At 42.8% G+C, this 143222-nt stretch overlaps 9 protein-coding genes, 1 long non-coding RNA gene, 1 other non-coding gene and 1 pseudogene across 16 annotated transcripts; 4 read left to right on the forward strand and 8 right to left on the reverse strand.

Annotated features, from left to right (window-relative positions):
• Window positions 1–39903: 39903 nt before the first annotated feature.
• LOC133929627 (uncharacterized) lies at window positions 39904–40971 on the reverse strand. Its single transcript, XM_062376422.1, has one exon. The coding sequence runs from the start codon at window positions 40969–40971 to the stop codon at window positions 39904–39906; it is 1068 nt and encodes a 355-aa protein (XP_062232406.1).
• Window positions 40972–42051: 1080 nt separating this feature from the next.
• Window positions 42052–42969, reverse strand: LOC133929628 (uncharacterized). Its single transcript, XM_062376423.1, has one exon. It carries the CDS (start codon window positions 42967–42969, stop codon window positions 42052–42054), a length of 918 nt encoding a protein of 305 aa, XP_062232407.1.
• A 1560-nt stretch (window positions 42970–44529) lies between these two features.
• LOC133927949 (uncharacterized) lies at window positions 44530–44984 on the reverse strand. The gene is made up of 2 exons (XR_009911406.1): window positions 44930–44984; window positions 44530–44820 (listed from the first exon to the last, which is right to left on the reverse strand). It is a non-coding gene; the product is annotated as an uncharacterized LOC133927949 (long non-coding RNA).
• An 18242-nt stretch (window positions 44985–63226) lies between these two features.
• Window positions 63227–64682, forward strand: LOC133929629 (serine/threonine-protein phosphatase BSL1 homolog). Its single transcript, XM_062376424.1, has 4 exons — window positions 63227–63259; window positions 63459–63594; window positions 63673–63809; window positions 64074–64682. Exons 1-4 carry the CDS (start codon window positions 63227–63229, stop codon window positions 64155–64157), a joined length of 390 nt encoding a protein of 129 aa, XP_062232408.1. The 3' UTR covers window positions 64158–64682.
• Window positions 64683–65201: 519 nt separating this feature from the next.
• TRNAN-GUU (transfer RNA asparagine (anticodon GUU)) lies at window positions 65202–65275 on the reverse strand. The gene has a single exon. It is a non-coding gene; the product is annotated as a tRNA-Asn (tRNA).
• A 1656-nt stretch (window positions 65276–66931) lies between these two features.
• Window positions 66932–72675, reverse strand: LOC133928424 (general transcription and DNA repair factor IIH helicase subunit XPD). The gene is made up of 11 exons (XM_062374751.1): window positions 71720–72675; window positions 71436–71518; window positions 70937–71340; window positions 70655–70848; window positions 70220–70400; window positions 69461–69585; window positions 68522–68611; window positions 68348–68426; window positions 68158–68234; window positions 67568–67676; window positions 66932–67191 (listed from the first exon to the last, which is right to left on the reverse strand). Exons 1-11 carry the CDS (start codon window positions 72541–72543, stop codon window positions 67081–67083), a joined length of 2277 nt encoding a protein of 758 aa, XP_062230735.1. The 5' UTR covers window positions 72544–72675; the 3' UTR covers window positions 66932–67080.
• An 8161-nt stretch (window positions 72676–80836) lies between these two features.
• On the reverse strand, window positions 80837–81364 carry LOC133927927 (uncharacterized). The gene has a single exon (XM_062374255.1). The coding sequence runs from the start codon at window positions 81320–81322 to the stop codon at window positions 80915–80917; it is 408 nt and encodes a 135-aa protein (XP_062230239.1). The 5' UTR covers window positions 81323–81364; the 3' UTR covers window positions 80837–80914.
• Window positions 81365–86044: 4680 nt separating this feature from the next.
• On the forward strand, window positions 86045–89711 carry LOC133928425 (CRM-domain containing factor CFM9, mitochondrial-like). The gene is made up of 4 exons (XM_062374752.1): window positions 86045–86202; window positions 86289–86535; window positions 87262–87663; window positions 87969–89711. Exons 1-4 carry the CDS (start codon window positions 86150–86152, stop codon window positions 89193–89195), a joined length of 1929 nt encoding a protein of 642 aa, XP_062230736.1. The 5' UTR covers window positions 86045–86149; the 3' UTR covers window positions 89196–89711.
• A 2236-nt stretch (window positions 89712–91947) lies between these two features.
• LOC133928427 (pentatricopeptide repeat-containing protein At4g35850, mitochondrial-like) lies at window positions 91948–102582 on the reverse strand. Of its 5 annotated transcripts, none has more exons than XM_062374756.1 (14): window positions 102400–102582; window positions 102166–102307; window positions 101244–101406; window positions 101082–101147; window positions 100849–100946; window positions 100109–100226; window positions 99824–100036; window positions 99558–99643; window positions 99144–99234; window positions 98704–98769; window positions 98540–98617; window positions 98293–98394; window positions 97873–97967; window positions 95009–95193 (listed from the first exon to the last, which is right to left on the reverse strand). In XM_062374756.1, exons 1-14 carry the CDS (start codon window positions 102434–102436, stop codon window positions 95178–95180), a joined length of 1371 nt encoding a protein of 456 aa, XP_062230740.1. In that variant the 5' UTR covers window positions 102437–102582; the 3' UTR covers window positions 95009–95177. The 5 variants fall into 5 exon arrangements, with proteins under 5 accessions (XP_062230737.1, XP_062230739.1, XP_062230738.1 ...); XM_062374757.1 differs by having other exon boundaries at window positions 102162–102307; window positions 102400–102581; XM_062374753.1 differs by lacking the exons at window positions 97873–97967; window positions 98293–98394; window positions 98540–98617; ... (8 more) ...; window positions 102166–102307; window positions 102400–102582 and adding exons at window positions 91948–93363; window positions 93452–93756; window positions 96040–96360 and having other exon boundaries at window positions 94578–95193.
• A 4824-nt stretch (window positions 102583–107406) lies between these two features.
• LOC133928429 (T-complex protein 1 subunit zeta 1-like) lies at window positions 107407–119326 on the forward strand (annotated as a pseudogene).
• Window positions 119327–120054: 728 nt separating this feature from the next.
• On the forward strand, window positions 120055–121047 carry LOC133929630 (probable calcium-binding protein CML22). The gene is made up of 4 exons (XM_062376425.1): window positions 120055–120256; window positions 120355–120554; window positions 120633–120807; window positions 120932–121047. The coding sequence occupies exons 1-4, from the start codon at window positions 120055–120057 to the stop codon at window positions 121045–121047; spliced, it is 693 nt and encodes a 230-aa protein (XP_062232409.1).
• A 267-nt stretch (window positions 121048–121314) lies between these two features.
• Window positions 121315–126376, reverse strand: LOC133928428 (uncharacterized). Of its 2 annotated transcripts, none has more exons than XM_062374758.1 (16): window positions 126126–126376; window positions 125958–126029; window positions 125744–125827; window positions 125436–125479; window positions 125214–125305; window positions 124487–125093; window positions 124310–124377; window positions 124097–124179; window positions 123836–123935; window positions 123559–123644; window positions 123376–123458; window positions 123106–123242; window positions 122913–123014; window positions 122521–122814; window positions 122310–122432; window positions 121315–121894 (listed from the first exon to the last, which is right to left on the reverse strand). In XM_062374758.1, the coding sequence occupies exons 4-16, from the start codon at window positions 125440–125442 to the stop codon at window positions 121505–121507; spliced, it is 2172 nt and encodes a 723-aa protein (XP_062230742.1). In that variant the 5' UTR covers window positions 125443–125479; window positions 125744–125827; window positions 125958–126029; window positions 126126–126376; the 3' UTR covers window positions 121315–121504. The 2 variants fall into 2 exon arrangements, with proteins under 2 accessions (XP_062230742.1, XP_062230743.1); XM_062374759.1 differs by having other exon boundaries at window positions 125954–126029.
• Between the last annotated feature and the right edge of the window lie 16846 nt (window positions 126377–143222).

Consider the following 143222-nt stretch of genomic DNA (forward strand, 5'->3'; position numbering starts at 1 on the left):
TAGATGCTCGCTACTGAGTGCACATAGGATATTTTCCCTTTCTTTGGGCATCGGGTCCCACCGCCTTAGCGCGACGGGCCCACTCCCACTTCCTTTCCCTCTCTACTTCGCCTGCTTGAGCCGCGGCGCGCTCCTTCGTGGCTTTCCTGATGCGCTCGTCCTCCTGCCGCTTTATCCGTAGTTCATCCTGATGTCGCTCGTACTCTCGGCATTGGTAACCTTCTCTCCTCCATCGCATCTCTATGTCCACCCACCACTTCTTATCCTCATTTTGCTCCATGTCGAGTCATTGACTGAAGTCGCAGAGAGGTGGAGGAGACTGGAAAAAAGAAACAAGAGGAGGGATTAGTAAGAGATTGCATCGTATGGAAAGGCCCACATGAGTGATCTATGTCTCTATACTGGTGGGTACTCGTACGGTCCATGTCGAGGCTTGTCGTACTCGTAGTTGGCACATATGAAGAAGTGTAGGTCATAGGTGTAGGATATGTCCTGAGACTCGCGAAGCCTACAAGGGTCACCATAAAAGCACATCGGTGGTCCGATCGCTTAGGGGATAAAAATCCCCCAATGTTTCTTGGGTGGGCTTGGTGGAGCTAAGAAAGATATTTCAACTGAGGGAGCTGAGGAAGGAGTGGTCTATCCATGGATGATGGAGGTGTTATTTATAATGGATGGGGGCTGGTGAAAGGATTGAGTGCAAGGGCTTGGCGGGGGGTGGAGCATAGGATGTCCTGTGAAACCTGAAAAAGTTGTGGGACTGATGCGTACTAAAGATTCCCTTTGGTAGCTCTTGCTTGGTGTGGTCATTTCATTCTGCAAAAGTTGAGCTAGTAGTTATTGTTGCCTCTGCAAACAAGGCAAGGAATCCAATGAAATCATTGTCCTTAGAAATAACATCTTGGTAGATTGGTAAGCATTCATTGAAGAAAGTAAAGTACATAAAATCAAGGGCCATCGTAACCATTTGTTGCCTGGTTGTGGCTACAGTACCTATGGCAATATACACCGTCTCGTACCCTACTCGTATGCTGGCGAGCTCATCAATGCTGCAGTGTGTTGAGGTGACTCCGCGGTGTCAACATTTCAGAATGACGTAACCTATCACTGCACCCTTTTCAGAGCGATGTGACCGCACGGTGCTAAATTGACAGTGTCGCTAAAGTAGTACATCCAATGCATGCACTTTCTCCAAATTACATGCCTGCACTTGGTCCATACACCATCGGGACTTGTTGTATATAAACAGAACACAATCAATTTTGAACTCAAACATCTCGTGACTGTGACCCGCGTCGAGACAATGGTGTATCCTCATCCTCTTGATGGCCCCATCGATCTACCACCTCCACACCCCCATTTAGATGTCCATGTCAGAGATTTCTACGGAAACCATAATACTCTTCCTTGCTCATTTTGGCCGCCATGTAGACATGGCGATGATGCTGTTGTCCAGGTTTATGAGCATTTCGGTGACGCAGGCTGTCGCTTCCTCCGTTGTTATATCCCACCTTGCATGGCAGGTCGGAGGAACAACTGGGAGTAATTAGGATGTGTTCTAGCGATCGACCGAGGATTTGATTTTGTATTTGATCTGCACCATGTTGTTCGTAATTGGATAAATTGTATCCCCGAGTCATTACATGGTTCATGCTAGAGCTACAATTAATGTTAGTCCCCTACCTGCATTGTTGTTTCTAGAATACGTAACACATGGTACAAATATGCATCCTGAAAGAAACATGTAAGTTACATATGTAATGGTAAAATCCACCATACTAACATAGTAGAATACAATAGCAAAATAAGGTAGTAGCATCAGCGTAACTAAACTACTCCGTAAACTAGTGGTCTGAACACAATCGACAGACTACTCCTGACCTCTACCCTGACCTCTTCCCTACGCCCTGCCTCTGGCACGCTTGTGCCTACATGTTGACGCTGGAACGTCGGTCTCGTCCTCCTCCCGAGGATGCTCGTAGGCAGAAGGTGTGTACCAATCTGGCGCATGGCGCTCATGTCTGGGCAACTGGGGCTCATAGATGCCTTCTGTCTCCTACTACATAGTCTGAGTGGGAGGTGGGGCACTGTACAACTGTGAAGAGGCCAACACTTCCAAGGCCCCTACATAGTCAAACAAGGGGTTCCCGCTAGAGTGCGGCGTACCCCCGAAAACCTGGGTGGTTGTATCGATGTGTATCAAACCTGCATTTATATCGTGCACAAACAACTGAGTATTGGCAGAGAAAATGTAATGAATCTAACATTATGGAAAAAAAAGTCATGACATACCTGGCGTGGGAATACACACAGGCGTGGCAAAACCAGAGCCTCCTGCAAGCACAAGATGAGGAGGCTGAGGAGTATCATAGCCATGCCCAGTCCAGCCAGGGCCTCATGTGAACTAGGGGGCGGCCCATCCAGAGCCTCCTGCGAAGTGGGGGCTGGCCCATCCAGAGCGTCATGGGAACTGCGGTGCAGCTCATCCAGAGCCTCTTGCCTGCAAAATTAGTAAAATTGACACCATATGGACCGTTACACATTTAACCATTTGCACAGAAAACTACAAGATTTCTAGCATAAATGTGCAACAATATTATGAAGAAAAAATTACATACATAATATTTAATTTTTAATTAAATAAAATATTCACAGGCTAAATAAAAAATTCTTATAGTAATTAAATTACCTAATCCGGGGGCGGAGGCTGAGGACTTGCATATTGCTGGTGGACGAAGACGGAAGAAGGTCGTGGGGGCCGCTGAGTGGGACGCGTGGCCGAAGGGTCACGTACAACAACGTCGGGCTGTTGGCAAGATGTGCACTCCACGATACGTCGGGCCTTCGTGGAAAGATGTGAGAACGCTTCAATGATATCATTGATTGCCATTCCACATGTGCCTTGCTCGCGCAACCTCGTAGCTGAACTCGTTGCCTCCTCGTGAATCTCTCTCGCGATGTCAGACTGCAGTACACGACTAATCATTAGCAATAGCCATAATGTGAATGTTGAAAGCCATAAGGATTTGAAGATTTCACGTACCGCAATGTGTAGCACAACTCCTATGTGTCCTGGGTACAGGGCAGCAGTGCTAGCAGAGGAACGATTGGGGGGGGGGGTCCACGACATGAAGAAGACATGTGTGAGTCCATGTACTGTACCACAACAGGTACTGCTGGTAACCGTAGTCATCGTAAGGGGCACATAACTCGATCACGTCCGCAAGCGCATCGCCCCACTGTTACACCCAGGGCTGCATCCTGATAGTCAGGTCAGCCATGCTCCTTGCTGGTCCCTTAGTTGATAACCTACAATGGAGTGTCAATTAGAGGAAATCAATACACATAATAAAAACGAGGTATGTGACATTACAACTCACGTGTGTACGGAAGCAGGAACACGGTCTCCCAGGGGGACCGGGACCTCCTGCCGTCATCCAAACTAGCGCATCACGCGGTGCATGGCGTAGTCTTCGACGAATATGTCGAACACCAGCTTCTTCCTAGTCAGCCAAAACACCGATTCCCTAAAGCACAACTCGGAGATCCCACGGCCAACGGATCGCCATAGCATGAAGTCGGAGGTGTACGGATCCCAAATGACTATATTAGCCCTCAGGTGGTCGAACTACTTAGTGAAAGCCTCATACGCTGAACGCACATGAACTCCTGCCCACTGTGGCTACAAAATTATAGTTCTTCTAAGTTAGGTTATTAATGTTACAACACTCAATTAAACAGTACTACAAAGGGCGTACCCATCAGCGTGTCCACAGTGATCCCATCGTAGGCTTGTCGATGTCGTTGCCAGCATACATCTCTGAGGTATAATGCATAGGCACCACGAGTGGTCGTCCTACCTGAAAGTGCTCAAACGACCATAGCTGAAGTAGAAGAGGCATACCCGTCAAGTTGGACGAGTTGCGTGTCCTCACGTAGGTGTCGCATAGCACGCGGTAGGTGGCGCAAAGAACCGCCGAATTTGATTGATTGTTAATACCGATAATAAATGGACAAAGGATGTGCAATATGAAATTAGAGAAGCAACAAAAAAATTACTAACTCTAAACTGCTCCAACCACTGCTTCTTGGGGCCATGCTTCTGATGCTCCTCAATGAGCGCCACGTTCAATGGCTCAGGTAGAACTCCCTGAAACCTCTCAAATAAGTCTTGTTGCCAACCAGCTGGAGTGACCGAGGAACCGATCGGTTGACCAGCAATCAGTAACCTGATCAGCATGGAGACGTCCTGCAGCGTGACTGTCATCTCCCCAAACGGCATGCGGAACGTGTGTGTCTCCGGCCTCCATCGGTCCACCAAAGCCGAAATAAGAGAAAGGTCATACGGGAACCAACGTGACTGCTCCATCTGGCCCTCATCCTCCTAACCCTCAACCACCTGCTGTGGACCCGCGTCCTCATCTGTGGCCTGAAGCATCCGTGCAAGAGGAAGAAGTCCTGCGTGAGCCAACCTGCAAATACGTGACCTGATTAGTTGCGAGAAATTAAATCACCTATGTAAATTGAACCATATGTATGTATCGAACCATCTATACAACCTGCCGAACCAGTCCGGGTGCAGTCGCCAAGCTATCTTTGGTGCATGAATACGGAAAACAGGAATACTTGAAGCGTCACGCGTGGCATGTAAGAATCCACGATGACGTGCGTCCACAGAACAGTCAAGAAGCTCGTACGGCACCTCCATCTTTGCAAAAACAGATCAACATAAAACACATAATTATTGTAAACTGATGATCATATAATTAAAATGTCAACAACATAAATCATACACAAACTATTTTATAAGACAGAGAGAACATAAATAATACATAAATAAAAACACTTAGTTTTTACATCAAGAACATAAAAATTATACAAATAATAACACTTAGTTTTTACATCAAAAATATAACAGTTACCCAAATAAATAAAGAAACACATTGTTCCTAGATAGCATATCTGGCAAGGTCTGCTCCAGTCCCGTGCGCTGCTTGTCCTCCACGTGCAACTCTCCCACGTCTACTACCGGTGGATGGTCCTGCTCTAGCATCGCCGAGGTTAGAGTGTGGGCAATCCTTTGCCTTGTGACCATATTCATCACACTCACTGCACCTCCTCATAGGGCCGCCAACTTTAGCTTCATCCATATCGTTATGAATACGCCTAGTCTGTGGTAGACCACCTTTTCCATGGGGATGTCTAAGCAGCTTCATAGGGGTAGATATATCAGCATATCTCTATCGTAAACTGTGAAGTCACCGTGCGCACTGAATCCACGGAACTCTCCAGTCTAAGTCAACACCACATTTTCTTTCAAGTAAAATGGTGACACATATACTGAGCTTCCCACACCCACTTGTGATAATGCGGTTAGCAAATGAGAACATGGGACATGTAAAAGCTTCAGTTTGTTGCAGGAGCATTCGCACCATCCATTGAAAACTTACCCTACGTTCATCTCATGAGTGACAATTCTGGTATCGCTCCCCACTCCTCCTTTTGATCTCAGGGTTATCTCGAAGTGGTGATCATTGACGCCCATGCTACGAACTATATGTTGTACTGCCTTCGTGTTCTTCTTTTGGAGGTACGCCATCATCCGTTGGGCATACGGTGTATGCATTGTTGTACAGTGACTCACAGGAGCTACATGCCGCTTCTGGTAGTAACCAATAATACCGTACAACATTCCCTCAACTATTGCAACAATAGAGAGTCCACGCAGCCCTCTGATGACCTAATTGTAAACCTCTGCTATATTGGTAGTCATGACGCCATACCTATCAAATAACATCAAAACAAATAGGTATCAAGTTTCAAATATACTAGCTCATACTACACATATTCGATAAAGACGTGGCCCAGTACATGAACCTAGCACCTCCAGTGTCATAGAGTAAGGACCACTTCTCCTTTGGCTCTGCCTCAATCCAGTGCGAGAAACATTTGATGTTTCTTGCCGACCTTCTTCTTATATTAGGAGGATCAATGCCTTCTCCAAGAGGCGGCAGCGTCTCCGGTATAGTGCCATCACCAGTAGCCGACTACTTATTTCTCTAATGCACGTGCGTCCTTATTTCCTTATCCAACTCCTTCCACAAAGCATCAAACTTGTGACTTTGGTTCTGGCTGCACATCCACTTGAACATGTCTATCAATGTTTTGCTCTTGAATTGCTTGTGGACATTTTCTCCCATGTGACGCATGCACCACCTATTTGGCAAGTCATGCCAAGGGAACGGCTCACTTGAATCTTCTTGCAGTGTCTTTATAGCAGATAAGATCCCAGTATGCCGATCATGTATTATGCAAACGTTAGGTCGATCACGGACAACCCCAACCTTAAGATGCCTAAAAAACTAAAGCCAGCTCGACCTGCTCTCACCCTCCACAAATTCAAATGCCAAAGGAAGTATCTGGTTATTTGCATTAACACAAATTGCAGTGAGAATCTGGTCTTTGTACTTCCCAGTCAAGAATGTACCATCCACACAAAGCAAAGTACAACAGTGCTGGAAGGACTGAATACACTGACCTAAAGAAAAAAAACACGCCGGAAAATCCTAGGGTGGTTTTCATCAAGTTCAGTCTCCTTGAAAGCAGTATATGTGCCAGGGTTCCTAACCTTCAGAATTTCAAGCACGCAGGCTAGGTTGCAATAAGAAGCCTCATATGTACCTCACTGCTTTTTCAAGGCTTTCTATTTTGCACACCAAGCCTTTTGATAAGTAATCTCATATTTGAACTGTCGTAATATTGATTGTTGGATGAACGAGCATTCCATATCCCACTTCTGAATAATCTCAATGAACAATTCAATTGCGACTAGTGTAGCAGTGAGGTTGCGGTGCTTTCGACCAATATTTTTCAGCATACAATTATGCTGAACCACTCTTGAGGCTACCCAGAGGGTCGAATGCTTCGGCTTGTATGCATGAACATAAAAGCTACATCAAGGTGTTCTGCACTTGATACTGTACTTTCCTTGGCTTGAGACAGCAACAAATACCTCTCTGTGTGATGTCACTGCCCACCGTACCACTGCATCCTTCATTTCAGACCGATTGGGGAACACATGATTTAGGTGAACCATACTTGAACCATACTCCCAATGGGAATCATGGTTCTCCATAGCTTGCATCCTCACTTTGTCAGGCAAGTTCCATTCATTTGGGATGACAGTATTGGAGCAGTCATCGTCTTCATCATCCTCATCCTCATCATCACCATCATCTTCATCTACATTTACAGATTCCAATAAAGCTTCTTCCTCATAAATTGTGTTACGGTCCACATTCTCGAGATCCACAATGATTTCTTTAATTTCCTCCCCTGTATTAGCCTGACCCTCCTCAACCTCTGTCGCCTGCCTATGCACAACAATCTCTGCCTCAGTCGTCTCCATTTGTTCAACTTCCTCCATCGACACTGCATGCCCGCGTGTATCCTCTTCTTCTGGTGGAGGTGTTGCACTACTACTATTATCCGCTTCTCTTGGATATGGTTGCACTAGAATATTGAACTTAGCCTGATGCCTCCTGCACCACTCCAACCATTTCAACCAGTTGTCCATCCGATGCACCGGCTTTAACTCCCAACAAACTAGATTTAACGTACGAGTCCATATGTATTGCACCGTAACAAAATAAATCTAAGGGTCAAGCTGAAAGTATTGGGTGAACTACATTTTCATCTTCTTCATCCTTGTACCCTCAGGGTTTGGGTGCTCAAGAATGGTAAATGAAAAATTACTCAAATCAATACCTGTTGGACCATTACGGATTTGACCATTTCCATATAATATTCTAAGCTTTATAGAGTTTGACATAACTGTTACCTACAAAATATATCAATTATAAATAAAAATCAATTACATTCATACATTACGACTACCTTAAAATTGACAAACGCAATGGCCATGCTGACCCAGCGTTGCTTTGTCCTACAATGAAAAGTACTATAGTCTTCGTTGCCTAAAATATAATCCATATTACTATCCTAAATCTACATCGAGGATATCATTATTGAATAAATATATTACTAGCACCAACAAATTTAATATAATTAATTCGCAACAGCTTAATAATTAATACCATTTGATATTAGGAGCCTTGCGACTTTTCAAAAATATAATGCTCATTGGATTTTAAGATTTTAACACAAATACTTCGGTGCTGCATTGCTTTTTGGATCCTCAATTTCTTTTATTGTTTTCTGTTGCAAACCGCTCATTCTAAGTTACAAATAATTCAATAAATACCGTACTTTAGTGTAACGCATAATAATACAATCATACAATATAATCTTACATACATCACCTTAACTAGAGTACCAATATCTAATTTTTGCACGCACATAAATTTTATTTTCTTAACCTAATACTACAATAATTAATACAAAAATTTCTATGTAAAATAAACATTTACAAACACCACATTATTTTGCTAGTCTCTAAGTCAATCTAAATACAAATAGATCAATAGACATACATTAAAAACACAATAAAATTTTTCTTCTTACTTCTCCCCTTCTCCTTCCTCCTCTTCCTCCTTCTCCTACCTTCTCCCTTCTTCCTCCTCCCTTCCTCCTCCCTTCTTCCTCCTCTCTTCTTCCTCTTTTCTCTTCTATCTTCTCCTCTCTGCTCGCGTGCTCCTCTCTACGCAGTCGCAACCGAGACAACGCAGATTGAAATGAGACAGCACGGCCACCGCGGTTATATCCGCATTTTTCGCCGAATGGGATGGCGAAAATACAGTTTTCGCCGTACGGTTTGGCAAAAACTAATTTTCGCCGAACCGTACGGCGAAAACTAGCTCGTAACTACAGCCATGCACCCCTGTGCTGCTGCTGACGCCACATCAGCAATTTTCGCCATACAGTACGATGAAAATCGTATTTTTGCCGTACAGTACGGCGGAAACACGATTTTGCCATACGATAGGGCGAATAGGTATTTTTTTTAAAATTTTCTCATTTTCGGTACTATTTCGGAAATATAAAAAAATGTAATATTAAAAAAATTCTGGAGACATCTGCCATGTGTTTTGTCGCAGACGAGAAGAATAGCAACGGGCCGATGGCCGTACTCAGCAAGCACATGACGGATGAGTTTGCTAGCCTCTGATTTGACATCGCTGCCCTCAAATTGAACTTTGCTTGGCGCCTGCCTCATTGCATCTGCACGCACTGCATTCTCCTCCGCTGAGCAGAGGAACATCGCCGCTGCCCTTGCGTTCACATGCTGGGCTACCTCTCCTGGATGCACCGCCGCAGTTCCTTGATGTTGATCTGCCGCCGCCTCGAAGAGTAGCGACGCCCACATCGCCTTCGCCACTGGCTGGCCAGTGGCGCGGACGCAGCACTGCCGCCGCAAGTAAAGCAGACGCGTCCGCTTCTCCATGCAGTAGCGCCGCCGTCGCAGTACGTCGATCTTCAAAGCTACCATGCCAGCGTCGCTTGAAGAGGCAACGCTGTCTGCAGCAACGTGTGGTGGCCGGCGATGTGTTGTTGCAGGGGCCTGCGGCAATGAGGTGGCCGGCGATGTGGTGGTCTGCATGGCTGTATTGCTGCTGGTCGGTTTGGAGATAGCAGCAACTGATAGATTGCGCCAAAGCTTCGTGTCAGCGCTTCAGGTCAGTCTGTTGAGAAGACAACACCGCAACCTGCTGTGCCAATTCACCGATCTACTTCTGCACGGCATGCTGTATATCAGCCATCATCTTGGTCATGTTCTCGATGGCCTGAGAACTAGCGACTTCACCGGAATCAAAATCTGGCATCCCTGATACGAAATATTAGAGTAAACACCGTCGGGAGAATAGCCGGACGGCATCGACTGCTAAGAGGGAGATTAGATCATAGATTGGGAAACATAATATTAAGAGAGACTAGATTAATTCTTGTTGCTTGATTCCTAATACACGTCTATTGCTAACTATATGTAGCCGGCCCTGACCATGGGCTACAACAACCGTGTGCTACAGTAACCACGTGCCAGAGTCCGAATCCAACTCCTACTTATCTCCTACCAAACTTATCTCTAAACAAATCAACTCAAATTCTATCATATCAAACTTATCTTCTAATTAAAAAGTAACCCAGCCGTGGTGCTCCATGGGCCTGCTGCTGCCGTGTACTCCTTGGGCCTACACGGCCGGCCAGCCGGCCGCCATGACAGTTCTCCTGCAGCCCACCAGGAATACTGATTAGTGAGTACCCTGGGATTCAAGAACCTAGTCAGAACTACATCATGGGGGTGTGCGGTGGAGGGACAGATTATGTTGCTCAAATGGAGGATTACTCTTTTTGAAAGAGTGAAACATTTTGAATGTGTTTTCAACTTTTTGGCTGATTTTCTGTTCTTAGTCTATTTCAATGTATCGCACATGTATAATCAAGCTAGTAGCTGATTGATTGATGGGTACAATGATATTCTTATGCATATGTTTCATGTTGTTTTATTTTGTGTAATATCCTGACCCTTAGAATAATTATCGTTTGGATGGAATACTATGTTTGTTAATTTTAGCATGTGGTACTTGCTGAATTCAGTGATGATTTGTTGTATCTTGTTTCATGGACGTCATAAGTTCTGAATTTCAATTAGCTAGTGGCCATTATCTTTCAGATGATCACAATTTCACTACTACAAAAGCTATTTTCTGAGACACCTAGATTTCATTTCTACAAGTGGTTCGTAGGACCAACCGCCTGAGAAAGTAGCTGCTGCTCTGTGCAGCTGTGGACCGTCTGTGGAAATTATTTTCCACAGGCGGTTCCTTATGTGAACCGCCTGTGGAAATATCTTCATTTTTTCAGCGGTTCATATAAGGAACCGTATGTGAAAATGGAGCATTTTCACAGGCGGTTCATATACCATTTCACAGACGGTTCCTTATATGAACCGCCTGGAAAAATGGAGATATTTCTACAGGCGATTCACATAAGGAACCGCCTGTGGAAATTATTTTTCACAGGCGGTTTCTTATGTGAACTTCTTGCGAAAATATCTCCATAAATAGTATTGTCCCCATCGTGGAGCTCATTGAGACAGAGAGCTCCACTGTTCGAACAGTAGAGCTCTAGGTGGCAGCGGATTTGGAAAATAGGGGGGAAGATTTTTTTTGAATTTCTTGGAGGAGCCATCTAAGGTAAGGGTATCTGATCCCTAGCTACCATTTTTTTATGTTTAGATTTAGATTTAAGGCTTAATTATGGTTTAAATGTGATCTAGAGATGCTCATGATTCTTGCCATTTAGATCTTCGAATTAGCTAAAATTTGTTACCAATATTGATTCAATTATATAGATTCACATGGTTCTAACATTATATAAAAAAAATATAGCTAGAATTTGATGTTTTTAGCATCTAGGAGGTTTTATCATGAATGGGGATTTTTTCTCTAGATCTAGATCTAGATCTCTAGGGAGAGGGAGAGGGAGAGAGAGTAATGAATTCACATTATTTTGAGCCATAAATTTGCTCCAATGTAGATTCAATTGCGTAGACAAATTATAATCATAACAAGCCCATTTTTTCCCTTTTTTTAAAAAAAATCTTTTTAATTTTGATTTTCAAATTAATTAATTGATGTATCAAATTTTGTGGTTGAAGTTAAAGATGGACAGAGCATGGATGTACGATGCGCCAAGACATGGAGAAATATACATCAAAGGACTCTCTACTTTTATTGAAGCCGCCGAGAAGGACGCTTTGACTAAGAAGACAAAGGAAATATATTGTCCATATTCTGACTGCAAGAACCAGAAATTGTGGGACAAATCAAGCATAATCAAATCACACTTGATCTAGAGAGGTTTTGTTGAGGATTACAAAAGTTGGTCCAATCACGGCGAACAACGTACAAATGAACCAAACAAGGACATCGCTGTTGATCAAGTGGATGGTGATGATGAGGGAGCAGTCGAATGTAACACTGATGTTATGATGGATGATGATACTGATTTTGATCTGGAGGAAATGCTACGTCACGCAGAACCGCATGTTTTAAGGGACACGAGAGGTTTAGATAATTTCGAGGCGTTACAGAAGGCATCGAAGGAACTTTTGTACGAGAAATCGAAGGGCTGTGATAAGGAGTTTACAGTGTTGCATTCGGTGCTTGAACTTTTAAGGTTGAAGGCCAGCAACGGATGGTCCGAAAAGAGTTTCTCAGATCTGTTGAGTCTCTTGGCAAATATGCTTCCGAAGCCTAACTCCTTGGCCGCCACCACTTATCAGGGGAAGAAGCTTATCTGCCTGTTGTCATTGGATGTGCAAAAAATACACGCATGTCCGAACCACTGTATCCTCTACCGTAAAGAGTACAAAGCCTTAGATAGATGTCCAGTGTGCAATACGAGTCGGTACAAGAGAAATGATGATTGTGAGGACGAAATGATTCCGCCAACGCAAAGAAGAAGAAGAGTAATGCTGGTCGTGACGAAGAAGACACTTCTTCCAACGCGGAGAAGAAGAGAAAAAGTCCTGCGATGGTAATGTGGTACCTACCAGTGATCCCCCGCTTGCAGCATTTGTACTCGAACCCTAGGGACTCTGAACTGATGCGTTGGCATTTTGATAAGCGCAAGAAGGATGGAACTAAGCTTCGACACCCCGCTGATGCTAGCTAATGGAGAAAGTTCAATGCCATGTATCCAGAGTTCGCTGAAGAACCAAGGAATGTAAAGTTTGCGTTGAGTACCGACGAAATGAATCATTTCGGTGACATGAGCACCTCACATAGCACTTAGCCAGTGGTCCTGGCCATCTACAACCTTCCTCTATGGCTATTCATGAAGCGGAAGTACCTTATGTTATCCATTCTTATCCAAGGACCGAAGCAACCTGGCAACGATATAGATGTGTTTTTGGAACCATTGATGGAAGATATGGCGAAATCGTGGCACGAGGGGGTCCGGGTGTGGGATGAATTCCGACGATAGTATTTCACGCTGAAAGCCATAATTTTCGTTACCATCAATGATTATCCCGCCCTTTTTCCCCTATCGGGACAGGTAAAAGGGAAGCAAGGATGTGCAATGTGTTTGGATGAAACCGCGTTTGTGTACCTTCTGTACTCACAAAAGGTAGTGTACACGCGACACCAATGGTTCTTACTCAGAACTCACAGATACCGCAAGATGAAGAAACATTTTGACAATACAGTTGAGGAAGATACTGGCTCGAAACCTCGCAGCGGGGCACTAGTGTTTCAAATGGTCAGTAGCATCAAGGTTGTTTTTGGGAAGCCACCGAAGGGTAAAAAGAGGAAGAAAAGTGAGACGCCGACCAGCATGCTGTGGAAGAAGATGCCGATTTTCTTTAAGTATTTGCCCTACTGGAAGGACTTGGACATCCGTCACAGCATCGATGTCATGCACGTTGAGAAGAATGTGTGTGATAACATCCTTGGCCTCTTACTGGACATACCGGGCAAGACAAAGGATGGAATCAAGTCACGTAAGGACTTGGTGCATTTTCAAATCAGGCCAGAGCTACACCCTGAAGACAGACCAAATGGGAAACATTATCTTCCCCCGGCTAGCTACTCTCTGACACCTGAGGAGAAAAAGGCACTGTGCAAGTGCCTACGTGGGGTGAGAGTCCCGACTGGCTACTCATCCAACATTAAGAACCTAGTCTCGATGAAAGATTTGAAGCTAATCGGCATGTAGTCTCACGATTGTCATGTGATGATGACGCAGATGCTCCCTATTGTAATCAGGGGTATCAAGCCAAGATACATAAAGGTGGTCATCACACGGTTGTGTCACTTCTTCAACGCAATTGTTCAGAAGGTGATCGATGCTGAAAAACTGGGTGCTCTACATAGTTACTTGGTAGAGACTCTGTGCCAACTTGAGATGTGCTTCCCTCCATCCTTTTTCGATATCATGGTACACCTCTTGGTTCACATCGTGAATGAGATAATTGTGCTCGGCCCTGTATTCTTGCATCAGATGTATGCGTTTGAGTGGTACATGGGCATTCTCAAGGGCTATGTACGGAATCGTGCTCACCCAGAGGGTTCCATGATCGAGGGCTACAATACCGAGTAAGTCGTTGAGTGTTGCATCGATTACATAAAAGATTCTAATCCGATTGGTGTACCTGTATCTCGACATGAGGGGAGTTGTTTGGGAGAGGGACTAAAGGAAAGAAAAGATTCATCGATCATGATTACAAAGCAGTGGAAGAAGCATATTTCACCATCTTGCAGCAGCTCCAGTTAGTGGCGTCGTACGTCGAGAAACACCTAGATGAGCTCCACACAAAAAATCAAGGCCGCTCATATGATTGGATCTTGAAAGAGCACAAGCGTCGCTTCACCACATGGTTCAAGAACCAAAACCTTCCAGAAGGTGAATCTGTAGATTTTTTTTTTTTTGAAAATATTGGCTTATGGCCCATCAAGTTTAGTTACGTCATGGCAAGCGTATGACATTAATGGGTACACGTTTTATACCAAAGCAAAGGACAAGAAGAGCACGACCCAAAACAACGCCGTTCGAACATAAGCCTATGACACAACAAGGGAAAATGTCACCTACTATGGGTTCATAGATGAAATCTAGGAACTCAACTATGGAGTGAATCTACAGATCCTCGTCTTTCGGTGCAAATGGGTCAAACACCCAAATGGCGTGGTGGTGGACAACTACGGGTTCACAACTGTCAACCTCAGCCTTATAGGGCACAAAGATGACCCGTGGGTACTCGCTGATCATGTTGCACATGTTTTCTATATAATCGACCCCGCGAATGAAAAGAAGCACATAGTTGTTGCCGGAAAACAAAGAATTGTCGGAGTTGAGAATGTGGAGGATGAGGAAGAATACAATCAGTTCGATGACGCGCTGCCTTTCGGAGATACAGAAAAGATCAAACTTGTAGAAGCAACCCTAGATAGATCTATGATGCCCTACATGCGCCTTGATGGTGTGGGAAAAACAGTTCAAGGCAAATAGTGTGATGTTCTATAACTTATGAAAACTTTACTGTTTCTGAAAATGTCATTGTGGGCCTCTTTTGACCAAACAAGTTGATGTTTTGCGTTATTTTACTCGAAATGTATCCACAGTCAAGGACTTTGTATGCAATATGTAAGATAATGCTTTAATTTATTTCAGGGGCATGTATGAAGTAAATAATATGCTTTAGGGCATGTATTAACAAGTTGTTGTTTTGTCCAAAAAAATAAAAATAATAATTTTCACAGGCGGTTGACGTAAGCAACCACCTGTGAAAGGTTGCTTACGTCAACCGCCAGTGAAAATCATTTTCACAAGCGGTTGCTTACGTCAACCGCCTGTGAAAATTAATTATATATATATAACCCGCCGAGGCCCCTGAAACCCTATCTCTTTGACGAAGTTTGGCCGTGCGCCATCAGGCTGCCCTCTTCCCTCGCCGCGCTCCTCCCCGACTCTGGCCACGTGCTCTCCTCGACTCCTGACGCCTTCGCCGTCTCCTCGACTCCGGCCGCCTTCGCCGTCTCCCCGACGCCGCGGTCCCCCCCCCCCCCCTCTGCCACTCTCCTCATCTGCGATGAAGAGGCTCCTCCCCGCGACGCCGCCGCCCCCGATGAGGAGGTTCCACCCGCGACGCCTCGCCGCGCTCCTCCCGACTCCGGCCGCATCCCCCCTGACAACGACAGCAGCTGAAGCAGTAAGTGGTGAGTCGCTCCATCACCCTCCCGGCAGCGCCGTCGTAGCCGGTGCTCCAGCCGGCCGTGTGATGCCTTCATCTCTTTGTGATGCCGACCATCGTGCCATTGAGATGCCGTTGATCTGATCTGGTTGTGTTCGAATCCAATGTGGTGCATGCGGCTCGGTTGCGGTAACGAATTCGTGCCTTCTCAGCAACCACGTGCTTGACCAAGATCAAAACCAGTGCCGTCTCAGAGAGTATTTTGGGCGTACTCCTCTGATTTTTGGCCGCATGTATTTGGTTATTTGGTATGCTCGGTGATGTGAATGTGTCATTAGACGTTGATTTGGACAATGTCAGTTCGAGTTTTGGCCTTGAACTGATATTAGTATACTAGTTGCTTCCTGCCACACTACATATATTGTGTTTATTAGACTTTAGATTGATCACTGTTTAACATTTACTTTTTGCACTAGTAATCTGGAACACGATCTTGGTAATATGTTAGGTATATGTTGTGATCACTTGCTCATTCTTTTGAAATTTTAATATTTGGGTGTTGCTTTATAAATTAGATCATATTTTTAAGTAATAAATTAGAATCGGCTACTCAACGTCCTCATATTTCTCTCTTCCCTTACAAAGCCTGCTCAACGTCCTACATCAAAATTACAATCAGTGAAATACTAATAGTCCTCTAAGTTGATAGCAATGTTATTCCAGACTTGGGTAATTAATTATGGCAATGCTTATACTCCTGTAGTAGAGCTTGACTGTAGGTCATTACCAGTAGGTCCTTCCGGACCTGACACTGAGACTAAGGTGGTGACAACTCTTAGTTGAGCTTGTGTAATTGGTTAGTTTCTCTGTCAATTTCACACCTTTACATGTAAATAAAATATTGTGTTGTCCACAAAAATAGTAAAATACTGTGTTGACCTGACACTTCTTGAAATGATTATCTTAACCCATGTTATTGCTTTCATAAGAAATAAATATGATACCATAGAATTTTCCAAAGTGAAATATAAGGTTCTAATGGATTAATTGCCTTAATGATCAGCAAATTCGCTTGCTAAGTCTGTAACTATAAAATAAATAAGTTATGTGCAGTGAACAACCCTTTATTGTACGTAATCATCCTTACTTGGGCACATGGCTATTTCATTAATGTACCATGAACCACATCGAACACACATTTGCTTGGAATTTTCCTTCATTTTATAGTTGCTTGAGGTGAAGTCTCAATCCTATTAGGCATGACTAAAGTTGATTTCCGCACTTATGGGGTACCCAATATTGCATGGCTATGAACAGATTTCAATTCAGTTTCTACTGAGATTTTTTTGGTAGAGCTGTTTACTAAATATTTTCTAGTTAATTAGGCACAATATGATATGGGTAAGTAGTAGAGTCTTTTTGGGCTTCCAATGGCGGTGAGCCGCCATGGCCCGAAGGCAGGGGTGGCAATGCAAAGCCAACAGGAGAGAAGATGGGGAGCAGTGGGGTTAGGTTAGGGTTAGATTGAAGGAAGAAATTTATGAAGCTGGAGAGGGATTTAAGATCAACATTTGGATCCAGAACAAACGGCAACAAATTTGATGTTTTTTCAAAAAATGTAGACTAAGAAAAGCGAAATAGTTACTTCAATTAAGTATGGCTCAATAATAATGCCACTTGATTCCTTTTCTTTCCTATACGAAAAGTTTAAAACACATACATTGATTCTTTTTCGTTCCTCTAAAGTAATATTATTGTATCTTTCTATGTAATAATAATCCAGTTGTCGAGTAAGTAGCATGGAGCCTAAGAGGCCGCTCCCAATAGAGTGCGCCCCGGCACAGAGGCCGCTCCCAATAGAGGACGCCCCAACACAAGATGGAGCGGATGCAAGCAGGAGGTCGGATAGGAGCCCAAGCCCGCATCAGCCGTCCTCCTCCAACAACAGCGAAAGCTCGGGCTCGTATCACAGCCCGGGCTCGTATCACAGCCCGAGCCCTGTTCCGTGCGATCGGGAGATCCGACGTCGGGAAAGTGACAACGACTACGATCCCACCAAAGAGGTATTTAGTTAAGTCAATGCATTTTATACTCCTTAAATAGAGGAATGTCTTCTGTTCATATCAACTCTCCTTTTTTTCTCTAGAGGGTGAGGGTGCAAAGATCTTTGCGTCGATCATCTGCGCCACAACATTCGGCACCACAACCCACCGCTACCTCTGTGCCCGAAACTTCGGGTCCCTCTGGGCCTGCACTGAAACGAAGAAGGGGTGAGCGTAGTAGAAACAAGTTGTCGTCCGACATTTATACAATAACACAGGTCGGTGTTGAAGGGGAGCCTGTTGCACCTCGTGAGGCCTGCGCCAAATTCTGCAACAGTTGCGGATTTCTTGTCAAGGAGTACGTCCCAATCACTATAACTGATTGACGGTTGCTGTCGGATGAGACGAAGGAGTTCCTGTGGGCAACATTGCAGAGAACCATCCGATTCCCCTCGGGAACAGAGGAAGCCACAAAACAGAATGCATTGAAAACTATGGGAAAGAGCTTCCGGGGCTGGAAGAGTGAGCTGATTAAGGACTTTGTGAAGAAGAACCTAGTACCCTTTAATAAATACAGAAAGATTACGCCAGACCAATGGGCAGAGTTTGTTAGGCAGAAGACCACACCTAAGGCCATCAAACTGGGTGAATCATTCAAGCACCTTGCGAAGAAGAACAAGCACCACCATCACCTGGGCTCGTCTGGGTACGCCCCCAAAATTCCTGAGTGGAGGAGGCAAGAAGAAGAGGTTGCTCGGGCTGGGAAACTGAACCTTTTGGAAAATTGTGACGAGCGAAGCAGGAACTAGGTCTACGCTTGGTCACAACAAACTGAGTCTTGGGACTTAGCCTTCAATAGCCCCGAGAACATGGAGGTGACCCAGACCATTCAAGGTATTACTAAGGAAGGGTCTCTAGAGCCCGACAGGGAGAATGACCTGCTTACCAAGGCCCTGGGGAACAAGGAACACCCGGGTCGCACTCGAGGCATCGGATCAAAAGTGGCCTGGAAGCATGGGTTCCCAGACGCCGCGAGCCAGTACAAGACCCGTAATAGATATAAGAAGACCCTAGAGAAACAGATACAAGAACAGGTCAAGGTCCAATTCATGAAGATGTGGAATGAAAAGGAGAAGGAAAGGGCGGCATTAATGCTGATAGAGCAACCAACTAGCCCAGGCTTTCGAAGCAGCGTAGGGTCCACGTAGGCCGATAACCAGAGATATCATGTGGATGATGTCATAGAGGCTACCCCCTGCATGCTACATGTTCCTCTCGGCAAGGGAGACTTCACTGTCGAGGCTGCCACGGGCCAGGCCATTCCAGGCCATATGTTTCACAATCAAGACATTCTGGCCGGTTACACTAGGGTACAAGTGGACTCGGTACAGCTGCTTTTCATGCAGTACAAGCTAGACATCAGCACACCTGAGGGTATCGAGCTTCTCGATGAGGCTGTTGGCAACTTCATTCTGTGGCCCAGACGGGATATCATCTTCAGCCATCAGAAGTCACAATCGCCAGCGTCACGGCCACCCCCGCGCCCAGCATCTCTGCCTCAGGCACCTCCACCCCAGAGCCGAGCCTCTCCACCTCAGGCACCTCCGCCCCAGGGCCAAGCCTCTCCACCTCAGGTACCTTCGCTCCTGCACCCAATATCTCTGCCTCAGGCATCTTCACATCATGCTTCACCGTCTGCGACTCAGGCACCTCCGTCTCCACCACATTCACCAGAGCATCGAAGAGTTCCTGTCATGGTTACCCCCTACGAAAAGACTCTACCTGATCCGGTGAAGAGGTGGCTTCTGACCTTATCAAAAGGAAAGGCATCATCCGCTCAGGAATCAGCGAAGGGATCTCGCGAAAGAGATGGGCAAAACATTAAGTACCTCTCAGATGGATTTCTTGCCTACACTGGATGTTCCTGAGAAATATGAGCATGGCAAGCCATTTCTACCATCGTTTCAACTTGTAGAAGGTCCATGGGAGATGAGGAAATTCCACGAATGGTACATGAGGGAATGTCGCGCGGGGTTCTCCATAATAACTGCTTCTATCCCCGCTAACGTTTATCTAAGCGGAGACTCCTATCTCATGGTGGATTTTAAGGACATGCATGCTTTGTTCCGCCGCGACAAACTCGACATCAATCTCACAAGCGTGTGGTGCCTACAATCTACCCTTACGTTCATATATCTACTAATGTATGCTATAGAAGCTAATGACTAGTGACTTGTTCTGTAGGATGCAATTTAACGATGCGGAAAAGTTGAAGGCACCCATCAGATTCATTAATCCGTAATGAATTTCCCAGCCTAACATGGTCATGAACTTGAGGACTGATGACCCCCAGATTAAGGGGAAGAGTAACAAGGAGAAATCAAGGGTCATAAGAGAATGAGCAAAACACGCAGGCTTGAAATGTCAACCTATATAGGAAGAGCTATGCTAGAAATGCAGGACAAGGACTACATCTTGGCTCCCTACAACTTTAAGTAAGTGTGATACGTCATGAACCTAACATAAGTATTCAACTTAATTGATCGATCAAGAATCTAACATAAGTATTCATATAGCGACCACTATATCTGTATAATGTTGATGCTGAAGTCAAGCAAAATTGTGGTCCTTAACTCAGCCGATCTTCAACAAAAATCCTACCAAGATTTCATTGATGTTATATAGAGGTAAAGGAAATATCCATACATAAAATTCATATAAATTATTTATGAATTGATAATTACTTATTGACATTCGAATAGGGCCTTCAAGTGGTACGTAACGAAAGGTGGGATACACGATACAGACAAGCTGGATGCGATGACGGTCCATACACACTTTTCAGTAATAACACACTTCTAATGCTTGTATCTCACTATTTATGACGAAGAGTCTTATTGAACTAACGAATACGTTGCGTTTCTATTTGTAGTGCCACAAGCAAGGTTTCAATAGAGTTCTTTGTGGATATTATGTTTGCCAATTTCTTAGGGTAAATAAGAGGTACACAACGAACCCTGAGGACGTAAGTCATCATTGTTCTTGCACATTCTTATTTGGTTATGTTTCCGTTGTCAGTAGTGTTTTAACTCTTTTAGTGGTGTTTCCATTTCAGGCACAGATGATCCAATGTACCAACCAATCTCTCACAGGCGAAGATATCCAAAACGTCCAACGTGACATGTGCCGATTTATTATGCACGAAGTCATCCACAAGAGTGGCAGATTCTTTGATCACTGAGGCGAATTAGCTAGCCATTTGAGGTTTTGTGAGTGGAAGAGAAAAGACTCTTAGCAATATAGGCTTGTGATGTCGTGAATATTATTATACTTGTGTTAAATATTGAATTTTGTAAAATCTTTGATGATGTTGAAATCTGTGGTGTTGAAATCTGTATTGAAACTGTGTGAAATATGGAGGGAATAAAATATATGCTCATTATTTTTTAAAAGAAATACATACCTTAGGCAGTTCTCTTACAGAACCGCCTGTGGAAATCTTTATATCTATAAGCGGCAACTAAAGTGGGCCGCCTGTGAAAATCTATTTTCACAGGCGGCTGGCTTAAGGAACCGCATGTGAAAATGGATTTCCACAGGCGGTTCCTTAAGCTAGCCGCCTGTGGAAATGAATTTCCACAGGCAGTCTGTTTTGCACCTGTGAAAATCGTTCATTTCCACAGGCATTCGGTCCCAGGCGGGTGCGCTAAACGCCTGTGAAAAGGTGTTATCACCCGCCTGTGATGACGTTTTGTGTAGTAGTGTTTGTTGGCGTGCCCTTCTAACCTGAATCTCTCATATGCATATGGAAATAGTATGATGCATCTGTTATGGTTTTGATATTGCCATACAAGAGTGATTTATCATCTATGTAATGGTAGTGATGATATTTGCTGAGGAACTCGAGATTAAGATATGGATGGAATTCAGATATGCTTGCGCGTGTCATCCATTTGCTACTCTTATTGCTAGGATCGTTTGAACATTTCTTAATGATGCATGGTTGAACTTTTTTGCTTAGCTGCAAGCTATCATGCACTTGTCTTCAATGGTGTTTTTTCTTGTAATTAGATCTTTTGTAATAATGGTAACCCACTACTTACAGAAACCAAATCACAGTAAGGAAGAAATTGGAATGCATGTTCTAGGTTTGTCTAGATCGTAATGCTGGTGGCATCCTGTGGCCTGGGCAACATATGCAGAATTGTAAAAACGGACATTCTGTGTAATAGTTATATAACCCAATGGCTGTTATGCTACTATGTTTAAGTGAAATTGAATCATTCATTGTGTTACACACACATATATATATATAGCCTTTGTGCAATGTCCCCGTGTTACAAGGGGTTCCTTGTATATTGTCACCAGTACATGTATATATACTGGCCTATGGTCTCTATGGAATACAAGTTGCTATTCTTAACATGGTATTAGAGCTAGATTTTCTATCTGGGACGCAGCAACTCGTCCCGATCTAGTCCACCTGCTGTCGATTTCTCTCTCTTCACACCGACTTATTTCTCTCTACTGTCGCGGGCGTTCTTCTCTTCACCGGCCAGCTTTCTCTCTACTTGACATCATACACCGGTCCCGACGCGTGTCACTTGTCAGCTGCTCCACTTCCGGCCGGTCTGTCCGTGATCCGCGCCTCCTCGCCAGATCATCGCCACTCGGACTGGCCGTCGATGCCACCCAGATTCAGTCAGCTCCCTCTCGTGAAGCAGTCGCCCCAGACCGATTTGCCGGCTGTTACCGCTCCAACTGCCCGCCGGCCCGATCCACCGCTCGGTTGGGTTCTCCGTGCGCTGCTGGCTTGTCTCCACCATCGTCCGCTCCCGATCCGCCGCCTCCCATAGCTGCGCCGCCTTGGGATCCACCGCTGCCCTCTCGAGACCCACCGTCACTGCATGCCGTTGTTGCGTCACCATCCTCCCCAGACCGCCGGCCGACCATCGCCCGGTCTGGCCCGTGCACGCACCACCCGCCGTTTGTTCTGACTGAGGCTCTCTGAGCTCTCTGTTTATTGACCGAGTGGTTCCAAAAAAGAAAGAAAGAAAGAAAGAAAGAAAGAAAAGAATAAAAAAGAAAAAAAAATAGTAGTAGCTGTCGCTTTCTTTGTGCTCTCACTGTCGACCGTCACTTCTCTTTTGCGCTCTCGTCGTCGAATGTTGCTACTTGTTTGCGCACTCGCCATTGCTCACCGCTTCTTTTTCGCTCTCGCCATCGTTTGTTCCTTCTTCAGGATATCGTCGAGCACTGTTTTAGTTTCTCGGTGCTCAGTGATCTTTGATGGTGCTAACTACATGCATGGGCTTCATCTTTGGTGTGTTCTCTCTACATTCCTTTTTCACCTTCCCCTGATCTTCCGACGGAGCCTGTGCAGCCTTCTGTCGACAAAGGAGACAAAGCAACTACTGACGCCTCCACTGTTGCCTATGAAAAGGCTATCTCTGCCTACCAGGAAGCTTTGGAGCAGTACCATGATCGTTTATCTGGATGTGCTCAGTGGATGGATGATGATGCTTCTGCCGTGTCTATTCTAGTTATTAGTGTGGAGCCCAGAATTTCTTCTGAGATTATTGGATTCTCTACTGCCTTTCAGATGTGGACTTATCTTCATCAAACTTATGAGCCTTCTAGGGATGCTCTCTATCTATTTGTTATTCTCCAAGAGCAGTCTCTTCAGCAGAGAGATGCCATAGTTGATGTGTTCTATGCTCAGATATCGGTTATGTGGCATCAATTGGACTCCCTTTGTGTTGCTAGTTGCTGCTCCTGTCAGTGCTGCTTGGATCAACATGCTGAATAGGATTTTTGACACCTCTACAAGTTCATGACTCGCCTTTGTCCAAAGTTTGAGTAGCGTCATGCTCAACTGCTTGCACGACATCCCCATGTCAGACTTGTCAGGCTCTTATGGAGCTGCGCTCGGAGGAGACTCATCTACGTGGTTCTAGATTACTGCCGCTTCCATCAGTGTTGGCTACTCGTCCACCTGCTACGCCTACATCTTCGTCTACACCACTTCCTACTCCTAGTGTGACTCCATCACTTTCTGTGGCCTCTTCAGGTGGTGGTGATCGCCCTTGCTGCACTTACAGCGACAAGGAGGGCCATGTTGAGGTGAACTGCTACAGGAACAAGAAGCATCTTCGACGTCCCTCTGGTGCTTCTACCCCGACTACCTTGACTACATCTTCGACTAACACTCAGCAGGAGATTATGACGCTGCTTTGCCGCCTGGTAGATACCTCTGCCTCTTCACCGACATGTTTTGCTGGTTCTGTTACTACCTCTTCTGGCACTGAGAGGCAACCTTCTACGCAGTCAGGTACCTCACCTTGGATTCTTGACTCAGGTGCATGTTTTCATATGACTTCTGATTCTTCCAGTCTAATTTCGCTTCATCCTCTTGTTTCTCCTCTTCATGTCATTACTACTAATGGTACTTCTCTTTTTGTTGCTAGTCGGGGTACTCTTTGCATATCTTCTTTTAGTGTTCCTTTTGTTGCTCATGTTCTTCAACTCACCATGCAGCTCATGTCGGCTGGTCAGCTTACTGACTATGGTTGTCGTGTTATTCTAGATTCTGACTCTTGTTGTGTTTAGGATCGTCTCACGGGCGCTTTGGTTGGTACTAGCCTCTAGTGTCATGATTCGCAGTGTCTATTGGAGCTTGATTGGCTTTGTCTTCCTTCCACTACTACCACCGATTTTTCTTCTTCCATGACTACTAGCTCTTTCCAACATAGGCATCATCGTCTTGGTCATGTTTGTGAATTGAGTCTATCTTCATTAGTTTGTCATGATCTTTTAGGGTCTGTCTCAGGAGATGTGTCTTTAGATTGTCTAGGTTGTAAGCTTGGCAAACAGATTCACCTTCCTTATCCTCATAGTGAATTAATGTCTCAACGTCCTTTTAATATTGTTCACTCAGATGTTTGGGGTCCGGTTCCCTTCATTTCGAAAGGGGGTCATAGCTACTATATTATCTTTATAGATGATTTATCTCGTCACACTTGGATTTATTTCATATCTTCTCGTAGCAAGGTGTTATCTCGATATAAGCGCTTTGCCACTATGATTCGTACTCAGTTTAACACACCCATTCATGTTTTTAGTGTTGATTCTGCTGGCAGTTTTCTTTCTAGGCATCTTCATTCCTTTCTGGCTGAACAGGGTATGATTTCTTAGTTCTCCTGCTCTGGAGCTCATGTTCAGAATGGCATTGCTGAGCACAAGCATCATCATCTTCTTAAGATAGTTCGCAGGCTTATGATTGCCTCTTTTGTCCTACCTCATTTTTGGGTTGAGGCGGTCTCCATTGCCACATACTTCGTCAACATCCAACCTTCTTCTGCTCTCAAGGGTGGGAGTCCTTTTGAGCGTCTATGTGGACGTCTTCCTGACTACTCTTCTCTTGGTTTTTTTAGCTGTATTTGTTACGTTCTTCTCATCCCCCCCCCCCCCCCCGTGAATGTACCAAACTGATCACTTAATCTGTTGAGTCTTTTTTGGCTATAGTGCTGAGCATAAGGGTTATCGGTGTTGGGATCCTGTTCCACGTCGGATGCGCATTTCTTGGGATGTTACTTTTGATGGGTCTCATCCCTTCTATCCTTGTACTTCTCCTTCTACTTCTTCTGCTTCCCTTGTCGAGCCATTGTCTTTTCTTACCTTTTTTGCCACACCCATCACTATTTCTTCTTCTCTTCCCTGAACACTGTTGGTGCCCTCTCCTGTTGTGCCTTCCACTCCTTTGGCCTCCACCTCACATGCTCCTCCTCCTTCTGACATTGTTGAGCATTTTCCTTTCCACTACACTCATCATTCCCATGATGTCTCCCATCCTGTTGTGCCACCTTCTGATGAGCCATCTCCTTCCGGTGATTTAGTTCCTTCATCTCCTCCTCACTATTCTCTTCATGATCGTCATTCGATTCGACCACCTGATCATTTTGGCTTTGATGGTGCTGTTCTTGCCGAGCCGTCTTCTTATCGTGATGCTGTTGTTCATCAGGAATGGCAACATGAGATGTCAGAGGAGCTTGTTGCTTTTGAGTGCACTGGTACATGGGATCTTGTTCATTTTCCCCTACATGTTCGTCCTATCACGTGCAAGTGGGTCTATAAGGTTAAGACCTGCTCTGATAGTTCTCTTGAGCGTTGCAAGGCTCGTCTTCTTGCCCATGGTTTTCAGCAGGAGCATGGTCATGACTACGATGTGACTTTTGCTCTGGTGACCCACATGACCACAGTGCATACTCTTCTTGTTGTTGCCTCTGTGTGTCAGTGGTCTATCTCATAGTTTGATGTCAAGAATGCATTTCTTAATGGTGAGTTGCATGATGAGGTCTACATGCACCCACAGCTAGGGTATTCTATTTCTGATGGCATAGTTTGTCGTCTCCGTCGCTCTCTGTATAGCCTTAAGCAAGCCTCTTGAGCCTGGTTTGAGCGTTTTTCTTCTGTGATCATTGCCGCTAGCTAGTGCTCATGATCCTACGCTCTTTGTTCACACTTCCTCTTTTGGTCAGACTATTCTTCTCTTGTATGTTGATGACATGATCATCACATGAGATGATTCTGAGTATATTGCTTTTGTGAAGGCTCGTCTCAATGAGCAATTTCTTTTTTCCGATCGTGATCCTCTTTGTTACTTTCTTGGATTGAGATTTCTTCTACTTCTGAGAGTTTCTTTCTGTCCCAAGAGAAGTATATTCAGGATCATATTCATCGTGCTTCTCTCACTGATGAGTGCACTGTTGAGACTCTCATGGAGCTTAACCTTCAGCTTTGGTCCACCGATGGTGAGCCTCTTGCGGATCCCACTCACTACCGTCGTTTAGTTGAGAGTCTTGTTTACCTTGTTGTCACTCGTCCTGACATTTCTTATGCAATACACATTCTCAGTCAGTTCATTTCTGCTCCCATTCAACTCCACTATAGTCATCTTCTGTGTGTTCTGTGTTATCTTCGTGGGACTATCCCTTGTCATCTCTTCTTTCCACGCTCCAGCTCTTTACAGCTTTGTGCTTATTCTGATGCTACTTGGGCTAGTGATCCTTCTGATCGCCAGTCTCTTTCTGCCTACTGTGTTTTCCTTTGTGGTTCTCTCATCGCTTGGAGGATTAAAAAGCATACTACAGTTTCTCATTATAGTGCAGAGGCCGAGTTGTGAGCCATGGCTTTGTTGACAACGGAGCTTAGTTGGTTACAATGGTTACTTGAGGATTTTGGTGTTTCGTCTTGTGTACCTACTCCTATTTACTCAGACAGTACAAGTGCTATCAGTATTGCTCAAGATCCAGTGAATCATGAGCTCACCAAGCATATTGGTGTTGATGCTTCTTACACACGGACACATGTACAGGATGAGGTGATTGTGTTCAATATGTTCATTCAGAGTTTCAATTGGCTGATTTCTTCACGAAGGCATAGAGTATAGCTCAGCACATGTCCTATCTCTCCAAACTCAGTGTGCTTGATCCTTCATGAGTTTGAGGAGGGTTGTTAGACATATATAGCATTTGTGTAATATTCCTATGTTATAAGGGGTTCCTTGCATATTGCCAACTGTACATCTATATATATTAGCCTATATAGGGATGGAAACGGATCGGATACGGATCGAATAGTACACTTTCCACATTGCTATCAATATTTTAATTCGAATACGAATACAGATCCGAATATCCTCGAATACAAATACAAATTAGATAGTTTCAATACGAATCCGCATTCGGATATCTACTCAATCTTCGAAATTCATATCAGAAATTTAAATTTTTGGTCAAATTTGACTAAAATTTGATAACATTTAACTAACATTTGATAAAATCGACTAAAATTTATTCCAATTTGATTGGGATAGAATTTTAAAAATTTTGTTTGAAATTCATGTCAGAAATTTAAATTTTTGGTCAAATTTTGACTAAAATTTGATCAAATTTGACTTAAACTTGTTCTAACTTTATTGGGCCAGAATTTCGTTCACCTTTGAAATTTTGAAAACTTTAGTGAAATTTGGTTCTCTGGTTGGCGGATATGGATATGTCCATTTCCACTCTCGAATTCGGATATCCACATTTGAGTCCGAATCTCGAAAACGAATTCTGAGAAACCAAGTTGAGATGTGCCTTGATTTGATTTTGATGAGTCATTGACAATGATCGGTTTGGTTGAGCTTGGTTGGCATGATCTTGTTTGTGCATAATTTAGTTTTTTGCTAACCCAAGTTGGAATTAGAGTTTCTGTTTCGAGTCCAGGAAAATGTTCTCACCGGAATATCCGGTGTGAGGAATGTCTACCTCACCGGAATGTCTGGTATTGTAATGGAGAATGCACCGGAGCTTTTCTGTCTAAAGGCAAAGCCGATACTGCTCACTGGAAGGTTTGGTGGTGTTCAAAAGGAGCACCCGAGTAATTTGAGCAGAGAAGAAATTCTTGGTGCCAAAATTCAAATGCTCATCGGATGATCCAGTGACACTTGGTCTACACACTGGACAAAGCATCGGAGGAATTCTTGCAGAAAGGATGCAAATCGTTGATTTGGAGAAAGTGACTGCACCAGATGATCCGATGGTGGCAGTGTGCACACTGGAGCTTCGCACCGGACTAAGTTTTGCAGAGAAGATGCAGAAGGAGGATCTGGCAGAGATGAAGGCACCGGAAGGTCCGGTGTTAGGAAAGAGAACATCTGGTGTTCATGATTGTTCTGGGATGTGCTGTGATCTATGGATTGTGTTTTGGACTAACTTGTGGTGGAGTTGTAAGAAGTTTGCTTGTCTCATGGTGTGTAGGTGATAGATGCAACTCGGCAGTCGACGGCGGGACGATTGGGGCCAAGTAGGAGGATTGGTGCCAAACGATCAAGGAGGCCAGGCGGAGTCAAGGGTGATCCAAGCGGTACACGTGGAGGGCAAGCAAGGCATGGAATGAAGGTTGATGAAGACAGCGTGTTGCCAAAGTAAAGCGAAGGGGATGCCGGTGCAAGTGACAAGGTGCCCCGAGGGATCAACAGCGGGAGAGACTTACCGGTGGTCAAGATCGCAAGATAGAGGACACGTGTCGACATCAGAGCGCTTGCTTCAGGTGGAAGTATGTTGCGGCTAGTCATGCTTTGAGAAGCGTGCTAGGGTTTCGCAGTTTGACCTCAAAACCGTGGGAGGACTGGAGGGTCACATGGCATTATCACGAAGCTTGTGTTGAGGTGAAGCGAAGTCGTGAAGACACTGTGAACATTCGATGGATGGAGCTTGAAATGGACAAAAATGCCCCCGTGGTTGGTGGGAGGGTATCGACAGGTGGTAGGTAGGAGGGGTACTTTGGGAACAAGAAAATTTGGCTTCCAAGTAGCTTCCCTAGGCCTATAAATAGAGGGGTAGGACTGTGAGAAACAGGTGAACCAGCCACATGAGTGCCTAGAGATAGGTTTTGGAGGAGATTGTGGACTCCCGCTATGAGATTCCTATCGCTCGCATCACTCAAGCTCAAATTGGACAGTACGAAGCCAACAAGAAGGTGAGAAACATTCTATTCACGAGCTTGAGTTGCAATGAGTTTGACAGGGTCCAGCACCTCCGTACTACCCGAGAGATTTGGTCTACTCTGAGTGTCTTTCATGAAAGTACTAATCAGATTAAGGCTAGACGACAAAGCACATACAACCAAGAATATCAAATGTTTGTGCAAGACCCCGGAGAGTCTTTGGATGCGATGTTTGCTCGCGTTGATGGAATTGTGAGCAACTTGAGATCTACTGGTGTTTTACCCTATTCTGACCATGAGAGAGCAATCAAGCTTCTCTATACTCTTGATCGTAGCATATGGGAAGTGAAGATCTCTAGCATTAAAGAGTCACCAAGTTATGAAAAATTGACTTGTGATGAATTCTTTAGCAAGCTCAAGTCCACCGAGATAGCCAAGGCGACTCGGATTGGTCTTGGAAACTCCCTGTCTCAGAACATGGTATTGGTTTCCGGACTTAGCAGTGGCAACCAGTCTGGAGGTGGTTCTTCTTACGCTAACCCTTCTTCTGGTGGATTTGCTTTGTCCTCTTTGGTCTCTATCACAGAGGAGCAAGTGGGCGCGTTGGATGATGAGGACCTCATGCTGATTGTGAAGAAGTTCACCCGCTTCTACAACAACCACCGAGACAGGAGGAGAGGTGGTTCCCATGGCTGCTTTGAGTGTGGTGACACTACCCACTTCAAGGCAGACTGCCCCAAGCTCAAGAAGAGGAAGGATAGCGACCACGACTACAATAAGCACAAGAAGAAGAACAAGAAGCCCTTCTTCAAGAAGAACCGTGACAAGATGGCCAAGAGGGCGGCCAAAGCAGCTTCTAAGGCGTTCATGGTTGCTCTCAGCGACATCGACACCTCTTCTAGCGAGGAGGAGAGATTGGAGGAGGATGATCCGCAAGCAAAGAACAAGAAGAAGGCTAAGAACATCACTGGCCTCTGCTTCATAGCGGACGACAACAATGATGACAATGATCCCGAGCTTGACCCCTCCGAGGGGGCAGGACGAGGCCTGGAGAACAAGTGGCTCATCAACTCCGGTTGTTCATGCCATATGACCGGAGATGCATCATGGTTCTTCAGCCTCACCCCGATGAAGCAGAACGAGTACATCACTTTCGAGGATGATCGGAAAGGAAGAGTGAAGGCCAAAGATATGATAAGAGTAAATGAGAGTTTTACTCTCAAGGATGTGGTCTTGGTGGAGCATCTGTGATATAATCTTCTCTTTGTATCTCAGTTGCTAGATGAGGACTCTTGGGTCTTCTTTCTTGTGAGCAAGGATGAAGTGTTCTCACACTTTCGGAGCTTGGCTTTGAGATTGTTCAAGGAACTCCCTGATGCATTAAAATCAATTCGCAGTGATAATGGCGCCGAGTTCAAGAACTATCTCTTTGATGTTTTCTATTTTGAGCATGGTATTGAGCATCAATTTTCTGCCATAAGTGTTCCTCAGCAGAATGGAGTGATTGACAGGAAAAATCGGACTTTGGTGGAGATGGCTAGAACGATGCTCGATGAGCATAGGACTCCTATGAAGTTTTAGGCTGAGGCCATTAGCACAGTGTGCTACATCTCCAATCAGATTTTTTTGCGCTCGATCTTGAATTTGACTTCTTATGAGTTCTGCTTTGGGAGGAAGCTGAAGGTTTCACATTTGAGAGTTTTCGGTTGTCGTTGCTTCATCCTAAAGTGTGACAATTTTGATAAGTTCGAGTCGTGTTCTTCTGATGGTATTTTCTTAGGGTATTCTCTTCATGGTCATTCTTATAGGGTCTTTAATCTTAACAGTAACACCATCATGGAGTTCTGTGATGTGACCTTTGATGAATCAACCCCTTATGCTAGTTCTGTCTTTTAGTGTGCAGGTGATCAGGAGATGAGCGAAAGCATCTTTGTAGATGGCGACCTTCTAGCTCTCGGTGATGACGAGGATGATCCACTACTTCTCTCTACTACACTTGCTCCAGAGTTGGTTCCTGCTTCTTCTACCACAGCAGAGGGTCCTGCAGCCTCTACATCTACTTCGGTTGCCCTCGAGCCTGCACCAGTTGTGTTTGAAGGGGAGGTTCTGTCACGGCATGAGGCCCCTCAACAGATTTAGCGGTGACACCCTACACACATGATGATCGGAGATCTTGATGAGAGGGTAACAAGATCTAAGTCCACTTCTCATGCTCATTTTACTGATTCTACATTCATTGCCTCTTTTGAGCTCCATAATGTTGGATATGCTCTTTCTAATTCGAGTTGGGTCAATGCCATGCATGAAGAGCTTGAAAATTTTGAGAGAAACCAAGTTCAAGTCCTAGTAGAGCCACCCCCTAATGTTCACACCACAGGAACCAAATGGGTTTTCAAAAATAAACAAGGGGAGGATGAGTTTGTAGTAAGAAATAAGGCTAGACTAGTGGCTCAGGGTTTCACTCAGGTTGAGAGGATAGATTTTAGAGAGACCTTTGCATCCGTAGCTAGGCTAGAAGCCAATAGGATCCTCTTGCATTTGCGGCATCCCGAGGTTTCAAGTTGTACCAAATGGATGTCAAGAGTGTTTTTCTTAATTGTTTCATAGAAGAAGCGGTCTATGTCAAACAACCCCTAGGCTTTGAGCACCCTAAATACCCTCATAGAGTATACAAGGTTCAAAAAGCTTTGTATGGGCTTAAGCAGGCACCTAGAGCTTGGTATGATAGGCTTAGGTCTTTCTTGCTAGGGTGCGGGTATGTGATGGAGTCAGCTGATAAAACTTTGTTCACTCTCAGGCATGACAATGACTTCTTACTTGTTCAGATTTACATGGATGATATTATTTTTTTATGGCTCTTCTAATGCACTTGTGGCTAAGTTTGCAGAAACTATGAGTAGGGAGTTCAAGATGTCAATGATAGGCGAGCTCAACTTCTTCCTTGATCTGCAAATCAAGTAATACAAGCAAGGTACTTTCATCCACCAGACGAAGTACACCAAGGATTTGCTGAAGAAGTTTGACATGAGCGATGCAAAGCCCTTGGCGACACCAATGGCTACCTTGACTATGCTTGATCCAGATGAAGATGGCAAGGAGGTGGACCAGAGGAAGTACAGGAGCATGATTGGCTCCCTCCTGTACCTAACGGCAATGAGACCCGACATCCACTTTGCCGTCTGCTTGTGTGCTCGCTTCCAGGCTTCACCGAGGATGTCTCACCGCCAAGCTGTGAAACGCATTCTAAGGTATCTCAAGCACACTCTCGAGTATGGGTTTTGGTTTTCTGCTTCCTCTTCGCTTTCTCTTCGTGGTTTTTCCGATGTGGATTTTGCTGGTTGTAGAATTGACGGGAAGAGTACCTCCGGTACTTGTCATTTCTTGGATACTTCTCTTATGTGTTGGTCTTCTCGTAAGCAGTCTAGCATTGCATAGTCTACTACTGAAGCTGAATATGTAGCTGCTACTAGTTGTTGCTCACAGATTTTGTGGATGGTTGCTACTTTGAGGGATTTTGGGTTGGATTTCAAGAGTGTGTCACTTTTGTGTGACAACACTAGTGCCATAAGCTTAGCCCACAACCCAGTTCAACACTCCAGAACCAAACATATAGATGTAAGATTTCACTTTCTGAGAGACCTCAATGAGAAGGGAGACATTGAGTTGAGCTACATAGACACCCAACACCAGCTAGCCGACATCTTCACCAAGCCTCTAGATGCTACAAGATTCGTCAATTTGAGGAGAGAGCTTGGTGTGCGCTATCCCTATGGCATTGTGTGAGGGAGAGTTGTTCTTTGTTCATACTCTATCTTACTTTTGTTGCATGTATATTGCATCTCATCATGTAGATAATCATAGTAGTTGAGCTTTGATTTATATGTTTTTAGCATTTTCTTGTGCTAGTCTCAAATTTGGACTAAGTTGAGTAGTTGATTAGAGTAAACTTTTAATTTTAAGCTCTTCTTGATGCTTTGACATGAATTCATTTCAAGCAAGCTTGCTTTCTTTAGATGAAAATTGGCAATTTTATAAATCATGTAGACTAAGAAATGCTACATTCTTGATCACCATGTTCGTAATTGCTTTGACTTAGTCAATGCTTGTGTTAAGGCTAGTTTGATGGATATCTTGTTCTAGGTCTCTTGGTTCATGATAGTGGATTGGGGAACATTACTCTATATTTTCTATCTTTGTCAAATGTTTAGCTCATGATAGAATCTTAGGGGAACATGTGTTCTTGTGTCGCAAAGACACTACTTAATTTGATCTTGTGAAAAACTTGATAATTTGTGCAAATTGAATAATCTTGAAGAATCAAGTTTCTTATGCTCAAATGTGATCCAATACGGTTGTCTTGAAGCCTCAAGGTGTTTGTCGTACCTAGTCGCGCGACACTTTTCTTGGATAAGAGGCAACTTGAGGATAAAATAAAATATTAAGAAAATGTGCCTATATGTTTAATCTTTTTAATCACTTGATCAAACTAAGTCTTGATTTCATATGTGAGCATTTGCAAAGCCTTCTACCATGAATTCTTGTATGCCTTGTTTGAGATTGAAGTTAGCTAGTTTTTAATGTTTGTATTATCTCGATACGAGTGGATGCTTATGTAGTCCTCGCTTTTAACATGATTTGGCTATGTGAATTTAAATGTGCCAACTAATTCTTCAGGTTTAGCTTGTGTAGCTTAATGTTCTTGTGTCACGGTCTCTTTTTGAGCCTTTGTGAAATCGTGAGCTCCAATTTCTCTTTCCATAACCCTTTGACGCTTCTAGCTTGTGCAGATGCATTGAGTATACTTGTGAGAGCTTATAAGGTTTGCATGTTCATGCATTGCATAATGTTTTATCCTTGATGTTTGCATCGCCAAAGGGGGAGAATATGCACAAAGAAGAGAATATGCACAAATATGCATCAACAAAGGGGGAGAAAAATATGCATTAAGCCTCAAAGAAGAATCTTGCATAATGAAAGGGGGAGAAAATATGTGAGAAAAATGAAATGTGTGCATTCATCAAGGGGGAGCATTTGTTTTTGAGCTTTTCTTGCTCTTTTGAGGTTTTTGGCTTGTCTTTGCCTCTATTCAGCTATATGTAACTCTTCTTATGCCAAGTGACATATCTTTGCTCTTTCTTGAGTTTTTGGTTACTTGGATGAGCTTCTTTTGTTTTGCCTCAAACCCAATTCTTTGTGCTTTGAGGGTTATCAATGCACTCATCAAGAGGGAGATTGAGAAACCAAGTTGAGATGCGCCTTGCTTTGATTATGATGAGTCATTGACAATGATGAGTTTGGGTTGAGCTTGGTTGGCATGATCTTGTTTGTGCATAATTTAGTTTTTGGCTAACCCAAGTTGGAATTGGAGTTTCTGTATCGAGTCCAGGAAAATGTTCTCACCAGAATATCCGGTATGAGGAATGTCTACCTCACCAGAATGTCCGGTGTTGCAATGGAGAATGCACCAGAGCTTTTCTGTCTGAAGGCAAAACTGATACTGCTCACTGGAAGGTCTGGTGGTGTTCAGAAGGAGCACCGAAGTAATTTGAGCAGAGAAGAAATTCTTGATGCCAAAATCAAATGCTCGTCGGATGATCCGGTGACACTTGGTCTACACACCGGATAAAGCACCAGAGGAATTCTTGCAGAAAGGATGCAAATCGGTGATCTGGAGAAAGTGACTGCACCGGATGATCCGGTGGTGGCAGTGTGCACACCGGAGCTTCCCACCAGACTAAGTTTTGTAGAGAAGCTGCAGAAGCAGGATCTGACAGAGATGAAGGCGTCGGAATGTTCGGTGTTAGGAAAGAGAACATCCGGTGTTCATGATTGTTCTGGGATGTGCTGTGATCTATGGATTGTATTTTGGACTAACGTGTGGTGGAGTTGGAGATGGAGAAACATGTTTGCTTGTCTCATGGTGTGCAGGTGATGGATGCAAATCGGCAGTCGATTGCGGGATGATCGGGGCCAAGCAGGAGGCTTGGTGCTGGACAACCAAGGAGGCCGGGTAGAGTCGAGGGTGATCCTGGCGGTACACGTGTAGGTCAAGCAAAGCATGGGATGAAGGTTGATGAAGACGGCGTGTTGACAAAGTCAAGCGAAGGGGATGCTGGTGCAAGTGACAAGGCGACCGGAGGGATCAGGAGCGGGAGAGACTTGCTGGTGGTCAAGATCGCAAGACGGAGGACACGCGTTGACATCGGAGCGTTTGCTTTGGGTGGAAGAATGTGGCGGCTAGTCACGCTTTGAGAAGCGTGCTAGGGTTTCGCAGTTTGGCCTCAAAACCGCGGGAGGACTAGAGAGTCATGTTGCATCATCACGAAGCTTGCGTCGAGGCGAAGCGAAGTTGTGGCCGTTCGATGGATGGAGCTTGAAATGGACGAAAATGGTCCCGTGGTTGGTGGAAGGGCATTGACAAGTGGTAGGTAGGAGGGGTACTTAGAGAACAAGGATACTTGGCTTCCAAGTAGCCTCCCTAGGCCTATAAATAGAGGGGTATGGCTGTGAGGAAGAGGTGAACCAGCCACTTGAGTGCCTAGAGATAGGTTTTGGATAAGATGAGAGGATAGGCTTAGCCTTGTAATAGGTTAGAGCTTTTGTGAGGGAAAAATCTTGTAATTCTCCTAAAATAGTGCTAACCTCTGTGATTAATGAAGATGATTTTCTTGCATTTGATTTGTTTTCTCCTCCTTTTAGTTTCTCTCTATTGGTTCCCTTGCAATTTGCAAGTTCTCGGTGCTTTGGTATTGATTTTCGTTTTTCCTGTTAGACTAAAATTCTAACACCTTGGAAGGTTGTTCTTCTTGATGCTAGAGTTATAAAATTTAGATACACATACATATATAATGGGGTTTTGAATTCCCTTGCCTCTAGACTATCATCTTAGAGAATTTTCTTACTAGGTGATCATCTTCTCTAGTTTCTTTGCAAGTTTTGAGCTTTTGTGCACAAAGACTCATGAAATAGTCTTGAATGGAACCTATGGTTCATATTCCATCCATGAAGTCATGTTGTCATGGAACTAGTCTTCTCACTTTGTCTCTTTGAGTATTTTGCTTCCGCTTATGTGTTTTGAGGAGCATTGGGTGAAAAAGGAGTAGGTCATTTAATTCGTAGAAAATTTATAAAGACGTCTATTTACCCCATCTAGTCGTTATACTCGGTCCTACAAATTCGGATACACCATTTTAGTATCCATTTCAGAAAAAAAAAATATGAATACAAATATCATATTCGTATTTTAACAGATATGAATATCGAATAATTCAAATACATGCTATCTATTTCCCACCCTTAAGCCTATAGACTTCATAAAATATAAGTTGTTATTTTTAACACTGATGGTACCAATGCCATTGCCTTAGAGTACTACTCAAACTTCTGAGGCCATTTGCGAGCTGAGTTCGGTCTGCCAACTGGCAACATGAACCACCTCTTGGGATCCAGCTTCCTTTTCCGGTCCAATCACGGAATTGGCATTGTTTTGTCATTTTGCATTGATTATTTCTTCGTGGTAGGATTTTGCAGATAAACTAGGAGAAAGTTTAGTACTGGGAGTATTAATAGCTAGATGACAAAACAGATTAAGGAACAAATTGTACCTTGCTTTTTTCATCCTCTTGCTTAATTTTGAGGAACTTTATAATTGCATTGTATTGAAAATGATAATCTTTTTATGGATTTCTACAGAATGCTTTTGCTTTGGACCTTTGTAGTGTATGCGGACTATTGGAGTGTTTTATTTCTCTGTAAATATTTCTTCTAACCATAATACTCCACTAACTGATATATTTCTTGTTCTTTTTAGGTGCGACAGGAATGAGCCAATCAGTACCCAAGTTCCTCAGATCACTGCAAAGTTATGTTCAGCATTGGGTTTCTATGTACCTTATAAAACATGGAGTCAGAAACAGTGCTTGTTTTTCTATGTTCTTTACAATTAACGATAATACTTTAGCAACTAGCTTCCGTGTTTTCAGCGACCAACATTGCATTTTGTCTGGATATATGGTCTACTCGTCCTTTATCATCTGGAATTTCCAGAGAGGTTATTATTTCACCATGCCCTGAGCTCATAATTTTTCCGTCCTAATTGTTGAGTACTTACGAATGCTTGGTTATGAGTCAGGCCGTTCTGAGATGTTACTTGATAATAATCACGAGATGAAGCGGGAGGTGATGTGAGGACCTCGCTCGTCGATTTAGATTGACCAAGTTTGCAGAAATTTTGCACAGGGGACAATATAATTCATGCAAGAATTGTATGGAACTCACGCGTTCCAAGATGAAGTAGGCATTAAAATCACAATTTTAAGAAAAGCTTGCTGCCTGCCGATGACAATTGTCAGATGGCCAAATTCGGTTGTTTATCTGCGAAACTAGCTCCAAACCAGTAGCTACATTCCGCGGTGTTTTGATGATTGACGGAAGGCATTTGGAATAAGGTGAAAAGAAAAAAGAGAAGAGAACTGCATGTGAAAAAAAAAAAAGAAGTAGCGAACAATTGAAGGGACAACTCAAACAAGCGGCTAGAGTTTAGTAACAAAAAAAGGGATGAGGAGAGCCAAGGGACGGGACAGGGGAGGGAGCCGAGGCGGTAGGTATCGGAGGCCGGCGCGGCGCCTGCTCCAAGGATGCGGAGCGCAGTAGAGGTGGCCAGGCGCTGCCCGCCTATCTCCGCCAGATGACAAATGCCGTCCCCTCCGCGGTGGCGTCCGGCAGACAAGGGACAAGCGGGGAGCCGGCACCGGTGCAGCCTCCTCGGTGAGTCTCCTGCCTCCTCGCTCTGACGTTGTCTGTCTCCTCATATCAATTAACTACCACATGGGCACGAATTGAGAGTCCTCGCTGCGCAGGTTGCTTAGCGTTGGTCTAGGATGACTTCATCTTTCGGTGACTGGGGGTGGAGTTGGTGCTCATGGAGTCGGATTCTTCGCTTTTAGAATTCAGACAATTTAGCTTTGGGCGACTCGTCATACTACATGCCAGTGTTTGCTTAGTTTTCAACTGAATGGAGGTTAAGTTCTAAGCAGGCTGAGTGAATTACTTCACTTCGTTTGTTCTTGTGAAATTTGCCAGGAATTATGTTTTCTCTGCACTGCTGAAGCGCTGAACTGTGATTTTCTTGCATGTTCTGCAATCTAGTTGTCGCAAATGTCAGTAGCAAAGTGGTACGTGGTGATTGCTTGACATTATTATGGTTTATGCTCCTTCTTTTCTTTGTTTGTGTTTAGGTATCGCTGTCTTATATAATATGTACTAGTTGAATATCCATACGTTGTAATAGGAATCGAAAATTTACACATAAATAATATTGTTAACTCCTAAAATCAGCCATTAACTTCGAGTAAAAAGAAATTAGTTGAAAAGTATTGTTAATCAAAACTTTCGGTTACAAGTTATCATCACATGTTGTGGCACTTATATCTTAAAAAAGCAGTAGTGCTAGTACTGACTTGACACCTTAGTCGAGCAACTAGCAGATGTAGAAATGAAAGGATTTCTATTTCCAGTTACAGGCAACATGGATATAGTTAAAGAGTTAAAACCAAAATAATAGTTGCATTTTTTCATGCTTTAGGATCTAAAAATTTGCCTCAATTTGCACACAAGAGGACCTCTTTATGCTTCTTCTCTATACGAGATTTTTCAATGCTTAACTACACAAATAAAGCAAACTAAAGGGATTGCAATGGAAGAAACAATCGGACAAGCACCCAGACAAATAACAAATTATGTTATCTAGACATCTATTGCTGGAGGTTGAAAATAATTTTAGAAAGTAACTCATTTTTTTACCATATAATTTTAGGTTGGAAATAATTTTAGAAATTAATACACCACATGAGAAGAATATTAGTGATTTTTTCAGACTTTTTTGAATTTTTTTAGGCCTTAAAAATTGCTTCAAGTTATAAAAGTGGAGCTCTTTGGGGATTTTCCATTTGAAATCTACCCGGTCTTTGAGGGTGAATCCAACTCAAATAGATTCATCTCAAATTATAGTTGCAATACCTCCGTTTGAACCATGGGAGAGGGAAATTTTTTCGATGGGTTACTATTTAATCGCGACCCCACCTGTCATCCCCCACCTTCCCTCCTGTTTGGATCTGGGCAGAGAAGAACGGCCACGTGGCCGCCGGCGCTGGTGCACCTGCTGCCTCCGCTCGGTCCTGGGGAGCATGTGGCTGGGCACAATCTTTATTATCCCCTCCCCATCCTCTCTCTCCTCACTCCCTCCCCACTCTTTCTTCCTTGTCGAGCAACCCAAGCACAGAGAGGGAGAGCAACGCCGCCGCCGCACAATACCATGGTGTGCCGGGTGAAATCGAAGGGGAAAGGCCAGATCCGCACGCCCAAGGCCCAGGGGGGCATGGAGGGAGTTCGCACGACGATTCCCGGACTGGATTTCCGCCGATTCCACGGTGGGGGCGGCGCGGTGAGGAGCAATGCGCGGCGAGGAATCGAGGTGGGCGGAGAGGAACAACTGGAGGGGGCTGGGGGATGGACAGGTGGAGAGGTAAGTTAGTGACATTTACAGGTAAACTAGTAAGGTACCCGTGCGTTGCTACGGTATAAATATTTCGAACGTGTGTTTTATTATTTCGATAGAATGAAAGAAAAGAAGAATAATGTGATTAAAATTGTATATCATTCATAGATTACATAGGCATAGAAACAAATAAATTGTTTTGTGTCGAACATGATATGTATTTACGAGGTGAGGACTTCTTTGTAGACAATATTCTTGGTTAGTGTGCAGGCTGAATCTACGCTAGCATCATTTTCCGATGCAGCAAGTATTTTGATATTTCTCCTAGCAGTTGCTCGCAACAGGGTGACATAGAGCTGACCATGGGAGAAAACTGGATTAGGTAAATAGATTTCAACATGTGGGATCGTTTGTCCTTGTGCTTTGTTGATGGTCATTGCGAAGCTCACTCTGATAGGAAATTGATTCCTCTTAAACTTAAAGGGGAACATTTCGTCATCAGATGGGCACAAAGGTATCCTTGGTAGGAATACTCTTTTTCCAGCATGTTGGCCTAGCACAATTTTTGCATCGACAGTGTTCCTTTGAAATGCTTGGACTATCAACCTTGTCCCATTACACAAACCATTAGCTGGATCTAGATTTCTGAGCAAAATCACATGGCAATTGACCTTTAGCTTGAGGATGTGCGGTGGTAGTCCATTTGGGGTTAGAGAATTCAAGAATTCGGGAGGGTAGTAGTTGTTAGGATCATCAACTGCAAGGTCATAGCTGTGATATACCATCTCATCATTAGGAAAGCGTTCGATAAGCCTCATGTTTATGTCATCGATGTTCTCATTCCTTGTTGAAAAAATAGCGCGAGATGTGATATAGTCTGAATTGGACATGTGTGTTGCTAACATAGGAAAGACTCTATCAATGAGATTATCAATGTCAGATTCTGCACCAGTGTAAGGCACACATATCTCGTTGGGTACCTTTACATAGTCATCTTTCACGGTTTCTTCAGTGCCATTCCCGATACGCAGTAGGTAGTTAGAAAACCATGGATCTGATTGAGCCCTCATATTACGAACAAGCCTCAGCTTTTGCATTTTTTCCCATAAGTAAGATCTGCATAATGTTGCATTTATTATTTGTGCTCTTGTACCCTTTCGCACAACTGGAAGGACCTGCCTGAAGTTCTCTCCAAAAACTATCGTCTTTCCCCCAAATGGTAAATCAGGCTTTTCCATGATGTCCCTCAGGCTCTTATCAAGTGCCTCAATTGCTTGCCTTTTTGTCATAGAGACCTCAGCCCATAATATAAGTGAAGCCATTCGAAGAAGTTTTGCGGTCTCACTCTGCTTCGTAAAGTTTCACACTCCTCCTTCTTGTATGTTAAGTGATATCTTAAATTTTAAGTGTGCAGTCCTGCCACCAGGCAGGATGGAGGCAGCAACACTAGACGTCGCTGTAACAACAGCTATCTTTCCCTCACTACGGACTTTCGCTAGCAAAGCTTTGTATAGGAATGTCTTTCCGGTCCCTCCAGGACCATCAACAAAGAATGCAATTCCATTACCGTTGTCAACATATGATAATATTTTGTCATAAGCATACCGTTGTTCACGATTGAGAGATGACACGACCGAGGCAAATTCATGGTCTACCTCTATAGATCTCTCTTCGAATATTTCCCTTACCTCTCCAGACATGGTGTCATGCTCCTCTTCGATCTCAGGAAGAGGGAATGATGATATGTCCTTACCCATTGACTGTAGCATATTTCTAATATCTAACAGAACCATTTGTTCAACTACATGTGAGTTCATTTGGTCTCGTCGGAAGTCATCAGACATTGCCTCTAGGTGCTTGTTCCACATCCCACGGACATCGTTGGGTTCGCAGAAAACCAATATTGTGGCAAACAGCCTTCGGAGAGATGATGGCATATGGAATATTTCAGCCTCTGTTAGGCAATCATCGATGTTATTGTCTGACTCAATAAGACCTCTTTTCTTGGCAGCTTCTCGGAAGGTAGGGCAGACAACACCATCAAATGTCCTTAGATTTTCATATGAAGTAGCACATGCCACATGGTTTAGTAGTACCCTTAGATAGTATCTTTCTCCCTCCGCAGGATGCGCTGAGATGATCCTTCCAACCTGTGTGCATTGTTTTCTCTTCTTCTATTTCTTTAATGTAGGGTTCCAAACTGCATATTCTGGGAATTCCTTATATAGTATGCTTCGTGCCCACGGGAACTCACAATTTGCCTTAAAATACCAAGTTAACATGGTCTCAGAGGCACCTTGTTGGTCCAAAACCTGACGTACATCCGCGTTATCCCTGTAGGACACGAGATGCATGCCAGGGAGATGAAGTTACAGCTGGAGCACTGGGGGGGAGATCCCACTAAGATCGAAGGCAAAGATTCTCCACAATGCCTCCTGCGGGGCTACCCATCTAGCTTCCCTGTAATCATCGATCTCATTAATCTCCTGATTACCACTGGCATCATTGATAGAAACAGATGCCCTGTCATGACCCTTGTAGATGTATTTGTAAAGGTACTTGATAGCCTTAATGCTTGAGCAAACCTCGGCGTTGATGTGGCAGTCATACCTCTGTAGTAGCTTAGGATTATATGGCACAACCCATCTGTTGTCCAAGACATGCCCTTTTACATGCACCTTCTGCATATCATCCCGTCTTCTGTAGATGGGGTAAGAGTCCTTGCCTTGGAGAGTTATGTCAGTAAACTGGCGTGGATAATAGCTCTTGCATGTGCGATTTTGATTCTTCATACATACATTACCAGGATTTAACGAACCACAGGGACCATGCATCATGTGTCTGACAACCATGTCATGAAGCTCAGGATACCTTTCCTTGGTTAGAATCTCTGCAGAAATGACAGTGTTGTACTGTTCTGGACATGTAAGCTTATAACCTGACTTCATGATAAGGAGGAAGTGTACATGCGGTAGACCCCTTTTTTGGAACTCGATGACATGGACATGCGCTGCAACAACACCAAGGATGTGATTATGAAAGAGCTGAAACTTGAGATCATCTAATTTGGCTCTAAATACTCGCACCACAAGATCAGGACGGTCTTGTGGTGTCTGGCCAGGTTCAAGCTCCCTTAGTATTTCTTCCCAGTTAGGGTTGCAAGTCATGGTGAGGAAGATGTCTGGTTTACCGTACTTCTGCACCAAGGCCATAGCATCCATGTATCGTCGTCTCATATCCCTCAGGCCACCAATAAATGACGCTGGAAGGACCCATCTTTTGCCCATTGCACTCGCTCGATTCTCCCCTGCAGATACACTATCCACTAAGCCCTAGTAAAGATCTGCACGTATTCTTGATTGGTTGTGCAAAATATAGTTCAGACGCGATGCTTCAAGCTTTATATAGGTATCAACTGAAATTGCAGGAATAGGCGCTTCCCATGCAAGATGGTGTTGAACATTCCACGGCGCATTTGGAACTTGTAGCAATAATATTCACGCATCGTGACGCACAATGTGCTATTAGTGTCTATCAAGAAAAGAGTAGACGTGATCAGTTAATTAGTAGAAGATTGATAAGTACCATGAGAAAATGGATGTAATAATGCAACTATATATATCACTTAACTAACCTGGGTTGTCGGGATTTACGGACTGAGACCTTCGAAGATGTCTAATATCAACACCTTGTTTTGGTATCTCTGGATGCCAACCGAGCTCCCCCCTTGGGAAAAGGAGAGGATATGACAAAGGGTCATAGCACCCATGATGAGGTCTGATTGAATAATATGTGTCATTATTAGCAAAGAGAGTTATGCTGCGATCAAAATGTTTGTGCAACTCGCTCCCCTCGACCCACACAGCAGCCACCTCTGATGTTAATAGCATGTTATATACTCTCTAGTCCAATTTGTATTCAATGTTTAGCACAATACGATATTCGTCCATGTCTTCAACTTGTCCTAGACTCCTGAATGTTTCAGAGTAGGGGTTGTCTCTTAGGATGCCAACCAAACTTCTAATAACACTCCTATCTCTTGCTCTATATGTTTCATCTCGGGCGCGTCGAAAACGATGTGATAAGGAAGGATCATCATCATAGAAGTATAGTTACAAATGGCTCGGGTCATCATCTCGTTGTCCGAATGAGTGTATATTGTGGTACATTTGTCCATGAGCTTTAAATGTGTACACTCCATCTCTTGCATTTGCGAGTTCCTTGTCATAATCACAATAGAGTGTGGTGAATGAGAAATGACCATTGAAAAATCTAATGCTGTCCCGAAAATGTTGTGATTCAGGATCCCCACTTGTGTACAGTAGTCGAAGCTCTTCAGGTGGTTCTGGCATCTCCAGTTTGACTTCCCATCCTTGCAACAAAATCCCAATGACTCATATTCGAACCTCCTCGCACCACAATGTTGACAGTCTGGCTGAGGTTTCAACATATGAGTGATATCTAGTAGGTTCTGATAGATAGGTTCTGTTGTATCAATATTGTTGGAGCCAACCACAGAGCCATTTGTTGCATCGGTAATATTTGTACCCATGACATAATTTGCACGGGGAGTGCTTCGTCGTTGGTTTTGTTTATCTCGCCTTGCATGCCTTTGCTCAGGTGTCATATTTGCATAACGTTGCCTAGCACAAGTCCGTCTGCTTGCAACTTGCTCGGGCGTCATGCTTGCACGGCATGCTCTATCACGTTGTTGCCTTGCTTCTGCACGGTCTACTGTCCTCCAACGAGTGTTTGTTTGTTCTGACTGTGTTTGTCGTTGCTGCTCTAGTGTAGCAATGGCTGGATTTGCCATGAAATCAAGGTTATGTTTCCCACATATTCAAAGGTATACAATGTTTCGTTAATCAAATTACATGAAAGGTTATTTAAGCTAGTAGCATTACTACAATTCATACATAAGCTTGTACCATTAGAGCCTTCGCCTCGTAATAGCCCCTCTGATGTGAGGGTACTTTGTGTAGGAATAAAAAATGAGGATGGTAGTCGATGTGTCCCATCTTCATCATTTGATGAACTATCACATGAAGCATAGGATGGTTCTTGAATAGAAATTCCAGAAGAGCTATGTGGCATATAGTTGTTGCGAGACCTCTTTCTTGTGCGGTGTCCATCTATAACTATAAAAAAAATTAAAATGAGAGTAGCACATATGTTTTTATTATTAGTTTAACGTTGTAGCATGGGCTATATAGCTAACATTACAATTAGTCGTGTTAAAATGTATACCTTCTTTTCCTTTTCTTCTTGACTGGTTTCGGTCTTCCGACATTTTAGCAATTTGTTGGTAATGTGATATACCTAAATATGAATATATTATTTGACAATTTAATAGTTCAGAAAATAAGGTATATACGTATCTTACAGTGCTAGATTCATTAGGCTATAAACAGAAAATATTAAATTACATACTTCTGTTTTTTTTTCCACTTAGTTCTGCTTAATTGTTTATTTATTAGGTATGGCATATTAAAGAGTAAGTTATGCATCGAGAATTTTCACATGAAAGAAGAATTACTAATCTGATTTTCTGCAATACGATTATATTGGAAGGTATAACACAGAAGCTGGATAGACACAACAAAATTATTGCACATAAAAAACATGTTATAGGAAAAAACAGAGAGGTAGGAGGGTAACAAAGATGAGTTTTTGCAGAAAGTACATGGCTCAAGAAATGATAGAATTGTGAACCAAAGAGCATCTGCTTACATTGACTACTGTCATGCTTCATATAAACGACTAAAATATTGAATCTTGTGCAGTTATTAAATTTGCACTTGTTTCAAAATATCATCAAGCCATTAGCAGCATCCTCTTGTTACAAAATGTATGCCTTTTTAAATATATTTTGCCACATTAAAATTTTATAGAAATCACATAATACTTTGGACCATCTCAAAGCACTTTTTAATTTCAGTCCCACATACACATCCATTGAAAAGTATTCTAGAAATAAGATATATTACAAGCATATAAAAACACCATAATGACAAGACATCATTACAAATGTATAGGATATATTACAGACATAAAAACACCATAATGAGAAAGGTAGTAGGATATATTACAGACATAAAAACACCATAATGAGAAAGGTAGCTGCCAGTATCCATTGGTATAATTACTTAAACAACACAAACATCACAATGAAACTAAAAACTTGATAACCGATAAACACATTAACATGTGTGAATAATATCTAGCCATAGTAGTCTTCTAAGAACTGTTAGTACTTGTAGCCATCACACTCAAACCACGGTTGCTAGATACACCCATCTATTCTCAAGAAATCTATTAACGAAACGGAGATCCATAGATCATGTGATCACTGATCCTCACACGCCTGCATGTCCGAATAGGATTATTTCAATTAATATTTGATGAAATTGTATATTTTTCTTAATTTCTTAGTGAGAATATTTGTGCACGTATTGACTTTTCTTGATGGTGTTAGAAATACTCACTCTGCAGTGCACGTGTAGCGCAATGACTTGGGTTGAATTTAAAAGTTGTATGCTCTGAAGTCTCCAAGCACCCTGTTTTGAAAATTTGTTGTTAATGAAGTAACTCAACAAGTATAATGTTTAAGTATGCCTTGGTTAATAAGAAACTAATTACCGTATCTCCTGTTACTTTGAAGCATAGTTAACAAGACTATGTCATTGTTAGCATTTGCCAATGACCAACTACGCTCATGTCGGGTCAAATGGTGGGATCAAACCCCAACAACAATCAGGTTGCACCTTTAAACATAGAAAACTTATAGTTATTTTCTGCATATTGTGTTATAGCATTTTTTTTATCTTGATGCACCTTTTATTACTAACATAACTCAAAGGTACCTTGTGTCCATGAGTGTGACCTCTCTATAGAGGCTACAACCAATATGCTCAATTGGCGCCCAATGCACAACTACTCCAGCTATGTCTGCACCATTATTCTTGGTCAGGTTTTTTGTATAAATTCAATTTTTCTTTGCTTTTTTTATAAGTCTAAAATGGAAAGATTGAAACTTACCCACAAAAGTCTTATTAGGACGTCGATACACTTCAGGGAATGGCATAAGGTGCTTTGGGTAGAGCGGAAACTGAATAGGCATGGTATACGTCTCAACCCTAGTGCGATTGTTCAAGACACACTCATATTGATGTCCAATATTCCGAAATTGCAACGCCTCCTCCCAGTTAGGATCGAATCTCACTTCATGTAGGGTATAAACACATCCTTCAGCGAGTAAAGCATTGAATCTTTCAACGTTGTTGTTCGATGCAATTGCTTCCATTTTGGACCCCTTTAAAATTCAATAACAACCAATGTTATGTAGTGATGAAACTTTTTTATAACACGATTGTTATTCTCTATATGAATCAATTAATACAAGCGACTTACACAGGTATCCATGAGGATAAAGTATTGGCTATCACGATAACGAGGCTGGACAGGGAACTTGACATCTATCATAACAACAACACTCCATGATGTCTCCAAGTCCAAAATTTCAATGTCATCGAATAATTTGAATCTGTATCATAAAAATATATTTTAGCTTTATTTTTTAACAAATCATTTAGTTTAAATTTGACCGGTGAATTTAAACTCACCTAGAAACCACTGGACGATGGGAAAAGTCTGCGTAAGTTCTCTTTCGGGTAACATTAACTGGCGCCATTGAGCTAGCAGTATAAGTTGATGACTCTGGAAAGTGAAAAAGTGTTAAAATCTATTTGGTTGGACAGAAAGTCTCAATGTCTCTCTAAAAAACCAACTGACACACATTGTACATATGCTCACACATTGTAGAGAAGATTGTCATAGATTAAATTTGAGTGATCTTTTCATAGATTAAATTTGAGTGATCTTTTTATATCTCTTGCACGCATGAATAAATGCACTGCCATATAGCCTTGAAAAGGCCAAAGCTTGAAACTGTTTTGTATCAATTTTAGGAGCTGAGAGGAGGAAAAAGCTTAAGCTTGAGATAATGAAGACACATTGTTTGTATGAGCGAGACTTGGACTTAGATTCAAACTCATCGGTGTCCGTGTGTTGCAACAGTTCCAAAACATATCTAATATTATTAGTGTATGTGTATATGTTAGCGATTTGGTTTAACTATCAACATGAGCCATTTGATTTAAGGTGATGAATGGTTGACCATATAGTAGCAATGAGACCCAGTTAGTAGCAATGCAGCAGAAACATTGCAAATAAGCTCATGTCCACATTTACAGGTCTGAGAAGAACTGCTATGGCATTAAAGAACTTTAAATCATACACAATATGGGAACAAAAAAAATATATAATTGGAAATAGAAGCACCGGATAATTTCATCAACCAGTAGGATCTTCAAATGATATTTCATATTATTGCTGATACTTTCCAGTGTTCCTCACACCATGCATTTAACCCGCTATACCTTCTATGACCATATAGGAAATCACACTTTCAACAGAATGAGGTATGCATGTATGAAATGCTCACATTCTTATATCTCCACTCCTTTAAACTGACACTTTCGTCGTGCATCGTCGGGCCCAAAAAAAACCTAAAAGCCCATCGGGCCCAACGCTCACACCAAAACTTCATTCCTCGAGACCCCCGAGCCGTAGCAGCCGTCCGCTAGCCCTATCACACTCGAGCTACCGCCTACCGATCTCCTCGTGCCGCAGCCGACCGCCGGCCATCCCACGGATGCGCCGGAATCGCCCCGCGTCCCCTTCCGGTTGCAGCTACCACGCACGCCACCTGCGTCGTCTGCGCGCCATGGCCGCCACGTTCTCCCCCTTCTCCCCCTCGATTTGCCCGTCGCAATGTCGATCCTGGCCCTCCTTCTCCCCCTCGCAACGCCAGTTTTCGCTTGTGGTCCTCGACGGCGGGGCGGTCCAAGCAAGGAGATGGTGGTTTGGTCAATAACCACCATTCACACAGCACGTCTCAAGCTCATGCAGCAACTGCTCGTCTCCATAGCAACCATCGAACCATATGAAGTACAAAAAGGTTTGTCCGCTCCTTCCATTCTGCAATACCTGAATGCACTCTTACACATGTTCCCACTCTGCTACTAGCCGTGGAGGGTAGGCCGCCGGGGAATAGAAAAGAGTCACCGAGGGGAGAAGGGTAGCGAACGATTTCTTCCACTCTGTGATTGGTACGATTGCGTGCTCCTACATTTCCCCCCTTCTCTGGTTCGCACTTCTTACTTTCTGTGATTGGTCAATAGCTTGCTCCTTCATTGTTCCCCTTCTCCGGTTAGCAATTCATAATTTCTATGATGTAATTTCATATTTTCATTCATGAGATGGGAGTAATTGGTACTGCTATACGGCATTGCATTTCTTTTCCAGATTCAGATTTCATTTCTTGTAGTTGATTTTGAATAAGAATGTGAGAAATTAATTCATGTCGATGTTCATTTTACATGCAAGTCCCCCTTCAAAAGTCTGGATAGCTTGAATGTCTAATAAAATCTCGAAATAATTACAAAACAAAAGCATATATTGCTGCGTCTATGAAGATCTTGAATTTTCTCCCATCTTAAGCAGCAGCTAATACTTTTGTTTAACTGAACATATGAGGGACTGAATTGTAGTTTCATTAAAATTCATGAGATGGGAGTAATTGGTACTGCTATACGGCATTGCATTTCTTTTCCAAATTCAGATTTCATTTCTTGTAGTTGATTCTGAATAAGAATGTGAGAAATTAATTCATGTCAATGTTCATTTTACATGCAAGTCCCCCTTCAAAAGTCTGGATAGCTTGAATGTCTAATAAAATCTCGAAATAATTACAGAACAAAAGCATATATTGCTGCGTCTATGAAGATCTTGAAGTTTCCCCCATCTTAAGCAGCACCTAATACTTTTGTTTAACTAAACATATGAGGGACTGAATTGTAATTTCATTAAAATTCTAACTAGATCATCCAAATGCGCTGAGATTTTCTGTATCATATATCTTGTCTCAAATAATCTCTACTCCTTTCTCTTCTAGACGATCAATAATGCCATGTTTTTAGTTTGAAACTTAACTCTGAGTCTCTATTCAGTTCTCTTCTAGACTGGTTCTATTGTAATGTTTAGATGTAAAAAGCTTACAGCCTATTTTAGCTAAGATGCATGTATAAACATTGCAACCAGTTTTAGCTAAGATGCCCATGAGGATGCCGAGATTATGAGAATGCATATCTTTTTGGCAGAATTGAGGAAAGAAGAAGAAATAATTTGTAGCAAGTAGAGTGGGACATTACATGAACCATTGAGCTCAAGAGGTAAGTCAAATTCTTTTAGTTTAGCTAATTATATATATATATATATATATATATATATCATCAGTAATCTCAAAGCATAATGGTGTGAATTGTTGCCTATCTTAGTTAGCTTCAAAAAGAGGATGCTCTGTTGTTACATGTCTTGTTCTTCATCCTTGTCATGCTTTGAATTGGTTAACATGTTCTACAATTGATTATAATTGGGTTAACATACTTGCCATTCACATGAAAGAATTGGCTTATATACTCTGCAATGCCATTCATTTTTTTCTGAGTCTTTGAGGTTTCCTTTGAGGTGATGAAAATTTTTAACTTACAAGCTGCAATCGTCAGGATCATGCTGTATTTCCATCTCTCTCCTTAGCTATTGCACTTTTTCATGAAATTTAAATTCCTCTCTTCCTATTAGATTTCTTCTTTGTAAGTTCCAGGATAGCTGCCATTACATTTTAAAGTAATTCTTGTATGTCAGAGCTCATCTGAGATGTACAACGAAGTTCAGTTGGTTACTTGGTTGTACTGTACTACCAAGTTTGAACTAAGATAATTTTGGACAATTGTATAATGAGTCTTTTTCCCCTCAATACTTCTGGAATGTGATACCCTAGATGCTGTTTTCTCTTAGAATTGCTTTCCCATCTGTTTTCTGTTAGAAAATATATGAAGCAAAGTGAGGTAATAATTATGATGTTACTACCAAGTTTGAACTAAGATAATTTTGAACGATTGTATACCGAGTCTTTTTCCCCTCAATACTTCTGGAATGTGATACCCTAGATGCTGTATTCTCTTAGAATTGCTTTCCCATCTGTTTTCTGTTAGAAAATATATGAAGCAAAGTGAGGTAATAATTATGATGTTAGTTTCATAATGATATGGTAACAGTGAACCGAGTTTGTACAAAATTCACTTTCCTTACAACAATCTTTAATTTGTGATATTAATATAATCAGACTTGCTTATTTTTGGGTGCTAATAGACTTGCTGAAAAAAGGTTGTTGACAACTTTAGCCATTCTCTGCAGCAACGCTTCAGCTCCTCTTACAATTTATTGGTCAAGGGCTGCTGACAATTTTAGCTGTCTCAAGGTATGCATCCACCTGATTCTAACTCAACCTTGTCACAAGCACTGCCTTGATGCTTTCTCAGCTGTCTAGATCACCACTGTTATTCACGATTCAGACTGTAGGATGATGATCACCTCCTGATGATCACGTATGCTTACTGATATGGCAACGTTGTCATAATATATGATTTTATTGTCTACTTGTTCTGATTTCTAAATGTTCAATGTCCTAACATTGGCAAAATACAAAAATATTTTGTTACCAAAGCAACCCGTATGAGTATATTCCAAAGTCCAAACAACTATTGATCTCAAATAAATTGTAAATTTTGGTTTTTGTTGCATGAATTTGGTTGTTACTGATAGTCCACATTAATCAGCACTTCTCCAATCTACCAGACTGGCAGCCAAGCTTAAATTTGGTTTTTGTTGCATGAACTTTACCATTTGATTTTGAGTCTTGAGGATCAGATAGACTTGTAGCATACACTTATTATTATTACCATCAAATCTGCTTATCCTTTTGGAAATCCTAACATCAAGTCACTTTACTGAAATCGTGTCCCAAGTCACTACTGAAAACATCAGCAATAAAGTGTGATTTCCTATATGGTCATAGAAGGTATAGCGGGTTAAATGCATGGTGTGAGGAACACTGGAAAGCATCAGCAATAATATGAAATATCATTTGAAGATCCTACTTGTTGATGAAAAATTGTTACCATAGGTCATCAGACAGCAACACTAATATTAAATGACTCAAATTTGCATCGAAGCTTGATGAAGATGGCTGTTCTTATACACATGTTCAAGAAGGAACACAAAAACAGTTAAAAAAAACATGTCCAATAAATTAGCATACTTGTCAATTTTGATAATCCAAGTCAAGCAACCTTTACATGCTGTAAGGCACAGAAAGAACAGTTCTTAATGCACAGAAGTGGTTGCAGCACATACCATTTCGTTGTAAAGCCAACAAAAGTGCTTCTTCTGTTTTCGTACTTGCATATATTGTGATTGGTTTCGAATGATCTTCATAGACGCAACAATATATGTTTTTGTTTTGTAATTATTTCGATATTTTATTAGCCATTCAAGCTATCCAGACTTTTGAAGGGGGACTTGCATGTAAAATGAACATCGACATGAATTAATTTCTCACATTCTTATTCAAAATCAACTACAAGAAATGAAATCTGAATCTGGAAAAGAAATGCAATGCCGTATAGCAGTACCAATTACTCCCATCTCATGAATGAAAATATGAAATTACATCATAGAAATTATGAATTGCTAACCGGAGAAGGGGAACAATGAAGGAGCAAGCTATTGACCAATCACAGAAAGTAAGAAGTGCGAACCAGAGAAGGGGGGAAATGTAGGAGCACGCAATCGTACCAATCACAGAGTGGAAGAAATCGTTCGCTACCCTTCTCCCCTCGGTGACTCTTTTCTATTCCCCGGCGGCCTACCCTCCACGGCTAGTAGCAGAGTGGGAACATGTGTAAGAGTGCATTCAGGTATTGCAGAATGGAAGGAGCAGACAAACCTTTTTGTACTGTATATGGTTCGGCAGTTGCTACGGAGACGAGCAGTTGCTACATGAGCTTGAGACGTGCTGTGTGCATGGTGGTTATTGACCAAACCACCATCTCCTTGCTTGGACCGCCCCGCCGTCGAGGACCACAAGCGAAAACTGGCGTTGCGAGGGGGAGAAGGAGGGCCGGGATCGACATTGCGACAGGCAAATCGAGGGGGAGAAGCGGGAGAACGCGGCGGCCATGGCGCGCAGACGACGCAGGTGGCGTGCGTGGTAGCTGCAACCGGAAGGGGACGCGGGGCGATTCCGGTGCATCCATGGGATGGCCGGCGGCCGGCTGCGGCGCGAGGAGATCGGTAGGCGGTAGCTTGAGCGTGATAGGGCTAGCGGACGGCTGCTGCGGCTCGGGGGTCTCGAAGAATGAAGTTTTGGCATGAGCGTTGGGCCCGACGGGCTTTTAGGTTTTTTTTGGCCCGACGACGCACGACGAAAGTGTCGGTTTAAAGGAGTAGAGATATAAAAACTACGGGGCAAAACGTGGAGAGGGTAGGATGCAGAGGATACGAGAACCACTACTACTATTTTTAAGTAGTAGTGATTAACGTGGTAACATTACTCCTTCATTTTACTGCTTCTGGAGCATATCGAAATCAACAATGAATTTTTATCAAAGTGAATTAGTGAAATGTCAATTGAATAACTGGCCACATCCCAGTTTCACCAGAAAGGTGTTCTGATCCATGTGTCAGTCTTGTCTTTACCATCGGTTGGACGAAAACAACCTCGGACAACTTTGCTACTGGCCGGGTCCCGGCTCGATTCCTATATTGGATTTGAGTTGCAATTGATCTGGGAAAAGCCGTCTGACCCGGACAGTTTTCTGTCAACCCGGCTAACTTGGGCAAATTTTTGAGCAATGTATGTATTTTTATTGAATGTTTGAGACAACATGAAACACAGTGATAATCGACTTGTTTTAATAATGAAATTAAAATCCCCAAAATCACAATAATTTAAAGGCAGCTAAAAATAAGACATGAACAGAAGGAATGAATTGCTGCCGCAAGGTGGTTACAATTAAACCACTTCAACTCTTCTACTATTCAAAGAAGCATCTGAACTTGGTCCAGCACTGTTATAAGGCAGCAATAACTAGAAACTCATTTTGGTTGGTGGAGATTTGAGATGTTGGTCCACCAGCAGATATTCAGAAATTTTTTGGTGTTGAACAGATATGAGCACAGCGGTTGCAGCAGGGCATTAGACTATGCCATGTGCCTGATGCCCTTCTGTCACATTCATGGTCACAATGCGTTTTGTTGGCATTGGGATTCGGAAGAATGTAGATGCTTCAACCCAAGAATACCAGTTTGCTTCTCCTGCAAATTTGTCAACAGCCAGTCATTAATGGCTCAACATCGCTAAAATGCAGCAGCTGGTCATTTGATTGGAAACTCGTCGAACAAGGGACATATGATTCCAATGCTCACTGATCATTTGATTGGAAAAATTACCCAAGGGACCAGATGATTCCGATGCTTACTTTTGAAGAGCATTGGTCTATGTTACTATCAAGGCCTTTCTGAGTCTTTTCAAGATCGGTGATAAGCTGATAGCTATTACAAACTGCGAAGGCCTTCTGAAGTCCAGCAAATTGGTGGTGCAGGATCGAGGTAAGTGACTAGAGAGGGGTGAATATGAGGCTCACCAAAATTGTGGATGGTTTATTCTAATTCTTTACCTAACACGTCTCAAACATAAAAAGCGGAAGCAACAAACTGAGAGAAACAAGAACAAATCACACCAAACATCTTTAAAAAGAACATAGTTGCAACGGATGGATCTGAACTCTAGGTTTCATGAAAATTCATTCCAAGTGTCATAGCTTACAAAAACTTGCAACTTGATGAGGGAACACTCAAATCCAAAGAACTAGACACTAGGTGAAGAAACTCTCTAGGTTGATGGATTTAGAAGTAAGAGATGGTTCAAGACTAACTTATAGATGATTTTTATCCCTCTAACAACAAGAAGAACAACTTTAACCCGATGGAAAAATTCAGCTCTCCAATAAAAACGAAAATCACAATGAAACAGAAAAAAATACGAATATGCAAGGGAGTCAAGAGAGGGAAACTAGAAGTAGATGAACACAAGCGTAAGAATAAACACAATATCCATTACTTGCAGATGAACACCCTATTTTCGGCAGATTAGGAAGTAGTTTTGCATACAAAGCTCTCACCTAAGATATAAGCTAAGCACTTCTCTCTTTCTCTTCTAAAACCCTAGAACTCAACTCTTAAATGGCTTGCTCGAAGAGGCTCTCACCTCACTCCCCCCATATTTACAGACCTTAGGAGCTTCCTTACATTCCAAGTTTTCTAGATTTCTTGCTCCCCAAGTAACCTAGATTTCTGGTTTTCCAAGTAACCTTCTTGATGATGACACATGTACTTTGTCTAGCGATCTCCTCCCGCTTGACTCTATCAACACGCCGTCTTCATCCATCTTCTCATGCTTTACTTTCTTTCCATGTATACAGCTCGGATCACCCTAGACTCTACCCGATCTCCTTGATCGTCCGACACCAAGCACCCCGCTTAGCCTCGATCATCCCGCCGCCGATTGTCAAGTTGCATCCATCACCTACACATCAAGCACACAAAGTCAACGTGAACATCGGATGTTCCAACGTACACAGTTTCAAGCACCAGACCATCCGATGAGTTCAAAGTTCATCCTCTAAAGAATTTCAGTTCTCTTGTAAAATGCTCCGGTGTTCATATCACTCCAACGTCGGACCATCCGGTGTGTTCTTCAATTTTCTCTTCTATGTCAAAAACACTTCGGTGAGTATAATATTCTGATTACCGGATCATCCAGTAAGTGCAATTTCTTCTGAACTCATTCAATTCAAACTAATATTTGTCTCGGTTTTGGTGGCTTTTTCATGTGTTGCATCCTTGACACCAACTAAAGTATATACTTGACAAACATGTTAGTCCCATTGACTATGTTGTCAATGACTCATCACATATAAATCAATATACATATCCACTTGGTTTCTCAATCTCTCCCTTGAAGAGTCCATTGACAACATACAATGTACATATCCACTTGGTTTCTCAATCTCTCCCTTGATGAGTCCATTGACAACATACATGAAAATCAAAGAATGAGTTGGAGCACAAACTAATTGCCATATCTAAATGATCAAAAGCCAAAAAAAAGCAAGAATAAGATCACTTAGCATAAGATGGATTGCAAATGCCCAAGCCACCTGAAACCAAAGCCAAAGCCCAAACACTAAACACTCTCCCCCCTTGTTGACAATAGATTCATCAAAAAATCAAAAGATTATATATATATATATATATATATATATATATATATATATATATATATATATATATATATATATATATCGAGCATCATAACTCATCCACATTTGAAGAGAAAACTCGACCAAGCCATGCTTTAAAAAATAATTGCACCAACCCGTCTACACATGTAAAAATGTAGAGGTAAGCATGATTCATCAAGTATACTTAACAATTTATTTGCAAGGCATGGTCTCTCAAACTCAACTACTTCAATCTTAGAAAACATTAAAACTTTAACACTTCATTATGGTTGAAACAACTGATTCATTGCTTAAAAACATATAAGATAAAATTCATTTGCAAGAAATTATATGCATCATCAGTCTTACTTTTCAATCATGCCAAGCCTATGTCAAAAGGATAATTAGAAGCTTAAGATCAATGGTTTCGGTCATACATAACTTCTTTCAATTAAATATCAAAGTACAATGATAAACAGTATTGTAAAGAAGAAGTGTGACAATATATATTTCCTTAATCTTTTGCCTATCAACTATTTTTTAGCATTGAGTACATAACTTTGATAATTTACTTTCAGCTCATTTTAGAAAAGATCAAAGCAGTCGAGAAAGTTTGACCATGATAAGATTTAATTTAAGTTTTCATTCAAATTAAGAAGTCATGACTCAAACTACACAACTACATGTGTAGATATGAAGGTGCAATAACCTTGTAGCATAATCATGGCTTCAAATGTCATGCATGTATAAAGTACAATGCTCGTTACATTTTTATTTTTTTATTAGAATTCAAGAACTCCCCCTCACACGATGCCATAGGGATAACACACTCCAAGCTCTCCCCTAAGAAAAACAAACCTAGTTGCATCTAGAAGATAGTAAAGATATCTGCAAGCTGGTGATGGGTATCTATGTAACGCATGTCAATGTCTCCATTCTCATTATGGTCTCACAGAAAATGGAATCTCACATCTATGTGTTTGGTTCTGGACTACTGGACTGGGTTATTGTCTAAGCTTATGGCACTAGTGTTGTCACACAAAAGTGGCACACTCTCAACCATCCACAAGATCTGAGAACAACAACTAGTGGCAGCAACATATTCTGCCTCAGCAATGGACTGGGCAACACTAAACTGCTTGCGAGAAAACCAACAAACAAGAGAGGTACCCAAGAAATGATAAGTACCCGAGGTGCTCTTTTTATCAATCCTACAACCAGCAAGGTCTACATCAGAAAAACCTCGAAGAGATAGCGAAGAAGATGCAGAAATCAAAGACCATATTCAAGGGTGTACTTGAGATACCTTAAGATGCGCTTCACCGCTTGACAGTGAGATATCCTTGGTGATGCTTGGAAGCGAGCACACAAGCAGAGGGCGAAGTGAATGTCGGGTCTTGTCACCGTCAGGTACAGGAGGAAGCTAATCATGCTCCTGTACTTTCGTTGGTCTACTGCCTCACCATCTTCATCCAGATCAAGTGCGGTCAAGGTGGCCATTGGTGTCGCCAAAGGCTTTGTATTGCTCATGTCAAACTTCTTCAGTAGATCCTTTGTGTACTTCGTCTGGTGGATGAATGTACCTTACTTGGATTGCTTGATTTGAAGCCTAAGGAAGAAGTTGAACTCACCTATCATCGACATCTCAAATTCCTTGCTCATAATTTCTGCAAACTTGGCCACTAAGAGCATAAGAAGAGCCACCAAAAATGATATCATCCACATATATCTGAACAAGTAGGAAGTCATTGACAAGGTAAACAAGTTTTTATCCACCAACCCCATCACATACCCATGCTCTAACAACAATGTCTTAAGCTTATCATACCAAGCCGTAGGCTCTTGCTTAAACCCATACAAAGCCTTCTGAAACTTGTATTCTCTATGTGAGTATTTAGGGTGCTCAAAACCAGGGGGTTGTTTGACATAGACCTCTTTCTCTATGAACCAATTTAGGAAGGCACTTTTGACATCTATTTGATACAACTTGAAACCCTTGAATGCTGAAAATACAAGGAGGATCATAATGGCTTCTAATCTAGTTACTGGTGCAAAGGTCAATCCAAAATTGACCCCCTCTATCTGTGTGAAACCATGGGCCACAATTCGAGCTTTGTTTCTTACTACCGACTCATCCTCCACCTGCTTGTTCTTGAAAACCCATTTGGTGCCTATGGTATGGATATTTGGGGGTGGTTCTACAAGGACCCAAACTTAGTTTCTCTCAAAATTCTCAAGTTCTTCATGCATGGCATTGACCCAATTTGAATCAAAAAGTGCGTGTCCAACATCATAGGGCTCAAAAGAAGTAACAAATGCAGAATCTATAAAATCATGTTGAGTAGATTTAGACCTTGGTACCCTTTCATTGAGATCACCGATCATCATTTGTGGAGGGTGTTTCTGTTGAATGTGTTTAGGGGCCTCACGCTGTGAGAATATCTCCTCCTCAAACACTGCTGGTGCAGACTCGAAAGCCGCTGAAGTGAAAGTAGAGACTGCAGGACCCTCTGCCGGTGTTGAAGAGGTAGGAGCCAGCTTGGGAGTATGTGTGATAGCAGGAAGTAGTGGATCATTTTCATCATCATCTAGAGTTAGAAGGTTGCCATCTACAAAGATACTTTCACTCATCTCTTGATCACCTACACACTCAAGAACAGAGCTAGCACAAGGGGTTAAGTCATCAAAGATCACATCATAGGACTCCACGATAGTGTTAGTGTCAAGATTATAAACCCTGTAAGCTTAGTCATGGACCAAATAACCCAAGAAAAGCCCATCGGAAGAACATGACTCGAACTTATCAAGATTGCCACGCTTTAGTATGAAGCAATGATAGCCAAATACTCTCAAGTGTGAAACCTTCGGCTTTCTCCTAAAGCGTAACTCATAAGAAGCCACATTCAAAATCGAGCACAAGAAAATCCGATTTGAGATATAACAAGATTTGCTAATCGCCTCTACCCAGAACCTCCTAGGAGTCCTATGCTCATCAAGCATCGTCCTAGCCATTTGAACTAAATTTTTATTTTTCCTTTAAACCACGCTATTCTGCTGAGGAACACGTGGAGCAGAAAATTGATGCTCAATGACATGTTCAAGACAGAAAGCATCAAAAAAGAGAGTTTTTTTAACTCAGTGACGTTATCACTACGGATTGCTCTTAACACACTAGGGAGTTCCTTGAACAATCTCAAAGCTAAGCTTCAAAAGTGTGAAAACACATCATCCTTTCTTACAAGAAAGAACACCCAAGAATAGCGAGAGTAATCATCAACAATGACAAGCACATACCACTTCTCACCCACCGAACGGATTCGGGATGTACCAACAGTGTCCATATGAAGAAGTTCTCCCAGTCTTTCAGTCATCATCAGGTTAACTGGTGGGTGAGAGGCGGCAACCATCTTGTCATGTCGACAAGGAGAGCAAACAAGATTCTTCTCAAACTTGAGCTTGGGCAATCCTCAGATCAAGCTAAGGGCACTCAACCTAGTGAGCAAATCGAAACTCATGTGCTCTCGCCTCCTATGCCACATCCGGAGCTCAGAAGAAGGTTGTGCAATCAAATATCGAGAAGAACCAAAAAAACTCAGAAAAATCTGCTCTAAAAACTCTTCCAACTCGAGAAATTCGACAAACTAAAACACCTGAGAAATCAAGAACTCGAGAAGTATTACGCTTGAAATACACTTCTAAGTCCTCATCCAACAACTAAGATATAGAAAGCAAATTATACCCCAGATGCTCCACCAAAGCCACATCTTTGAGAGTAAAACTCTCACTTACTTTTACTGTACCTTTGACCATTACTCTTCCTTTTCGATCATCCCTAAATGTGGTGTACTCATGCCACTTCGTCGGGGTGAGGCTGAAGAACCATGATGGATCCCCGGTCATATGATGTGAACAACCGGAGTCAATGAGTCACTTGTTCTCTAGACCTCCACTTGTTACCTACACAAAGTAAGAAGAGCTTGAGTACTCAGTGCTAGGGAAAGTAAGAAATTTCTTGGGAGTCCAGCACCGAGTCACTCGAGAAGAAAGAGTAAAAATAGGTATATATAAATCAAATCTAGCATGCTGAGGGCGGGTACCACGATGAGGAAAATGTGGACTACCAAAGCACTGTGACTCAAAACCTCTGACACGTGGACCAAAACCATATGAATCATGGTATGATCTGTGTCGGGCACCACCTCCAGAAGAAAACTAGAAAACGTTGGAAACCCGTGAGTGAGAACGAGGAAAAGGCTCATGTACACCTAAAGAATGATGGTACATGTCCCGAGTGCTCAACTCCCACTCACGTCGCTCATCTCTCCTACGGTGAAAAATAGAACTTAACTAGGTGACCCTCTCTCTGGTAGTAAGTGCAAGAATAATGTCTTTTAGGAACTGGCCTACTGATCACTCTATAATCTCTCATAGGGGCTTTACACTCAAGCTGAGGAACCCTCCTGGGTTGTGTTTGTGGAAGCTCTCTCTTCATTGGTTGTGGCATGAGATTTTTCTTTTCTGGCACAAATTGTGTGACATTGATCTTGGATTTTTTAGTCTTAAGGGTACTGGATGTGGTGAATACAGTCTTGCCAAGCTTGTTGTAAAACACTCTCTCAAAACTCAAACCTAGAGCTAATTCTGCCTTATCTGCACATATCTTGGTCTTGGCCAAAATCAAATCCATCTTGCCCTTGCCTTCTGAGCACTTCTCCACAAGAGAAAAGAGGTACTCATTTTCAGCCATGAGCTTTTGAACCTGCTGCCTTACCCAGGTGAGTTTGTCCTTAAAGACAATGCAGGTGGAATAGTTTGGCTGCACATTCTTAGAACACCCAACACTCTCCAATCTAGACTCACTCCTTAATGCACTTCACTTTCATTTCAACATCCTTTGCAAGCAAAGGGCAATTTTTGCAAGCACATAAAAGAGTAGGGCTAGACTCCTCCTCAAGAAGCTTCTTCTCAGCAGTCTCAAACCAACTGACAACTTGAGCATGTAAAGTCTGAAGCTCAGCAAGCTCATTCATGACTACAACACAACTTTCACACTCCTCTTCCTCATCCTTAGCCCTAGACCTAAGCAACTCATGCTCAGATAAGGAACACGTTAGCTTATATTTGAGTTCCTTAACCTCTCTAGCCGCACTTCGAACCAACCTATCTTGACTAACCAACGCATCAGTTAAACGATCTACCTCAACAGAAAGCTGATCATTAGATGGTTGTACCTCATGTGAATTAGGCTCGAGGTCATCATTCTCTCCTGCCATAACGCATAGGCCGGTAAAGTCCTTGTTCTTCTTGTTCTTCACAGGCTGCTCCTCCTCTTCCAAGATCTCATCCTCGCTTGAGAAAGTGTCGATGTCACTGAGCGCCACCACAAAGGCTCATGAAGCCGCCTTGGCCGCCTTATTGGCCATCTTGTCGTGGTTCTTATAGAAGGTCTTTTTGTTCTTCAGGTGCTTGGGACAGTTCGTGTTGAAATGGGACAGTTCGTGTTGAAATGGGTGGTGTCACCACACTCATAGCAAGAACGAGGACCACCTCTCCTCTGGTCTCGTCGTTTGTTGTAGAAGCGGGTAAATTTCTTCACAATCAACGCTAGATCTTCATCATCAAGTCCATCCACCTGCTCTTTTGTAGTAGAGACCAAAGAAAATAAAGCAAAACCACAAAGTGAAGGGTTAGCACAAGAAAAACCACTTCCCGCCTGATTGTCACAACCAGATCCTGAAACTAACGCCATGTTTCCTAGACTTATCCTAGCCACTTTGGCTATCTCTATGGACTTAAGCTTGCTAAACAGCTCATCACAAGTTAGGGTATCATAACTAGATGACTCCTCAATGCTCGAGATCTTCACTTTCCAAATACTACAGTCAAGAGCATAGAGAAGCTTGATTGCCCTCTTATGATCAGAATAAGGCAAAACCCTAGTGAATCTAAGATTGCTCACAATCCCATCAAACCTCTCAAACATGGCATCTAAAGACTCTTCGAGACCCTGAACAAACATCTGATACTCATGATTATAAGTGCTCTTACGCTTAGCCTTAATCTGGTTTGTGCCCTCATGAAAAACACTAAGAGTGAACCAAATCTCTCTAACAGTGCAAAGATGCTAAACCCTATCAAACTTCTTATGACTCAGACTGGTGAATAAGATATTTCTAGCCTTGTTGTTGGCCTTATATTGATCAGTCTGGACCTGATAAGTACGAGCAATAGGAATTTCATAGTTGGAATCAATAATTTCCCATATAACACTTCTTTGGCTTAAGAGATAAGCCTCCATGCACACCTTCTAATATGAATAATCACGACCCTCAAAGAATGGTATTTTTTCCATTTCTCTCCATTGTCTCCTACGGATCACAAAACCGGTTAAGGTCAACTAGTGACCAAACTCAGCTCTAATACCAATTGTAGGACCAAGGAAGACGACTAGAAAGGGTGAATAAGATCCTCACCAAATTCTTGGATGGCTTATCCTAACCTTTCACCCAACGAGCCTCAAATCTAAAAAGCGGAAGCAATAAACTGAGAGAAATAAGAACGAATCACACTAAACATCTTCAAAAAGAACATAGCTACCATGGATGGATCTGAACTCTAGGTTCCATAGAAATCCATTCCAAATGTCATAGCTTACAAAAACTTGCAACTCGATGAGGGAGCACTCAAATCTAAAGAACTAGGTACCGGGCAAAGAAACTCTCCAAGTTGATGGATTTAGAGGTAAGGGATGGTTCAAGACCAACTTATAGATGATTCTTATCCCTCTAACAACAAGAAGAGTAACTTCAACTTGATGGAAAAATTCAGCTCTCCAAAAAAAATGAAAATCACAACGAAACTAAAAAACTTGCGAATATGTAAGGAAGCCAAGAGAGGGAAACTAGAAGGAGATGAACATAAGCGTAAGAGGAAACACAATATCCATTACTTGCATATGAATGCCCTATTTTTGACGGATTACAAAGTGGCTTTGCATACAAATCTCTCATCTAAGACATAGGCTAAGCACTCTTCTCTTTCTCTTCTAAAACCCTAGATCTCAACTCTCAAATGGCTGGCTCAAAGAGGCTCTCACAACCCTCCCCCCATATTTATAGGCATTGGAAGCTTCCTTGCATCCGAAGTTTCCTAAATTTCTTGCTCCCCAAGTAACGTAGATTTCTTGCTTTGCAAGCAACCTTCCTGATGATGACACATGTACTCTGTCTTGCGATCTCCTCCCACTTGACTCTGTCAGCACGCCGTCTTCATCCATCTTCTCAAGCTTTGCTTGCTTTCCATGTGTATAGCTCCTGGCTTAGTGACATTTGGGGTATGACTGTATTTTGATTTTGTTGCTGTAGAATTCTTGATACTTGCTTTTTTTAGTTTATCAAGTGCTGACCTTCCAGATTAAATATTGTATTCTTTTTTCCTTTTTTTACAACTGCCTCTCCTTTTTAAACAATCAATCTTGTCTTGATCTTACTGCTTGCTCTGTTGCATAAACTTGTTTCCTTTTAAAATTGCAGCCTGATCGAGTAACAGAATTCTGTAAACGAAACAAATTGCAATTGATCATAAGAGCGCATGAGTGTGTTATGGATGGGTTTGAGCGGTTTGCTCATGGACAATTGATCACTTTATTTTCAGCAACTAATTATTGTGGTATGTATCTTGCACCCTCTTCCTCAGTTTTAATTTTATGTCACAGAGCTTTTTTTCCTGAGATCTTTCCTGCACCAGGTACTGCAAACAATGCTGGGGCCATACTTGTGGTTGGCAGGGGTTTAGTTATCGTGCCAAAGTTAATTCATCCACTTCCGCCACCTATTAATTCGCCCGAGTCCTCCCCTGAGCGTGGGGATGCCACATGGATGCAGGTCAGAATTAATCCTTTTCCCCCTTTACCTTTTTTTTTGGTAAAGAAAAGTCGGGATGGACTTGATTGCAAGTAAGAACAACACTAGGCTCTCAATTGATGGAAACTATTGATTGCATATGAAATAAAAAATGTCTTCTGTCTTGCAAAAAAACCCTCCATCCTTATTCTGACACTACAAATTGTCAAGAGCTATTCGTGTCTTATGTTGTGGGATTAATAATAGGTTAACTTACAATGGACTTGGAACTCTGTTTATTTGTAGGAGATTAACATTCAACGGCCACCTACTCCAACTAGAGGGCGGCCACAAGCTGCCGGTGATAGGAATTCTCTTGCTTACATATGATACATGACAGAACCACCTCAAGCTTCTGGATCTGTTGTTTGTAATCAGAAATTTCTTGCCAGTTTCAAGGTACATATGTTATACCTCAGAAGAACAATAAACCAACAGGACATCATGGATACATTTGTGAAGAGTCCCCTGGTAGTCCATAGCCATGCATGGTGTTAACTGTAGGTAATGTGGTGCTGTGACTTCGGCTCCTCATTGGGAAGCGACATAATAGCATTTCAGACCGCGAGCGCCATCATATGCTTCCAATCCAATTCGGACTCTCTGCTCCGTTGTTTGGAGGGAAGAATGCAATACCAATGGACCACAATCAAGTCTGGTGTAATTTGCCATCATAGCTCACCTGTAACTGCAGTGTACTTTTTTTTTTTTTTTGCGAATGAACTGTAGTGTACATGGTTATATTGTTGTTTCTCCAGAATAAGAAGCCTTGAAAATGTTTGTATACCTAAACAGAATAGCTATACAAGTTACCGAATTCTGAGTTTAGATTGCCCGCAGGAGGGATTTGAGGCTTTTCATTTGCTCTTTGTGGAGCGTGAATGTTTGGAAGTGAACTGTGATCTAAAACTATTGAATTTATAGGTGTCCCCGCAATAAATTAAGTTGTGCTGAAATGAGTGACCCAAATGATCGTGAGAAAGGCATCTCGTTATGGTAACATGAGTCAAATGTATGGGGAAAAAAAATCAGTTTTATGCACACAAAAAGTGCTTTACGGCTTGAGTAATGGTGGTGCGTGTGCGACTTCTTTGTAATATTAAAGAAAAAAATAATTATATCTTGTAAAAAAAGTTGGGTGTGTGTGGTTTGAGTAGGGGTGGTGCATATGCGATTTCTTAGTATTATTAAAGAAAAAATTATTATAGTTTGTTGTATTTATTAACTTGACTAAAAATAAATTGGGCGCACCAGCGATTTCGAACGTGGACGGTGCTTGTGATAATATTCCAAAAACGAGAACTGCAGAGAGCCCAAAGCATGTGCAAGAAACATTTAAAAATGTAAAAAAAAAGCCTGCAACAAAAGTGAAATCGCTAGAAGGAGGGCTCGAACCTCCGACCTTGTGGTTAACAGCCACACGCTCTAGCCAACTGAGCTATTCCAGCTTTTGAAAAAAATAATGAATAATGTATTAAGTTTAAAATTACACACCTCACAACACAATGCGAACAGGCGGATCGACGTTGTCGTGTTCCGTCGCGGATGATGAGAAGGGTGAGAGGCGATTGAGGATGGCAGGCTTACACTGGGAAGGGACGAATTGGGGTGGAGAAATAAAAAAGAAGCTTGAGAGCAGAGGAACTATCGAAGATATATTTTTTTTCACAAACGAGCCCTACATCTCTAGTTTTAGAGGATTAGGGGTGTTCAGGAGGTGAACGATGTCTACTAGAAACAAAGACGCATCACGAAGGGGCAGTGCTGCCGTATGTAAATGTCAGGATTCGAACCCACAGTAACAGGTAAGGTTTCACTGAGTCTTATCGCTGGGATACAAGTCCGTTTGCGAACTATCAAAGAAATGGTACGAGTTTTATATTTTTTAATTATTGAATCGACTCAAAACTAAAAAAATAAACTAGCTATTCACCGAATGAACTAAATAATGACCTAAACCTACCCATTTGCATTCCCGATCAAAGACGCTTCATGCTTGCGTTTCTGGGCATTAAAAGTATACTTAATAAGGTTCTCTGCTCTTGCCTCTCAATAATAAGGTTGAATTACTGTACTAAGTAAGAAACAAATACTTAATGACATTGGAGAATATCTCGCGATTTTGTTACGCCCTTCCGTCATAGTGCCCTTAATACAAGTATGCGTCATGGGGAAGTTACCCCTTTGGATTCACCTCTGCAACAGAGTTTAGCTCAGTTGATTCACATATGTTCGCTCTAGGTAACATGTCTACTATATTTCAGTCTCCACAGAATATGAAAACTTAGATAAAAATATATTCATACACCACTAGATAACATATGGCTCCTCCTGAAACACTGAAACAAAAAGTAGCAAATCGTGTATCGAAACATAGCGGATATATGTATGAATAACATGAGACAGTTGAGATTGAAACCTACATAGTAACATAGACATGGAAAGGCACAACAAGCACCAAGGTCGTCATGTCGAGAGTGGAGTTCCTTTTTTGGTTCTTTGTTGGAGAAAGGGAGGTATAGTAGAAGCACTGCTAATTCATTTAAATAAGTCGAAAGGCATTATATTATGCACAAAGGGGAAAACAAGTTGAATCCGATGGGCACCCTCTGATACCGTACAAGATACAACAAAAGGAAAACAGCAGGAGCGATATCATATGAGAAATCCTAGAACTGGCGAACCTTCGTGAATAGATGCTAACCATCTTTTATTTTGTTTTGTTATGTTGTGTACATCTTAGTTATATAAAGATCGAAAGTATACTCTTAATCTATATCATATTAAGAGGCAATAAGATTTATATCGAGATGCTAACCCTCTGTTACAAGAAGGTTGTAAAAAACAACACAGCACGGTAAACCAGGTCTAGCTAAATGAGTCCCCTGAGCTTGAGGCGCAGACGTGCAGTGCTGGCATATCCAGTTCAAATTTTGAATTCGAAGACAGTACAAAGCCGAAACTCCAACAAACCCAGCTAAAAGTCCCTTCAAATCAAATTCCGTCGATTTTTTTCACTTGACTATATACCGTGGAATTTTTTTCCCATTCGAAACATGATCCAAGATTTTCGCTAGGTCATGTTTGAATGAACCAAATCCGTGTGAACTCGAGTAATTTAGCATTAGTAAACAGCATGCGCCGTGAAGTTTGAATTGATGCTTCATCACACGTCTAGCCAAAAAAATTTGTACACGGCGGCTGCAAGTGAGTTACACATAAAACCCTCTCAAGTCTCGTACATGGTTTCACATCACATCTCCATGGCGTCCTGCGCCATATTCTGTAGATCCTCCTCGGTTAAGAGCGTCTTCTTGCCGCCGCTCCCCGTCTTGTCGTATGGCTGTGCCATCCTCCGGAGAAACTATTGCGCAACCAGTGTTAGAACACCAATAAAACGAAATGTGACAAGCAACAGAACAGGTTTCATCAACACCGGTGAATAAAACTATACAAAGGTGACCAAAATGCTAACAAAGTTGATGCATGACTGTATCAACACCGGAGGCTGCATACAAGCGTGGGAGAATCATGGAAGCTGTCTTAGAAAAATTTCGTATATATGGGGGAAAAGGAGTCATGGAAGTTGCGCACGTGTAGTCTGGTTTCTGGAAGGTAATAGCATTTGCAACATATTGCTTCACCGGCTAATTTGTTCTATAAACACTCGCAGATCACAATAGCCAAAGCAATGCAAGCCCCAAAGAATCAGTCAAGGAAAACAAAGTTGCAAAGCATACCTCGCGAGCTATATGCAGAGCCATATCGGTGCTCAGATTTAGGTGTGCATCATGCAAGTGTGACAGTATCCACCCAGGCAATTTAGACCGTTTATCATGCCGACTGTATCTGCAAGTGAGAAATGGCAAGACATTTAGCATGGTTTTCTTTTCCATAGAATAATATGATAGCTTGGTGACTAATAAGGCAGGGAAATAGGCAAAGCAAGTGTTATTATGCTTCAAATTAGTACAATTACAGTTTAGGTGAGCTGGAATGGTAAATCTAGATGATCTCATGTCCAAAATAATTAAGACAAACCTAAAAGATATGTTTATGGTTCGTAAGTCCTAAAACATGTCGGGATATAACATCCAAGGATTTTTCGAATCTTTTTTATCAATGTTTCATGGAAGCAGTTTAGACCAACGCAATTTGCTGCTACTTGACCACCACATGCTAAAATACAAGGAACTGGGAGCTCATTTCCAGCAATATGCGGATCGAAAATTCGGCGAGTAATCTAGACAGCACCAAATTGGAGCTTGTTTGTCAACATATGTCAACCTATAATGTGGGAATTAAATAAGTCAAGGCAGTAATTGAGTACCTCTTGTCAGCAAATATCATCATTCCATAATCTGCTTTAGAGCGAATCACACGGCCAACACACTGGGCCGCTTGCCTCTGACATCCACAGGATCCCAAATGTCAGGAAAAATTGTTAGAAATGTTTGCAGAACACAAAAGGTACCAATCAAAAGGCGCCTTATTTCTCCTGACAGAAGTAGTGTTCGTACCAAAGCATCAAACGTCAGGAAGTCACCCTCCTTTATCTGAAAAGTTTCTCTTAGGTACTCCAACCTAGCAAGCAATATCCTGCAAATAGTATGCAGACAAATGAAGGCCATTATCATGAAATAATGATGTACCTGGGATACATAAGATTGCGTTTAAATAAGAATGAAACTCACCTGCTGAGTGTGTACTGGAAAGGAACACCAAACATGATAACAAGTCTGCCATAGTGTCTGTCAAAATCAATACCTTCAGCAACTTTGCCCCTGCATTGAGAAAAGTGTAAGCACTGAACGGTGCTGACAACAATTTCTTTTTATTTTTGTAGTAGTAACAATACTAATTATTTAGCATGGATATTTAAATAGAAAGGGCAATCTATAACATGCTACTCATTATTGATCCTCTGAAGGAAAGAGCCTCTAAGATGATGTGAGATGCTATTGCTGTTTGGCTGCGCTACTTCTCAAAACATTTTTAATTCAAGGGAGCTTGATGTCGAGCTTGCTCTGTGATTTCACATTTGAATGATATCTTTGTTAGTTTTCCTACGCTCTATTGTTATGCTGTATACTTTTGTTTTTAAGTTGATTATCGTAAAGGTTAGCAGCCTTGTTCTTGGAGTCTTGGGGTCTCTCTTTAGCATATTTGTCACATTTAAATTAATGTAACTATTACAAGTTGGGACCCTACTGCTTTCCTCAAAAAATAAAATAAAATTCTAGAGCATACAATTTTTCAGCATATGCAAGACAATACACAATACAGTAGCTCATAGTGCCAACAACAATGCTTATTATAGATTATTGATCATCTGGACAATTGCAAATTACGAATTGAATTTTACACTACTGCAGCTTATTCTATTTGAGCTTTCTAGATAAAGAAAAACATTCTTTTGCATGCATATTGTACACTTCAAAGAATCTGTCTTGCAGTGCAGCACTACAAGATGTCCCATCTATTTACACATCAACACAAAGTTTGGTGGCTGTTTAATCAGATATCATGGTTTGCTTGATCGGATATACTTGTAACAAAAAAAGAAATACTGGCCAACAACAACAACACTTCACCTTGGATATATGTCAAAACACAAGTTTAGGTGGACCAACCTGGCAACAGAGAAGAAAACAGCACCTCTTCCACAATCGCATGCCTTTCTGTAGTTATCAAGAGCCAAAGTTGTCTCGACAACATCTGGTGTTTCAATGAATACTAACTTATGCTGCATGATGTCCTGCAAAATAACAACATCAGGTATTCGTTCTTGGGGACTAATGCATATATATCTTACCTTGGCAATAATAGAAAATTGCAAAATCAGACTAGAGGAAGAAGAGCAGTATCCTTTAAGACAAATTTGATAGTAAAAAAATTACTGGGATTTGGGATGCCATTGAAATACAAAGATATCTTTGATAATAACAAATTGCATATAGGGTAGATGTAATTCTTTGTCCAAACACTTCATAGTATCTATCTAGCACTAAAAGGTAAAACTTACAACCTATCCAGTTCAATGCATGTTGCCGACGTAGTAAATAAATGGATGGTGTCTGCTTCAGTTCAATACTACTAGTTGACACTCTTAAGTCATAAACCCAGGTCAGCACAGAACTCAACTTAGCGATACATAGTTGCATGGAAATTGGAAAACTCTGAATATCATGTAACGAAAATATGGGATTAGATGCTTTAATTCTCAGATACCATTTCATATCTTACTATAACTGATGGTGTTCTAGAGGTGCTGCCTAGTTATACAATCTGAATTGCCTACGATGACATAACTAGCTTCATTGCCATAATCTATGTTTGGTCTGAACTCTACGCTACTCCATGCCAGAATAATGTACAGGTGAGGAAATAACCTGTAAAATTCCCATTTCGTTCCAGCTGTTGATAATGCCATCCATATAAGAATAACTGACAAAAAAGCAAACTATGCCATCTGGAACAGCAGAAGCCATTTCCACCAAGAGGCGGCCATAATTCCTCACAACACCAGGATCACTACGCATATCGAACTTTGTACTCACGGGTAGCTGATCACTGAAAATGATGGAATGATTAAAGTTATGCACCGACGTTTGTAATATTACCGGTAACACGGAAATCTTGGAAACAAATAAACCTTCTCTATAAACTTAAGTGTCATGTGATTCTCTTTGGAATAAAAGGTATCCCACATGTGTAATACAGTTTTAGAATTTTCAAACCTAAGAATAGCTTGGTCATGCTAGCAATACACTTAGATATGCTACATAAAATTCAAAATATGAAGTTCAAATGGATCCAGTTTGTACCTTCCTCGTGTCAAGACCATGGGGCAAATACAATCCCTTGTTAAGGACATTGTGAAACTCCTGCTTATGACAGGATTAAAATTCAAAAGACGAGGATAAAGATCAATTGGGCTGAGAGTTCCAGAAGTGATTACAACTGTTTCAATACGATCAAAAACAGGTCTTATTGCAAGTGATGCATCATGACAACTGAGCTGCAACACATACAAACTCATTACTTTAGCACATTAATGAAACAATTTAATTAAAATTGCATCATATCATAAAGAGTAGGCTGAGCACCTGAATCACAGGATCACGAATATCAGGCATTCTATCATCATATGGCTCTATTATAATAGAAAAGCCCCGTGTGTAAGTTCCAATCAGTGTGGCAAAGTCACAAATGGTTTGTATGTGCATGAACTCATCTGTATCGGTTATCTCTAATGTCATCATTAGAGAGTGTAGCCGGTCATAACAGAACCTCAGCATTTTCTGGTCGATACCAGCCTGGGAATGGACTGAAGCAACGAAGGAAACAGGCATTTCGTTCTCAACATTTTCTGTTTCTAGACGTCCATCAAGAAATCTCACAAGCCTCCGCAAGACAGCAAGAAAATGCTCAGCCCTCCTTATGTTGCCAGGAACAGCTTCCTTCAGAATGTCATCAGGCAAGGCCGGATTGGCAAGCCAAGCATCCGATACTTCATCAGAAGAAGCACATTACTGTGAATTGTCTACGGAAGGCCACAACTGACAGTGCAAAGTGTAGGAACAGTGATAAAAAAGAAATACTCACTTGGTAGATTTCCTCTCTGTGCCAGGCCATCAACCAATCTATTGTATTCAGCACGAAGCCTATTGGCATCGGTGGCCTTGAACCTTCCTACCAAATAAAGCAGTTAGCAAGCAAGCTTCAGCTATCCGTCACAAAGCTGTATTCTTTTAAGGAAAATCATCTACAACACGGAAAAGATCAAGTTTTATTCTTCCATTTTTCTTTGGCAAGAGCACATAATAAAACAGAAACTATTTGTTTGGTAACTACTAGTAGCTGCAAGATACTCCGATGGACAGTAGTACCTATCAATCTCCTGCGAGATGCGCCGCAGGTTCCGCTCAGCGCCTTCCAGGGTCTGCTTGCGGATGCTGACGCTCAGCGCCTCGATGCAGACGTTGTCGATGTTGTGCGCCTCATCAAACACAACGACACACTCTTTCTGCATCTCCCTTGACACGATGCTGGCCACCTTGGGGTCGAGCAGGTACTGGTAGCTGTACACCACCACGTTGGCGTACTTGACCATCTGCCTGGCGAGGAAGTAGGGGCAGACCTGCCGCTCCCGCCCGAGCGCGCGGAGGTCGGCGAGGGTGTACACCCCGGGCGGCATCAAGGAGGCGAGCTCGCCGGCGGCGGCCGCGCGGTCGAACGCCTCGTAGAAATCACACAGCGGGGTGGACTCCGGGTCCGATGCGGCCTTCTCGCGGACCCAGGAGGCCGTGAGGCGTCGGCACGCGGTGTCGACGGAGTCGCGGGCGGCGGCGGCGGACGCCTGCGGGTGGACGCAGAGGTTCTTGCGGGAGGAGAGGCCGAGCGCGAGGAGGGAGCGGGAGGCGGTGGGCGGGAGATGGGCGAAGAGGAGGCGGAGCTCGGCGAGCGTCTTCTCCATCTCGTGCACGGTGCGGGTGCAGTAGAGGAGGCGGAGCGGGCGGTTGGGGTGGGCGAGGGAGTAGGAGGTGATGAGGGAGATCAGCGCCGCCGTCTTGCCGGTGCCGGTGGGCATCTCGAGCAGCGCGTGGCCGCGGGCGTCCAGGGCGCGCTTGAGCTCCCCCATGTACGCATGTTGCTCCGGGTAGATCGCCGCGTACGGGAAGTGCACCGGCAGGCCATCCAGGTCGAACCGCATCGTGGCGGGTCGAGGAGGGGGCGCGCGCGTCGCTCACCGGGGTTGGGTGGGGAGGACTTGAGGAGTCGCCGGTGCTGGTGCCCGCGCCGCCGCGGGGAGCAGAGCACGGGAGGTGTTCGGTGGAATGCCGTGGGCCGGGTGCGAGGAGATGGTGGGCTCGTGATAAGTAGGCCGGAGCAAGGTATAGGATTGGGCCGGGCCGGGCCGGCTACAAGTGGTATAACAAAATCCAGTTTTATAATTGCCTGTGTGTTTTCATCCGGCTTTATAATTGTTTGTGTGGTTTTTATTTTATTTTTTTAAATGTTTGTGGTTTTCAAACTAAACTTAAAATTTGAATTTATACTTAGGATGTTTTTGTGTGATTATCGCAAAAAAAAACGTCTGTGCCAGTTGTGGGCAAGATTTAGGGTGGTACAAGCAATTAGAATTTTAGATCATGTTTGTTTTTTATTCTGATTATGGATTATAACTCTAAAAGCAAAAGAAAAAACAAACAGTCCTAATATAAAAATTGATTCTCATAATCCACAAGTTAAATTGTACTACAAAATCCCATAATTCACCATCTGATAGGAATGAACTTCTCCGCATAATCCAGATTGTGATAATCTAAAGCAAAAACAAGCAAGATCTTAGTTATCCATTATTTGTTCTTCGGATTACCTTTCTTAAGAAAGTGAGATGAAATAATATGATGATGCTTGATGATCAAGGTTGATGAATGTAAACTCTCCCTTGATCCTCTGTTTTCTACTTGCTCCTACCATGAACAAGCAAGAAGGAAAGAAAGAGCAAGCGAGAAGGAAAAGCTCACCTTTGTCTAGCCTTGGCCAATGTCACTTGCTTTGAAATAAGATTTGGAAATTAGATGTTGTGCCACCTAAGCGGACACTTGGACATAAGGGTAATAATGTCTTTGAATCCTTCCGTGACATCCTTTGTAAATTACTTTGAAAATTGGAAGACAAAAAGATAGCATTTGAAAAGGTTTTGAAACATGTGACATGGTCCTCGGTTTCCGTTTTTTTTGCAAATAAAATTATTTCAAACTGGTTTTACAATATATTCCAAAGGTAAATTATGTACCTCTTTACTCACTAATGTGTTTGTTTTTCTTTCTTTGTTCCCTTTGGTGTTGATAAGCATTGACGTTACGATTTTCACCATTATATTCAGAGCTTTTTGCATAAATTGCCATCACAGTTGGATGTTTTCTTCAGTTACCTGTTTGATAACCAGCCTAAAACGGAGAAGCTGCAGAAACTGCCACTGCCATGCATGGACAAACCATTGTGATGCAATGAGCATCGAATGAAGAAATCCTTTACTCTTTTCCTGCATGCTTGCAGTCCTCACTGCACTTTTCCATGTTAATTATTTACTCGAGCTTTAATGTTCCTGCTATTCTCAGGTGATCTGTGGCATTGCTGCCGCACAAATATTTTGCTGAATATGAAGGTAAGTTCTCCCAGTTCCGCGGGAATCCTTCTTTGTTCATATGACTTCACATAGCGTATGCTTAACTGTTACTACCTGCTTGAACTCACAGCCTGAGACTGTGGAGGGCTTGGAGCTCATACCCATCCACAGGACCTGGCTTGAAGGACACCCCGCAGGGAGTGAGCACACGGTCATCTTATAGATCATTTAGTCACTTGTAATGTGCACATGGACATAACAACGATTTCTTCTCTTCCTTTGTAACCCTTCTGTAACCCGTCAGGTTTCCTAACTTTTTAATATCAGTGGCAGCTCTTCTGTCGGTTCGTTTGTTTAAAAAAAACAATGATTTCATCAAAAGTCCGGATAGAATACAATTATACTCTGATATAGGGTCTGGTTCTCTCTCTTTTTTTTTTCCCATCTAGAAAGGAAAATGCTATATGGTTATGTCTCGTGAACTTCATGACATCCATATATTGTAGTACAATAAGATGAAATGATCTCACTGTACTACAATGTTTTGATTAACGATCATTTCACGATGTACTTGATGCTACCGGTGCGAGTAGAATATATGGGCTTCGGTTTCCATATCATTTGATTTCTTGCTGAATAAAATTCAGATGACACTGCCTTCGTTGGTGTTTCTCTGAGCTTCAGGTAACTTGATTTTGTCTGCGCTACCATCCAGATGGAATTTGAAATCCCCTCTTCAGGTGCATTGAGTTCGTGCTACAGAAATAAGCAAGGCCAAATGTCCTGATCAGTTTGGGTTGCTTGATTTGTTACAGCAGAGATTGGTCCTAAAAAACAACCGGGACGATGTATCATTTTGAAACATCACTCTTCAAGATTTCTGTTTGAAAGATCTGTATTTGATATTTTTTTCCCCAAACGAGTCTACTTGATATCATTTTCTCCTCTCCAAACGAGTGTATTTGGTATTGGAGGAAGGCTGACTTTGGCCCTCGCATTGCTCGCTTAGGCGGCACATGGGCGACGAAGCCTCATTGCCCTCCGACCCTGACAACTAGCCTGGCGCGGCCGTCACCATCACCGCTGGTCGGCGGTGGTGACGGTGACCTATGACAGAGCCAAGTGGCCCCATCGTGACCTCCTCTTTTCCCTCCTCTCCTTCCTCCTTTCCTCATCTTGGTTCAGGCGGCGGTGGCCGGAACTTATCACCCGACTTGGATCTACGCTCGGGGTGCCCGGATCTGTGTGTTCCCACGTGTTCACTATGTCTACTACGTTGGCAGCTTGGATCTACGCGTCGATGGCCTGTTTCGCAGGTGGTGGCGGTTTGGTGGTTTTACACGAGGAGTCGACGACGGCTGGTTCTACGCGCTGCGCTGCGGTGTCGAGGTGGTTGTTGACGCGTGGCTAGCCTGTGGTGCCGAGATGGCAGTGGTTGCTGACGCAACTGCGCCTTGTGGTGCCATGGCAGCTATGGTGGCCGGGGCCCCACACCCCGGCCAGATCCACACATCGGTGGACGGTTCCGCACGCCGTAGCTGAGATCTGCGCATTGCGGCCTAGCCGGCCAGGTGCCGCTTAGTTGCTTGGTTGTGGTGCGGTGGTGGTGCGGCTCGTGTGGTGGCCGGCGGTGGTGCGTGGAGGCCGGTGATGCGGTGAGTGGAGGTCGGTGGTGTGGTCCTTTGCAACGGCTATTTTTCAACGCGTGGTGGTGGCTGGCGCCTTCGTGGTGCAGCTGGCATGGCATCATCCTACCTCGTCCGTAGCTATCGGTTCCCTGGGCCTCCAAGTGCCATGTTGGCTCCTCCCATTGCCAGATTTCTCTAGTTCTCCGATTCGGCCCACGGGGAGCCTCGTGGTGAGTAGAGGCTTTGGGATGGCGCACACTCTCGATGGTTAGGACTCTGGGTGGCGGGGTGGGTGTCACAGGCAAACCCTAGCCTGACATTTTGGTCTGGGCTGACGACAACGACGTCCTCAGGCGCCACTCCCTTTAATGGAGGGGTTGTCGAAGTTGCCCCCTCCCCCCGTTGTGGGATCTCTCGAGTGAAAACCCTGTCTTTTAGATGGGTGGCAGTGGCGTTTAGTTCGTCGTGCCCTCCTTGGAGGCGTCACCTTGGAGGACCCCACACACCGTCCTGGTGACCACCAGCTATAGTTGCTGTAGGGACCTTCCTCAATGATAGCTGCGACCACACCGGGTCTCTGTAAGGGCAAGTAATCGGCAGGATCTCAGTTCTTTTGGTGCTACGTCTTCTATTTGCGGGGTGGTCTGTGGCCTTCGATGACGTCGGAGCTGTTGTGTCGCGTCATACGACGAGCTTGACAACAATAACACACAATAGGTTTCAGTGGTGACCGTGGATAGGGGGCGTGAGGACTTAGGGACTGTGGCTATGGTCTGTTCTAAAAGTTGGAGATGCTTGGTCGCAATTGCGACGAGCTTATCAACGATGATCCGGATGCGGACTCCACTTATGTTGTTTTGTTGTGTAGTGGTGATTGATTTTTGTTTTTTCTCCAGGCGCCCTTGTTGTTGGGTCTTTCGCCGGTTAGTTCTTAATCAACAGTGTAGTTATTAAGATTTTGGGTCCAATTCTTTTATAAACTGGATCAACTATTTTTTTCTTTAATAAATCGGCATTTGGTATCATTTTGTTTTCTCCAAACGAGTGTATTTGATACCAGATATATGTGCGTGGAAAGTTAGTTTGTGAACCTATACACGTGGAATTTCTACTCGAAACATGCATGAGTCACGATCGACATTGCAGACATTTCTCCAAGCTGCTACATACATGATACATGGAGTTACTCAGTTAACTGTAGTATTGTGTTACACACATTAATCGACCTGAACATGAAAATTAATATGACGCAAGCGCGCTTCACAGGCATAGCCATCAGCAGATTCTCATAAAAAGGAATTATATATGTAGCTGATTTCAATAGTAGTTTAATTGGATTCTTTGTGAACTCATGAACATACAATTTGCAGACCAATATTTTCAGACCAGCTGATTTCAGATGTTCTCGCCGCCGCGCCATGACATGGGACGAGCTCCAGCAACCTAAACTACGATGCCTCGATTAATGTCTGCATGCATGGCGGCAGGCCGCAGGCCGGCAGCTAGTTAGCTAGTAGCCATGGGCAATGCAAGCCTCCCAGAAGAGCCTGTTGCTCTCGGCTGCATGGCCGCCGCCGGCCACTGCCCCGCCCTCCACCGCCACCGTCACCGCCACCGCCGGCGCGCAACCACCGTCATCGTCCGCCGCATCCTCGACCGTTCGGCGCCACCAGGGCACAGCCATCTTGCTGTCGATGTCAGTCACGTCACCCTCTCCATGGTCAAGTCGTCTTCGTCACTGTCGTCGTCGTTGGCGCTAGTAATGACATAGCCACCATTGCCGCCGCCGCCGCAGGACACGTCGTCGTCGTTGTCTGCCACCGATGAGCCGTCAGCGACGTCAGACTTGGAGCCCCCGGTGGCTTCTTGTGGCAAGATGAAGGCGTCGGCCGGGGTTGACACGGGAGAGTCCATGGAGGAATGACCGAATGACAGAGGTGAGTGAGTTGCGAAACCGGCTGTCTGTGCACGAAATTTAAAGGATCGATGGGGCACATATCCCCTGATGGAATTTGGACGGACCATACTTAATTTCGTTTCTTGTTTCTCATCAAAACTTTAAGCTTTTGGATGCATGTGTCGGTTGGTGTGTAAAGCTTAGCAGTATGGGATAACTTTAAGGTGATTGGAGCGATGCATGCCTAGAGACAAATCAACTATCTTTAAGGTGATTGGTGGTGCGATCGCAAGTTTATAATGAAAATTATCCAAAAAAAGAAATTATCGGTTCTTTAATCGGATTCTCTGTCTTATATGGATGCTTGATGACGTGCAAGCACACACACTAATCAGAGCATCGACAAAAGGATAATACGAATAGAAAACGTGACATGTTAGGAATTTCACTACTATCAGAAGCAACTTCGAATTCTCTACACATGCATAGTACGTACATATATATATACATATATACAAATATATAAGGAGAAATTCAAAATTAGACAACATACATAAGCGTATTTATCGAAATAGACAACATGTTATCGTATTTATAAATTTAGCATCCGTATTCAGCGTATTATTTACCAAAAATAGATTTTTGGTATACCGTACACCAAAAAACCCATATTCGGCATACCGCGTGGTGAATACGGCACTGTAGTCCGTATTCGCCACACCGTGTGCCGAATATCAACCGTATTTGTCACACTGTGTGCCGAATATGAGTTACAGTGCCGTATTCACCACACGGTGTGCCAAATATGATCGTGTGCCGAATTAGTGACTTCATGACCGACAAAGGTCATATTGGGCATACAGTGTGCCGAATACGGTTGATATTCGACACATGGTGTGTCGAATATGGGCTACAGTGTCATATTCGGCACACGGTGTGTCGATTATGACCGGATCTGTTATTTTTCGGCGTATGGTGTACCAAAATTCTATTTTCGGTAAATGATGTACCGAATATGAATGCTAAAATTATAAATATGATAACATGTTGTCTATTTCGGTAAATACGCTCATGTATATTGTCTAATTTTGAATTTTTTTGCTAAATATATAGGAAGCATATTTGGTACTCATAGGAGTATATACTTTTATATACATATCTCATAACATAAGGAGTATCTCATGTGATAAATAGTATGTATATAATATTATCCAAGTGGTATGTATACTTTTTAAGGTGGTTTGCATATTTTTTTAGTATATTATATTTTATGTACAAATATAAATGTATTATAAAAATCTAATAAAATTGATAGATTTATTTTTTATTTTTTATGTAGTTTATATTGGAGTACCTTAGAATAAATATATAAATATACTCATAATGAGAAAAAAGTATATCTAATTTATTTATATGGTATATCGTATTAAGAAGTATATATATACGCCGGCGTGTATATATACACGCTGGTGCAGCACTGTTTCGGATGTTTATCTTACTGTGTATGACAGATCCATGCGTGCCTTTTGACCTTTTGTCTGAATCTGGTCTGTGCTTTTCTTAGCTCATTTTCTCTTTTCATTTTGGGGACCAGCTAGCGCGTCTGGACGTTTGCGTAGTTTGCGTGCGTGCGGCTTGCCGCTGTCTAGAAGACGTACAAGTTTTCAGAACTGCGGCGGCTACGCGAATACCAGCTAGAGCGATGAAAATTCTACAGGATATGCGAACGTATAACGGTTTGTTTGCGTTAAGATCAGTATTAAAATGATGAGTAAAAAAAATTATAAAGATAAACGAGAAAATCAACCGAGAGATAAATAAAATGAGAGATAAATGATCGAGATAGGTAACATATATGTAAGAACATACGAGTTATATTTCTCGTAGTGAAATGTCTGTATCCATAGTCTATTTCTAATTCTTTCTGACCGGCACCCTGAAGGCCTCAAGTCCATCTGTTTGGCTGTGATCATAAGCATACCAATTCACACTTATATCATGTGCCCGCGTAGTTATAAATGATCATAAAAATATTTTATACTATTACACATTATGTAGAAGAGTACAAGTCACAATAAAAGAATGTTTATTCTTATTCCATTATACTTACTATTCTCTCTAATCATAAATACTTATCACTTTTAACTTTTTATGATCTTCGATATTCAACTTTGATTTTAATTTTAATTATTATTTTGTATTAAAATATAGTTATAATATCTAATAAAAATATAATATTATGAAAATATTTTCAAGACAGATCTGCACATATGATTTTTATATTTTTAAACTAAATATTTTAAAAATTATTAACAGTCAAAGTTTTAAAATTTTAATCAAATCTTGATCAAAGCGATAAGTATTTATGACCGAAATGAATATATCAATTCATAACCTAGAAACCCTACTCAATGTCAATTTAGAACCGACTTTCCAAATCTAGCTGTTTTGGAGCTAAAAAAGAGGAAAAGAATTACATATGGAACCCCACCTTGCAGGATAGGGCATTGCTAGTCATAAGTCAAAAGTCACGTGATTTTTCATGTCAAATATACACATGTTTCTTGAAAATCAAACTCGCTACATACAACTTTGCTTGCGAGAGCCCACATAACCAACTCACCTCACATAGATTGCTAATATTTATAGGATATGTATTTCTTTTAACACACGTGTATTACTTTGTTTGTGTAGCCCCTTCAGCAATTTAACCCACCTAACCAAGTTTCATGACAATGGTAACAAGCTACATTTATAGCAATTTTAGCACATCAGTTATTAAAATTATTTCTTTATTATTTTTTTAAAGCCTTCGATGATAGTCTATTTCTGGTCCTCAAATTCAAATTTTGCAAGTGCGGGAAAGTTGAAATATTATCATTGACAATTCTCAGTAAATAGAAAGTAATAGCTCGTCAAGTTTTTAGGTTTCTATGGTAGTGATTCCCTATAGCTAATGAGGTTAAAATCACAGCTAGATTATGTTAATTTAAGGGTTCAAAATATTTAAATTATGATTATGAACTAAAAACACAACAACTACCGATGTTTGGTCATGTCATCCAGAACGGGTAAACCTGTTACTCATATTTTTTCGATAATAAGAAGCTTTATTAATCTGTATTGCTATAACAAGATGATTACAGCCAATATAAGCTTTACTCGGTCTCTAATATTAATTTCTGGATGACATGACCAAAAACAAAAAAGAACACAAAAAAATATTGAGAGACGGAAATAGAAGGAATGCAGACTATAGGCATCCCCTAATATTATTGATTTCGAATGCGAAGTGTAGAACTCTAATCAATTCAGACGAAGAAACTAACTGCTTGCTTCAGTCGGTGGCATGCCGTAAAAGTTGTCTGTCGAAATTCCGGCTGAAGCATGAACATAGTTGCTCGAGGTTGGCAGCTAGCTGTATCTAGTAGCCATGGGCAATGCAAGCCTCCCAGAAGAGCCTGTTGCTCTCGGCTGCATGGCCGCCGCCGGCCGCTGCCCCGCCCTCCACCGCCACCGCAGGCGCACAACCACCGTCATCTTCCGCTGCATCCTCGAGCGTTCGGCGCCACCAGGGGACGGCCATCTTGCTGTCGATGTCAGCCACATCACCCTCCATGGTCACGTCTTCTTCGTCACTGTCGCCGTTGGCGCCGCTCGTGACATAGCCGCCGCTGCAGGACTCGGCGTCGTCGTTGTCGTCCCAGTCTGTCACCGACGAGAGGTCGGCGGTGTCGGACTCGGAGTCACCGGTGGCTTCTTGTGGCAAGGTGACGGCGGCGGTGGCCGGAGAGGGCTCCGGGTCGGGTACTGGCTGGTTTGTGCAGTCCATGGAGGAAATGGGCAGAGGTGAGCTGCAAAACGGTTGGCTACGCACGAAATTTGAAGGAAGGTGCATCCCGATGGAATTTGGACTGTATTTGTTTGTTTTTCTTTGTCTTTTCTCAAAAGTTTAAGCTTTTGGAATTTGGGCTATAGCTAGTTTGTTTTAATCTTCTCACAAAAGTTTAAGCTTTTGGACACACGTACGCGTCGGCGTGAAGTACGTCTAGCCGAACAGTTTAACTTCTAGTGCATGCAAAATGGAAGTGCTTGAAGAGGTGGTTCCAGTTATAAACAAAAGAAAAGTGATTTCTTTCCAATTTGGTTAGGTAATTAAGATGATTATCATAGTATATACATATCGGTGCTTGCTTGGCTGGACATCAAAATTCTTTCTTCGCAAAGAAAAAGATGGACCAGTACTACTCAATTCTTTCTTCGCAAAGAAAAAGATGGACTAGTACTACTCAGTTCTTTCTTCGCGAAGAAAACGACCATCTAGAGGGAGGGATACTTGTGCAGCACTGTTTTTGCTTCTTTATCACGTGATGATCCAATCCATAGTTGCATGCCATACGTGCCTTTTGACGTTCGCCTTGATCTGGTCTACGGCTATACTATGTGCATGTATGCATGGTCTCGTCAACTCATTTTCTCTCCTCCTTTTTTATGTCTTCGAGACCATCACATCTGGACGGTTGCGTCCATCTAGAAGTAGAAGGCACGCGTTCTAGACGATTCAGAGTTGCGGCTGCACGAGTACGGAGCTGTATTCACGAGTAGAGTGAGTGAATGAGCATGCTACGGGCATCTTAATGCTAAGTGATAAGAACATCGGTAAAAGACTCCCTTGTTTATCATGTATTTAGGTGTGACCACAGACAGAGTTGGTAGCCAGTGATCACAAAATAGCGATTTTGCCCACAATTTACAATATAATGCTAGCTAGGATCATAATGAGCCAGGTATATCTTTAACTTTTGGTGCTGCCTTAAGACTAAGTAACGCTATTGTGTTGGAATCGATTTTGCGAGAGGTGGACTGTAAGAACATATGTGAGCATACACTGAACACATAAATTTGTCAGAATGAGTTTTTTCTTTTCTGCTGATAAACAAAACAGCTTTTGATGTTTATTTAAACACCCTAAAAAGGCTATAGCTGCTACAACCTCTACTGCTTCTATTGGATTGAAGCTATTCTGAATTGGTGTCTATTGGGGGAGGGGATGCTGCCCTATTTATAGCAAAACACTGACCTACTGTTGCTACAGTAGGTTGGTGCTACAAATAGTGACCTATGCTACAGTCGGTTTGCTATAGTGCTAACAAAAAAAAAGAGATTAAACTAACTGCACAAGGATTTACTCTAACATATTGTACTAAAGATGACGTCTTTTTGAAATGAGAATGAGTTACAAGTATAACTTTGCTTATATTGTGAGTTTGAGTTATGAGCATGATGCGCCCACTCTATCAACTACATTTGTAGCATACTCATCACAGATCTTCAAAGCAATGCGATTTGTCACCCTTATCTCCACAATTTTGCATACATATTCTCTTCAGAGGGCAATCTACATGGAAAATTTCAATATAGGAACTAATTAATGACTTAATAATAGAGTAATTTGTTCCCAACCTACTGGTTCTAAGGATTGCTCCAATGGTTAGAGCTAGATGCTAACTCAAACCATTAGAACACACTTCTCTTGAGATAGCTTTAAGCATGGAGCAGGCCTCACCTCAGCACATCTCTCCTCTATGAGGTATATGGAATTGTGAATGACACCCGCATAAATTTTGAGAAATATGATCTAATGATTAGAGCTAGCGGCTAGCTCTAACCATTGGAACTACCCTAAGTTCAACTCCCGAACATGACAATGATTTCCTTTAACTCATGTGAGCTAGGTCTTGGCATCCTAGGTATGATGTGTATATGCACGTGTGGCTGTGTTTAGCGATTGAAATGTGTGACTATACTCCATAAAATCTATGCATCTCCTCTATGGTTGTGTTTGGTCCCTAACCAAGGTTTCGCATAACTGCATTGTATAAGAAGGCTGAGCGAAATTATATTTATTGAAAAGAAGATTTTTTTGTTTAGTTGTATCTGTCTGGATAGGCTGAGCTGAGTCTATTTAGTTGACTGAATTTGAGGCCACATGAGCAGATACAAGAGTTGATATTATGATTAGTTACTCGCATATAGCTGATTTTATGACACTGATAAGTGGGCCGCGGAGTGAAACTCGAATTGAGTTTTACTCCCGGGTCAGGATGAAGCTGTATATTTGAACCCGCCGAGTCAAACTGTAATAGTGAATGTAGTCAATCAAACAAACTTCTTTTCGGGAGCCTACTCATCCACTAGGTTAGGATAGTGAAAATGCATCTAATCATTTTGTGTAGTTTTGGTAATTAATGATAATACATATGGACTAACAATGTTATTAAAAAATTGTTGGTAGATTGTTCCATAGGTGATACATGGAGGAGAGATATACATCAAGATGAATGAGCTCTAGGTGATGCTCCAAAGGAGAAGCTCAAAGAAGATTGGCAATAAACATTAAGGCTAAATCACTTGTGGAGACTAAGTAACTAAAGGTATAAAGTTATCAATTGAGTTTTAATGGACTAACCTATGTGTTTTGTGTTTGAGAGTGGGTTGAGGTTAAGTTCCTTAACAAGGCATGAGCTGAATTAAGATATTCTATATGCCAAGAGTGAAAAATAAGATTGAACTCTATATATGATAACGTGAATTTATTGAAGATATAGGATACAAAATGATTTTCTATGGCAAGACGGTGAAGGACGAGCAAGACTCGTGCGATGGATCATCCGATGGTGAAAGGCAAGCAAATGGCTTGGTGCTGAAAAACTAAGACGGTGGTGAAGAGCGAGTGAAGGGTTTGCGCCAATACTGTGCGAGGCCATGAGAAGCTATGGGTGATTCGCATCAATCACATGAACAATCAAGAAGATTTAGAGTGAATACGATATAAAAGTTGGCAATCCTCAAGGTTTGAAAGGAAAAAACGGTACTTGAAGGTATTCAAAGGCTCGAATTGGTTTAAATGAGTTATACATTTGAATTTGAGTATATGTATGCCGCACTATTTAGAGGGATACAACGTAGAGCTATTTGTCGTGTCTCAGTGCTCAAGAGTTTCTAATCAATCCAAAGTGAGAGTTCGCTTTAGAAATTTGGTGTATAAAGTGTGTAAGTGTCTGAATTGGGTTTTAAAGTGTTCCTAATTTGATTAAATATGTTTTGGATCATGAATTCAGTTGATATGTGTAGCCCTCTGAATAATCTTTACGTAGAGTCCAAAATCGTCGAAATCGAACTTCGAGATCAAAAGTTATCACTGTTTTCAGAGGGTCAGCTATGCTAAACTCACACACTCCGAGCTGACCCGGAGTCTATGGGTTTAGTTCAAAGTCAGGTGGTCTGTTAGGACCTAAGTGTTTCACCTGGATACTCCGGATTGACCCGGAGACTCAGGTTCTGGTAGTTGTCCGGACCCTCCAAATTGTACTTCGATCAGGGTTCTCGGTTACACGTTCAAGTGCCAATCTAGATACTCCGGATTGACTCGGATACTCTAAATTAGTTAAAAAAAACTGTGTAACAGCTAGTTTTTTTGGAAATGATATAAATAACCCCTCACCCCCACCCTTATTTGCTGTTACTTGAGCACGAAAGAAAACCTTCTAGAGCTAAAAAAAACTTTCTCTTACTGCAATCTAATGTATGATTTGAGAAGAAAAGTAAGTTAGGTTGAGAGATTGCAAGTTTGAGTGTAAGTGAGCGTATCTCCCATCTTGAGCAATCGAGTTCATTGGTAAGAAGTTCATCGTCGCGTTTGTTACTCTTAGAGCTTTGAGCTCTTAGGCGGTTAGGCGTCGCCAACGAGCATTCAAGGTTGTGTCGTGCTACAAGAAGTTTTGTGAAAGCTTTGATTTCGCCTCTGGAGGAAAAAAAATCAAGAGTAAAAATCCAAACTCAAGTGTGACTGAGCTTAGAGAGAAAAATAGTTGATAGAGATCTAGCTCAAGTGTGACCGAGCCTCTCAACGGAGACGTATGAACCTCTAGAGGAGGTGTTCGAATTTCAGAAAATAAATCTTGTATTTTCTCTCTTGTATCCTTGTTCTTGAGTTTTTCTCAATATTTATACATATTGCTCGGTTTACTTGCTCGTGTGAAATTAATTGTAGGTTCTCCATAGATCTATTTAGAATCCTTACTTAGAACACACAATTTTATTTGATTTGAGTTGAAACTCTTTAGACGTATTTTATTTTTAGTTTCAAGTTCATTCTCTGCTGAACCTGAAAGTTCTGAATTTAATATGAAAACTCTAGATACTGTACAATCAATTCTGAACTCGAAGGTTCCGGATTCAACCCGAAATTTTCGGTGAATAGTATTTTCAAAATTTTCAATTAAAATTTTCTTATATATAGAAGAGATAAAAAAACCAACATACTTTAGTTGAACGTGTGCAAGTAGATGCATCAACGTGTGTTCGAGTTAGGGTGTTCAATTCCACTGCTAAACTGTCGACCTGCCAGTCTGCCACAGTTACACTGCATTTGCAACCTTCGCGCTGACCTCAGCCGTCAGATCGGATGGCTCATGCCCACCACCGCGCATCCGACGGCAGAGCCAGCTCCTCGTAGCACCTGACTCGGAGCCAGCCCAACCCAACCCCGCCGTCCCCACCACCAGGCCAGGGTTTATCGCCCGCGCCGCCTCCTAAACCCGCAGCGCCGCCTTCCAGAAGATTCCAGCATCGTCGGCGGAGGCGGAGCCGGCCAACCATGTGGGCTCTGCGGAACCTTCTCCGTGCAGCCTCGCCGTCGCTCCGTCGCAGGTGCGCCCCTCGACCCGGAGCAGTAGCACCAGCTCTTCCCCCTTCCTCTGGATCTCTGACGTGCGAGTGTTTCTGCGGTGGCTTAGCTCCGGGAGCTTCGCCGCGAGGGGTGAGGCGGCGGTCACGGCCTCGGACTTGGCGTCCGCGGAGTTGCTGGCGGTGGGCGCGTGGCGGCGGGCGATGTCGACGACCAAGGGGAGGAGCATGCGGAGCAAGGTGGAGAAGCGGATGGCGAGGGAGACCGGCCGCACGCAGCGGGAACTCCGCCGCGCCGTCAAGCTCAGGAAGAAGCTCATGACCGAGGACGAGAAGCTCATCTACAGCCTGCGAAGGGTAAGGAGACACCTGAACCCCCCCCCCCCCCTGCTTGCAGTGGTAGTGCTTGCTGAATCTCGTAGTAAAATCAGCTTTCCATTGTGATTGTCGCGCCCTGCCGAGTTCCTTCTGTGTTCAGCATGCTCATGTTTAAGGTGCCTTCATCATTGCGAAGGTTAGCTCACCATGTATTTTTCAAGAACGGATTGAAAATGTGTTGTCTAATGTTAAAGATATTGGTACACATACTTTTGCATCCCAGAAAATATTGAATATGGTTGGATTGTTGAGAGTTTTGCTCTGCTGAACTGAATCTGTGCAATAGCTGCCTTATGAATGTCATACCCGACTTATGTGCCTGTCAATCGCAAGTTTCGGTTTAGACAACCACACCTGATGTATGCATACATAAGCATCCTATGATTCCAATCATTTATAAGGTTTCACAATATGTTGTAACATTCCTGATGTTCTCAATGAATATAGGTGATTGCTAACAAATACAGTGCTTTCATTCTTTTTCAGCTTAGAAAAGTTAGTTTTCCTAAAATGACTACATAAGGCTTATTTGTTTAGTGATCGGATACTTAATATTCAGTTGCTGAATTTGAATACCTATTAAAAAGTACACTTTCCAGATCTGTCTTGAGGATCTAGTTAAGTATAACATCTATTTTCTTTGGACTGTTTCCTTTTAGTAGCAAAGTCATTGACTTATCATTTGCTCCATTCCCTTTTATTCAGGCCAAGAAAAAGGTTGCTTTGCTTCTACAAAAGCTCAAGAAGTATGAGCTACCAGAATTACCAGCTCCTCGTCATGACCCTGAGCTGTTAACAGCTGAGCAACTACAAGCTTACAAGAAGATTGGATTCAGAAATAGAAACTATGTGCCTGTTGGAGTTCGTGGAGTCTTTGGAGGTGTTGTTCAAAACATGCATATGCATTGGAAATTCCATGAGACGGTGCAAGTTTGTTGTGACAACTTTCCAAAGGAGAAAATTAAGGAAATGGCAGCAATGTTGACAAGATTGAGTGGTGGAACAGTGATCAACATTCATAATACCAAAACAATTATCATGTTTCGAGGAAGAAACTACCGTCAACCGAAGAACCTCATACCTTTCAACACACTTACCAAAAGGAAGGTCAGCCCCTTGAAATTGATATGTCTGTGGTTCGACTCAATTAGCATTTTCTTGCTACTTCCATTCCTTGTTCCTCATGCTTTGGATTATGCATATTATCTGTATAAAAATTGCCAATTCCTATTGAGTATGCTGGTTTATTTAGGTTTCATATGGTTAACCCAAACAGAGTATTGTTTTTTTTTTTCCTTCAAATTGATCTCCATCTTTATAACTTATAAGAGTTTAATTACTGAATAATTTTAGTCATATTGTTGCTTCTTTGCTATGGCTAATGGGGCTTGATACAATTATCCTTATTGTAGGCTTTATTCAAGGCTAGATTTGAGCAGGCGCTTGAATCACAGAAATTAAACATCAAGAAAATAGAGACACAACTCCGTCGTAAGGGTATCAATCCAGAGGACCCGGTTGCTATGGCCAGCATCCAGCGTGTTGCCTCTACATTCTTCCGAGCCATAGATGAACAGCAAGGTACTCCCTATGTTTTCCGTGGGGATACACAACCTGCTGCCGGAACTGCTGACATAAAAGAACCACACGATCATCCATCTGAAGATAGCGACCAGGAGGAGCTTGACCGCTTCATTGCAGAGATAGAAAGTGCAGCAGAGAAGCAATGGGAGGAAGAAGAGGCAGCAGAGAAAGAAGAATCTTCAAGAATGCAGTATTGGGACAGAGAAGAGGTGGGTGAGCGGAGGGGTTTCAGTAGAAGCTATGAACACTCAGATGCTGAGGATAGAGGACAGGGAAGATATAGGAGAGATAATAACAACAAAAGGACATCAGACGCGAGGAGGTGGGATGATGATAGCGAGATCGAGGCATCAGGTGAAGAATGGGACTCTGGTGACGACAGGGATAATGTTCTGGGCTTTAACAAGGATGTAGATGCTCCTGATGAGCATACTCGACGATTCGAAAGCATGAGGAATGAGAAGAGCAGATACAGTCGCAGGCAGAATTTTATTCCTATGGGAGAGGTGGGTGAGCGGAGGCGTTTCAGTAGAAGCTATGACAACCCAGATGTTGAGGATAGAGGCCAGGGAAGGAGAGATAGCAACAACAAAAGGACATCAGACGCGAGGTGTGATGATAGTGAGATCGAGGCATCAGGTGAAGAATGGGACTCTGGTGACGATAGGGATAATGTTCTGGGCTTCAGTAATGATATAGATGCTCCTGATGAGCATCCTCGATGTTTCGAAAGCACGAGGAATGAAAAGAGCAGATCTAGTCGCAGGCAGAACTCTATCCCTGTGGGATTCAGAGGTTCCAATCGGATTCCACGGAACTCAATTGCTGCTTCTGATAGCAGTATGTTCAGGGACAGTAATGATGATGAGTTAGTCACTGAAGATGAGTTGTGGGGATCGGATTATAAGGGGGAAGAAACAAACTCGAGAGCCCCTAAGGCGAATTTCTCAAATTACCACAGCAGTAGCGATGAGGACAGTGATGTCAACTGGAAACACAATGACAAGACTGGTAAAATGAAGAAAGATACTGATGAAAGTTGGGACAGTGACTGAGAACTCGAAAGAGTAATGTTAATATGTGATGGACGAAGGTCAGAACCAAAGATTGTCAAACTTGGTTCTTTCATGGCTGGTACTGCTTATGTTTTCGTCCAATGGAGAACTCCAGGAACTAGAAGAATAAACATGGTTTTCATGAGAGCAACTGTTTGAACTTTAATTGCAAGCTTCAGATAGTGCTTAAGCTTCAGCTGCAAGTTTCAGACAGTGCCTTGGGCTCAGTTGACAGCATGACGTCAGGCCAGCACGTAGTTAACTCTGTCATTGCCTCCTGGGCACATCACCAAAGCTTCTACCACTTGACATAATAAGGGGACAAGTTATCCGGTGTTTCTTGCAGGAGCGAATTTACTATTGGGAAACTTCATAGATGGAGGTGCCTGAACTCTGAAGGTCTCAGAGATGTGAAATTCTTGTTCTGCAATCATTTGGAGAACATATTGTTTTGTGGGAGTTTTGATTTTTTGCTGTGAACGAAGAACTTGCATATAGATATATTTGTAGGTCCCAGTGTGTTCTCACTCTTGAGAATTTTTTTCTCTTTAAATTCGTATATGCGATGAACATGTCTGATACACGTTCTTCAGATTGTCTTCTTTCCCCAGCGACCCATTTGTTTTAATCCCGGCGTCGTTCTTCAGCGTGCTTGGACTTTGGGCATTACATGCCGCTGAAAAGAAAGACACTTTAACCTAGGAAAAGCCGGCCTCAAATGCCAATTGAGGTAATTTAGAACGCACGGGTTTCAAAAAAAATATATATATATAAACGAATTTCATTAAAACAGTTCAATCTCCACACTGCGGGACATCTTCGGAACAACAATGGTTTGGGCCAGAGAAGCACATTATTGTTGTAGCTGCGCACGCTTCCAGAGATGAAACTGCAAGTATCCACATCTCTATTATTTAAAAAATACGTAGTGATTCTCGCACCAGTTAAAACGTTATGTCTCTAGTCTTACAGACTACCTTTAAATTTCGCAGAAATTAACCATCTTATGCTACTTAATCTCTACTACTTCACTCGTATATATTCCGCTCCAAAAAAATCCCGCTCCCGTGTTTCACCTTTGGCTCACGCACCCGCCTGTCCAGCGCGCTACCGTCATGCATGTCGGCCACCTCCTGCAGCTACTGGCTGACACTTGCGCATGACGGGTCCAACGACTAGTGAAGCAAAGAAAGCTACAACAAGAACACCTGGCGTTTGGTTTGAGTGATTGGGTGTTCTATCATAGGGTCATCCTATCAGGGGTGGATAGACCAAAATATTAGGTGACTTAACCTTCATCTTCACGTAGACCACACAAACTGCTTCTTCTTTCTCAGTTCCTCACGAAACCTTCATCTCCGTTCCCAAAAAATTAAAGGCCCCCCTGCATCCTATAAATTTTAGTGAATCACATCATTCCTCGTATTAAACTAATCATCATTTGCTCATATGAGATGAGGTGATGCTTTTATGGGATGAGAAGGTGGTATATCAACTCATTTAATTTCTTAAATAAAATAAACTGGTTAAATTTGAAGCTAGCATCGGATAATGTATCACCATCCCACTTCTTAAACCTCAAACCAAACACTCCGTTAGCTTCCCAAAACCTATTGTCAGGGGCGGAGACAGGGGCTGCCAGGGGCCAAGCCCCTATGCATCATGCATGCATGTACGGGGTAAGGCCAACTCGAGTAGCACCTGTATCCAGTGCTACAGTACTCCGCAAAGTACTGTAGCACGGGAAATTGCACTCCAGCAGTATCTCATCTAGTGCTACAGTGCTAAACAGCGACGCTACAGTGTTGCGGAGAGGGTGGGTCTGTACTTTTTGCGGCCATTGTAGCATACTGTACCAGTACTGTAGCATTACTGGTCACAGGGACTGACAACGGGCCTGGAGGCAGAAAAACGCGTCGTCGGTACTGTACCAACACTGTAGGGGTACTGTAGCAACACTGTTCACAGAGACTGACAGCGGGCGCAGAGAGAGAAAAAGAGGAGTAGAAGATAGGAAATGGAGTAGCTGCTGGAGATGAAAAAAATAAGGGATGCTGTAATAGTGATAGAGGATGCTGTAATAGTATTTTTGAGGATGAAAATTTAAGATAGCTGCTAGAGATGACCTAACACGAGTTAAATAGGTTGAAGAAGCAATGGAAAGTTGATTGCGAGGATGCTTGGCGACGGATAGGTGGAGAAGCATAACTTAAAAAATAAATGTATTTGTTCGGTTGCGAATCTGTTACAAGATCAATTCGGACTACATGTGTTGATCTAGTTTCCATCAAAGTGACAAGGGATTGTTTAAACCGATTCTAGTGCTGACCTAGATGTACGATTGGTAACAACTGAAGCAATCTCGGCAATGTCGATGAGTCCTCCATCGCTTGCATCTTAATAAGGAATTATGGTGTGATTCAATTTGTGTTTGAATAAGAAAAAAAATATTTTGAACTGACTATGGAACATAAATCCATAGCAAAGACCTATATTTTGTTCTTCTAAACGAAAAATAAATAAGCTAATATTAAGAGAAAATTATATATTTTTACAAGGATAAATTTAATAGTTTTTGAAACCGATTCAAATTTATCTTTGCTGGTCCCCCTATCGTGCAATTCTAGCTCGACCCTAACTATTGTCATACTGCTGTTCGACGTGTGAGCTAGCAAATTCCATTGAGTTTGTGACTGCAAACAAATTAACTATCTTAGTGCAAGTAAATTAAATATTTTATAAAAATGCCATCTACAAGAATATATGCCAGACTGGCCAATGATCTATTGCCAAAAAAAATTATCCATGGAACCACAACAGAAGCAGAAGCTAACATTCTACGATCATTCCAGGACTCAACAGTTAGAAATCCAGTAAGAAAAATAACTTTCAACTCTTCCTGGTGGAAAAAGAATTATTTCAGTGCAACCTATTTGCTGCCTAAAATAATTTTCCATTTTCACTGATGCCCCTTTCCGTTACTATCAAATTGGACGAATAAATTAGATTTTAGTGCACTGATATGAAAAAAATACGGATAATCAGCGAGTTAGCGATATGTTGAACTCTCATCCTTCGTCCTAATGCCATAGCTTGTTGCAGAATCCAATTCTTGGCTTCTTGCAGTTAACGATTTCCCCGAACGAATCAACAAGTTGCTCAGCAAGGCTGCTTGGCTCTTCGAATAGTGTTTTGACGAATGTGGACACAGCCCTACGCTCCTGGCCTGCTGACCTTAGACTATACCAAGTCAAGAACTTCTTCCTGAAATCATTCTCAATGTGCCCATTGCACTCCAACTGCCTTATTACCTTTACACAATGCTCATAATCCTCATCCAACTGCCTCGTTGTTCCGGAAAGCTGTTTTTCACAGCAAATAGCAGAAGCACCATTCTGCTCACATCTATCAACGTGAGTGCTCTTTATCTTGCCTACTGGCCAAGATTCAACAGCAGGCGGTTCTGCACTCTGGCAACCTGCGCAGGTTTCAGAGCCACCACTGTAATTTGATCTTACAAGTCCCATCTTTGAATCATAATCCTTCTCCGTGGTGTAGTCCATGGGCATGGGTACCTCAATGTTTAGGTCCGGAACAGAAGATGTGTTGAAACGAAGTTTGCGACAGGCACCTGATAACTGGTCTTGTTCACTGTTCTCTAGCTGCTCTGCGTCTGTGGTACTTCTGCTACATGAACCTTCATGTAAATCTTCACAAAACCCTTCAAAACAGCCTTCTTCATCCCAAGCTTCCTGAAAGGTCTTCCAAATGTTTCGGATATTGAATCCAGTTGACTTAAACGACTGGCTCCTGTCTCTTCTTTGTGTCTGTACACCTCCTCCCACTGCATTCTGTGTGGCCCGCTTGACAAATACCTCCTTGGTCCCAGTACGACATCTAGATTCAGAATGGCCAAGGATCCCAGCATTTGTGAATGATATAACTCTGAAAGAATATTCTGTGCATGGGGAAAGGTTAAAAACTAGTATTTTTCTTTCATCTTTGGGCAGAACTACAGGATCTTCCACGCTTGGCTGCTCTATGCTCTTCCAGTACCATAGCTTATAACCTTTAATAGTGTCAGATGACGAGGTTTCTTTTAAAATGACAACAATCGAAGAAGATGTTATGTCTACAAATCTAAATCTACAGGCAGCAGGTAATGAATCTGCAATGAAAGAAGTGCAGCATAAGTCTCTTTTGCAGAATTACACCAAAATTATGATATCAATATTTTATGTAAGGAGGGTCATTACCTTGAAGATGCAGGTCGGGAGAACTCAACCACTCGTCAGCTCTTTGAATTGCTATAGAGCATAGTTTCTGCACAGCAATACCAGCAGACGACCTGCTTACGATACCATGTGCCATCTTTGCTGACATTCCATCAAGTGGGCCAACCTCACTTTCCAATTTTGCTTTTGCATCTTTGATAATTTCATGCAATTCTTTAAAACGGCTAGTTCCCTCCAGTAGCCTATAGCTCAAATAAATGCGGTGGCAAAGAATATCTACTCGGCGAGCATCTTTTCCGATTACTAATTGCCTTTTCCAATAACTGCTACAAAGTTTAACACATGTTAATTACACAAGTCTACCAAGGATCACAAGAAACAGCAGGTGTTCCAATAATGCCCCAAGTAAATACTGTATCTATATGCAAGTTGATACCAGGGATTAACAGGGGACACTTAATTTCAACGAAACAAAACTGTTAATTACACAGTACCCGCTTTGGGTCAATCAAACTACTTCATGCTCTAAATTGAATTGTTTTTTTAATACAATTTCAGCCTTTCAGGTTTATTGATCTAGGATGAATAGTGTAGAGCTTTTACCAACAAGAGACCATTGCTTCTAGAAAATGTGATGCCATATACATTGGAGGACTAGCCCAGAAGGACCAGTATGTCCAAAGCAAAGATGAATTGAGCGTCCAAGTAACCTGGTTGACTTGAATGTTGCATGTTCACTAAAAAATAATGATACATAAGATCTAATTGAAGACATTATTTATCTACTAGCAATGAGATATCTGTCAAAGAAAATGAAAAATAACCACGGTTCTAAAATGGTATCTGACTATGTACATTAATTTCATTACTGATAGAAAGGAAGAGTCAATCACTTTCTGTGAGACAGCATCACAGATCTACATTGTGTGATGTGTCATATAATGGAAAGAATCGAGGAACTGCATTTGTGTGACATGTCATAGAATTTAATAATATAACAAGAATGATACATATATTTATTCTAAAGTAAGTCCATTATGGTTCTAGGTTCCACAAAAGAATGTCATAATAGAACTGGGAGAAGAAACAAAGCAAAATAACAACGGAAATAATGAGACTCGGAGAGTTAATTAGAAGCTGTACTTACCCTAGTATTCCAGAAACCTTTCCACATGCAGCACAAGAATAACTCCCATCTAGATGTATAATTTGCTCTAGATCAAAGCATCCTACCCTCTTGTGTTGGAGAACACACTCAATATGGCAAGAAGATCCACAACAATTTCTGCCATCATTTTCAGATGCACAAACCAACCATAGACTAGGATCCTTATTGTCATCAAACTTGTGGCAAATAAAACATGAGCACCTCTTGCAGAAGGAATCTTCTGATGGTATAACAGCTTTACAGGCCAAATTTTTGCAGACCCAAGTGCTAATGCATTTCACATCATTGATAGGATACTCTACCTTGATCACTTCCTTCGTACTATTGTTCCCATTTGTTATGGTTAAGTTGGGTGCAGATTGTTTCTGCAATTCAATGTTCTTGCTTGCTTTAACAGGAGTTGTTTTGGGCATGTCTTCACTTCAGTGAAGCAAGCAGGATCTCTGTCTTCCCTTTATCGACTAGCATGAGCAATTTTCTACTAAGTAAGAACTCCCAAACCCTCTTCGGACAGCTGCTTGTCAAATGATTGTCCTCTTTATTACTGGGTCATCGTGAATCCATATATAGTACTTTCAGTCAGCAAAACGGCATCCTGGATTTTTTAATTCAACGGTACATGGAACATAATTAATGAAGGAGGAACAAAACCAATCGAACAAAAACAAATCCAAGAAAATGAAGTTGGGAAGTATCAATAACGCACGAGTATGAACACATATGGCAAGGAAAGTAGTAACGGACAATCTATCCTTAATTAATTCGGAAGCCATTGTTTCACCCAAGATGGAAATCAGAACACACGAGGTCAGCTGCTCAGTGCTGATTTATCTATTACGCTATCTGTATTAACAGACAAAAGAAAAAGGTAACATACAATAGTGCAACAACAAAAAGCATCCGATTTCATGTATTGTGCCTAAAAGCAGTGGCGTACGCAAGACAAAAAAATAAGAGCATGCTCAAGGACAAGGGTAACAGAGACGACACATATAACCCCTAAAAGATATGTCGGTGCTAGTGGAGTACCCCAGGGTCGGGCCAGCAGTAGCCGGTGCTCAAGGTATCCCCTTTGATATCCATACTAGTCTCAAACAACCAGTCGAGCTCCCAATGGCATGTAAAAGCTACCCTTCCACAGTGCTCTCTCTCATTCTTGTACCTAAATCTATCTATAACAACACTACAACAACACAAAGCAACATCTAAGCTCCCTTTCCAGTAATCCGTAGGATCAAACGAGGAATCAATCGCGCTCCCAATCGCATCATCCAGAAGCTCCCTCACACGCAATATCCACTATGGACAGCGTTTCCCTCTCCCCGCGACTACAGCCCAGCACACAACAGCAGCCAAACCTCGCGAGACGCTGCAGCCAAACCTCGCGAGACGCTACAGCCAACGAGCAGCAGAGCAATAGCACGGGGCGCGAGCTTAACACCTTCTACGCCGTCCGGTCCCTCCTCCTCAAGCCCCAGCTCCCTCCGATGGCGGCGGCTAGGGTTTGGGCCCCGGGCCAGGCGCGCGGGGGGTGGGGGGGGGGGCTGAGGAACGAGCCGCGAGATCCCCAACGCGCGACGCGGCTGGACGACGAGCAGGAGGAGCGCGGCGAGGACGAGGGGAGAAGGAGTTTCTGGTAGCGGGCGGCGGCGGCGGCCTCTGTCCGGCTACGCGACCCGAGCTCGCCCGCTCTCCCCGACGAGGAGGAGCGCGAGTCAAGTCAAGTGCGGGCGGCGGGCGAGGCGAAGCAAACGGGGGGCAGGGGGAGGGTAATGCGACTCGTGCGTGGGGCGAAACGGTGCCAGGGCCAAGCCCGTTGCCGTCACGGGCCCGGGGAGATCGGAGGCGTCGGTCGCTAGTCGGACGGCCCCGATGCGTGGGGTGCGGTCTACGGTTGTGCGCGTGGTTTGACGATTTGGTTGTTTGGGAGGGCGTTACTACTGGCCGCAACAACCTTAGACTAAGTCCGGCATAGATTTATGTTGCGAATGGATTTTTTTTTTCTTTCAGCGTTTCAACGGTTTTGTTACGAAGAGATTCTCAAAATTATTTCATCTCGGACAAAATTCTCTCTTTTTTCTTCATGATTTTTCTCGAATGGAAGCTGTTGAAGATGAGAGAAAATAAAATGAATAAGACCGAAAAATAGAATCGAGAAGGGAACGAAACGAAGAGAATATGGTTGAAAATAATCTTATAGTGCTGCTTTTATCTATTAGCAACCACGCAAGTGTTTTATATACGTTAAAATCAATAATATTATGATAGGCGCAAAAAATAGAAAAAATAATTGAAAAATAAAAAGTTGAAAATGCATCGATATAGATGAAAAAAATAATGGTATATTAATACTTTTTAATGCTGATCATCTATTAGAAGAGAAAAGAGATGTGACAACTTTGATTGTAAACTATTTGATCGTGTGTAAGATGTACATAAAGATAGTTCGAATGTGATGTAGAGTATAGATTTTAATGGCGCAGCATGCAATCCACTAATAAATTAAAGGCATCATTTGAAGTTCACAAGAAATCTTCTATCTTGCCACAATTAAATTATTTCGTGTAAAGTTCCTACAAAATTTACATGAACCAAACAAGCTCGAAACATGCTGCATCGGAGGGTCCAAGGACTCGTAGTCGAGCCTTCATCCAATTATTGTCAGAGGAGCTGTTACTGAATGATTTTAAGCAGTAAACTTATATCCTGAACCGTAAACAAGTCTTGCTTTTCCTTATAAAAATTGCATTCATGTTTCAGAAAGTAAAGTTACTCTTTTTAAGGCAAAGGTACGTATAGAAGTACATATAGCCGAAGTGTCAAACGCAAAGCCTGCAGCTTAACTCGGCCACGCCAAGCCTCCCAGAAAAACAGAAATCCTAACTCAGTCACAGAAGAGATCTGAATAAACATCCATCAAATAGCGAGACAATCAGTCAGTACACACTCTCTAAATCATTAACTTCGGTAAATGATCTTCTGACAACAGTAGGCAACAAGGGCAGAATTAGAGCTGAGGCTTAGCAGGTGAAAATGTCCCAACAAATCCCGAAACCGATAGATTTAAATTCCAGGACGTTCACTTTCACATCTGCCGTTCCCATCTAGCCCTGACCATAAGTAGTCATGCTTGATGGTTTTATCTTGCTTTGCGTCGTCCTAATATAGCTCTTTGGTTTTCTGGAGAGTAAACCTATTTTTGCACCCACAAACCTTACTAGGACAAATTCCAACTTGCATGGACTCAGGGACAAGAGTGCCATTTATGTGTTACCGAGTATTTCTTCTTGGTCCAGATCGGAGGCTCAGGTTGTCCAAAACACGGGTAACATTGAGAAGCCGTGGATCATCAGAAGGAATTTCCCGTTCCTGAATTAGAAAAACAACAGACCACGAAACAGAATTAGAATCACAAACAATAAGACATCAAAATCCCCACATTGGTCAAGTTTATTTTTGAGCCTTTATGCCAACGCACTGTGATGCTAACAAGCAACAACAAACTATTAATTACAATGATTTCAAAGTTTAAACAGTTTCAGACCTGTATATGAAAGTGTACAGCAAAGACTGATATATTACGGCTTCAAAGTTCAAACAGTTTCAGACTCACTCTAATGTTAGAAAGTATTCAAAGATGCCTCCAAGGTGAAGAAAGTGTACTCAATCACAGGATTGAAATACTGAAGCTCACCTTCAGACCCTTGTGGTATGCTTCAACAGCAGGAAGTGATGGAGTGATATTACGGCTTTGCAGGAGATCCCAGACATAATTCGCTATTGTATATCCACCATCCTGAATAAATTTACAAAATCTAAATTAAGTCATTCGATCATTTCGGTGAAGCAATTTGTGTTTATTTCAAAATGCTGACACTAGTATTCAAATAATTAATGAATTAATGTTTTGGTAGTCAAAGGGCAGTAGTTGGTGGCGTTACCCTTTCACCAGCAGCTGCAAGTAGGAGATCAGTTCCCATCCTGGGGTTCAAGAAGAAATTTCTTGAAATCATTTTCTCCTGAAATATTGTTCATGTCAAATTTCAAAATTTCGAAGCCAGTCAAACTATACAACAAAACTGAAACCACGGAAGAAAAAAATTACTATGGTTTCTTGAGCAAGTTGCATTCCTCTTGGAGTATGCCCAATCATAGCTCCCTCAGCAAGTGTCTGCATGTCATTGATGCATAGAGTTCAGACAAGCATATGCAGGAGCACAGGCTGCCAAAAAAGAAAGATTGATAGATTTCCAATTGACAAAAGGGGATTATTTTTATAATAACTCCAAGTAGCTAATCAGCTCCACCACAAAAAAGTTATTTAATACTATTCAGTAAGAAACATTATATTTCTTGCATCCCCAGTTTTGTGCAACTGGCTTCCTTTCATCTGGCAGATATAGTTTTGCTTGTTAATTCATTCTTTTCATTTACTAGGGATAAAAGCAACTTAACAAATTTTCATACTTTTTAACAGTGGACAAGTCTAGCTAATTTTTTGTATTCCTTAACGAACAAATTTGTTGTCACTCTGGTTTAACTCACCACATACAACTCTGCAGGCGGGGATCTTGAGCTTGAGTACTCTTCAAACATCTTAACAGCAGAATCAATATCTCCACATCGTAGATAGCACCTTTTTCAATTGAAGGACATCAAATTAACAAGAATCAGAAGTGAGAAAGCGAGATAAGACAAAAGGACAGACACAGGGAATACAGAACGAGGATATACATGTCAAAAGTAGACACTTAGCTACATCAGCTCATATCTTCCAATATAATGGTTCTTTCATTATCATTTATCCAGAATAATGAGATCTTACTGGGGCATACTTCTAAACCAAGCATGTACATATTAAATAGTCAATAAAGTTCCCAATAACCATGCAAGGCACTTACCAGATCATACTGTTCAGCATGCTTCAGGAAAAGAGTAAACATCGACATTATATATTACCTCATAGCTTGCATCACAATGAAGGCATCATAGGTAGATCCATCTCTATTATCTTTATTGAACATGTCAAGAAGTGCTTCAAGTGTCTGCAGGATTTTGAAGTAAATGAAATTTCAGAAGAAGCTAACCTCACCACCTTTGTCGACTTTGAATATACTAGGAGTATAAAAAATAACAAAGTTATGGTCATGTGAATTGTCAAGTCCAACATGCAGTAACCAAATATTTATTACTGAAAAAGATAATGCAACGGCAAAATAGCACACCTCTTTGCTCTGCAATTCTGCACAAGCATGGATAGCAACATGATAAACTGTAAACTGTTTAAAGACAAATCCTCCTCGTCTATTTACATATTCCGCTGTTGGTAGGTTATATAGCTCTTCCTCTGACACATTCATCATTATATTCTCTGCACTGTCCTTCGATACTCTTTCAATATATTGCCAACCTTTTGACTGCTCGACAAAGTCAAGAATCTGCTCGAAAGAGAAATTAGTTACAAAACATTAAGATTAGGTTAAATACATCCTTACACATGCATAACATACCTTTGCCATAGTCTCCTCGGTGGTTGGTGTCTTGTTCTTGAATGCAGTTATCAGTCCAGCATAACAAAACTTGTTTAATCCAAGACCAGCAGCACTCATATCACTAACTATGGCATAACTATTAAACAAATTATCGTTACAATTATTTTGGCAAGCAAGTAAATGGGTAAATTGGAAGGTGTTGACAGCTGAGGTTAAACTTTTTTTTAAAAAACATTTACCAATCGCAAAACTGCCCACATGTTAAACAGACAACATAGACACTAATGGGCTCCACAATAAGACAGCTGACAATCCTACCCGGCAACCATGCACGCTAGACTCTAAAGACTCCAACTTGGATGTATCAGCATGAAAGTACCAGCAAGTTACATGTATCTTAATAAGCCTTCAAATGTGTGAGATTAGTACTTGCATATCTTATATTCTCAACTGATAGCTAACTATATGATGTTTTACCTTTTTATCCTCAAAGAAATCGTGTAACTCTATGTATATTCAACCTACAGAAATTAGTAGTTTGGATGAACCTTTACCAAACAAAATGCACAAACAACAAGTAATGTCTGTTATGCCTTGGCTTATCTGTTGCTAGTTCGTATTTGGTAATACTCCATGTCATTATGCTAAGAGTGGTCAACCACCATAAGTGGAATGGCAAGTGATGTCATATTTCAATCCCAATTGTTGCATTCTTCTATTGTTTGAGCAAATAAATGTTATAAAGAAGGATGTCTTACACTTGATCAGTACGACCTGTTGCTGCAAGTGCATTCAATAGACAAATGTAGGTTTCTCCTTTCAACTTAACGCCATGTGCCTTCATTTCTTCTAAAAGCTTTGTTACAGGTAGCAAGAAGGGAGCATCAGTGAGCATAATAAATTAATAACAAAAGAAAAACACTCCAAAGCAAGGAACGGTAACATAATGCCAGAAACTCCATCAGTGTCCAGGTACATAAAAAAAACCAACCATGATGGCTGCATCTGAATTCTTGCATTTTCCACAAGTGGAGATCAAGAAGTTGTACAGGTTAACCTGGAAAACAGTAAGACATCAGCCTAATAATTCCACAAAAGGAAAAAGGAAATGCAGTGAGAGATGAAATGAATTCAACAAAGACAGTGGTCCAACATCAGGCTGCAAGCCCATTTGTTTCATCTGATCACGGAAGTAAAACGCGTCTTGTAGCCGGCTGCCTTTCATGGTACCAACTATGAGTGTGTGGAATGTGTCGCGCACGGGCTGCACACCGTCAAGTATCATGTCATCATAAGCATCACGCAGAAGGTAGGGCCTACAAACAATGCAAATGCAAATGTTTAGACTTAAAATGAATACATGTCTTAGTAAATAGAGGTTTCTGACCTGGGAACAGTCATTCTACTCAAAATAGAAATTCAAGATAGGTATAGCCATGAAGGAAAATGACAGTAACATAGGACATAGTAGTTGCTAACGAAAGTTATATGGGCACAATTTTAAGAAAATGGCAGACAGACGAACCAATAGCTTAGGCCACAAACTAAAAGTGAAACAATATCAGGGAAACAATATGGAGAAATACTGGAGGCTGGCCAAACAGGCAAGCACATCTATGTGTAACTCAGATGAGACATGACATCGATGTAATAGAGCAGCTGCACAACTACATCAAGAAATATGAGATATTAGACAAGCAGGTCCTTGTTTTCTGATAACTGGACAATGCAAACGTGTGTACTAAGTGCTAACCCCCGAACTCATATGGTTCAAAAGCCATTTTGGGTAATTGTGGCAATCTAGCTGTCCAGGTTCACTCGCACGGTGCAACGGTGTAGTAGTACACTGGTCTAGAACTGCAGAACACCATGTGCAATTTTCACATGGCATCTAGCCAACAACAGGCAAGGTCGCAGCAGCCCACAATTAGAACAGCAAACACTTGTTCGCATCCACAGTACATCATGGACGCAACAACAGCAACTAAACTAAACTATCTCAACAAAAATGTCGCTGCTCGGCAATGCGTCGAACAGTTGGTGCGCAAGGAACTGAAATACAAACACATACTTGCCTGCGCTGGGCGACGAGGGACCCGATGACGCTGTTGTACTCGGATGCGTTTTCGGCGTAGTTCCGGCGGTTGTACTCCTCCGTCGAAGTCGCCGCGCCACGCCACGCCGTGAACGACGACGCCGCCGCATGGCGCAACCGCCCTGCACCGCCAAACCCAGAGGTCAATCTCACGATCTTGGGCATCCGGCTACGAAGAGATCCCTGAAGGAAAGGGGAGGGGGAGGAGAGAGACCCTGGAGCAGGAGGGAGTTCTTGAGGAGGAGGCCCATTGCGACGGTGGTGAGGGGTGGTGGCGCTGCCGTGGCGTGGAGGCAGACGAAAGAACGGATGGTTTAAGGCTGCGCCTCCCTTCGTGCAGGGACCGTCAGATCCTAGGTTGGAGGCACAGATGGAGATCTGAATTTTACAGTCGACGCTATAGCGTCCAGTAGCGCTGTGGTTGGATTCCATTTGCTATTTGCTGGAAGAGCTCTAGCTTAGAGTTTGTAGAATAAAATAAAATAATTTAGTTATTTATTTTTAGTTTAAAATAAAAATAAGATGGCTAAGCTAAAGATCTTCTATCTATAGAAATGATTAGCTCCAAATAGGTCTTAAAAAAGTGAGGAATTATTTAAAAAATATAAAAATGTTGGTATGATGTTATGAGTTTGAAGTAGGTTCATACTTGTGTCCCCCAGAGGTCGTGTTTTGGTTGCGGGGGCGATGGACAACATCGGTTCAAATTTTTTATCAATTGACATTTGTGGGTAAATATCACCGAAGTTCAACGGTCCTATCGTTTCGGCCACTCGCAAAAGTCAGAGAAGCCACCGGACTGAGCTTCTCGCTTCCAATATAAATATGGCTTTTGCGGTGACCGGCTTACGAGAAGCCGTTTCAAAAAACGGTGTGTTTGTTTCAGCTTCTGGAAGAAGCCAAGAACCTAAACAAGCATGTTTTTAAATAGATGCAAGCATTCCAGTTCTAATTTGCTATAAGGGCATTTTTTTTAAACTACATGTCACGACACGCATATATTAAAAATATTCGAATACATCACAACGAGTCCATACATGACATACACTACACGTCACAACAAAAGTGGCTAATCATGAGTAACCAACCATACTTCTTTAAGATTTGTATGGGTAGCTAATTATTTCTTTTGTCCATTGAAAAGGCTATAAGAGATTTGAATTTACGCTCATCAATAGTAAGAATATTGTAGACTTTCAAAACATCTTTACTGACCAAGTCGGGTATCGGTCTCAAATATTTTATTAGGTGGAGTGGGGACTTGCACATGCTCAACAGCCTTAGTAGAAACCTGAAAGAAATGCTACCAAAGGGAATGGTATGATGTGAGGAGCTCATAAACCTTCCCCCACTAATGTCTTGTGTAATAAACAGAACACACTCAAGCCTTTGTAACAAAAAAAATACTGTAGTTGCAAACACTAAAGTTAAGTCCCAAACCAGACTTAGTTCCTAGTCAATATGCTAATATGCTCTCATCACTTCCAGATAATGAGTTTTACATTGACGGATACATTATTCATGCTTGCATCAGACCCAGTGATTATACAGCAATGGTCACATATGTTTTCTTAATGTACTTGCATCAGAATAATCTACAGAATAGCTACATGTAAATTGGCGACCATATAGCTGGGAAAGGCCAGGTCTGGCACCAAAACGGAAAAGGGAATAGATTCATACATGCCCTGCTACCACGCCATCATACAGTTGTAATTATCAGATACAATAAGATAAAAGCAGACGCAATATACAAAGGTGCTGCTGATCTCAAACATAAAAAAGACACATGAAGAACCAAAAACCAGAGATAACCAATTGCTACGTAGAACCCCTTTTGAATCAGTATATACCTTCAGAAATTAAAACTACTTCTTGAACTATTACCAATGTGTGTGAAGTTGTAATTTTAGTAAGGACACCCCTTTACGTTGGTGTTACAACTTCGTTTGTGTGAGGTCATGTATGCTGAAAAAATAGTTTTAGTATGAAATTGGCAAAAGCAAAGTGACTTAGATTATGTGCACGTGTAATCGATCCTACAGTTTGTGTTGGTATTTGTACAAAGCCTGACGTCAAGTTGAGGTTTATCTGTTCAATCTGAAAGAGGGAAAAAGATCTATCACTTGTAGCACAACATTGTGAAGCAAAGAAATAAAACTTCACCCATGTAACTCGCTTAAGTAACATATGCATGGATATTAGAATGGTAGAGAAGAAAAACGTCTTGCAACATGGAAGTATTGCAGTTCTGTTAGCCAAGCTATGGTGAACGAAGAAGGTTGACAGCCATGCAATATTGGTAGTTGTACTACTCTACATTGTGGATGGAGCACAGGCCGAAACCAAATCGATGAAGCACAAGAGGAAACAATTAATCTGTGGCTGTGGCGGTGGTGGACAATGGGCCAGTGATGACGTGGGATCTGCTCTAAGGGCATCGAGAGTGGGAGGTCGGGGGAGATGGTGTTCGACCACGGGCAGCGACGACCAGAGGAGGGGGTGCACTAGGGGATGAGGCAATAGCGGAGCACGTGTGACAGTCATGGAAGATTCGAGTGGGGAAATCAGGCCGATTCGGAGGATTGAGCCGTGGAATTGGAGAGGGGTCATATCCAATTGTCTGCTAATTTCAGGAATAGAGAAGGAAATTTATTAACAATTTACGCCGACAAGATTGACCAATGAATGAGTCCTCACTCGGTTAAGGTTTGCATTATGTTAAAAGTGGGAATAAACAAAGAAAAGTGGTCATCTCCTCCATACAAGACTCGAACAACTTTAACCTCCTCATTTAACAAAGATGCACTCATGCTTCCACTTTCACATAAGATGTTGATCTCGAAAAGCCTTATTGCAAACCCAAGAGGATTCTATAGAACTAAATCGGTGTGATCTCAACCGGGATGTGAGGTCTCCCCAATAATTCTAGTCTAATTCTAAAGACATGGCATGACAACCCTTCTAAACGGTGCAGAGAATCCATCAGTAATAGCCGATGGGTCATGACGGTGGCCATAGTAGTGCCAAAGAGATACTTTCGACACCTAAAGTAGATCATCAAGGCAGCTTATTGCAACTCTTGTAGGTAATCTCTCAGGCTCTTCTCTCTTAAATATCTTCTATCGATAGTCATACACAATCTAATATTGATAAACTCTTTAATTTTCGGTATTGTGACTAAATACTGAGAATTAAACACAGGACGTAAGACATGAACAAATATCAATACACATACGACGCACCCGTCTTCTACTACTGTATGTGTTGAGTTCAATGTCTCACTCTTTTCTTCTGTTACTTTTTACATCCTTCGAGGATAGGTGTAATTGTATCCCACTCCATCAATGTCACATCGAAACTCCATAGACATGATCGAGATCACACACTTTTTGTATACACATCTCTCCAACTTATTAGTGAACATGTTCTGAGATGCCATCTATTTAAATAGTAAACAAACGATAGTCAAACAAATATATAACTAATTTTAAAGTAAAACAAATCCATAAGAGTAACTATCAATAACTAAAACTAGAAAAATACATAAACAGTATCAACATAAGCATATTATGTAGTAGCATGTAAGCATGTTGTGTAACAATATGAAAATTTAGAATTATAATTCTGACTAGATAGCTTAAAACATACTTCAAGAGAGACCGTTCATAACATACATCAAGAAAGACAAATATTATGAAGCAAAAAATCAAATTGTGTAGTCAAATGTGAGCTAAGTTGCTCATTCTTAGAGATGATGCAGTCAACATGGATTAAAAAAAGACATAAGGATGAGCAACTTGGCTCAAATTTGACTACACAATTTGATTTTTTTTTCATGATATGTATGTATTTCTTGATGTATATTATGAACCATCTCTCTTAAAATATGTTACGAGCTACATAGTCAGAATTATAACTGTAATTTTTCATGCTATCAAATGATTCATAACATGCTTATGCTGATATTATTTACGTATTTCTCTAGTTTAGTTAGTCACTTTTATGGATTTGTTTGACTTCAAAATTAGTTATGGATTTGTTTGACTCTAAAATCAGTTTGTTTATTCGTTTATTATTCAAATAAATGGCGTCTCCAAACACGTTCACTAATGAGATTAAGAGATGGGTATACAAAAAGTGTGTGAGTTCGATCATGTATGTTTGAGACTTGACCTGACAGTAATAGTCAAAGAAAAGTGGGATGCAATTGCACTTATCTCTTAGGGACGTAAAACGGAACAAAAGAAAAGAGTGAGAGACAGTGAACTTAGCATGCATTGTACTAGCTTTGTAGTAGGAGAGGACGAGTGAGCCATATAAGTATTTGTCATGTGCTCATGTCCTGGACTCTGTGTTTAATTCTCAGCATCCAGTCACACTACCACCAGAAATTGAAGGGATGTATTAATCTTGTATTGTATGTAACCATGGAGAGGGAAGAAACTAAGAGCTTCCCTACAAGAGCAAGAATTGTTGCAATAAGCTACATCTTCAGGTATCGAAAGTATCTCTTCAGCATTACCGTGGACAGCGTCACTGCCTATTGACAATTGCTGACAGATTTCCTAAACCACTTAGAAGGGTTGTCATGGTATCCTGACCATGTCTTTGGAATCAGATTCGAGTTATTGGGGGAGACATAGCTCTAGATAATCATTTTCGTAATGAGGCTTTCCGATGTCAACATCACATCAGAAAGTGGAAGCTCAGGTGCACCTTTGTTAAATGGTGAGGCTAAAGTTGTTAAAGTATTGCATGGAGACAGCTGCTTTAGTTCAATGGGTGCGTTAATATAAGTTACAATACATGCATGCTGAACTCGTATTCTGAATTGCTATATACTGAATTGATACTATGTATTTTACGCGTGTGCAGTTACAATACATGCGTGCCGAACCCGTATTCTGAATTGCTATATACTGAATTGATACCACGCATTTTACGCGTGTGCGGTTACTAGTTAAAAAAAATAGTTCTCTTTTATTCTGTGGCGGAGGAGGTATATGGGTCGAGGCCCGCTTGATTCACGCAACCACATGCCTGGCCCAAGATATTCTGGCCCATGTAGCGGCCCGTGGGATTCCGCCATGAAGCGTCGTCTCGACCTCTCCCCTCCCGAACTCCCACCCCCAGCGCTGGAGGACCCCAAAACCCTACTGCTCCCGCTCCGCCTCCCTCCCTCCCATCCTCACCTCGCGCTTCCTCCCCCCCGCCCCCTCCCCACCTGTCCGCCGAGATCTACGGGGGACCGAGCGAGGCAGCAGCACCCCGCGCCTAGCAGCCATGTCGCTCCGCGTGCTGAACCCAAACGCGGAGGTGCTCAACAACTCGGCGGCGCTGCACATGACCATCAGCGCCGCCAAGGGGCTCCAGGACGTGTTCAAGACCAACCTCGGACCCAAGGGCACCAGCAAGATGTAACCCATCCTCTCTCCTCCGCCATCACTCTCTCGCTCGCTCTCCCTTCCCGCTCCCGTTAGGCGGCGACGCCAGATGAGGGCAGCGTAGTGCGGGGTGCTGGATCACGCGCGTGTAAGTTGGTGTTTGTTAGATTTGAGAGGTCTAGATTTTTTCCCTGATTTTTTGGGCCTTTTTTTTGCGAGTCGTGGGTCTCGAGGTTTCAGCAAGGTTAAGGTTACCGAGCTCCGGCGGTAACCGAAAATTCACGGTTACCGCGGTAACCGGTCAAAAATTCAAAGAAAATTGGACAAAATTCATTTAGCAAAATTTGAAATTTGGAGAAAAAAAATCGCGATTTTAGCCGTTCGGTAACCGGTCTGACCAGTTATCGAGTGGTTTTTACGATTTATCGAGCGATTTTCTCGAATTTTCTGCATTGTCGGTAACCGCTCGATTTATCGAGCGGTTTTCTCGATTTTCAGTGAAGTTCAACAAAAAAACCCAAAAATTATCTCAATCTTGTAAAATCAATAACTAATTCATTTGAGCTTCAAATCAAGTGAAACAAATTTTGTTGGTTTCCTTGTGACATGATCTACATGATAAAAGTATTTATACTCATAAAAAAAGTTCAAAATTTTCTGTGAGAAATTGTATTTGTTAAACCAAGTTAAATGCATAGTTTACTCTTTGCTAATCCAAAAATCATGAAACTAATTTTGTTACTCTTCTTACATGATCCTATGTCTTTTAAAAATACATGAACTCATGAATTAGTTATTGTAACATGCATGATTGTGTAAATGTGTTGCGACTAGATTAATTCATAACTGACCCATCACACCTCAAAAATTAGTGAAACCACTTTCATTAGCTTATTTATACTATGATTTATGTAGGAAAAATAATAGTAGACATGAAAAAGCTAATTACAGTATTGTTTCTTAACATATTCATTTTATGCTTGTGAACTTTGTAAGATCATAGAGAAATTAATAAAACTCTAAATAAAGTGAAATCAATTTTAAAGATTCTCTTAAAATACGTTTTACACAAGAAAAATATGTGTTTGTATGTTACACTTTTCCTTAACATGAGTTAATAACTGAGCCGCACGCTTCAATTTTTTTCAAACTTCCTCCCTATAGAATATGATGTAAACGACATTATTTTTGAAAAAAATTTCACAGAAGGTCTTAGAATTGTGTCTAGTTTTTTTTTAAAAAAAATGAATTTTTTAATTATTTTTTTGAATTTTTTGAATTCAAATTTGATTACCATTCGGTTTCTGAAACCGGACCGGACCGAGAAAGTCGGTAACCGCGATTTTTGGGCGGTTACCGTCGCATTTGTGAACCGTATGTTTCAGTTACTCGTTTGATCATTTCTAGATTTGCGAGGTCTGGTACAGTACACCGTCTGATCTAGTTCGTAGGTTTCAAATGGTGATGTTCCGAAAAGGGTTGGTAATTAGCTATTTGCTATGTACGTTTTGGATCATGGATGGATGGGTAGATGTTGCGGTGATCCTATGCCATCTTTGCTGTCAGTAATAGACTAATACTATAGTTGCTTCATCTGAATGTCATTACATTTTTATGGTGCTCAGGCTTGTGGGTGGAGCTGGTGACATCAAGCTGACTAAGGATGGGAACACCCTCTTGAAGGAAATGGTAAGTTTTACACTTGGCATTGACATATGTGATGACATCTTGATGGTGTGTGTTCTCTGGTGGTGTGGATTTTGAGATCTTCTGTCACTATTTGCAGCAAATCCAAAACCCAACGGCAATTATGATTGCGAGGACAACTGTGGCACAGGATGATACCAGTGGTGATGGCACGACCTCCACTGTGCTTTTTATTGGGGAGCTTATGAAGCAGTCTGAACGGTGCATTGATGAAGGTATGGTTATAGGAACCTGTTTTCTCTTCTATGTGTTGATGGATTTATATGATTGCTATTCCAAGTAATTTGCTGACTGCATCCGAGATATCTTATGGCATCTATGATCAATATGCAAGCCTGTTTATGCATAGTAAGTTGATTTTCTTTAGTTACACTGTACACTTCTATCAAATGTATAACTGATTTGGTAATACAACATTTAGGAGTCTTGTTAGTCTTTCTGAATTGTATGTTGCTGCTGCGGATTGTCGTTTGGACATCCTGAGCTATTGCATCTCTTCATCAAATTAAGGCTAAGAGGGAGTATATTCACTTGTAAAAAGAAGCGTCTTTATGTAATGGTGAAGCACTGCTAATGGCTTAGGGATATCACATGATTGACATATTTGCATGTGATGCTGCATTACCCACCACTAATATTTGTTTGGTCGTATTAGAACTCTGTAGCTGCGGCCAGTATCTGAGCTGAAAGGTAGAGAGCAACACAGTTTGATCCAGGGTCTCGATTAAGTGTTCTTTTTTCTGCGAAACCTGAGAAGAGATGCTGCAAAGTGCTTGTGTTTTGTGAACATAAGTAGCGGATTTACCAGGCTTACTTGGATGTCCTTACGCAAATTGGCTAAAATTAATACTCTCACAAGCCAAGAATTTTCCGCTCTAAGCTCACAACAGCATATAATCTTGCAATAGTAAAGCTGTTCTTACTGGATGAAGCCTTATATATGATAATATGCTCCTTATTGTAATTATACAGTAACCAATTGTTATTCTTGTAGGTACTCATCCAAGATTTTTGGTTGATGGGTTCGACGTTGCCAAGAGAGCAACTGTCGGTGTATCAGGAACCGGGGGTCCTCGAATCCCGAGGTCAGGCCAGCCATCCGCCACATGGCGTCATCCCGAGAGGTCTCTCCTGTAGGATGAGAAAAGGTCAAGTTCCGGGAGAGAGTGCTCGGGGCTGCGTGCGGCAGCCCCCGAGCACTCGGTTCTTCGATGATCCACGGAATCCAAGTACCGGGAAGAAAGTGCTCGGGGAGGTGTACGGTCACCCCCAAGCACCCTAGTCCCCCGACGATCAGGAAGTTAAGTTCCGGGAGAGAGAGCTCGGGGCTGCGTGCGGCAGCCCCCGGGCACTCGGTTCCCCGAGGGTCCGTGCAAGAGTGCTCGGGGAGGTGAACAGTACCCCCGAGCACTCAGCACCCCGAGGACAAGGAAAGGCATTCTCGGGAGAGAGTGCTCGGGGATGTGAACAGTACCCCCGAGCACTCGGTACCCCGACGACCCAGAAAGACCCCCGAGGGGCCCACCGATGAGGTGTCAACCAGTCAGAGGCCCGAGACCGTATTTAATGAGTGTGCGTGGCCTGACACCTCCAACTGCTCCCGCCGCGCTCAGCGTCAGTTCCTGCCATATTTTGGCGGAGAGGCGTGGGGTTATTAATTGCACGGGTCCCGTCCCGTGCCATCCGGCTTGTCTCGGGATAACGTTGTAAGGATCAAGGCGTTCCGTCTGCCGCGCTGCTGTGGCAGGGGAACAAGACAGGGCGGGCACACCGGGTTGCTCTGCGGCTGCCCGGTGGGCCCTCTCCACAGCGCCAGTTGCCAGGGCATTTATGGTGACGGATTACCGGGCGTGCGACGCATTTTCCACCCTTGGTCACTTTGCCCAGAGGAAATGATGACACCCTTTCCATTTATGGCGCCTCGAAACTCGTGCCCCCTCCTCCCGTTCTGGCTGGCTGCAGAAGATGGGGCAACCGCTCCCCAACCCGTGGAACATCGAGCACCTGCGCAAGTTCTACCCGTAGATGGCCATGCTCGCGGCTCAGGTCAACCAGGCCGGGGGTTTCCCCCCGACCAAGTTGACCGGGGGCTACCACTAACTAGGTAAGTCACCCAACCTTGTAAAAAATTGTCAATACAATATGAATGTTAATATGCAATCATGTGTCAATTTCGTTTTTCTGGACTCCATATGTTTAATCTGTCTGGTGAGATGCTCGATTGTGCGAGAAAAGTTCGCTCTCTCTTTTTTCCCCGCTGATAAAAGAATCCCGATCGGTATGTGCGCGAGCAGCTGCCGCTGACTTACGTCCGATGTGGTAGGCTGTGGTGTTCGGTGTCGTGGTTGATCTCCGGGCACTACCGAGTCCCTGGGTGCTCTGGGTAATCCTATCGCTCGAGCCGCTCGAGTAGTCCGGAGCTCAGGCCCCAGGGGCGGGCTGTCGGTGCTCGGTCTGGTCTGTCATACCCGGGCGCCACCGAACTATAGGACCTCTGGGTTATGCCTCTGTCTGCTCTTGTCCGCCGGTCTGGGTATTCGAGAGGTCTCAGGTCGAAAACGAGAGCAGTCTATAACGAGTACCTCACTAACAGAGCGCACCAAACAAAGAATTTCTCCATTTTCTCTTAAGTCACAGATCCACAATTAAAGCAAAAGTAGCTCGACCGTGAGGATCTCAGTGCCTAGGTCGCTGCTCGGCCCCAAGGGTCCTCGGGTGGTCCTACCGCTCAAGCGTGAGTGGTCGAGATCGCCTGACCCCGGGCTCCTCACGCGCCCCCTGATGCTCGGGCGTCCTGGCCGTGGGAACCAATTTCCCGGGCGCCCCGAGCTCTGAGCTCATGCCCCTTCTGGATCGGTTGGCCGAAAGGCTGACAGCTGTCCGGTGAGTGGTTAAATTCAGACGAACTTACATTCAATAAAATTTTGTTCCCGAGTCGTCCTCGGGGGCCCTCGTTTTCTAATCTGCCCGGTGAGACGGTCTCCTCGCGCACAAAACCCTACCGCATGTCCACTTTTTCCTAGAACGACAGGACGGCCCGTAGAAAGGTGTACCGTACGTGCGGTAATGTCCGATCGAAGTCTTTCATGGTGGTCGTGGTGTTCGGTCCGCTTTTAGGGCCCCGAGCACTATCGAGTCCCTGAGCGCCCTGGGTAATCCTATCGCTCGAGCTGCTCGAGTAGTCCGGAGCCTAGGCCTCAGGGGCGGGCTGTCGGTGCTCGGTCCGGTCCGTCCTAAGCCCGGGTACCACCGAACCATGGGGACTCTTGGTCACATTCCCGCCCGCGCGCGTCCCCAGTCTGCTGACTGAGTGGTCGCAAGGTGGAAAAGTGTTTACTGGTCATGGCGTGCTCCGTGCTGGATCGATCTATCTCCCGAGCAAGGAAGTTCGTGCCTTTGTCTTTTGACTTAGCCGTTGCGGACTGGCGAGGGCTCGGGGGCTGAACGCACCGAGAAAGACAATCGGGGCGACTTCGTTCTCGGAGAGGGAAAGGTCGGGGTCGGTCCGACTGAGTACTCCTCGATGTCGACGTAGAACCAATCGCGCCGCCACTCCTCCCACTTGCTTCGCAGCACCTGGGGGATGTATCGCTCCCCCAGGCCGTCCCGCAGCCGGAAGCTGCAGCACCCTGCGACGTCCGTGGTGGAGAAGCCCCTTTTCTTCCCGGCAGATCGCAGCGCGAAGAAATGCCGGAAGAGTGTCACCGATGGTGGCACTCCCACGAACATCTCGCAGAAGTGGGCGAAGACCGCCAGGATGACGACCGAATTGGGGCTCAGGTGCACCAGCTGGATCCCGTAGGTGTCGAGGATTTGAAGAAAAAACGTGGAGAACGGCAGCACCAGCCCGGCCGCCACAAAAGATGTGAACAGGACGATGCGCCCCGGGCGGGTCGTCACCGGCGGGAAGCTCGCCGGCATCACCACCAGGGCTCCCTGCTGGCCCTCGGGGACCAACAACTTTCTGATCTTCCCCGCCGCCTCTTCGTTCGACAGGTGAGACTCCGGCAGCACGCCGTCGGGAGTCCTGTCACGGCGGCTTCCTCCAGCTCTCGGCATTTCGTCGGGGGGGGGGGGGGATGGTCTGGACGGTGGAGAAGAAGATGTGCTCTGATCGCCTAGGGAGAGTCTAAGGGCTCGAGCGTGAAGAAAGCAAGAGCTAGATCACGAGATGGCGTAAAGAGGTGGGTGGTTCGCTCCCCTCCTCCTTTTATACCGTAGGGAATTCAAACGTATCCTGCCACAGCACACTCGGCGGGACGTTTTCCTCGATCGGCGTAACCGTCAGGCGAGTCTCCCACAGGTCGTGCGGTGTCAGCGGTTGCCAGGCGTATTTTCCTCGATCTGCGCGGCTGCGGCGCGTGCCGCCTGCTCTGTCATCACGCACCGCCCGTCCCGTTGTCATGCCCTTCGGGAGTTGTGTGGACGCGTGTCCATTCAGCTCCCCGTTGGGCCGTACCGAAGGCCCGGACCGAAGGGACCACCTTCTGAAAGCTCGCCACGTGGCGTCCGTGCCGGCTTCAGCCTCGTTCGCGACGAAGGGCCCATCCGCAGTCTCTGGGCCATTGCCTGCCAATGGGCCCAGGGGCTACTGTCGGTGTATCAGGAACCGGGGGTCCTCGAATCCCGAGGCCAGGCCAGCCATCCGTCATATGGCGCCATCCTGCGAGGTCTCTCCTATAGGATGAGAAAAGGTCAAGTTCCGGGAGAGAATGCTCGGGGCTGCGTGCGGTAGCCCCCGAGCACTCGGTTCCCCGATGATCCACGGAATCCAAGTATCGGGAAGAAAGTGCTCGGGGAGGTGTACGGTCACCCCCAAGCACCCTAGTCCCCCGACGATCAGGAAAGTTAAGTTCCGGGAGAGAGTGCTCGGGGCTGCGTGCGGCAGCCCCCGAGCACTCGGTTCCCCGAGGGTCCGTGCAAGAGTGCTCGGGGAGGTGAACAGTACCCTCCGAGGATAAGGAAAGGCATTCTCGGGAGAGAGTGCTCGGGGATGTGAACAGTACCCCCGAGCACTCGGTACCCCGACGACCCAGAAAGACCCCCGAGGGGCCTACCGATGAGGTGTCAACCAGTCAGAGGCCCGAGGCCGTATTTAATGAGCGTGCGTGGCCTGACACCTCCAACTGCTCCCGCCGCGCTCAGCGTCAGTTCCTGCCATGTTTTCGTGGAGAGACGTGGGGTTATTAATTGCACGGGTCCCGTCCCGTGCCATCCGGCTTGTCTCGGGATAACGTCATAAGGATAAAGGCGTTCCGTCTGCCGCGCTGCTATGGCAGGGGAACAAGATAGGGCGGGCACGTCGGGTTGCTCTGCGGCTGCCTAGTGGGCCCTCTCCACGGCGCCCGTTGCCAGGGGCATTTATGGTGACGGATGACCGGACGTGCGACGCATTTTCCACCCCCGATCACTTCGTCCAGAGAAAATGATGACACCCTTTCCATTTATGGTGTCTCAAAACTCGAGCCCTCTCCTCCCGTTCGGGGCATGTCGCGGTCGGCGAGTACTTAAAGCAGCCGGCGGCACAGAAACAAGAGAGGCAAAAAAGAAAAAGGCAAGAGACGAAGAATAGCACAACAGAGACCAAGAGCAGACACGAAGAACATAGCGCAAGAGAAACACTGTGAGGAAGGTTGAGCCTGGTTCCAGCCGAAGAACAAGGAGCCCCAAGCTCTTAGATAGACCAACATTCTTGTACTAACAACATTATTGAGGGACTTCCTCAGGACAATTATAGTATCCATACAGGAGTAGGGTATTACGCCCCCGTGCAGTCCGAACCTGTCTAAATTCTGGCGCATTTACTTCTTCTTGCACCAGATCAACACCCCCACCGCTGGCCGTTGCATTCATTTTCGTTTATTTCTCCGACGAACTTATTCAGGATTATCCCCCGGCTGAATCTATAAAAAGAGGTCTCTCGGGATCCCTGCGACTGGAGTTAATCTTTCAACAGCAACACTTGAGTTTCTTGATAAATTCAAGACACCAGTTGTTATGGGTGACGAACCGGACAGAGATATCTTGAAAATGATGGCAAGAACAACTCTTAGGACAAAGGTAGTTACAATCTATTCTATCCTTCACCTCATAAGCAATTTACTTATGTACACCACCCCTCCTTCAAGTTTATATAAAATTCACTATTTTGTAGTTGTATGATGGATTGGCAGATCAGTTGACGGACATTGTTGTAAATGCGGTATGTTTGCTTTCTCTTGCGCTGCTTCTTTTGGACGTTTCTACGACAATCCATTCTAATCATATTTGCATTCTCTGTTCAATCTCTGTTACAGGTTCTATGCATCCGCAAACCTGATGAACCAATTGATCTTTTTATGGTGGAAATAATGCACATGCGCCACAAATTTGATGTTGACACACGTCTGGTATGTGTTCTTTTTCTCTCTCTCATTGCTCAAGTCTTGCCGATTTTTATATTCCATTTGAAGAAATAGGTCGCCCAACTTGTTTCTAAAGGAGCTTGTAAACTCAGTTGCTCCTTGCATATTCATTTTCCAGCAATACGCATCTATGTGTGATTGGCCATTGCCACATAAATATATCATCCCGGGTCATTTGATGTCAGAATTCTTACCCGTTTGCTTTTGTATTACTGTAGGTTGAGGGTCTGGTTTTGGACCATGGTTCTCGGCACCCTGACATGAAGCACAGGGCAGAAAACTGTTATATCTTGACCTGCAATGTGTCACTAGAATATGAGAAAAGGTGCATACTTCTACAGATGCGCTTTTTTAGATATTTTGGTTTCTCTATTGCTCTGTTCATTTTTGAATTTTCTGCATTGAATACGAGAGAAGGCATACTTTAAGCTTATGTTTTGTGTTATTTGTGACTGTGTTCCATATTATATATGTTGTGATCATTGTCACTCATATTTTGTTGGAATGGACTACTAAAAAAAATGATGTGGAATGTTCATGCTGGTCTGTATGAATGATTATGCAAACTTTTAAAGCTTTTCGCTTCAACATTATGTGTCAATCTCGTGAATCTTGTGAGCAAAAAAAAGGTAGTTGACAAGTTGGCTTACAAGATACTTAAAATTGTTTTCTATTGAAAGGAACTGTTTAACTAACATGCAAGTTTCTCAGTGAAATAAATGCAGGATTTTTCTACTCAAACGCAGAGCAAAGAGAAAAGATGGTTGTTGCAGAAAGACGCCAAGTTGATGAACGTGTTAAGAAGATTATTGAATTGAAAAATAAGGTAGTTTGCTTACTGTGCCCTGAGTTCATTTTTTCTGTACGTGTTACGGAATAAATCCTTCATATGTTTCCTTGGGCATGCAGGTTTGCTTAGGAAGTGACAAAAACTTTGTGGTCATCAATCAGAAGGGCATCGACCCTCCATCCCTGGACCTCCTAGCTAGAGAAGGGGTAAGCAATTCTGACTTTTGCCTGGTGGTTTCAAGCTATTTATTTTCAACCTTACAGTTTGAGGTTTTCATTTAAGAATCTGGGTCCCATGAAGTTACCAGTTGAACTTGGAATTGATTGCCATTATGCCTATGCTGCTTAAGTGCTTAGTAAGCTAGAAAATAGCAAGTTAAGGTCAAAACAAAACCCAGGTACCAATTCAATTTTAGGATCCTTTCTTTTGCAAAGTAGTTAAGCCATCCATGTTAGGGGATTTCTTGAAAATTAATCTCAACTTTGCGTAAAGGCTGTTAATAGCTTAATCTATGTTGCTAAAAATATTTTACTGTTTGGAGCATGTTCCTTGACATGATTTTTCCTGCTACAGATTATTGCTCTCCGAAGAGCAAAGAGGAGGAACATGGAGAGGCTTGTGCTAGCATGCAGGGGTGAAGCTGTCAATTCAGTTGATGACTTGACTGAAGATTGTCTTGGCTGGGCTGGGCTTGTCAATGAGCAATTGAGCATGTTCTTGGAGAAGAAAAGTACACGTTTGTGGAGAGTGTAAAAAATCCTCTCTCTTGTACTATATTGATTAAAGGTTAGTTTATTCTTGAGAAATAATAGTATCTTATCTTTATATCCTCATTGGGCTGAGCTTATTATATGTTCAACATCTTCAGGGCCTAATGACCATACCATTGCACAAATCAAAGATGCTGTTCGTGATGGTTTAAGGTCTGTTAAGAACGCGGTCGAGGATGAAGCAGTTGTGCTGGTAAGATTTGTAAATTTCCCCATAGGATATGATTGCAGGGATCAGGTGTAAGATATGTGGATTTGGATTTTTTTTCAAGGATAGTTGACTCTGAAAAGTATCACTTATTCCTTATTAGTTCTTGTAGGAGGCTTAGCTAACTTTAATATTCTATTACACAAAAAGTTTAAATAAATTTGCACCTTGTGTACTGTGTACTCTGCAATTTCATTGTGCAGTGAATTTGATTTGTAGCATCCTATTTACTAGTGGGCTGACCAATGTTGCTTGAGGCCCTTCTTTATTTGCTTTGGATTCTGCTGACTAGTCATCCATCGTCTTCTGCAGAACACATTTGTCAATATTATCCTTACCATACCATTTTTCCAATTGTAGGGTGCTGGAGCCTTTGAGGTTGCTGCGAAGAAGCATCTTGTTGATAATGTGAAGAAAACCGTCAAAGGAGTAAGTGTGCTGAAACATTGATATAGTTTAGTTGCTGTACAACATAAACCCACTGCTAACATCGGAATCTTGGCAACAGCGAGCACAACTTGGGGTGGAGGCGTTTGCAGAAGCTCTTCTTGTTATACCCAAGACCCTTGCAGAAAATTCTGGTTTGGATACCCAAGATGTCATCGTTTCCCTCCAGGTGTGTGTGTGTGTATATATATATATATATATATGTATATATATATATACGACGAGGCTATTTTGCGCCTATGCGCAGTTGCTATTCGCACTGCGCACGTCCCCTAGTTACAATCTGAAACACTGTGAGTTACAACTTGTTAGGTAGATCAGTTACAACTTCACATCCAGAAATGCATAACTGTAACATGAGAAGCTAACACTGTGAGTTATAACTTGTTATTCGCACTGCGCACATCCTCAGTTATAATCTGAAACACTATGAGTTACAACTTGTTAGGTAGATCGGTTACAATTTCACGTCCAGAAATGCATAATTGTAACACGAGAAGCTAATACTGTAAGTTACAACTTGTTATTCGTACTGTGCATATCCCTTAGTTACAACTCGAAACACTGTGAGTATCAACTTGTTAGGTAGATCAGTTACAACTTCACGTCCATAAATACATAATTACAACATGAGAAACTAACACTGTGAGTTACAACTTGTTATTCGCACTGCGCACATCTCCCAGTTACAACCCGAAACACTGTGAGTTATAACTTATGGGGTGTGCGCAGACATGAACTACAGTGAACATACCTGCAGAATATACATACAATATACGTGTATATACATATGTGTTGCCTCTCTGTATTACATACACTTCAGTTTTTGACTATTTTTCTTATGTTATCTTAAGAATGAACATGATCGTGGATTGGTCGTGGGATTAAACCATCACTCTGGGGAACCAATTGATCCCCAGATGGAAGGCATTTTTGACAACTACTCTGTGAAACGCCAAAACATCAATTCTGGGTACGTGATGCAGCTATCAGCTTTGCATCGGTTCTATTCTCTCCAAAAAGAAAAAGATCCTGTTAATGTGCTAGGCAATGAACTTTGTTTGGTGCAGACCCGTCATTGCCTCGCAGCTACTGCTTGTGGATGAAGTGATCAGGGCAGGCCGCAACATGAGGAAACCAACTTAAATACTTTGTTGCCCTTAGCTGAGACATCGCTTCATGGGCTGTCATGGTTTTTGTTTGGTTCTTTTGCCGTTATATATATCTTTTGCTTAGTAGTGACCTAGGTGAAACATTTGGGGTTGAGTTAGTCACCCCATGTCGTGAAACAGGTTGCACTTGTAATCTCTGTGACCGTCAAGTTTTCTGCCGTTCCTCTAACCTGGGAATTACTGCGTGCTTCTATCCTAACTTGGGATGTTCTTGGCGCCTGTTGAAAGTTCAAAGCATACGGTGATTGGAGTCTTACTTGCATTGACGATGATATGAAACTTCAGAGCAGCGCAATCTTTTGCGTGGTAGTTCTATAGCAACTACAATTCAGCAATGTCTTCTGTTTGTTGATGTCTTGGGTCTAGTCCAGGTCCGGCCTACACAAAATCAGTTGAAAGCAGCAGCTTCTGCATTGGTAGCAAAAAGAAAAGGCAAACAGGATGAGCCTATCCAATCCGAGAAGCAGCAGGAGCTATCACCTCCGGGCGTTTTTGGCATCAGATTCTACCTCACCTACTGCCCTAGTGCCTCAGTCTGTCAGAGATTGCTCACGCCATAACAGATTCCTCCACTCAACCTGATAACATCCTGAGTAACCTCGCACGCAAAATCGCAGTCTCCTTCCCCATTTTCATCTCTGCGCAGGTGACACCATTTCCTTTCTTTCTTTTGAGTAAATTTCAGAAAACCTCGTGTTCTGTGGTACTTTGTCTCGCGGCACTTCACCTCTATGGCATGTCTGGATGTAAAGTATTTTTTTTGAAAGTCTTTACAGAATACCATGGTTAATGGTTTTGTTTCTTTAAAGTGCTCCAGCATTTTATTTTTTTTGAAGTTTCTTTTCTTTGAGAGTCAGGTGTCCTCATGTTGCCACCAGAACGTTGTGCAGCTACTGATTGACGTTTTCTTCTTGGATGTGTAGACAACACGATGGGCATAGCATGTGCTGCTTTCTTCTGGTAGTCAGCCTGGTGCTTGCAGAGATGGGGGGTGCAGTTTCCATATGCGTGGAGCAGATCAAGCGCCGGCGAGTAGAGAAGGACCTTGACGACAAGGTGGCGGAGGCGCTCCGGGAGAGGGCCAGGTCGAGGAAGAGGACCTTCAGGTCGGTGAACAGCATCACCATGCGCCTGCCCAGCCTCAAGGAGGGGCTCAGGGACATCAAGGACGTCTTCGACCACTACGGTAACGTTTCTATCGGTGACCATGCATGTAAGCATTTCCAATGTAGAGAATAGAGGTCCCAAGTGCTGAATACTTGCTTATCCCGGGGACACATACAGACGAGGACTCAGATGGGACGATCGACAACGAGGAGCTGAGGAACTGCCTGAACAAGCTCCAGGTTCAGATGTCCGAGAAGGAGATCGACAACGTTCACCGCTACTGCGACATCGACAGCAGGAACGGGATTCAGTTCCAGGAGTTCGTCGTCCTCCTCTGCCTCATGTATCTGCTGTTTGGCCCGGACGTCACGCGCCGTGTACTCTCTTTTTCTCTATCTGCAAAACTTCTTCCTGGCACTTGCTCATGTTGTGATTTTTTTTTTTTCAAAGCTCAGGTTTCGGAGTTTGAGTCGGCGAAGCTCAACTACGTCTTTGACGAGCTGATCCACGCCTTTTTGTTCTTCGACAAGGACGGGAACGGGACGATGAAAAGGAAAGATGTCACCCGGAGGATGAACGAGGTGTCTAATCAGGAGAGGACTCCCAGCTACATAACAGCACAGCTATTCAGTACTCTTGCTGCCCCTCCCCTATTCATGGTTTTTGTAACAGCAGTAACTTGGCGTTCATGTATGTCATTGCTACATAGTTGCTGTTTCTAAAGTGTGGTATTTTTCTGTGTGTTTGTTTGCAGAAGAGATGGATCTGAACAGGAATGGGAAGGTGAACCTGAAAGAGTTCCTCTTCTCCATCATCAGATGGGCAGGTCTCGAAACTGAAGATGATGGTAACAATGAGACTTCTCCCTAGTGTTTTTCTTTCGTCTCCATTTTAACCAGCGACCGATTCCAAGTTCAGCTGAATTTAAAGGAAACTGTAATTTGTGGTGGTAGTTTCTGTTTATTTTGACTCCTAGTTAAAATGGTTGCAGCTGTAACTAAGTTGTCCAGAACGGATGGAACTTCATGTATACTAGGAAGTATGGTCCACGGTATCTGTACATGTGCTCACACGCTATCGGAACTTTTGATTAAGCATTCGAAACCCATTAAGCTCTCTCAAGGACAACCCTTCTAATTACCAAAGCATCATTCTTCATAAATCATTCTCTAATTCTAATATGGAAGCAACTTACAAGAAAGATTTTTATCCTTCGTTTCTTCCAAGGAACAAGGCCCTATTGTTGTTCCCAGGGAACAAGCAAAAACGAGAACAAGGACCAAAAGGATGCAAAAAAAGAAGGCATAGACTTGAAATGCCATGCAACTTACATCAGAACTCCAGCAGTATTATCAAGTGCTTTCTTTGCAATCTTAAATTTGCTAGCCAAGTCCTTCCCGGTGTCCTTAGCAATCACATGCTGTTTGATGAACAGCACAATGCCTTCTCTCAATATCTCGAGCTCTGGAAGACCAGCAATACGGGTAAAGACATTCCACACCAGTGCATCGTCTTTCTGTAGTAAGGTCTCAAACAGTATTTGGAAATGTGTGATCCTTTCTGGGGTCATCTCAACTGGGTTTGCCAGGTTGACAACCTTCAAAGTTGCGAGGGACAGTGTGAAGTTCACTAGCATCTCTGCAACTAGTTTTGCAAGGTTCATGGATCGACTCAACTCCATATTATCTAGCTCCTTAAAATGATCCCAGATGCAGAACTGCAATAACACCAGAACAAACCAGAGAACGCATAATCAGAAGGGAACTTCTGTCACCACCTATAAAGCTACAAGCACTACATGTAGGCTGTAGCGACTAGACAAAGGTTCTTTCCAAATCCGCATTAGTCCATGTAGGTTACCAGTCTGGTGACGGTAATGCGGTATTAGCATCAGTACCGGTATGAAAGATTTGGAAAGGGCAAGTTAAACATTCACCGAGGTCTAGGCATGTCATAATAGAATGTTGATTCATCTTAGTGCACAAATAATTCATCTATTAAATTCCTTTATTAAGGAAAAGAAAGGTCTCAAGAGTTATTAAGTAGTCTGCCTAAGCTATTAGAAAAGATGTAATTTCTGAGGCAGAACAGCTTTACATATATAACAAATATCATAAAATACAACAATATACCTGCAAGCTAAACTTGTGATTTTTCTCATGGCTGCATAGCTTGGATGCAAGGACTGTGTAATACTTATTGAACATCTTTTCTTGCAGACAACAGTCAACAATGACCCTTATAATTTCTCTATCCTGCGTATCATCAGAGGAAAAAGGTGTAAATAAGTAATATTGTGATATACACACAGAACAACTTATCTTAAGGAACATTGATACATGCCTGCTTCCCAGAAAGGCCCAGCCTCAAGAGCTTCTCAAAAGCATCTACATAGTCTTCAGCACTCATTATAATACAAAAGATTGCTCTTCGTATGTCCGTGTTCATCCGCTGAGCTGCTGCAAGATGAAGAAGCTTTTGCGTCTCTGCAACATCCTTGCTGATAACAGCCGCAACATCTTCAATTTTGCCTGCCATGGATGAAACATCCCCGGACAACCACCATTGCCCTTTCTTCTCAGGGTCCAAAAGCCTACTCCATGTTAGCCCACGCAAGAGGACATCTTCTGCCTTAAGCTGTCGGTATGCAGAAAAGAAACTAAAATAAGTGTTAACTGCATTCTTAAGTCATAATTCATAACTCTAGATGATGGCCAAGTTGTTCTGCTACAAACCTTTTGAAGCCATTTTTTTATTCGAGTATGGTGTGAAGGATCCTCTTTAGGCCTTTTCTTATTGTTCTTAATGTCGCATATTGTCTCGAGCATAAATTCCATCTGAGTGGTAAGTTAAAACCAGTTAGTGAATTTTAAAACCTAGCTGGAAGGTAATGCTTCTTAAATAGGTGCACTAAACAACGCAACTTACTCTTCTGCTGTGTATATCTGTTTTTCCATCTTCTCGAACAGCAGAATGCATTTTCAACTGATTTACAGAGTTCTGAATACTAAGAACAAAATCTTTCATAGCACCTGGGTCATCTCCCCGTAGCTTCATTCCACAGCCTGCCCATCCAGATGAAAACATATCCCCAGCTCACTCAGAAACAGAACAAGAGGTATGGTACTCTATACAGGAACAGTTATGATGGTTCAATGTGTCAGTTGTGTTACTAATGAAACATTATTAATGTCATACACTGTAGGATGGTCAATACTGTAGAGACGTCCAGCTCTGTCAAGCGCTTGCTCAGTACCGATAGAAGATCGTACACAAGATCACTGCAATATCAGACAAGAGGATGCACCAATCAACATTAGTAGAATTTATACTGGAGTAGTTTATAGAAACATGGTATGCTGTTCCATTCAAATAACAGACCTCGAGATGACACCAAATATGCACAAATAGCAGAAGAGTAAGGTAAGATTTCTCAGAGATAGACCATCTTCTTTTGAGTACTCATCCTGACACAAGGGAAAAAACAAATAATATCAGCTTCTCTAAAAAAACTAGAACTCCACTGGGCTCATCACACAAAAGAAAATGATGCAAGTATCCTGAAGATAAGCAGATATACAGAAAGGCAAAGGGATTGAGGACATAAGAACAGACAGTAACTAACAAGTCATGTTTATCTTAATAAGAATAGCCACACCTCAAATGACTTAGCAAGAGAAGCAAGGATCTTAGCACTGAAGTCAATACCAACCAAGCATGCCATACCTGCAACAAAGGCTGCAAACACAGAAGCATACCTGTACAGATGGCAAAACCATTAGTTTAGTAGCAGTAAACTCCATCAAATTCCTACATGACTGTGGTAGACCATACAAAAAAAAAAGTTTGTGGAACAAGATATATGTGTTCAATCAATCCAAAGAAGAGATATATGTGATTGATAAGGAAGATCTTTAACTGTTCATTGCCACGAGGTCCTCGGGAACAACTTGCCAAAACTTCATCCACAAGTATCTGAGAGCTAACACTTCGTGGAAGAGACTGTGAATAGATAAAACAACAAAACCGGAACACAGTGCCCCATTATTAATCAAGCTAGAAGAAAATATCTGAAAGACGTACAGTAATACAATATCAGAAGAATGATAGATAGATTAGTCTAGGACTCTACTCGAAAAAGTGCGGCAACTTCCTGAGTAATAGACTCCACGTTTGACTCTGAAAGCCTGTTCAGAAGTCCTGGTGCATAGTAGCAAACATTAAATCATACGTGGGACTACACTTTTAAACCAAAAGGATAAATAAATGTGATACATCAAGTAAATAAAGATGGAATTTAGACTCATACCTCTTACTCTCCGGCGCATCTGAGCAATCTCTTCTGATTCCGAATTGGAAGCAGCACGCAATCTCGGAGGTACATACTTTCCTTTTGATTCTGTGGGCAGGTCAACCACATTAGCATCTTCATCCTTGGATCCTGGAACTGCTCCATCATTCCCTTCACCCATGTCTAAACACCCTTCATCTGGTTCCTCCGTCTCCGTGGTATCCTTCTTCACTTTCTTCTTTTCCTTTTTCCCTTTTTTCTTGTCTAACTTAGTGTCATTCGCCACATTCCAGTCATACTCTTTTGTTTCATCATCTGACCCAAAGTCACCACCAAACCCAAGGTCTGCAAAAATATCATCCATACCATCATCCGGACCTCCCAACTTTCCTTTCTTCACCTTGAGCTTTTTTGCAAGCCTCCTCTCCATCTCCAGATCCTCCTCTCTGCTCACAGCTCCACCCATCTCCATCTGAAGATATTCCTGGAAGTTCGACTTAGGCTTGCGCTTACCCTCCAGTTCCCTCTTTCTCTTCTTCACAGCAGCAGACTCTTTCTTTGGTTTCTTCTCCTCTAGCGGACTTGGCTTTTCCACTGGCATTGCTGGCTTCTTCTTTTTGCCACCCTAACTCGATAAAGTTTGTGCATCAGAATCAAAGTCGTAAAGAAGGCAGAAACAAGTAATTTTCTTCTTTTTGCCACCCTAACTCGATAAAGTTTGTGCATCAGAACTTGGTATGCTCACCTGGTGCTGAACCCAAGAGAGAAACCGCAGTTTTTGCTTCTCCGATCTCACCTCTTTCCGCCTCTCTTTCCGGGACTTTTGCTCATCTTTCCCTGGAACAAGCACAAGGGAAAATATTCATTTAACAGCATTTCAATATCAGAATTCATGGCAGGACATGCTCCAGTTCACAGACCATCAGTGCTGCACTATCTGAGACCCAATAAAAAAGAAAAACTTTACCTGCCATGATCCTCCAAATGCTCCTGATGCGCTACCAAATGGAGCTGAAAAGATGCATTAGAAGATTACTGGTATTTTTTACCCGATTAATCAATTTGATTAGATACCACGAACGCAAAGGAGCAGACATCATTCGCAGTGGCGGACCTAGGAATGAAGCAAGGGGGTGCTAATTTTCTGGACATCTTTTGAAAAATATCCATCTCTAAATGACTACATACAATGTAACTAAATCTAAACTATTCAAAGGCACTGGCAGCAACAATTTATAATTTCCAATGTAATCGTGTTGTCCGGTAGACTGTTACCTCTGTAAACGAGTGCTCCCAAAATCCAAATGGCCTCTGCCCGCTGCCAGGGGGCGAGGGCCCGAGGCCGAGATTGCTACAAGCCTGCAACAGCACAAAGTAATGTCTCAATGGAATCTGGTTAGAAATCAGAATCATGACCAACTGACCGTGTAGCAGAGCTACATTTGAAGTGCAGATACATGCGTGTAGCTGTAGAATATCCCTCACCTACCCGAACAATAGCAGCTAAAAAAATCCAGAAGCTCCAGCCGAGTAAGATACCCGCAAGATGCAAATTGCAAGCCTGAATAAACACGAACAGAATTACTTAATATACATGCATACGCAGGAGCATCTCCATTCTCCAAACAAATACGCGGGGAGAAATGGGCAGTACAACCTCAGTGCCACCGAGCCGAGCAGCCGCGCCACCGCCGCCGCGGAGGAATCGGAGGAGGAGGCCAGGACGGGGTAGCGAGCGGCGGGAGGACCGGAGGAGGGAGCCTCCGCGGCGCTTCTTGTCGGGGAAGCCCGGAAGGCGCGGTGGGGAACGGGCGTCGGGGAGAGGTGCAGTGCAGGTCAGTAGCCGACTAGCCGGTCTAGGGTTTGGACTTCGGCGCGCTGCCAGTGCCGAGGGTCGAGGCTGCGAGCGAGAGGAAGGAGGCCCGGCTTGAGAGTTGAAACAATGTTGGACTGGGCTGGGCCGGTGGGGTGCTATCCTTGTGATTTTTGTCACGGGCCGTGTTCGCAGCGACGGAGGGGAGGCGGAAGGGCAATGAGTTTTTTTTTTTTATATTTTTTGATTTGATTAAAAATTTAAATAAATAGATTCCTCGTGGAAAAAATTACGAAACTAGGCACTTGCAACCCCCTGAGAATGCTGCAGCCCTCTGAGAGAGTGGTTAGCCTAACCGCCCCCTCAGAGGACGGCTAGGGGGTATCTGCTCGTGTCCAACGCCTTACTGCCCCCTGATGGGGCAGGTAGGAGTCCTTGCCGCCCTCTCAGGGGGCGGTAAGGGTCCTTCCCGCCTGCACCGCTCGGCCTCCACCCATCTAACCTCTTCTATAAAAAGGGCTAAAATTAGCCTAAAATCCCATTTTATTCAGAAAAAAGAAAAAATTGTGAAGAGAGAGGAGAAGAGAGGAGAGGAGAGGGGAGGAAGAGAGTTCACCCTGCTTCGTTGAGTCGTGGATTTGAAGATCATTTTTGGGTAAGTTCTTTTTTTATTGTTGTTAATTAGTTCAGTAGTAGTATATAACATAGGTTTTGGACATGTATGATCTAGGGTTTAGAAAATTCTATGTTTAGTAGGAAAATGTCAAATTTACTTAGAATATTGTATGATAGCAGTGAAATATAGAATATTATTTTTACTATATTAGGTTTGCAAATGTAGATTTTATAGAATAATAATTGTAGGGTTGTAATATGCGACCTAGGAGGTAGCACTATATGATAATATGCGAACCTAGGATGTAGCATTTAGAAAATGGTAGCGTTTAATTTGCACACGGTACAATAGGTAGTAAATATAGATTGTATAGAGTGATATTTATAGGTTAGTTTGGTTAGGACTATTATTGAAAACTTATTGTTATGTATGAATCGGTGTCAGTTATTTATTTTATCCGATAATTAGAAATATAGTTTGTCGGTCTTAACATTGGTTATGTTTGCGGGTGTTTCCAGGGATAGCAGATAAATTAATTTTTCAGATATATTATGGTGAGGGTGAAATAAGGTACGGACCTAACGGTATAGATCTGTCTAGATTTCGTCATGTTATGAAGGGTCTTAGTAAAGCTAATGAGAGGACCATTGTGGGTGTGTGCAAATAGCTCATGCGGTTTTTCCAACTGGATCCGCAGCAACATGAGCTGAAGCTGAAAGTTGTCCTCAGCCGTACTAGTCATGGATACTTTGGTGAGCTTGTTCCCATCGAAGCCACATCAACTTGGAGGCAGTATATAGATATATGTTGTGAACGTGGCCTGCCTCTGGTTTTGTTAGCTGAGGCGTACCTGAAAGATCAAACTGAGGTGAACTTTGCAGAAGCAGTAGTAGGACCAAGTGAGGCAGTGTAAGATGAATCAGAGTAGGTTAATGTCGGGTCCAGGGAAGATGTTGGTGATATTCTAGAGCTGCAACCGATGGGTGTAGCCGGTGAAGGGGAGTACATCCCTAGCATCATTGAAGAGATGGAGTTGGAGGATGAAGAGTTGGAGGAAGGTCTTGCTGATGGGGATTCATCTAACGAGGAGGGTAATGCTCCAGTTCCTGTAAAGTGGAGGGATCATGAATTTTCGAAGCTGGTGGTTAGCGAGGCTGATCGGACACTGTGGTAGTACCATGAGAACGAGGTGTCCCAGGGTGCTATGTACCCTACAAAGGAGGCAGTTATTGATGCAGTGAAATTCTAGTCGTTGTCTCTTCGGAGGCAGTTCAAGGTTGTTAAATCCAATAAAAGGGAGTACGATGTGAAGTGTTTGGTGCCGCAGTGTCCTTGGTGGGTGCACGCATTTAGAGGGAAATGGGTAGACTACTGGCGGTGCTTAATAGTTAAGGAACATAATTATCACATTGAGGAAATAGAGTTCGCCCACCGGAACCTGTCATCTGTCTTTATTGCAAATGTTATGTACGGAGAGATTATAGACAACCTAAGGTATGAGCCACGATCAATAATCCATGCTATTAAGTAAAGGTTCCAGTACACAATAAACTATGCGAATGCATGAAGGGCGAAACAAAAGACTATTGAGATGAGGTTCGGAACGACATTCAACAATATTCGTTACTTACTACTGCATTGATTATTAAACTTTCATTAGGTGCACTTACATAAGCCTCGACGTAGCCTCGTAGACCGAGCCCTGTGCGTCCACCCTCATGTACTGGCTGCCCCCCTTCATCCTAGTTTTCAATACATTCAGCAAATTAAGGTAATATTGTACACAGGTTACTTCGGTGATGAGGCCAGTCCATCTTCAGCGGGCCCACGCCCGACTCCACCAGCATCGTTCGAGCCATACTACGACACGACAGCCTGACCTTCTTCTGCTGCACCGGCATACCACGCAGGTACAATTGTACATTTTTTACTACTACTTTCAATACCACATTATTCATATCTAACATAATTATTTGTTCGTAGGCCCCTTCAGCCAGTACACATGGATGCTAGGAGAGCCTTCACAGTCCTCCTACCCTAGTCAGGAGGATGAGGCTGGCCCGGACGCCGCATATGACCTCGTTCGTGACTTCTTCGGGGGCACATTTGACTACGACATCCTCCAGCGGTCCCATGTACCTAGTGCTCCCCTTCAGACACAGCCCACGCAGGACGAGGCCTCGACACCGGTGCTCCCTACTAGGCCTACCAGACAGGTTGGTCCACCCGACCCCCTCACCTACTCCAGGGGCCACAAGAGGGTTAACCAGCAGCATCGGGACCACGATGGGGGCACGGGCGACGGCAACGGGAGAGGCAGCAGTAGAATTTTAGATTTGTTGTAACTTACATATGCATATTCGCTTCGTGATGTACTCCTACGTATTCAGACACGTTTACCCTTTGTGGTCCACTTAGCATGTCGTAACTGCATTTCATATTCCAAAATGATGGCATCCTAGTTGCATTTCTTAATCCGACACGACCACACGCTACATTCTATCGTCGTCATTATATCTTACAAAGCTACTTATGCAACGAGTGACACCTCGCTTACTCTGTTGGGAGTGTAACTTTAATCGCGAAGTGGCCACACTACTGAACTTTAACCATGATAAGACAACACATGCCTCCTTGCGCAGGCTTTAGATAAGAAGTGACAACACTGGATAGCTTTTTCCAAACAATAAATGACAACACAGGTACCAATAAATGTGGAATCTTTGACCATCATCAGTGACACACCTTTCCCATTCTTCAAGATGGAATCCAATGCTCCTGCCTCCCCCAACCATAAATAGCCAAACCTTCTTACGTTCATGCACCACTCATTTCTCAGATCTCTCAAGTGCAATGTCTTTCTCAACTCCACCAAGCCCACCAAAAAAACATTGGGGGACTACCGTATCTCAAGGTATCGAACCACCAATGTGCTTCTGTGGTGACCTTTGCAAGCTCCGCGAGTCGCAGGATATCTCATACACCTATAGGCTGCGCTTCTTCATGTGTGCCAACTACGAGTATGACAAGCCTCAACATGCAACATATGAGTATCGACCAGTATAACAACAGATATCAGCCACATCTCTGCCGATTTCGCACCCTGTTTTACTAACCGCTCATCTTGTTCTATTTGTTCAGTCTCCTCCACCGCTCTGTAATTTTATTCAATGGCTTGACAATGAGCAAAATAAGGAACAGAAGCAGTGGGTCGACATGAACATGAGGTGGAGAAGGGAAGCGTACGCATGTCGGGAGTACGAGCAACAGCAAGAGGAACTTCGCCTCAAGCGGGAGGAAGAAGAGCGCATGAGGAAGGCGGCACACGACCATACCATGGCTCAGGCTCGGGAGGCTGAGAGGGCAAGGAAGCGGGAGAGAGCCCGCCGTGCTAAGGCGGCATGTCCCGATACCCTCCGAAAGGAAAAATATCCTAGATGCACTCAGTAGAGAGTACCTAATGTAACCAGATATACTTTCACTCCCTAAGGCATGTTATGATTAGGATCGGCGCACTAATAAGTAGGTCTTAGTGTGAACCGTACATGCCACCTTCGTTTCCTCATCGTGTCGTCGTGGTTATAGTCTTATGTAATGTTTTCACCCTATGTTTAATACTATATTTGTCGTCGTTCGCACCCCATACCCATGTAATATGCTGCGAGTGCTAATTACTGATTTTTTATTCTCCGACTATTACATAACCTACTCCAAATTTTAATTCCAAATTTTCTTAAAGCCCTTTTTTATTATTTGATGAAATAAACAAAATTTGGTAATTTTTGGGAAAAAAAGGCCATTACTGCCCCCTCAGAGGGCGGCAAGGGACGCCCCTTGAGAGGGCGGTTAGCCCCCTTGCCGCCCTCTGAGGGGGCGGTTAGCTGGCCTAACCGCCCTCTCAAAGGGCTGCAGGCCTCTCAGGGGGCTGCAGGCGCCTAGTTTTACAATTTTTTCTACGGGGAATCTATTTATTTAAATTTTTAATCCAAAAAATATAAAAATATAAAAACTCGAAGGGCAATCACCCGGAGCATTTTTTAAAATAATATTATTTTATTGGAAAATTATAAAAATAATAGCTATAATCTAATATTTACATAAATAGATATCTGTCGGCACGTGAAGTGCCTACTAAGGATATATCGGTACTCTACGTAGTGACATGGCATGTGTCCCGTAAACGATATTTAAAGAAAAATTCATAACTTTTTATATGATCTCGGATGATTATCTTTATATAAAAATTGTACCTATTGATAGGATTTACAACTTTATAGTTATATACTTTTCTATTTGAATCCTTTTAGATGTCCAAAAGGTGGTTAGAATTTCTAGGTCTAGTTTTTTAATCTAAAATTTATAACCATTTTTGGACATCTAAAATTTATGCCCCAAAACCCTATTTTCGTACAATCGTTATGTGAAAACCATGCACTGTTTGCCCATGCGCGAACCTTTTTTCTATGTTGTCAGTCACTCGACTGAGCGTCGTCGGGTGCTCGGTTACGAGAGAAGAGGAAGAAGAGAAGGGAGAAGAAGGAGGAAGAGAAAGAATAAATGATGCAGAACAAAGGAGGAGGGAGAAGGGGGGGGGGAAATGAAGGAGAAGGAGTAAGAAGCTAATTTTTTTTAGCATTTTTTTTAGTTTTATTATCGTTTATGTTATGTACTTTTAATTAGATATGTAGAAATTAGATAGTATAATTTCTATGTTAATTAGATAGTTTTAGATCTATGTATAAATAATTTATATTAGGTTATACATATTAGACATATGTAATATTTATTTTAAGATATATGAGTAGGATAATAAATTATAGATATTTAATTATGTTATCATATAGATGTATAAATTAATTTGAGATATAAGTTCTAGTTTTTAGTAAGGTTTTATATAGTTTTTAAATATACATTAAATCATGTTTCACTAAAAAATTGTACTGATATAGTCTTAGACGATATAATTTTTATCTAGTCTGAGAATATTTTTTTTAGTTCATTGTAAATTGTGTCATGCCGCAGATATGTCAAATGCTATAAGTCTTAGAGTAAATATTTTTAGGTAAAATTAATTTCTTTTCTTTGTAATATTGTTTTAGATTTAGGTAATTTTAGTAGTCTCTTGTTATACATCTATGTAAGCTTTAATTATATTTTAGGTTTACACATTGAAAAAATATTAATTGGTGTTTAATATGTGTGTAAGATTAGGGATTAGAAAGATTAATTGTAGATTACATTTTAGGTTACCAAGATTTAAATATGGCATAGAAATTAGGGTTCGAAGAATTTTAATTTGAGTAGTAGGTTAAGATTTTTTTTTTTAATTGATGGGAAAACAAGTTGACAATTTGTTTGATATTTTTTTTACGTTGTAGTTATGTCAAACCCTATAAATCTTAGAGCATCCTTCAGCATCTAAACCCTGAGGGTAAAAGGATGAAGGAGATGATAATGTAGTTCACCTGATATTTTCACTTGGACCCTTATATTTATTCTGTTATGGTACAATACATGTGGATTCATACTTTAGGTCCAGTTTGTTGAGAGTTAAATCCAGTGTTTTGGATGGATAAGTGGTTAAAATGGTTGAAATTATGTAGGTGGCGTGGGGCTGAGTACAATATGCTGGTGCAGGCATGTTCAAGAGAAGCGTATAACAATAGCAGTGTAGCGGCATCGGTAGAAGAAGAGGATAGGCGGGAGCACACATTGTCGAGGGAGGAAGATGAGCAACGACTGACGGCTAAGACAAAGGTTATTGTGCATAGGGAGGTGGGGGAGGTTGAGAGTAAGGCTGATGCAGATGAGGAAATTGAAGAAATTGTTGTTGGGTTTGAGAACACGGACCATAACACAATCCATGAGAAAGAAATTTTATTGCAATATGTAAATATGGGGATGATGATGAGTCATCTAATATTACCATCCCAGATCAATGGAACTAACCTACTAACGCGAGAATGCAAATGATGGAGAACCATGATTCTTCTTGGGAGTATGGTCACCTCAATCAGGTCTTCCCCAATCGGTCTAAAATGAAGGATGCAGTGGCACGGTGGGTAGTGACATCACACAGAGAGGTATGGGTTGTTGCCGCAAGCCCAGAAAAGTACAGTGTCAAGTGCAGAACTCATGGATGCAGCTTTTATGTTCATACATACAAGACGAAGCATTCGCCCCATTGAGTAGCCTCTATAGTTTTTCAACACAGTTGTAAGCTGTAAGACGTAGGTCGAAAGCACCGCAACCTCACTGTTGTACTAGTTGCAAACGAATTGTTCATTGAGATTGTTCAGAAGTGGGACATGGAATGCTCGTTCATCCAATGAGAAATATTACGATAGTTCAAATATGAGATTACTTATGAAAAGGCTTGGCTTGCAAAGCAGAAAGCCTTTGAAAAACAATGGGGTACCTATGAGGCTTCTTATTGCAACCTACCTCATGTGCTTGATATTCTGAAGGGAAAAAACCCGGCACATATTGTCACACCCGGTTTTAACGGCCAAAACTAAGTGCGGCTTATGTGTGCCTAGGAAGTTTAACACACATAAGGACGTCATAGGTGAAGTAACAAAAGTAATACTTTATTCAATTAAACGTTCACCTCTTACAATAAAAGACTTTACCTAAGCAAACTCAAAATTAACCTAAACGGCATCATCTAAACGATGGCAGCGGGACGAAAGCATCGACGACCAAAACTCCACAGGCACCGACTGGAAGACACGCTCCTTAGAACACCAGGTCGTCATCTTGGAAATCCTCAAAGTCTTCCACTGAGCAGCATATGTTTTTTGTAGGAGAAAGCAAGGGTGAGCACATAATGTACTCAGCAAGTGTGGAAAAATAATGACATGCAGGCTTATATCAAGAATAGGCTGATACAAGGTATTATTTGCGTAAATACGAGTAATGAAAACACATTTGGACTCAAAAGCATTAGACAAGTATTAAATGAATATAACCCAACAATCCATCACCTAGCATACAAGGTTCCCCACCCTGCATACCACAACCGTCTAGTACTCCCTGTACTAAGACCAAAACCACTCCATCTAGTACTCCCTGTACCAGAACCAAAAACCATCCACCATCTAATCATGTGAGGATCCAAGTCTCTCATATCCGTGAGCACGGCTGTTATAACAGTTTTACACTCTGCAGAGGTTGTCCAGCTTTACCCACGAGTCAGTGAATTCCATATTGCCGTGTTTGCAAGACACTTAACACACGCCAGTGGTGTGCCACCAAGAATCACTGTATGATACTTTTCACTAACCAGAGACTAATCCAGTGCATGTCTGCCCACTAGGTTTCACCGCCAGGCTTTACGCAAGCAAAGCTCCTACCCAGAAGCCCTCTTTTGTGCTTACCCAACGCACACTGGACAGACTCTAATCAGTATGTCACACCTTACCCATATCAGCCTCGTGGTTGGTACGTTACTTCTTGGGTTGTCGCTCCACGAACCGGTCCTTACTTAGGTTACTTGAGCAAACACTAAACCAACGTCATAACCATGACAACTATCACCAATATCCTTATGCTCAAGACCTAAGGTTCCATGTTGCTAAAACATTATCTTATTAACCATCATTACTGCATATGTTCATAAGTCAAAATTATGACACTTCCCAATATCCCAAAAGCAAGGCTAAGCAATCTATCCATAAAAGACTCCTAACCATAAACCATCTAGGTTCCAAGGGATGATAAGGGAATATCTAGGGAAAAACCCTAACATAAGTGACTACCCATCATATTGACAGACATTGCATGCAGTTTTGTAAAACAAAACATTTAAAAATGTAGGTTCAATATGATCAAGGACACTTGCCTTCTCCTTGCTGCTGCTCAGTGTATTCTTGCTCCTGGTCTTGATGTTCTTCAAATTGATCCCGGACGTTATCGGTTAATCGCACAATCACTGGCAAACAAACCAACAAGATACACTAAGAACAAAGCATAAAACAAAAGAACAACGAGATAAAAACTGGCTAAAAAGAAAGAGCACTGAAAAACGAATCTATCGGCGCAAGAATCGCTTAAATCGGAGTTACGATTAAAAAGTTAGGGCTAAAACAAGTCTAGGGTTAAATCTGGAAAAAGAAAAGGACCTAAATTGAAATAACAGAAAGTTCAGGGACCTTTTTGTAAAAATAGAGGGACCAAAATGTAATTATGAAAAAGTATAGGGACCTAACTGCAAAAAGGCAGGGCTCTTTTTGTTATTTCAGAAAAGTTTAGGGGCTAAATTGCAAAATTACCAATTAAAGGAATTATTAGATTTTTCTTTATACTGAAAAAGGTTTGAATTACTGACTGGGTAGCTCTGGCTGACGTGGCATGGTGACAAGGGTGACACATCAGCAGAAAGGTTGAGGTGGCGGCTGAGGTGGATGGGTGACATGGCATGGCTGCTGACTGGGTTAAGTGGCAACACGTGGCAGCCTCGGGTTGGTCAGCGAAGGGGTATAGATGGGATCTAATCTAGGCCGTTGAGGACAGATCCGATGGCTGAGCTTAAAGGGGACGGTCGGCAGGGTGGTTCTCGGCGGAGCCGAGCTCGGGCACGGCGGCGATTCGCCGGAGCAGGGGAAAAAGGTCGTCGCCGGCTTCAATCGTCGACGACGAGCGGCGGAAAAGGTTCGGGGAATCGCGGGGAGTCCGTTTTGAGGCTTACCGGAAGCGGCGCGGTACGGGAAGGCGGTCGGCGACGGTAGGGGGTGGCGGCTGCTTCGGGAACTCATCGGAGAGGGTGCTCCGGCGACGCAGGGGCCAAGGCGACGGCGGGGAGAGCTTCAGCTGAAGCAGGCGCGTGCAATGGTGGCCTCGGGCTGCTCTGTGTTGCTCTGGAACAGCGTGGCGGCGAGCTCGGACGAAGCGGCGGTGATGACGGCTCGGCGAGCTTCAATCTCGACGACTAGGGCTTGGGTCTCGGGGATTTTTCGGATGAGATGAGTTCGGGGAGGGGACGGGCACATATATAGGCGGCTCGGGGGGTCGTGGGGCGCTGCAGGACTCCAAGGCGGTGTCGATCTCCTGTTCGGACTCGGCGGCGCGGTAGAGTTCGACTCGGAGATGATAGACCTGACCGACGGGTCCCACATGGCGGTGGCACAGGTGAAGGCGGCGTTGGCGGGGGCGTCTTCGGCGCGTGGGCTGGCGCGCGCGAATGGGCCGAGGCAAGGACGAGACCCAGGTGGGAGGGGAAGTCGGTGGCGGCTGGGCCGAAGCCGAGGAGAAGCTGGGCCGAAATGGGAAAAGGCAGCCCAGAAGAGGTTTTAATCTTTTTCCTTTTTCCTATGAATTCAAATCCAAATTCAAAATCAAAATCCAGGTAAAAACTCTTCAAATAAATTCATCAAAAATCAAATAAAAATATTATTTGCCTAATTCAGCATGAATGCAAAATATTCACTTATATCCTATGTCATTTACTTCTTCTTTCATGTAAAATAGGGTTTTCTCTCTTTTTTTAAATAAAATATTTAAACTCATTTGAACTTTAACAAGTATTGAGAAAATTTTAGAATTAGAAAAATAAGGGTGTTACACATACATCGCTTGATAGGAGACTGAGATCGATGAAAACAAGCATAGGATTTTCCGACGTGCTTTCTTTTCTTTGGGTCGGTGTATTAAGTCATTCTAGCATTGTCATCCTTTGCTTTGTGTGGATGGCACATTCTTGACTTGTAAGTAATTCAGATTCTCGATACATTTGGAGTTTATGCGAATAACCAAATACTTCATTTGGTATTTGTGTTTGTGGAGGGTAAGAGCAGGTTGAGCTGGCTATGGTTTTTTAGGCATCTTAAGGTCGCGGTTGTCCATGATCGACTAACTGTTTGCATCATACATGACCGACATGTTGAAATATTATCTGCTACAAAGACACTGCAAGAGGATTCAAGTGAGTCATTCCCATGGCCTGACCTGCAGAACAGGTGGTGCATGTGTCACATGGGAGCAAATTTCTACAAGTAATTTAAAAGTAAAGCACTGATGGACATGTTCAAGAGGCTCTATAGTCATAACAAAAGTCGCAAGTTTGATGCTTTGTGGAAGGAATTGGATAAGAGCACAAGGACGCATGTGCAGGAGAGAAGTAACAAGCCGCTTACTGATGATGATATTATACCAGAGGCGCTGCCACCTCTTGGAGAAGTCATTGACCCTGCTAATGTGAGAAGAAGGGCAGCAAGAAACATAAAATATTTCTCGCACTGGATTAAGGCAGAGTCAAGGGATAAGTGATCATCGTTTTAAGACAACGGAGGTGCTAGGTTCGTGTAACATCTTGAGTTTTAGCATACTAATTAATAGTAAATTTCGCTCTAAATTAGAACTTTTTGCGATTACTTAAACCAATTAAAATCAAGGGATTATACTTATAGGTTTATATACATATTTGAATGTGTTAAATTGTCTAGGTATTCCAAAATACACTAGAGTTATTTTCAAAATGATCCATGCATTAAATTTTTTTCTTATGCATTTTTTATGGTTTTTATGGTTCTTTGTGTGGATATTTTGAAATCGAATGTCTCTCAATTTCAAATCTATTCGTAGATTCTATTCAACCCAAATTCAAAATTGAATTTGAATCTTTTTTATTCAAATCATCTTCAAAATCTCAAGATTCAAGTACAAATCAAAGTTTCAATATGCTTACTTGATATTGATCGTAATCCAAAGTCAATTCCAAATTCAAATGCCTCAATTTGAATTTAAATTTGATTCATTTTTCCTTTTTTCTTTTTCTTTCTCCCTAGGCCGAATCTCCATCCCATCTCGCTGTTCTGGCCCACAGCAGCCGATCCGGCCTCTTTTCCCTTTCCTCCCTCACGCGCAGGCCGCCACAACCCCACACAGCCCAACTCCCATGTCCCCGGCCCACTCGCCCGCGCGCCAACCTGCCCACCCGCCCACCCGTGCGCTTGTGCATGAGCTCTACCATCCGCGCGTCGCTCATTAGCCGGTCGGCCGCTCGCGCCTCAGTCTCCCTCTCCTCCAGCATGACGTGGCTTGCCACCATGAAGACTGCCTCTCTCTCTCCCTCCCTGGGAAATATCGTAACTACAATCTCCGCTCTCTCGCTCTCTCTCCTCTTTACGCTCTCTCCCGCACACAGCCCAAGCATCAACCGCCCACGACTTCCCTGACCCGCGCGCGTGGTCAGCGCTGTGCCGCCATGCCACGGGAAAATATCTCTCCGACCGTCGTCCTGTTCCTTAGGGACAGCGTGAGGCGCCCACCGCCTCTCTGTAGCGCCCTCTCCCTATATAACTAGAGCGGCTCAGCCTCTCTCTCTCTCTCTCTCTCTCTCTTTCTCTCTCTCTCTGTTTCCCTATTTCGCCACCACCACAATGCTGCCTTCACCTCCATTTCTGCTGCTATGACCTCGCCGTCGGCGTTCTGCCCCCACGAGCTACCGAGGAGCACCCAAAGAACATCACTATCTCTGAGCCGCTCTCCATCGACCAGAAGCCCGACAAGAGCCTGCTCACGCTGGTAGTTGAGCTGCCTCCACCGCCACCACACCGTTGTTACACCAGTCGCCGTCTAGCTTCTCGCCATTTTCGAGCTCGGTGAGCTTCCCAACCCCTTGCGCAACCCCTCTAGCTAGCATGTCATCGTCCCGTGCTTCCCTTCGTGTAACCACGTGCAGCCCCATGTTTTACCTCTGTCGCAGTGCCATTGCTCGCCGTCGGCGTGCTTGTGCCCCTATGTGTGGTCCGGTTATCGTGCCGTAAAGCCAAGGAGCCCTTGACTCCTTTTTCTTGCAGGAAGAACATGCGTAGGCTAGGGGAGGTGCTGCCCATTTTTCTTGTGCCACTGCCGTCTCCTCTGGCCGCCATCTGGTGTCGTTCCCGCCATCGATGTGCCCCTAGCCAAGTTCCCTATCGTGCGTAGGCTAGGGGAGGTGTAGCCCGGTACTGTGCAACCCAAGCTTGGCCTGTCCTATCTAGGCCCAAACCCAGCCCAATTCAGCCTAATTAGGTACTATTCATGTGGACCCCATCGGTACTGTTCAGTGGGTCCCACCTGTGGTCCTCACCTATGAATAGTACCATTTCGTATTTTCTCAATTTATATTAAAATAAATCTTTTGGGAGTCGTAACTTCTTCGTTCTGGCTCTGATTTTGATGACTTGTTACTGAAATTCATCTAAATTCGAGATCTATTCCTCCATCATAGTGTGATATCTATTGAGGCTCATTTGGTTTTCTATTTGATTTTATTTGATTGTTCTCTAGTATAACCTGTTAATGATCATAGTCACAATTACAAAACTGACAGAATTCCGCGAGTGCTGCGCGGGAAGCGTGAGGAGCGAGAAAGATCCTGAATACAACCAAAATCTTAAGAAAACCTCAGAGAAGGCAAATCCTATCTTCTTGATCATATTGAACCTATGTTTTCAAATAATCTATATGATCAACTAAAACTTGACTTATTATCTCATGTGCTATGTAGTGCGTTTTTACAAACTGCTTATAGTAGTTAATCCTATCACACAATTGTCATGCCTTAACATGTCATCATCCGAAATACATATCACCCTAGAATTTACCTATCGTTATCTATATTATCACCGGACGACGTCTTGATATCTAGCATGCTTAGGATTGAATATGTCTCCTCAGAGACGTCGTTTTTAAAAACACCTCTCTTCAGAGATAAGATTTACTGTTATCAATGATAACTCATATACCATGAAACCTTGATGGTTGTGAATTCTGTGATGGTTGCGAAATCATTGATGTTGTATGGGATATGGTGGGTGATGTGTAAAAATGGGTGAAAATTATTTTGGCGAGGGTAGGTGGAGTTGTACTATGGATGAGGATGCTCTTAGGGGCTTGAGTTACCTATGTGGTATTCATTGTTAGAAGATGTCTGTCCTGGCCGTTTAAGGACCAGGTCATTGCACCCTCATGCTTAGCCACCCCCGTGCAACCATACGCTCTGAATGGGCAGGATTTGACTTCTTCTTTACCGGACTGAGTTGGGCATCATACTAGGAGGCTGAGAGCAGCGAGCAATCAAGTGACCATTTGTCCCTCTGTTTTAAGGTTGCTAGAACCGTCCTAGGCTTAAAAAGGGGGTTAGCCTTCAGTACATGGCCTCTGGCACTTGGGGATAAATCTCGTAGAAAAGCCTGACAGGAAAGGTGATTGTAGTGTCTCGGTATGATTTTCTCATCCACTTACAACAGTTAAAGGCCGAGAATATCGCGTGGGAACAATTTACAACCTCTGCAGAGTGTAAATCTATTCGAATAGCTGTGTCTACGGTCATAGACATGCAAAAGCAGTAACTTTGATGACTAGACTCTAGGTGCGTGTGTCTTGATGAGTGAGTGTGTGGACTAGATATCTGTGTGATGAGGTTATTGGCTCAATCCGTCAGGAGCTGTGTAGTACTAGAGGTACATCAAATGTGATGATAGGGATTGCAGAGCGAGGTGTAGTCCCTCCCAGGACCGAAAACCTCTCAGATATAGCTTATTGCCTAGTTTTGAACTTTTCAAATTGTTTTTAAGTCTATAGTAGATGATACAAGTGAATGCTTGCATAAATTGCTTTATGCTTAAAACTAAACCGTAAAGTCTTATCCTTGATATACCTTGAAGTAGTATAAGGCTTGCTGAGTACATTCCGTACTCACTCTTGCTATTATTCAGATGAGGAAGTCGATGCTGACTTCGTAAGAGGTGAAGACAGTGATGAAGAGTAGTATTAAAAGTCATGTTTGCACTCTAGTTGCTTGTGGCTTTAGGTCTTACTTTCCGTTGTATTTCATTGGCCTCTAGGCTAGGTTTGTAATATACAATATAGTTTGTAACCTTTTATATCTGGACCTTAATATGTTTGTATAATGTTTGACTGTGATACTACAACTATTATACTATGCGTATCAGCTACTTGATCCATGGACTGATACAAGGGCTACAGGAAATCTCGGGATCGGGCCTTATAGTTCGTCTACTGGGCTACCTCTTTATCGAAAATGTGTATTACGAACAAATGTGTTTTACATTTTATAACTATTTTTCGTTGATATAATTTGGTAGGTATGGCGTCATGACTACAAACATAGCAGAGGTTTACAATTGGGCCATTAGAGGGCTACGTGGACTCCCTCTTGTTGCAATCGTTGATGGCATATTGTATAACATTATTGGGTACTACCAAAAGAGGCATGTTGTTGTTGTTATTCACTGTACAATAATGCATACACCGTATGCCAGCCGAACAATGTAACACTTACAAAAGAAGAACGAGAAGGCAATAGAACACATGGTTCGTAGCATGGGTGTCAATGAGCACCACTTCGAGATAACCCTGAGATTAAAAGGAAGAGTTGGGAGCAATACTAGAATTATCACTCATCAGGTGAACCTATGACAAGTTTTGAATAGATGGTGTGAATGCACCTGCAACGAACCAAAGCTTTTACATGTCCCCTGTTCTCATGCGCTGACATCGTTATCACAAGTTGGTGTAGGAACCTCAATATATTTGTCACCATTTTCCTTCAAGGAAAATATAGTGTAGGCCTGGATAGGGGAGTTCTATGGATTCAGTGCGCAAGGTGACTTCACAGTTTATGACAGACATATGTCGATATGTCTGTCCCCTATGACATTGCTTAAACATGCCTATGGAAAATGTGGTCGGCCGTAGGCTAGACGTATTTGCAACGATATAGATGAAGCTGAAGTTGGTGAGCCTGTGAAGAGGTGCAATGAGTGTGATGAGCTTGGTCAGAAGGCAAATGATTGCCTACAGTCTACCCGTAGCGATGCTGGAGCAGGGCTATCCACCGGTGGTCGACGTGGAAGAGGTGTCCGTGTAGGACCAACAGTGCACGAGATTGGGGCAGAGCAGGAGGGATACACTACCTAGGAATTATGTGTTTCTATAGTTATTTGTGTATGATTTATGTTCTTCATGTGAGAACTATGTGGTACTATTTGTGTATTATTTATGCTCATGATGTAAGAATTATGTGGTATGACGTGTATAATAGTTGTGTTCGATATTTATAATTTTTAAATGTGTTTTCCTTATTATACATTATTTGTTTAACCTCCTCCGTGTAACATATGTGCTACCTCTTTTGCAGGGATGGAGCCATCGTATGAGCTTCTAGGCCATTCGTTGGACCAGCGTCATCGTGGCTTGTTACAGACCATGCGTGGCCTTAGGAAGGTTCTGGTGTTGGCAATTCGTGCGCCTATGAGGGCTTTGTGACTTCACCCCATGTGGTTCAGCATGTTTTACACATAGTTCAATTTGACATCAACTCATTTAATTTTTTATCTTAACTAATCAATTCATGTATTGGTTAGCTCGTGTAGGACTTCTTCCTCTTGCACGGATGGTTCAAGACACATATGAGGCGCTGGTTCACAACAGGTGGTTGAGGGTGATGATGACGAGGGTGGCAGTTACAACGGGTAGGTGGAGCGATCATGACAGTTCCCGTTTGACTGTTCCCTTGTTTCAACTTCGAGGAGATGAAAACCACACTGCAGGATGTCTCCATGCTCACTGGGTTATCGATTTTTGGTGAAGCAATCGGTCTTTGGTCACGCCACCTGGTTGGCATCATGATTTTTTCGAGAGGTTCCAGGGAGTTCTACCTGACCCATTCGATGGGGGCATCTTGCACATTCTAGTGGATTAAAAACACGGACCCAAGAAGTAGTGGTTGGAGAAGTTCAATGTTAGTAATATTTGTTGTTGCTTCGTTAATTTCATATTGCAAGTGGTTCGTCCATTTATTATAAATCAATTGACTTATGTAGGTGGAGAGGATGACCAAGGATCCCATGGAGCACCAGGTTGCCCGACAGCTAGAGGCTTACCTATTGTGGTTGTTTGGTTGGGTGATGTTCACATCTACCCACATGAACACCATGGACGCATGTTGGATAGCCTATGCCCGGGCTATTGCTGACGTAGACATCAACGACGTTCCTTAGGTGTCCTAGGGTTCAGCCGGTGCCCTGTATCGCGCCATGTGTGAGGCCTGTGTGAGGACACAAATCGTCCATGTTGGCGGGTGTGCCTCTACTACTCCAGTCGTGGTCCTTCGAGTGCTTTCAAGTTGTACGACCCCTTGTGCAGCCTATGTACTACACCTCAGAGATGTATGATAGTGACAAAATCAACAAGCCAATGTTGGGATCACTTTGGACATGTTGACAGGTATGCCCCAAAAATTAATCGCAACGAACTATAATTTTGCAGCCGCAGTGGGTGGGAGCGCAGGTTCGCACTGCGTATGAGGTTTTTACAGA

Source organism: Phragmites australis, chromosome 9, assembly GCF_958298935.1.
Source record: "Phragmites australis chromosome 9, lpPhrAust1.1, whole genome shotgun sequence".
Taxonomy (NCBI): domain Eukaryota; kingdom Viridiplantae; phylum Streptophyta; class Magnoliopsida; order Poales; family Poaceae; genus Phragmites; species Phragmites australis.

Excerpts from the sequence above, each read along its gene's own strand:
- LOC133929630 (XM_062376425.1), top strand. The coding sequence starts at position 120,055 with ATGGGGGGTGCAGTTTCCATATGCGTGGAGCAGATCAAGCGCCGGCGA. Across the intron at positions 120,257-120,354 it reads GGACGTCTTCGACCACTACG|ACGAGGACTCAGATGGGACG; the intron begins GTAACGTTTCTA and ends GGACACATACAG. Across the intron at positions 120,555-120,632 it reads GCCCGGACGTCACGCGCCGT|GTTTCGGAGTTTGAGTCGGC; the intron begins GTACTCTCTTTT and ends TTCAAAGCTCAG.
- LOC133928427 (XM_062374753.1), bottom strand. The coding sequence starts at position 95,011 with ATGCCCAAAACAACTCCTGTTAAAGCAAGCAAGAACATTGAATTGCAG. Across the intron at positions 93,757-94,577 it reads AAGGTTTCTGGAATACTAGG|CAGTTATTGGAAAAGGCAAT; the intron begins GTAAGTACAGCT and ends TAAACTTTGTAG. Across the intron at positions 93,364-93,451 it reads TCCCGACCTGCATCTTCAAG|ATTCATTACCTGCTGCCTGT; the intron begins GTAATGACCCTC and ends CTTTCATTGCAG.
- LOC133929627 (XM_062376422.1), bottom strand. The coding sequence starts at position 40,971 with ATGACAAAAAGGCAAGCAATTGAGGCACTTGATAAGAGCCTGAGGGAC.
- LOC133928425 (XM_062374752.1), top strand. The coding sequence starts at position 86,150 with ATGTGGGCTCTGCGGAACCTTCTCCGTGCAGCCTCGCCGTCGCTCCGT. Across the intron at positions 86,203-86,288 it reads TCGCCGTCGCTCCGTCGCAG|CTCCGGGAGCTTCGCCGCGA; the intron begins GTGCGCCCCTCG and ends GCGGTGGCTTAG. Across the intron at positions 87,664-87,968 it reads ACACACTTACCAAAAGGAAG|GCTTTATTCAAGGCTAGATT; the intron begins GTCAGCCCCTTG and ends TCCTTATTGTAG.
- LOC133928424 (XM_062374751.1), bottom strand. The coding sequence starts at position 72,543 with ATGCGGTTCGACCTGGATGGCCTGCCGGTGCACTTCCCGTACGCGGCG. Across the intron at positions 71,519-71,719 it reads ATCTCGCAGGAGATTGATAG|GTTCAAGGCCACCGATGCCA; the intron begins GTACTACTGTCC and ends TTTGGTAGGAAG. Across the intron at positions 68,427-68,521 it reads TTCCAGTACACACTCAGCAG|GATATTGCTTGCTAGGTTGG; the intron begins GTGAGTTTCATT and ends TACTATTTGCAG.
- LOC133929628 (XM_062376423.1), bottom strand. The coding sequence starts at position 42,969 with ATGGGCAAAAGATGGGTCCTTCCAGCGTCATTTATTGGTGGCCTGAGG.
- LOC133927927 (XM_062374255.1), bottom strand. The coding sequence starts at position 81,322 with ATGGACTGCACAAACCAGCCAGTACCCGACCCGGAGCCCTCTCCGGCC.
- LOC133929629 (XM_062376424.1), top strand. The coding sequence starts at position 63,227 with ATGTGTATAGCTCCTGGCTTAGTGACATTTGGG. Across the intron at positions 63,595-63,672 it reads TTCAGCAACTAATTATTGTG|GTACTGCAAACAATGCTGGG; the intron begins GTATGTATCTTG and ends TTCCTGCACCAG. Across the intron at positions 63,810-64,073 it reads GGGATGCCACATGGATGCAG|GAGATTAACATTCAACGGCC; the intron begins GTCAGAATTAAT and ends GTTTATTTGTAG.
- LOC133928428 (XM_062374758.1), bottom strand. Across the intron at positions 123,645-123,835 it reads CTCTTGCTAAGTCATTTGAG|GATGAGTACTCAAAAGAAGA; the intron begins GTGTGGCTATTC and ends CCCTTGTGTCAG. Across the intron at positions 122,433-122,520 it reads TGGGCCTTTCTGGGAAGCAG|GATAGAGAAATTATAAGGGT; the intron begins GCATGTATCAAT and ends GATGATACGCAG.